At 39.6% G+C, this 113,523-nt stretch overlaps 13 protein-coding genes, 5 non-coding genes and 1 pseudogene across 27 annotated transcripts; 10 read left to right on the top strand and 9 right to left on the bottom strand.

Moving 5' to 3' along the window:
- Window positions 1-339: 339 nt before the first annotated feature.
- LOC120288528 lies at window positions 340-2,515 on the top strand (annotated as a pseudogene).
- A 34,985-nt stretch (window positions 2,516-37,500) lies between these two features.
- Window positions 37,501-39,503, top strand: LOC104424851 (CYP enzymes assisting alcohol dehydrogenase). Its single transcript, XM_010037364.3, has 6 exons — window positions 37,501-37,835; window positions 37,943-37,980; window positions 38,094-38,496; window positions 38,613-38,870; window positions 38,985-39,143; window positions 39,230-39,503. Exons 1-6 carry the CDS (start codon window positions 37,650-37,652, stop codon window positions 39,338-39,340), a joined length of 1,155 nt encoding a protein of 384 aa, XP_010035666.1. The 5' UTR covers window positions 37,501-37,649; the 3' UTR covers window positions 39,341-39,503.
- A 37-nt stretch (window positions 39,504-39,540) lies between these two features.
- On the top strand, window positions 39,541-40,877 carry LOC104427216 (histone H3.2-like). Its single transcript, XM_039301486.1, has one exon. It carries the CDS (start codon window positions 40,000-40,002, stop codon window positions 40,474-40,476), a length of 477 nt encoding a protein of 158 aa, XP_039157420.1. The 5' UTR covers window positions 39,541-39,999; the 3' UTR covers window positions 40,477-40,877.
- A 1,291-nt stretch (window positions 40,878-42,168) lies between these two features.
- On the bottom strand, window positions 42,169-47,505 carry LOC104424855 (external alternative NAD(P)H-ubiquinone oxidoreductase B3, mitochondrial). Its single transcript, XM_010037366.3, has 10 exons — window positions 47,349-47,505; window positions 46,376-46,649; window positions 45,936-46,142; window positions 45,510-45,760; window positions 44,795-45,014; window positions 44,608-44,712; window positions 43,400-43,666; window positions 43,195-43,316; window positions 42,551-42,670; window positions 42,169-42,468 (listed from the first exon to the last, which is right to left on the bottom strand). The coding sequence occupies exons 1-10, from the start codon at window positions 47,435-47,437 to the stop codon at window positions 42,381-42,383; spliced, it is 1,743 nt and encodes a 580-aa protein (XP_010035668.2). The 5' UTR covers window positions 47,438-47,505; the 3' UTR covers window positions 42,169-42,380.
- A 2,683-nt stretch (window positions 47,506-50,188) lies between these two features.
- Window positions 50,189-56,988, bottom strand: LOC104424856 (external alternative NAD(P)H-ubiquinone oxidoreductase B1, mitochondrial). The gene is made up of 10 exons (XM_010037367.3): window positions 56,652-56,988; window positions 55,530-55,806; window positions 54,166-54,372; window positions 53,763-54,013; window positions 52,585-52,804; window positions 52,284-52,388; window positions 51,362-51,625; window positions 51,149-51,270; window positions 50,892-51,011; window positions 50,189-50,808 (listed from the first exon to the last, which is right to left on the bottom strand). The coding sequence occupies exons 1-10, from the start codon at window positions 56,738-56,740 to the stop codon at window positions 50,721-50,723; spliced, it is 1,743 nt and encodes a 580-aa protein (XP_010035669.2). The 5' UTR covers window positions 56,741-56,988; the 3' UTR covers window positions 50,189-50,720.
- Window positions 56,989-67,097: 10,109 nt separating this feature from the next.
- Window positions 67,098-67,207, bottom strand: LOC120288657. Its single transcript, XR_005546759.1, has one exon. It is a non-coding gene; the product is annotated as a small nucleolar RNA snoR97 (small nucleolar RNA).
- Window positions 67,208-67,753: 546 nt separating this feature from the next.
- Window positions 67,754-67,847, bottom strand: LOC120288645. Its single transcript, XR_005546747.1, has one exon. It is a non-coding gene; the product is annotated as a small nucleolar RNA Z223 (small nucleolar RNA).
- A 49-nt stretch (window positions 67,848-67,896) lies between these two features.
- Window positions 67,897-67,985, bottom strand: LOC120288658. Its single transcript, XR_005546760.1, has one exon. It is a non-coding gene; the product is annotated as a small nucleolar RNA U36a (small nucleolar RNA).
- Window positions 67,986-68,094: 109 nt separating this feature from the next.
- LOC120288605 lies at window positions 68,095-68,248 on the bottom strand. The gene has a single exon (XR_005546710.1). It is a non-coding gene; the product is annotated as a small nucleolar RNA snoR134 (small nucleolar RNA).
- Window positions 68,249-68,638: 390 nt separating this feature from the next.
- Window positions 68,639-68,710, top strand: TRNAD-GUC. Its single transcript has one exon. It is a non-coding gene; the product is annotated as a tRNA-Asp (tRNA).
- Window positions 68,711-68,819: 109 nt separating this feature from the next.
- On the top strand, window positions 68,820-72,033 carry LOC104424857. Its single transcript, XM_010037368.3, has 4 exons — window positions 68,820-69,038; window positions 69,863-69,933; window positions 70,505-70,594; window positions 71,797-72,033. Exons 1-4 carry the CDS (start codon window positions 68,915-68,917, stop codon window positions 71,818-71,820), a joined length of 309 nt encoding a protein of 102 aa, XP_010035670.1. The 5' UTR covers window positions 68,820-68,914; the 3' UTR covers window positions 71,821-72,033.
- A 1,059-nt stretch (window positions 72,034-73,092) lies between these two features.
- LOC104424859 (myosin-16) lies at window positions 73,093-75,922 on the bottom strand. Its single transcript, XM_010037370.3, has 2 exons — window positions 75,457-75,922; window positions 73,093-74,961 (listed from the first exon to the last, which is right to left on the bottom strand). Exons 1-2 carry the CDS (start codon window positions 75,649-75,651, stop codon window positions 73,219-73,221), a joined length of 1,938 nt encoding a protein of 645 aa, XP_010035672.2. The 5' UTR covers window positions 75,652-75,922; the 3' UTR covers window positions 73,093-73,218.
- A 3,087-nt stretch (window positions 75,923-79,009) lies between these two features.
- LOC120288527 (protein LTO1 homolog) lies at window positions 79,010-79,651 on the top strand. The gene is made up of 2 exons (XM_039302582.1): window positions 79,010-79,019; window positions 79,146-79,651. The coding sequence occupies exons 1-2, from the start codon at window positions 79,010-79,012 to the stop codon at window positions 79,649-79,651; spliced, it is 516 nt and encodes a 171-aa protein (XP_039158516.1).
- Window positions 79,652-80,432: 781 nt separating this feature from the next.
- Window positions 80,433-81,523, top strand: LOC104424862 (formimidoyltransferase-cyclodeaminase). Its single transcript, XM_010037374.3, has 2 exons — window positions 80,433-80,823; window positions 81,066-81,523. Exons 1-2 carry the CDS (start codon window positions 80,433-80,435, stop codon window positions 81,521-81,523), a joined length of 849 nt encoding a protein of 282 aa, XP_010035676.2.
- A 1,055-nt stretch (window positions 81,524-82,578) lies between these two features.
- On the top strand, window positions 82,579-86,579 carry LOC104424861 (tyrosine--tRNA ligase 1, cytoplasmic). Its single transcript, XM_010037373.3, has 10 exons — window positions 82,579-82,953; window positions 83,069-83,216; window positions 84,137-84,426; window positions 84,498-84,594; window positions 85,061-85,166; window positions 85,256-85,338; window positions 85,438-85,583; window positions 85,700-85,805; window positions 86,041-86,100; window positions 86,243-86,579. Exons 1-10 carry the CDS (start codon window positions 82,844-82,846, stop codon window positions 86,261-86,263), a joined length of 1,167 nt encoding a protein of 388 aa, XP_010035675.2. The 5' UTR covers window positions 82,579-82,843; the 3' UTR covers window positions 86,264-86,579.
- Window positions 86,580-89,754: 3,175 nt separating this feature from the next.
- On the top strand, window positions 89,755-92,540 carry LOC104424860 (formimidoyltransferase-cyclodeaminase). 3 transcript variants are annotated; one of them, XM_010037372.3, is made up of 3 exons: window positions 89,755-90,278; window positions 91,112-91,502; window positions 91,776-92,540. In XM_010037372.3, exons 1-3 carry the CDS (start codon window positions 89,862-89,864, stop codon window positions 92,285-92,287), a joined length of 1,320 nt encoding a protein of 439 aa, XP_010035674.2. In that variant the 5' UTR covers window positions 89,755-89,861; the 3' UTR covers window positions 92,288-92,540. The 3 variants fall into 3 exon arrangements, with proteins under 3 accessions (XP_010035674.2, XP_039157222.1, XP_010035673.2); XM_039301288.1 differs by having other exon boundaries at window positions 90,218-90,351; window positions 91,084-91,502; XM_010037371.3 differs by having other exon boundaries at window positions 90,232-90,365; window positions 91,084-91,502.
- Window positions 92,541-92,889: 349 nt separating this feature from the next.
- On the bottom strand, window positions 92,890-96,195 carry LOC104424865 (putative pentatricopeptide repeat-containing protein At3g49142). Of its 5 annotated transcripts, none has more exons than XM_039301593.1 (3): window positions 95,880-96,195; window positions 93,484-95,819; window positions 92,890-93,380 (listed from the first exon to the last, which is right to left on the bottom strand). In XM_039301593.1, exon 2 carries the CDS (start codon window positions 95,694-95,696, stop codon window positions 93,630-93,632), a length of 2,067 nt encoding a protein of 688 aa, XP_039157527.1. In that variant the 5' UTR covers window positions 95,697-95,819; window positions 95,880-96,195; the 3' UTR covers window positions 92,890-93,380; window positions 93,484-93,629. The 5 variants fall into 5 exon arrangements, with proteins under 5 accessions (XP_039157527.1, XP_010035687.2, XP_039157528.1 ...); XM_010037385.3 differs by having other exon boundaries at window positions 93,484-95,810; XM_039301594.1 differs by having other exon boundaries at window positions 95,898-96,195.
- Window positions 96,196-96,356: 161 nt separating this feature from the next.
- Window positions 96,357-99,745, bottom strand: LOC104424864 (beta-glucuronosyltransferase GlcAT14A). 3 transcript variants are annotated; one of them, XM_010037383.3, is made up of 5 exons: window positions 99,338-99,744; window positions 98,504-99,215; window positions 97,947-98,022; window positions 97,744-97,859; window positions 96,357-97,045 (listed from the first exon to the last, which is right to left on the bottom strand). In XM_010037383.3, exons 2-5 carry the CDS (start codon window positions 99,102-99,104, stop codon window positions 96,537-96,539), a joined length of 1,302 nt encoding a protein of 433 aa, XP_010035685.2. In that variant the 5' UTR covers window positions 99,105-99,215; window positions 99,338-99,744; the 3' UTR covers window positions 96,357-96,536. The 3 variants fall into 3 exon arrangements, with proteins under 3 accessions (XP_010035685.2, XP_018721123.2, XP_018721122.2); XM_018865578.2 differs by having other exon boundaries at window positions 96,357-96,934; window positions 98,504-99,745; XM_018865577.2 differs by lacking the exon at window positions 97,947-98,022 and having other exon boundaries at window positions 97,744-97,824; window positions 98,504-99,745.
- Window positions 99,746-107,898: 8,153 nt separating this feature from the next.
- Window positions 107,899-112,261, top strand: LOC104424866 (protein ULTRAPETALA 1). 2 transcript variants are annotated; one of them, XM_010037389.3, is made up of 3 exons: window positions 107,899-108,856; window positions 110,017-110,338; window positions 111,849-112,261. In XM_010037389.3, the coding sequence occupies exons 1-3, from the start codon at window positions 108,634-108,636 to the stop codon at window positions 112,030-112,032; spliced, it is 729 nt and encodes a 242-aa protein (XP_010035691.1). In that variant the 5' UTR covers window positions 107,899-108,633; the 3' UTR covers window positions 112,033-112,261. The 2 variants fall into 2 exon arrangements, with proteins under 2 accessions (XP_010035691.1, XP_010035692.1); XM_010037390.3 differs by having other exon boundaries at window positions 108,111-108,856; window positions 111,852-112,261.
- The last annotated feature ends 1,262 nt before the right edge of the window (window positions 112,262-113,523 follow it).

The raw sequence follows: 113,523 nt of genomic DNA, 5'->3' as shown, positions 1-113,523 counted from the left end.
CTATCATTACAGTGAAAGGTCTGTCCAGTATTGTGGTGATCTCAGCTCAAATTGTGTTTTCTCCTTAAATATGCTTTTCATATGGTACAAAAATTTAGTTAAGATGCTTGTGTAGGAGCCATATGCAGATTGAAATTTATTAATGGGAACATAAATTTTGAGAGCTACGGAATATGGACTCCTGCCACTTCAGAGTATGGAGAATTGTGTCAGGATGATATATCAAAAAGTTTAATTTGTGAATTTGGAGTATATGCGCCATAAGTTTGGAAGGTGATACTTTGTGTGGACAGTCAGAGTCCCAATGTTTGAAGAGGCCGAAATTTTTGCCTTTTATACATGTGGTAATTGGGGTTGCATCTATAAGTAATTTGTAAGAAAGGCAATTTTTATTTATGAAAGTTGAAATGTTTGTTTGTTTTTTTTTTCAAATTCTCAGGTTTGATGAAAGAATCAGTTCATTTGCTGAGCAGAAGTTCCAAAGGGACGGCATTGATGTCCGTACTGGTTGTCGAGCTCTTGGGGTTTCAGAAAAGTCGCTTTCTGTGAAGGTGAAATCCATGGAGAGGTTTACTCGATTCCTCATGGATTGGTTGTTTGGTCAACTGGTGTAGGGACTCGTCCAGTAGTGGGCGACTTCATGGAGCAAGTTGGTCAGGTTTGTGACATACTGCCACGCATGCATGAAATGGACTCTAAGAAACCGTGACACTGAACGTGCAGGATTATATCTATTGCCTTAGTGCCCTCAACCTACGGCTACACATCGATTCCTTCTCTTGCCATGTCTCAACTACTGATATGCTGTATCATTGTTCTTAGCAGAATGATTTGAGATTTTGCTCAATCTGCAGGGTGATAGACGAGCTCTTTTTAACTAATGAATGGCTACGGGTGAAGGGCACTGAAAATGTCTATGCCCTAGGTGATTTGTGCTGCAATAGACCAACGTAAAATAATGGTATATTTTTAACTGATGTCTGTTTTATCGTATGTTCATATGGCTGGATGTGTCGGTCTGTCAGTTAGCAGCACTTACACTTAAAAGTAACATTTCTCAGTCATTCCTGTCCAACTCACTGGGAGATTGAAGAGCGGTTTGCACTTTGCGCCCCAGCCCCCAACACTTAAAAGTAACGTATCTCAGTCATTCACATGGATGGCCTCATTGTGGAACTAGCATGAAAATGCTTCTCGTGTGAAACATCAGATTGGTTAATGTCTTTGGAAGTTTATTTTCAGTTCATATTAATTGACCACATTACATCATGCATGGGTTTCTTGATTAGCATGGTTCCCCTTTGAAAGAGCATCTTGATCCTGTCCCATTTATCTTATTCTTCTCTAGCGGATATACATGATAAGTTGCCTATCTTTAACATGTGGCATGAAAATACTTAGTGAAATATAAAGTATTTATCTTCCACAATGTGATGTGGCTGTCGTACAGCACCAAATAGTACTGATCATTGTTACTAGCTTAAATAAAGCAAAGCTGCATTTTACAAACTCTTAATTTTCTACTAATGGTAATATTGACCTGAGAGATGGTATTTATCATCATTGTACTCTTGTTTTCTCCTTCTAAATTATGATTACTACATTTGATATACTCAGGAGGACATCTCGAGCATATTCAAGGCTGCAGGCGAGGATAACTCTGGCACTTTAACTGTTAGTGAATTTCAAGATGTTGTGGATGATATCCCTCATACGGTATCCCCAAGTGGAACTATACTTGAAGAGCAAGCATTTGAAGGATGTAACCGATCTGCTGAGATATCCAGAAGGCAATGAGAGAGAGAGAGTGTAGATACTGAAGAATTTAAATCGGCCCTTTGTCATGTGGATTCACAGGCGAAGAAGTCTGCCAGCCACTGCTCAGGTGATAGTTTTGGAAGTCTCTTTCAAGTAAAATTTGCTGTGGCTTCTTTCTTGCCACCATCATAGAGGCACTTTAAATCATCTAATGCTTTCCTTTCTAGGTCGCTGCTCAACAAGGAGCTTATCTTTCAAGGTGCTTCAACCGGAGACAGCAGTGTCAAGAACTTCCTGAAGGTCCAAGACGTTTTACTGGTGCCGAGCAGCATCAATTTCGTCCTTTTCGGTATGTTACATTTTCACTATGTTTATCTTTTTTCATCGATGGGAATTATAGATGAGTTTGCTATATATATATTTGTTTCCTTTCCCTCCCGACAACTGATTTCTTTTATGTGGTCAAAAAATAAAGGTACAAGCATTTTTGGAACGTTTGCTCCTTTGGGAGGAGAGCAAGCTGCTGCTGAACTTCCCGGAGACTGGGTATCTATGGGTCATAGTACTCAATGGCTGTGGTATTCTGTATATGCAGGTGCAAAATCCCTTCATACATTGGTAAAAATATCATTTGATGTTTTGTGTTGCGACATTTAAAGCTTTTCCCTTTTTCTTCAGCAAGCAAGTAAGCTGGCGCACACGGGTGTTGGTTGTATCCGATTGGACACGAAGATTTGTTTTCGGAAGAGACTTGTAACATCCGGGCCCCACTTTGTAATATTGTCTACTTTGGGTCACCGCCACACAGCGCGAACGAACATTATCCCAGCCTTTTCTCTCACGGCTTTAAAACGCGTCCTTATAAGCCAACAAGACCTCCCTCTAGGCGATGTGGGACAAAAGAGGAGGTCACACTCTCCACCTCTTAACGAAGAGCGTCCTCGCGTGGCCTCACGGCATCAAAACAGCATTCAAGCCATGGTCCCACCACGCGGCCCACGGGCGTCGAACAACAGCATTCGAGCTGTGGTCCCACACGCGGTCGGGAGTTGGCTCACGATACCACTTGTAACATGGCCCTACGCATGTAATATTGTCCGCTTTGGGTCACCCGCCATACACAAACGAACCGCCATTCGAGCCGTGGTCCCACACGCGGTCGGGAGTCGGCTCTGATACCACTTGTAACATGGCCCCACTGTGTAATATTGTCCGCTTTGAGTCACCCGCCTGGCGCGAACGAACCGCCATCCCGGCTATGATCTTTTCCCTCACAAAGTCTTTAAAAGGCGTTACATATTAGAGGGACCCAAACCTTATAAGCTAACCAAGACTTTCCTCTCTCTAGGCGATATGGGACAAGAGATGAGGCTATCACACTCTCACCTCTTAACGGAAGAGTCCTCGCGTGGCCCCACAGCAGTGTCGAAACGATTCAGGCGTGGGTCCCACATGCGGTAGGCGATATGGGACAAGAGACCCAAACCTTATAAGCTAACCAAGACCTCCTCTCTAGGCGATATGGGACAAGAGAGGAGGCTATCACACTCTCCACCTCTTAACGAATAGCGTCATCGTGGCCCCACGGGCGTCGGAGCAGACATTCAGGCTGTGGGTCCCACACGCAGTCGGGACGCCATCCCGGCTCTGATCTTTTCCCTCACGGCTTTAAAATGCGTTATACAGTTAGAGGGACCCAAACCTTATAAGCTAACCAAGACCTCCCTCCCTAGGCGATGTGGGACAAGAGAGGAGACTATCACACTCCACCTCTTAATAGAAGAGAGTAGCATTCAAGCTGTGGTCCCACACATGGTCGAGACGCCATCCCAGCTACGGTCTTTTCCCTCACGGCTTTAAAATGCATTACACGCACACTCTCCACCTCTTAATAGAAGAGAGCAGCATTCAAGCTGTGGTCCCACACGCGGTCGAGACGCCATCCCAGCTACGGTCTTTTCCCTCACGGCTTTAAAACACGTTACACACAGATTAGAGGACCCAAGCCTAGACCCAAACCTTATAAGCTAACCAAGACCTCCCTCCCTAGGCGATGTGGGACAATAGAGAAGGTTATCACACTCTCCACCTCTTAACAGAAGATAGTCCTTGCTGTGGCCCCACGGGCGTCAAAACAGCATTCGAGTTGTGGTCCCACACACGATCAGGAGTCGGCTCTGATACCACTTGTAACATCTCGGGCCCCACTGTGTAATATTATCCGCTTTGGGTCCGTGCTAGGACGAACCGCCATCCTAGCCACGGTCTTTTCCCTCACGGCTTTAAAAACGCGTTACACAAAATAGAGGAACCAAACCTTATAAGCTAACCAAGACCTCCCTCCCTAGGCGATGTGGGACAAGAGAGGAGGCTGTCACACTTGTAACATCCCGGGCCCCACTATATAATATTGTTGTCCGCTTTGGGTCACATGCCCTGGTGCGGATGAACCGCCATCCCAACCACGGTATTTTCTTCACGGCTTTAAAACGCATTACACAGATTAGAGGGACTCAAACCTTATAAGCTAACCAAGACCTCCCTCCCTAGGCGATATGGGACAAGAGAGGAGGTTGTCACAAGACTCGAGCCATATTTGAGGTGACGAATGAGACATGTAAATAATGTTGAGAACCAAAGGAATGTCGCCGTTGACATGGAAGATTTTGGCTTCTTCTTCCAAGTGTGATTGGCCATGTAATCTTCTCGTCTTTCGCAAGTTAGTGGGAGGTGAAAGCATTGCCCCTTAAATCATGTCATGTAGTAAGTAGATCAAAAGTATGTTGTGATGTTGCCGAAAAGTTTAGTTGAATGCTCTCGGACAAAGGTGCTCATCGTGTTTGCAAAACATGTATTGGCTCTGTTCATTGTAACATTGGGGGCTCAGTGAACTTGCCTAGTTGACTAAATCTGTGTAGTCATGCCACTACCATGTGAAGGCGGGCCGCTAGAGAACTGGATCGAGGACCAGTAAAATTCTGAGGCAAATATGGTAGACGCCACATTCCTTCTTTGGAGTTGAGACATCTCTAAATGAATTGCATTATTTTTTTAGAAAGAGAGAGGAGAAAGAGGGTAATGCAAATGTTATAATCGAACTTTAAACTCTATTAATATTTCAATTAGTTGTCTCGATTCCTTTTTCACAAAGCTAATGGTAATTTTAGCTTAATTATTCAATGCAAAGCATTCGGATTAAGGGTGATTGGTTTCGGCATGAATAGCTTCCAAACTTAAAAACTGAAATTAGAAATTTATTTTGTCGAGCTAGTTCCAATTTTTATATTGGAACCAACTCGGGCCTCCAAATTGACCGGTTTTAGGATCAATCCGGAAAATTGGCTGAGTTTCTTTTTCTTTCTGTTCCTTTTCATTTTATTATACAGATGATGTGCATTTGTGCAAATTTGAATGCAATTCTTTCTAATTGAAGATACTATCAACAGATATTTACTTTTAATAAATATTTTTGTTCCAAAAGAAAGAACCTTTCCTAACAATCTCTAAAATCGGCGAGGGAGAGAGAGAGAGCACCAACTTTCTTCCATTTGGTTCCGCATTTTCAGACCCTTTTCAACATCAGAATTTCCGAATCTTCCCGTGTTTAAAGGAAGCAACTTCATGTTGCTCCTTTTCATTTTTCAACTCGTATCATCCTTTTTTCTCCATATGCCTCGAGGATTCCAACCATTTCTTCTATCATCGTGTGTAGGAGAATCCTCATCGGTCCTCGAGGAAGAAGGTGTATAGTTTCCCTCGGACTGTCCCATCTTTAGTTGGACAAAGTGTCAAGTCAATCTCAAGAGCCTTGTTTAGCCTCATGGCATCCATATTCCAAGCGCTTTGTATTCCCGCCCGCTAGATGCGTCATTCCACCTATATTTACCATTTTCCTCACATAGAAAGTTTTAGTAGGAAAAATTATCCAAAAATTCCTAAACTTATTAGATTTACCCATTTAATTTTACACATTTTAACTATGTCAATTGAGTTGTGGACTTTTTTATGTTTTGCTAATAGAATCTATTCAATCAATTTTGATTGAAAATCGCTGACATAAATGTTGGATGCCTTACGTAACATAAACATTTTTAATAATTTTTTAAATTTTTTCTCAAATAGTCATCTAAGAAATGATCAGCCCAACGCATACCCCCTAACCCAATTTCTAGAAGAATTAAAACCACAATTTCTTGCTCTGCCCAGCTTACCATATGTACAATATCTTAGACCCTGCTTTCAATGTGTACACATAAATGAAGTCGCCGCATCTAGTCTCAAAATCCTTCTTCAATCCTCTTCACCCGCCGAGCCTTGCTCTCCCCAAATTCCTTGGCGGCGTCATATGTTGCATGTAATCCCAACAGCACATAGCAGACCAGTAGAGCCGGTCCAGATCCCGAACCGAATGAACGAGTCCTTGTCGATGGACCCGAGAAGGAAGATGTTGATGGCGATGGAGGCCGACGGCAACCACGGGACTAATGGCACTCCACACAGTTTCGGATTGCGGGCATGAGGAGAACACCCTCGGTGCCTCAATCTTTTGAGATTGGAGCACAAGAGCTTCTAATACAGATTACAGGCTGTTGTGGTATGACCTTTTCGAATACTTTCAATAAACTTCAGAGGATTGTTCACTCACTAAAAGACTGTTCCTGTCAATTTCTTTAATCCTACCTAGTCCAAGTGTTAGAATAATTATGGTCGATCGTTCATTTGATGCATGGATGACGACAATGTAAGAGTTTTCCTTATGTGAACTACATTAATTGAGATTGTAATTATCATTTTACGGGGTTGGTCTAATAAGGTAAGACATAACGTTTTCTTAATGGTCAAATATAGGTCTGACATTGTGTGACTAAGTTAGGCCAGGCCGCGATGAGAGAGCCGTCCAAAACCCTATAAATAGCGCTAAGGTCCCTCCTCTAGCCCTAATTCTTTCAAGAACTCTCTCTCTCTCTCTCTCTCTCTCTCTCTCTCTCTCTCTCTCCCTCACATAAGGCAAGCTATGAGTTGTGAGTTATGTAGCACCGACACTCTTCGGGAGCCTTTGTGTTGTATCCGACACTTCAACACGTGTCGACACGCTCCGACACGTCCCGACACGCGTCAACAAGTGTCGAAAATCTGACATGATTAACTCTCTCCGACACACTTCGACACACAAGTCCGAATTTCGACACGCGATTCCGACACGCACGGGGTCAATTTTAAAAATTTATAATACTTAAGGATCAAAATATAAATATACAAAAAAGAAGTAGTAAAAGAAGTAATAAAAAATGCTATAAATATACACGCATGGGATCAATTTTTTTTATTTTCAGTTTTGTTTTTTTAGAATTGTTTTATTTTTAAAAGTCTTTACTATGAAATAAGTAATAAAAATGCTATAAATGATAAATAAATAAATTTAAAAATATCATTTCGGCATTTTTCTTTAAACAATGTTTTTTTCTTCTAAGTTTTATGTATTATTATAACAAATCAAAATGATGAATGATATTATTTAATATTTTTCGTGTAAATTAATTCTAGGCTATTTTATTATTATTTATTCATGTATTCATATATAAAAAATATATTTAATATACAACGTGTTGGAACGTGTCGGAATTCTCTATTTTTAAGAAAGTCAAATTAGAATGAATCATAACTCATCATGTGAAACAACATTTAACACTGTTTTAATGGGAGATGTTGTTTTGACTATCAATATTGGTTAGTATTTAACGTTGAAAAACACTTTCATGTACCTTCATTTAGACGAAACTTAGTTTTTGTATCATGTCTGAAGTGTGCGGCTATTCTTTTGAAACAAAGAACGTTGTTATTTTAATGTTTTCCAAATCAAATGAAGTTGGATGTTGTAATGGATCAAATAAATTGTACTAGTTGTGTTCACCTCCCAAGGATATGTATGTCGTTTTAAAATTGAAAATGTTGTTTTCAATAGATATTTACCTGAAGAACAATCTTATGCATTGTAGCATGAATATCTTGATTATATGTCTAGAGAAAGAGTAGAAAGACCGATAATGTTAATATTTTGTCTACTCTTAAATGTTGCATAAAGACTTAAGTAAACTATTGTAGAAGGAAGATGATTAAGATAAAGAAGAAAACTGCAGTCAAGTCCTAACCCGTTAGAGGTCATTGATATTGGTGACCATATATGGTAAAGTTGTATAGAAATATTGACGACTATTTCCTTTTGATTAAAGAAAATCTGAATCTTTGGATAAATTCAAATTCTTTTGGACTAAAGCCAAGAAACAGTTGGGATTGATATAGCTAGTATAAGCACCTAGAGAGGGGTGAATAGGTGTAAAAATAACTTCTCGAGATATGAAAACAATACTAGACAAACAACAGAAAGGAAGCTCTCTTTAGTTAACAAATCGAACTATGATCAAAGTAAAGCAGAGAATAGGGAAGAGAAAATTGAACACAAATTTTATAGTGGTTCGGCTTATTCCAAGCCTACGTCCACTCTTACGCACCGACAGCCCCACTGGCTGGATTTCACTATGAACAAAAGAGATGTTACAAAGATCTTTCCCTTGATTCCACACAGTGTAGATATTCTACCACACTTCCTCAAGGTATCTCAAAATATAGACTCTCTTTTTGTGTACAAGATTTCGCTTTAGTAAATGAATTGACTAAGAATCAAAGAGCTTCAGGACTTTGGAATTCTTCTACGTGTGCACCCCTCGAACAATTGGAACGTCTTCCTTTTATACTCCTTTGTGCCATCATACCCGTTGACACTTACCAAAGGAATTCTTCCAATCCTCCCGTTGGACAGAATCAATTAGGAAGATTATTCGAGCTATTAAAGGAACATGTCGATAGCCCATCAATCATGCTCGCCCATACAATCAGGATCTTGGTTTCCATAAGTAGAACCTTCCAGGAATACTTCACAATCATCGGATCTTTAATCATTTTTTATTTTAATAAAGGAATCTATTATGTCATATCCAGCCAAGAGATCTTCTCCGGTCGATAAGGCCAAATTCCTTAATGAAGCGCTTCTAGATAGCCTTTCTTCAACGGATTAGAAACTGGCAATGAAAATAAACTTTGAGTCTTGAGTCTGGGTAGTCCTGAGGTCTTCGGACTTTAATAGAAGAGTCTCGCAAACTTCGACTTAGATCGATAGAAACGTTTTGTCAACTTCAAAATATTCCAGAAAGATTTCTCCAACAATCTCCCCCTTTTTTTATGGTGATAAAACTTTTCTGCAGATTTGAATAACTTTGACCTGCAAACATTACTCGGCGTATATGGATATCTCATAAAGATTAATGGCTTAATGATAACACTAGAATCTGCACCTACAGAAAATAAGTTAGTTTTGCATGAGAGTAAAGCCATTCATAAGATATCAATAGTACTTAATATAAACAAAGAACCAAATCCAAATCCACTTTCAAATCATTCCTCATCCGTATACGTACACACAAGTCAAACATCAAACTAAAATTCAACAAGTTTAAGTTCAAAGATTTCAAATCTCGATCTCTCCCCCTTTTTGTCATCATAAAAAGTTGAGATGGGAATAGAATGGAGTCAAGTTTGCTTGGGAATGCGAACAAGCTGGAAATCTCCCATGGACTCGGATGATGCCTTCCAGCTTTTTCAATTCTTCCTTCAGTTGATCCACCTCTTCACCTTTAGCATTGACTTGAATATGAAGAGTAAGGGCTTGGATCTGATCGTACAATGAAACGGAAAAGCTTGACCATCATTCTTCAAGTTCTGAACTTCGCTTTCTAAAGCATATATCTGACCACGCAATTCCAAAAGAACATCAATGATTCTGCGAAAATCTGCTGAGTTATCAGTCTGCGTACTAGCTTCGGCACGATCTGATGGAGTAAAGGCAGACGATGGTATATCAGCATAATCACGCAGATTTGGCGATGAAGCACCATGTCCCTCCTCAGGAAATTGAGAGACATGAATGTCTTTTGGATCTACTAGAGAGCAGCTGACTCCTTCACTGGTAACAAGATATGAGGACATTCATCTGTTTTCATCATCTCCCCCTGTTTCCATGGCTTCAGGTGGAGAAGAGTTTTTCTCATGCTCTCCTTCCTCTTGATTTTCTCTTTCTTCTTCTTCTTCAAACCTTTCCTCCTCTCGCTTCTTTTCTTCAATTTCTTTCTCCTTTCTTTCCTTCTCCTCTCGCTTTCGTTTCTTCTTCTTTCTCCTCGTTCTTCTCTCTCATCTCGCTTTCTTTCTCCTTTCATTCCATTGATTCAGAACAGAATGACTCAGCTTCTTTAATGCTATAGCAGAAATTGTGAGGTCATCCTCATCATCTTCATCGTAATGAGAGCTTTTCTCTTCTTGGATGGAGCAACCATGGGTTCCTTCCCTTTCCTTTCACCGCTGAACAGACTTGATGAGATTTGACAGGGGTTTCTCCTTAAATTTCTCCAACGCCTTGTCGAGCTCTTTCGGACGCATTTTGGACACCATTTTCAATCCTACCACAATTTTGTCACAAGGTCGAACACAGAGAATTTGTGGAGGCTGAATATTCAAATGTCTGAATATCTTTGACACAAGACCTGGAGAAGGAAGTTGGCCCTTGTCCTTCACCACTGCTCTATACATGTGAAACAATAGTGTGAGGAAGAGAAAACTTTTTCCCAAAGATTGATGGCGTACATCGGCTTTGCCTCGAGTTAGAAACATCAGTCTTGGAAGTTGATTTCGGTTTGAGGCAATTGATCACAATCTTGTGAAGCGAATGTTGAACACATGCATCCTTAAGTAGGAAATCCTTCCTCTCGTCATTCTTTCTTTAATAAGTTCCAATGTGGCACGAGCTATAGAGACACCGATGGGTTGATATCTCCTCTCAACCCCAATAACATCTGCCAACATATCCACATCCACTACAAAGTCCCCGATCTCGAACACGAAAGAGATTCTATTCGCATCCAAGAAACTAAGATTTGAATAGAAATATGCGCAATTGAGCATAGGCTTCGTGGTGTTGGAATAGAACTGCTCAAGTTGAAGAAAACTGAACTTTTCCTCAAATTGACATTCACAAAGATCAAGGAAATCAAAATCCACACTCCTAGGGTTTATCACCCCACGCTTCAACAATTTGGAGTATAAACCCTTATGTTCCTTCGATCTAAACAACCCTATTCTTTTCCTCGACTTTTCGCCACAACACCCATTTTCGCTTGAAATTGGCTGTACAATCTGTCATCATCATTCCCATCTATCGGATTAAATCCCATAACACGCTAATCACTTGGGATATTTGCAAGGGTTTTTTCATCCAACTCCTTAGGAGCAATTTCCAAACTCTCCATTTTTCGTAAAAAGATATACTCATTCCCATATCCCTTGTCCTTAAGAAACTCATCGATGTAGTTCAATGGAGTACCAATGCTCTTTAAAGCACGGTAAAGCTTATAAATAAAAAGAGGGCTTTTGAACTCTTACGGGATTTGCGTCTTCAACGATTTCTTCCTCTTGTTGATGAAACAGCATTCAGGACTAGATGGTGGAGAATGACGTTGCTGAGAATGTTGTGGGCTCTGTTTGCTGACTTGGTGACTCCTCTTCCTCGGTGAGATCAAAGTGAGTAGGCCCCTTACTCATTCGCCGTGGTCCCCTGCTTGCGATTCTCGAAGACTTTCTTGAAGACGACATCTTTCTCAGTCTTCGAAAGATTCCTTGCTTGACTTTCCCAAGAAAGATAACAACTTTTTTGAAGATTAAACAAGGGAGGAAGACCGGAATGGAAGATCGATGCTTTTTAGGGTTCTTGGAGTTAAGTGAAGAGGAACCGACCGTATATAGCTCGGTCGAAGAGACGCATACCAAGCGTCGTAATGGAAAGTAAAAGATGCCCCTTTAAAAATAATTGCATTTTTAAAAAATAGATAACTACCAATTTTAAAATATTAACTCCTTTTTGAAAAAGAAAAATTGCACTTTTCATGGAAATTGAAGATAGCATAGATCAATTATAAATAGATAAATGATCGTACCTTTCCGAGATTTAATATAGGAGAAAATAAAATAACTTACAAATCAAGAACCATGATTGTCCGAGACTGAGTCTCTAGACTTTAACTTCTTCAAGCTTCAAGATGTTGAGTCTGGAACGGATGATTTCAAATTGATTTTTTTCCAAAGGCTTCGTAAATATATCCACCAGTTGGTTCTTTGAGTCAACAAACTGAATCGAAACTTCTCCATTTTGAACATGATCTCTAATGAAGTGATGTCGAATCTCTATATGCTTTGCTCTTGAGTGAAGAATTGGATTTTTGGTAAGATTGATTGCACCGGTGTTGTCACAGCTTAATCTCCATGCATGAATTTTCAATTCCAAAGTCTCTTAGCTGTTGTTTTACCCACGAGACTGTGAACAACAACTTCCAAGAGCTACATACTCTACTTATGCTGTAAAAAGAGTTATCAGTATTTTGCTTCCTTGAAAACCAAGACACATCCCGCTTCCAAGTAACTGACAGGTACCCGAAGTGCTCTTTTCTATCAACTCTGCAACCGGCTAGATCTGCATCTGAATATCCAAGGAGAGTAAAGTCTCCATTTTTAGGATACCAAAGGCCGATGCTTAAAGTTGAAGCAATGTATTTGATAATACACTTTACAGCACTTAGATGAGATTCTTTAGGTCTCGTTGAAATCCGGCACAAATGCAAACACTAAACAAAATGTCGTCTAGAAGCAGAAGATAAAGAAGTGAACCGATGATACTCCTGTATAGCTTCTGGTCAACTTTATTTCCTCCTTCATCTTTGTCTATCTTCAAGGAACTTGACATTGGTATATCAAACTTTTTGCAATTTTCCAGACCAAACTTTTTGACAAGATCATTAGCATATTTTTCTTGATGAATAAAAGTCAATTCCTTCAATTGTTTCACTTGAAGTCCAAGAAAGAAGGTTAGTTCACCCATCATGCTCATTTCAAATTCATCATGTATAGACTTAGAGAATTTCTTGCACAAACTTTCATTAGAGGATCCAAAAATGATATCATCAACATATATTTGAACAAGCAGAAAACTTTTGCTTTCTCTTTTGATAAACAGAGTGGTGTCTAGTTTACCTTTTTCAAAGCCATTTTGAATTAAAAACTTACTCAGGCCTATCGTACCAAGCTCGAGGTGCTTGCTTTAATCCATACAAGGCTTTTTTTCACGGTGACATAGACTTCCTCATGGATAAATCCATTCAGAAAGCAATTTTGACGTCCATTTGAATAACTCCGAAATTCTTATAACAAGCTAATAATCGAATTGGGTCTTCAAACCCTTCTTCTTGCGTATATCCCTTGGCCACGAGTCTGTTTGTTTCCACTTTACCTTTTTCATTCATCTTGTTTCGAAACCCATGGATAATAGATTTACCATTCAGGAAATTAATACCGACATCCAATCCAGAAGATTCTTCTTGCTTTTTGGTTCTATTTCATAAATAAGAGCCACAAGACTAGACTCTTCGCGCCTTTCTTCAAACTGTACCAACTCTATCATTTGCATTTTTCATTAATTTGAATCTTCAATAACATTTGTTGCTTGGTCATCCGAACACATGAAAATATGAAATAAGTAGAATCCTGCTTCTTTCCTTTGAATAACTCATTTGCTTGAGGTAGAATATCCAATGAAGATTCCTTCACTGATTTTTCTTCAAACTTACCAACTCTATCATTTGCATTTTTCAATATAAAGCATTTTGCATCCGAACACATGAAAATATGAAACAATAGGCTTCTTTCCTTTGAATAACTCATAGGGGTTTTTTCCATAATAAGCCTTAGAAAAACTCTATTGATAATGTAACATGCTTTGTTGAAACCTTCAGCCCAAAAACGTGAAAAGATGTTACTTTCAATTAAAAGAGTTCTAGCCATTTCTTGAAGTGATCTGTTTTTCTTTCCACAACTCCATTTTGCTCTGAGTATATGGAGATGAGAACACATGCTGAAAACTTGAGATTCATCACAGAATTTTGTAAAATCATGATTTTCAAATTCACCTCCATGATCTGTTCTTATACTTGAGATAACATACCATTTTTTTCATTTTGAACCTTTTTTAGCAAACTTTTCAAAGTAAGAGAAAGTTTCAGACTTACTTGCCAGAAATATACCCAAGTAAATGTAATCATCCACAATTATTAGGCAATATTTCTTACCTCCAATGCTCTGAGTTCTGGTTGGTCCAAAAAGGTCCATATGCAGAAGTTGCAGTACACGATTAGTGGAAACTTGATTTATAGGTTTAAAGGAATTTCTTACCTACTTTCCCAATACGCACGGTGTACATAGATCAGACTTTTGGTATGACAATTTGGGTAGACCACGAACAAGCTTCTTTGCTGAAATTTTGGCTATCTGCTTCATATTGATGTGCCCAAGCTTTCTGTGCCATAAGCTCGCTTCATCTTGAATTGAGATTAGACATTGCGATTCATCTGGTTTCACATCCAAGAGGTAAATATTTCCATGTCTTCAGCCCATGAATGACTGAGTAGAATCTTTACTTGGTTCATGAACATATTCCCTCTTAAAGTTGATTTTGAAACCAAAGTATCACATAGCCGATCGATACGAGTAGATTGTAGTTGAGTCCTTCCACTAGGGAAACATTGCTTATAGTGAGGTTTCCAATCTTTACGCCTTCCAAATCCCACAATTTTTCCTTTGTTGTTTCCTCCAAATGAGACTTTTTCACCATTTACTTGAACGAGCTTTATAAAAGCAATTTGAGTCTCATGTCATATGTCTTGAGCATCCACTATCTAGATACCATTTTACCTTTTTCTTGATAGTGACTTGTATTTAAAAGAGAGACTCAAGTTTTCTTTGGTACCCATATTTTCTTGGGTCCATTGGTGTTAGTATGATATGCGGTTTTTGCCCATACTTTCTTAACAGTTTCCAAACCATAGGATACTATTTTTCAAAATGATCCGCACTATTGCACTTTGAACATCCGAGAGCATTTCGACCCACCGGTTTTACAAACACTTTTTGAAAATGATTTTTGTAAAATATCTTTGAAGGTCTCTGCTTAATTCTTTCCTTCACTTTAGGAAAATCAATTAAATGAATGGTTTCTGCTGTCATTCCTAAACCAAATTTATTGAAATAAGGTCTTTGTGCTTTGAAAGAATTTTTCAAGTTTCTCGGATCCTATTGAAAATCTTTTGAAATATTTGATAAGTCATTTTTTAAAAATGCATTTTTTTCAAGAGATTATCTTCGCTTTCTTTAAGTGTAGAAACATTCATGTCTAAATGTTTCAACTTTTCTTTCAAAACATTTTCCTGTTGTTTTAGTGCAGAGTTTTCTTTTTTAAGTTTGGAAATCTTTTTGAGAGAAATCTTAAGACTAAAACACAGCTCATCAATGTATTTGGAAACTTTAACAGGGATTTTAAAGTTACTTACCTCAAATTCACTATCTGAATTTGAGTCTGTCTGAGTTTGATTCTCGAATCCAATTGTGCCATCGACATATATTAGTATAATCATCATCACTTTCTTCACACTCCGTATCACTCTAGGTTTCTGCTTTAAGAACCTTTCGATACTTTCCAGCTTTTCCTTTCTTCTTTTTCAAAAGAGGACAATTGGGTCTGATGTGTCCATTTTTCTTACATTCAAAGCAGACTACATCTTTGTTTGATTCATCATCATCAACAAACTTGGTCTGTTGCTTTTGAAAACTTTGTTTCTTTGGATTGAATCTTCTTCCTTTTATGTTCAGCTTTATGAATCTTCTTATCATGAGAGTAAGCTCCTCATCATCCATATCGTCTTCTAATCGTGACATCGAATCATCATTGGATTTTAATGCAATGGATTTCTTACCTTTAGGATCTTCGTCTTCATTGATTCGTTCCACTTCATAAGACTGAAGAGTTCCAACCAACTCATCGACAGATAGTGGCATGATTCTTTGTGTCTCTCTTATTGAGGTCTTTATGTGATTCCAATCCTTGGAGAGTCCACGCAGTAACTTGTTTACCTTCATGGGATCAGAAATTGGTTGACCTTGATTTTGAAGACCATTCACGATTTATGTAAAACGACTAAACATGTCAGCTTATAGATTCTCCGATTTCATTTTGAAGGCTTCATATTGACCGAGGAGAATGTTGATTCTAATCTCTTTCACTCAATCACCCTTCATAAGTGATATGTAATCTATCCCAGACTTCTTTTGCTATAACACAAGAAGATATTATGTTATATTCAGTAAGTGATAAAGCACAATATAAAGAATAAATTGCTTTTGCATCAAGAGCTTGTCTCTTGATTATCTCTTCCTAAGTCATTTCACTTGACTCAACAGGTTCTTTTCCTCTCTCGTGACAGATGCCGCTTTAGGAGTGATTCATTTTTCTACAACGTCCCATTCCGAGGATCCTTTGATCGTAGAAACGCTTTTATCTTGTTTTTCCAGATGTTGTAATCATTTCCATCAAAGTAAGGTGGTTTGGTATTGCTCTGCCCTTTCACCAGCCCTGGAGCTAGCATACTAGCCATGGATCTTTAACTCTGAAGTAAAACACTTCAAACAAAGTGAGTATACAAGCTCGATACCAATTGATATAGCTAGTATAAGCACCTAGAGGGGTGAATAGGTGTAAAATAATTTCTCGAGATATGAAAACAATACTAGACAGACAACAGAAAGGAAGCTCTCTTAGTTAACAAATCGAACTATGATCAAAGTAAAGCAGAGAGTAGGGAAGAGAAAATTGAACACAAAGTTTATAGTGGTTCGGCTTATTCCAAGCCTACGTCCACTCTTCTGCACTGACAACCCACTGGTTGGATTTCACTATGAACAAAAGAAATGTTACAGCACTGCTTTCCCTTGATTCCACAGTGTAGATATTCTACCACACTTCCTCAAGGTATCTCAAAATATAGACTCTCTTTTGTGTACAAGATTTCGCTTAGTAAATGAATTGACTAAGAATCAAAGAGCTTCGGACTTTAGAATTCTTCTACAATGCACCCTCGAACAACGGAACGTCTTCCTTTTGTACTCCTTTGTGCCATCATACCGTTGGCACTCACCAAAAGAATTCTTCCAATCCTCACGTTGGACAGAATCAATTAGGAAGATTATTCGAGCTATTAAAGGAACATGTCGATAGCCCATCAATCTTGCTCGCCCATATAATCAGGATCTTAGTTTCCATAAGTAGAACCTTCCAAGAATACTTCGTCAATCATCGGATCTTTAATCATTTTTTATTTGAATAAAGGAATCGCGTCATATCCAGCCAAGAGATCTTCTCCCGGTCGATAAGGCCAAATCCTTAATGAAGCAGATTACGGATAGTCTTTCTTCAACGGGTTAGAAACTGTCAATGAGAATAGACTTTGAGTCTTGAGTCCGGTAGTCCGGAGGTCTTCGACTTTAATAGAAGAGTCTGCAAAACTTGCACTAGACCGATAGAAACGTTTTGTCGGCTTCCAAAATATTCCGAAAGATTTCTCCAACAGGATGACCCTTAAAGATTGTCAAATATGACCACAATGGTGAATATTTTGACAAATATGTCAATATTTGATAGCTTAAATGGCCATTTATCAAATACTTAGAAAGATTCTAGGATGGTAACTTAGTTTACCATATCCGAAAATCTTGGAACAAATTGGTGTCGCCGAAAGGCATAATTGCACCATCATGGACATGATAGTGAGTATGATTACTAGGACTAACTTATCAAGTTTTCTATTGGTGAAAAGCCCATTATGCATTAAACCGTATTACTATCAAAGGTGTTCCATTGGCTCCCTTTTGAGTTGTTGATCGAATGTAAACTTGACTCGAATCATTTTAAAGTTTGGAGCGTCCTACAAAAGTTTGATTATATAATCCAACATTAAGTAAGTTGGAATCCAAAACCACTCGGTATCATACCCAAATCATTTGAAAGGATATCAGGTTTTATTATCCCAGTAGAGGCATAAGAATTATGGAATCATAGACAGCGAAGTCTCTAGAGTTCGACGAAAATGCAGAGGATAGTTGCTCTAAAACTATTAAAGTAATGGTATGATGGAGACCATTGTGTCTTTATCTTTCCCTGTACATAAAATTGTTGAGTCTTTTATAGCACAAATTAAGCTTGTGAGGTTCGGGATATTGTTATTGATATGATTCCCGATGAAGTTTCTCAAACCTCTCGGGTATAGGATGAAGTGACTATAGCTCTACTCAAGAGATCTGCTACGGAAAGATATTCAGTTATACCATCAATACTATGTAGTCTATCCGTAAAAGCATGATTACGATATTTGCTACGTGGTCGAACTAGTGGCTTGTATGTGCAAATGTTGTTTCTTGTCCTCTGTCTGATCCACAGGGTTAGACATAATGAAAGACGAGATGCAATTTATAAAATGTGATAATGTTTGGGAGCTTATTAAATTGGTTGAGGGTCACAAGCTCATCCGCTGCAAATAGGTATATGAGACTAAGAGAAATTTTAAGGGAAACATTGAGAAGTTTAAACTCTAATTGCTAATAAAAAGATTTCGCTTAGAGAAGTTTAATATTTTCTAAAGACTATTTCAGAGTGAATATGATATTACTGGCTCATTTTTATGGAGTTACATTAGATAGATGATTCCAATTGTGTTTCTTAATTAATATCTTAATAAAGAAGTCTATGTGGTATAACCCAAATGTTTTGCAGTGGATGATTCATGTAAGCTTGTGTAAAAACCGAAAACCCTTATTTATGGCATTAAAAGAGTTTGTAGATCGATGATGCCTGAAGTTTTATAGTGTTATCACTTCATTCAATTTTGCTGAGAGTAGAATACATCACTGTATATACTGCAAGGTCAGTGGGAGAAATTTTAGTTTTCTCAGATTCCTTGTAAGTGATAATTTGCTTGCGATAGCAATATTGGATTACTACATAAGATAATATAAATATTGTCGAGAAATTTTGACTTGAAAGACCATGGTCAAGTCCCTTTTGTCCTTGGCACTGAGATCTATAAAGATCGTTCTTGACGCATGTTAGATTTATCTTATATTGCATATGTTGATTGTAGTTTGAAAATATTCAATAAGCCAGGACTTGCTGCTATTGTTAGGGCCGATAGATTAAATATCTGGCATTATTCTTGTTCAAATTTTGGGAAAATCCAAATAAAATATACACTTTAAGCTAGTGCATTTACAAGTATCATATATGTTTAAGTCCGCACTAGACCAGATGTAACTTTTGCAGCAAAACTTTTAGGTAGATATCAATCAAGCCTAAGACATGATCACTGGATTGCTACTAATGAGGTTTTGAGACACTGAAAAGGATAAGAAAACTATATATTGACAAATATGTTCACGATCTAGAGTTAGTAGGGTATTCGAATGCAGATTTTACTAATTATAAGGATAACAAGAAGTTGATAGCTGTCACCACCTAAATTTCGGGTGCACCACCTAAAACTAGGTTAATGGACTACTAAGTCTTTAAACTTAACTTAGACTCTCCCAAGCTCATACCAATTCGCAATTTAGGTTCAAATATTTAGCATGCAAATGAATTTTATTTAGGAGTCATCACTAATCGGTTTATGGTAGGTCGATTAGATACCTAAATAAAATAATAAAATTATTTTACTCTACGGACCGGGACTAGGGTACGGAGACTTGGTTACACTAGATTTCTCTAATGCCCTTTCGGTACCATTTCTTTTTAATTTTCAAAAATATTTTTGCATGCAGCTTGGATTTATTTTTACCTAAATTACTATTATGTAATGGGGTGATCGCACGATGTTCAATCATTGTTAAACATTCAAATAAAAATAAATAAATAAATTGCATCACACAAGCAAGTAATTTTTTTTTTTTTTAGTTTTCTTGAAATTATAATGTTTTATAAAACATACATTTTAACAAAATGACCTAATTTTACTAATAAACAAATTCAAATTAAATGATCCTATTATGCAAACTAGTTAATATGCACCTCATGACCTAATTTTACTACTAAATAAATTCTAATCAAGTGATCCTATTATGCAAACTACTTAATATGCATCTCATATTTTTTTGTATTTTCTTTATTGAAATTCAAAATTAATAAAAAAAAAAACCCTAATTAAAATATCTAAAGAAACTAATTTTCTAATTTATTTTAGGATTAATTTGACTTAAACCCTATCTAATCTTAGAAAACTATTTTTGGAAAAATGAGATTAAAATGTGCGAACATTATCTAAAACCCTATTTAAAAAAAGATTATTTAGGTCCAACCCTTACTTATTTAAAAAGAATTATCTAAAAATGCAATCCTAAAAATATAATCCTAAAAAATTATTTACTAAACCTACATGTCTAATTTACTAAATCTATATGCTCATGCAAGATTCTGATTTTTTTTTAGTTTTTATGATGAGTAATTATTAAATAAATATTAAATCTAAACAATCAATATAGTCAACAAATAAAGGATTAAAATAATCGAAAAATAACATGTTGTCTCACAGGTCAAATTAATGATTATTTTAACTCTAATTATCACGACAAAGAGTTCAAAATAATATTACAATGATTTTAACAACCAAAATAATACCAAAAAGCCCGAAAATTAATATAATTAAAAAAAATGATTTGACGTCTTACGGATCAAATTAATAATTATAAAAATTTGGACAAAAGCCCTGTGGATAATGCCTACAAAATTCATGAAATCAATATTGACATACTAAGTTCTAATTTAAACAATAATAACAAAACTTAAAAATGATAATAAAATGGCATAAAAAATAAAAAAACTAAAAACTAAAACTAAAACTAAACTACCTAAATGAAGGGACTTGCAGCAGCGTTGGTGGGCGTCGGACGAACGGGGGCCGACGTCGGTACTCCAAAGAGGGGACCGAGGCACTGCAGGGGCGTCGGGCACCGGGCGGTTGCGGAGCAGCGCAGGCTACTGGCGCAAGAAGGAGGACAGTGGCGAGTGGGCTGCTGCGTGGTGAGTTGCAGGTCGCGAGTGAGGCGTGGTGGTGAACGGAGACATGGCAGGGGCTCGGCGAGGGCGTCGGGCGCTGCTGCAAGCACGATCGTCGTCATTCCGCATAAAGAACGTTGGATTCCAAATCAGGTGCGCAAACCTTTGAATTCTCCTCCTACTTGTTCGGTTTTCTAGCTACCTCGATCCCGGGAAGCTGCTTCGGCCAACGAGACAAGTCTTCAACATCTAAATCACCTACTCTCGCTTTCTTTAAAAGATGAAGTGTCGCGAAAATTGGCAATTCCACTGGTTCTTAGGCATACTAATTGATGATTACGGTTCAAATGGTTTGATTTGGACAAAGGGGCGGAGCCTAATCTGAAAACGTTTATTCACTACCAAGCTGGGAATATCACCTAGCTATATCCATCAGCAAATATCAACACGCCAACCCCCAAAAGGACAACAGTCGAGACACGTTCACAAGGATCAATCCCCAGTCAAGTTTCTCAATGAACCAGCATATGCCCATCTTTTCTGGGGTTCAGCTAATTCTTCAGTTCATGCAAATGCAGATGAACTTGAGCCTATGACTTTCGAACGAATCAAACGGGCCAAGTTCAGAAAGTGAAGAGGAACATAGCAAATAGTAATCAATAGGGCCTCATTGATAAGTGCTACAAGATCTCATACATTGGAACCCATGGTTATGGACCCCGATTCATTGGTGGAATTCTTACTGAACATATCCTTGCTCAAATTACAATCCTAATATTTAGAACCACTTGCAACGGTTAACAACAGTTGTAAAGAAAGCAAACAACATCCTTCGTGACTACTAGAGTTCGGCAACATGTAGCAACATGTGCTCACAAACGGGTTCTCAAAGACCCAGTGCTCGATAGTGATTGCTTCATCACTCACCTCATGTCGACAGTTCCGTCCGCAGCTTACATCCCCTCTTCCTGACGGGTGTAATAGCCCATGTTTCTCGGCCATTATCAGTCGTGGCTTTCGGGATTTATAGGTCTACCATCTTGTAATCGTGTTGGCTCCACGATTGAATGGGTTGTCATGATTGAAGCAGATATAATGGGCTTCATGACTCGGAACACTTACCTCGCTCTTGATTCATTGATCTTCCCTTCGACTTTGGTACTTTTGTTGACTGAACCAAAATCTCACTAACCGACACTCCGTGGCTTAATACCTAGTAGTTTCTCTCATATCTCTCATATTATTTGATTTCTGAGGGAGGAATAAACTTGGATTCTTGTGTATTTGTGAAGTAGTAACTCCGGTTTTGAGGGCCGAGTTGTGATATTGAGCTATTCTTTTATTTGATCACGTAATAAATTGAGACATAATCGTGTGAATTTTCTTGGCCACTCCTTCATTGAACCAGATTTGCCCTGTTTCATTTGTTTTATCGGTCTTCTCTCTTTTCTGTACAGTAAGTTGAGACGCGAGTGCGTTTGAGCAGTTAGAGATGGCTCGCGGCGGCATTTGTTGTCCTAAGATGCTGAACCTCCCGTTCACGTCAGCCTTCAGGGTTCTTGTGAGTGAGTGCATTTGATCCGTTGTTTCGGGCCACCTTCTGCAGTTCTTCTCTGGTGATCTAATCTACCTTCACATTTAAAAGCTGTATATAAAGGAAGTCTCGATATGAGCACTCGGATACGTGCTCGGTAATGGGAGATAGAGACTACAGCTTATCGAAGGAATAGTAGGACTGAAATATGTAAAAGTTATGGACTACATTAACTGATATTGTAATTTACTGTTTAACGTTTATCGTTTTACGGGGTTTGGTCTAAAGTGAAATAAAAGATTTCTTAATTAGTCTAATATGGGCTGGCTGTGAGTGAGTGAGCCTAGCCAATAATGAGAAAGCTGTCTGGAAACCTATAAATAACGAAAAACCTAATTCTCACAAACCTAAGGGCGTTTACCTAACGCTACACATAAGGGGGCCGCCTCATTGAGCCAGTGATACGGAGGGCAATAGAGAAGAAAGACTTGCGCGTGGAACATTATATTTCCGCTTCCGCTTCAATAACAATAGATCACAAAACAGATGCGTTAATCTTTCGACTCAATAATGCATATTCTTGTTCTAGTTATAGAGATCTTGGTTACGCAATTTGCGTTTAACAAAATATGCATCTACAGTCAACGCAAGTCCTGGAAAATTTATTGAATGTGAGTTTGTGCATGAGACCTGCTAATGAGTCACGTGATAAGCCATATCTTAGAGTACGTGCACGACTCTTACAAATAAAAGTAAAAAAAAAAAAAATTGACAACTTTTGCTATCCCAGCCCATCTCTTCCGGTTGGATCTTCTCCACAGCTCCTCGCCGCCACTGGACTCACCCCTCTCTACCAAACCCTTTCGTACTCTGAATACTTGCAAAGCTTCTAAAACCGCAAGCTTGATGATGTGGTTCCTACCATCAAGACCCTCAAGCTGTAGCTGATGCATTCATTCATTTCATCTTCTTCTTGTATTCTGTGTCATGAATATGAATTCAGGTCGTTCCACCTATTTTCACATTTCGTTTACTCCATAGAGGACTATTAGGATGTGAATCGTGACGACAGCAGATCAAACAACTGATTCAAGTCATTTCATGATTTTATCCTGAACTAGCATTTTTCTTGTATGGTCCATAATCGCAGTGCTTTAGAAACTATTTTACATATCAATTGCCCGGCTGACGTGGTGACGAGCGAATGACGATACTGTGTAGTATGAATCTTAACGACCTTTATCAACAAATTTTGACAAATCTTGTCATTGATTAGCTTGGTGCTTTACTCGTCACTACCACATGAGACAATTGATGAACAAAATACCGTCTCCGTAGCATGATCAACGCATTAATATAGAAGTCTCCCCTCTCATCAAATTTATCTCTAGTAAGATTGAGTAAAAGTACAATCTACTTTCCAAGCTTAACCAATAGTTGATGGAATATTACAGCTGCCAGTTTTGACCATAGAACTCAATCTCTTAGTCAAGACTATAAGAATTTCGAATCTGATCTCTTTAAAGTACGATAGTGTAAGACCAAGGCCAAACGTTCCGGAGTTTAATGCTTCCTTCTATTGTGCATCCTGCACATATTGGACTCTAAGAGCACTGAGGTTGGCAGATGCAAAGGAAGATATTTCCTTGTACTTCAAATAAGCCATCAGAAGTCCTAGGTTTTAGGAGGATCTGAGTGAGGTGCTGAATTTTCATTGTGAAGACGCTGCTCTAAGAGGCGTTTCAGTTGCCTTCCCTGTTCTTCAATATTCATCTGTAGACTCCTCTGCATCTGTACGGTTAAGGAGGATGAAATTAAAACTTGCTTTCATATCATTGTTTTCATGTGGAGACTTCTGAAAGTTCAGATGTGTGTGTATGTGTCAATGTGACAGAAGGTAACATTTTCAGAATAGCAACCTCCAACTATTGAAGTAGTCGCTTTTGTACATTCAGCTGCATCTGCAAGATTCTGTAATAAGCTTCTGCAATCAGCTTGCCTCTGTTGCCAACAAATATTCAATGGGCTTAGTTTCCTCATATCATGAATTCCTACTTGCAGACGGTGGACATTGGAAGGATGCAATCCTCTCATAAATAGTGCTTATTTTGCACTCTTCTTAAGTCTGTACACTGAGTTAATAAACAACAAACATGTCAAAGCTTACATTTTGAGGTCGTGCACTGGTTTTGTGTCAAAATTGTTCTTCTCTGATTTTCCTGCATGCACAATATGATTCATGCACATAAAATAAGCTGTCCTATTGCCAAACAAAGACTAGTTACGCTTGGATTTGTCTTCAATAATAACAGAGTTCCTATCTCTTGCAAGGAATGTTCATTTGTGCTTATCGTAGTGGATGCAAAGAACAACCTTCTTTAGATTCTGCAATGCACTTCGCGATGCGACATTTCTTTAATGCAATAGACAAACAAAGTTTTGGTTTGAATTTCTGTGACAAAATGTTAAGTATGGGCATTGATTTTCAGCTAATAGATGAAAAGTCATTATGTTGCAGTACCTGCAAGTGACTCTTAATATGAAAGATTTTTACCCCTTGACATCCATCAGCTTCAAAATTAACTTTGGTTTTGCTCCTGTGCCTGTCCAATAAATGGTGACTTGGACGTCAGTTGAAGTTAATATAGACATTGACTCGAAAGTGACATTCTCTATCCATTACTTACTTCCAGCTTCTCCCAGACGATTTACCCATTCATGGAATTGGTTGTGGAGATGCTGAGTCCATCTAATTCTTCTTTTACTAGAAATAGCAGCTGCTGGTAAAATGGAGTTTCCACGAGGATCATCATGGGACTGAGGAGCAAGGCACTGCAGGTCTTCTGAATGATCATAAACCAATGATTCGCAATTTATTGATCTTGACTGCTGTAAATTACATGTAAATAGGTTACAAGCATCTAAATCAACTTGCGGATGGCCAATGGAACATGTAACTGCAGTAGGAACAGAAGAAGAAGATGTGTTATTGCTTGACTACTTGTCCGTTGTATAGAGTTCACTTCTGCCCAGATTTGAGGCAAAACAGCTTTGGCTGCATCATAATTGTGATGCTGGTGATTGACCACGCCAAAACTGATGAAAGCAAAGCTCAGAGGATGTACAGGGTCTCTGTTCTTGATCATTACTTTTTGCGGTGCTCATATTAGCGCTATTGCGATGAACTTCAAGTGGAGATTATCAGGGCCAAGGTCGCCAGACGATGACAGATCAATGGTACACGCAAAAGCCAAAGCCCAATAATCATTTGGAGAAAATGTCTATTAAGACAGACAATTTGCCTATTATATTATATTTTTAGTATAGATACTCAAGATAACCCGTGAACACTGAATGATTTGGATGTGGATGTAAGAATTATTGTGGCCCATATTATGTGATTTATTATATGGTTTAATAATGATTGAAATGTTATAAATAATATTGGTTATGAGAAGGTACGACTCTAATAAAACGAAAGGTATATCGCTTTGATGGAAGGCACCTTTTCAACGAACGTATAAATAGAGTCCGGTCCTCTCCACCCACATACGAACAACAAGAACTAAAAGAACGTATTCTCTCCTCCATCAATTGAATACATTAAGGTTTAGTGGGTTAAGGGAGAGAAATCGGATTTCTTCTTTTGGATCAAGTTCAAGCGTAGCGCTATGGATAAAGGTATGTCTTCATCTGTTTGTGAGAATCATGAAGATCAAAGATCCTGATTTGTTATGAATTTCCGCATCAGGTTTTATATGAATTAACTAACAAATTGGTATCGGAGCATTTGGTTTATGATCTCATGATTTTTCCATTTAAAGAAATATTATGATTTATGCATGATGATTTGTTGAATGATCCTGTTCGTAGCATTTGTTGTTGTTGAAATGTTTTGGAAGTTTCTGTTAAAGAAAATCCGAATGATGGACGTTCTTCATGGACGAAAATTGCGAAGAAAAGTTACTGTGCACGAGTGAAAAAGGACAAAAATGGAGTAATCTGGAATTTTAAGGACAAAAATGGAGGAATTCGGAATTTTGAGGGCAGGAAGAAACTCGCCGGTTCGGGTAAAATCCAGCGACCCACCGCTTGATTTCGGACCCAAACCGTCGCACTGCCATGAGGAACATTAGCCATAAGTTTTTCCGGCATATCGGTGTTCGCCGGAGGCTAATCGAGCGGCGGAAGCGGCTGTGGTGGAGGGTTTGCGTTTTGGGGAAACTTTTGGTTTGATTTGAGGCCAATTTTTGGTCATTTTCTCCAAACTTGGACCCATGTGGTCGTGCCGGCATGCTCTTCAAAACCCATTAATTATTTGTGTCTGGGATGGGCTGCCGGAGAAGAAACGGCCGGCGAAACCGCGCGGAACGGCGGAAAAACGGCGAAGAATCACGTCTGCGCGCGAGGAAGAAGGCGCATGGGCTCCACGCGCGCGCTGCGGTTGCAGGCGCGTGAACCCACGCGCCACGCGCCTTCACGCGCCAGCGCTGCGCGCGCGTGGGATCCACGCGCGGGGTTTCCCGCGGGTTGCAGGCGCGTGCAACGCACACGCCCGCACGTTGGACGCGCGTCGTGCGAGGCACGCGCCCGACGTCCCCGCGCGGCCTTATTTACGTTTTTACCCCTAGCCATTTTTTAAAATTCCAATTTTGTCCTTCTCGCAATATATTTACTGTTCTGCCGTTGTTTAATTAATAATTACAGTTCTGCCATTGCTGAAGATTTACCATTTTGCCCCTGGATTATAACTTTATGATTCTACCCTTATGGAATTAGGATTTTACAATTTTACCCTTATGCTTTGATTAAGTTTTTGTCCTTGTGTGCAATTTGGTAAATATTTGTATTTTACAATATTAAAAATTCATATTATGAAAGGTTTGTTAGTCACCAAAGTGGCCGAACCTTGAAGTCTTTTGAATTTTTTAATATTGTAAATTGTTTTATTCAATTACCCATGATTAATTGATGCTATGTATGAAATTGATATGTTTTGGACTTATGGGTATATTGAAGTTCATTTATTATAAGAACTTAGGGATTAACCCAAAGGTTAATTATTTTCTTATAATTCATGAACATGATGGTTGATAATTAATATGATTTGTTAAATTTGTTTGTATATCCAAAGATAACAAATAAATTTTAATAAGATATATTTACAATTATCAAATAAAAGTTATTAGCATCATTATGGTTTATATATATTTGTATATCATAGGATCGCCCAAAGGAGAACTATGATGTGCATGTGTAGTTTAGTTTGAATCTGATTAGGTGATATTCTCAAAGCATTAATGTATGAGTATTTTCTTGCACATTTGCAGTATCTATACCTGTTTCACTCCATTCGCACGCCTCATCTGTTCCATTATTCAATGGGATAAATTTTCCTGATTGGAGTGAACAAGTCCAATTTCACTTAGGTGTCTTGGATCTTGATTTAGCACTTCAAGCTAAGAAACCAGCTGCTATTACTGATGAAAGTAGCAATGATGAAAAATCTTTCCATAAAGCTTGGGAAAGATCGAACAGACTGAGCTTAATGTTCATGCGGATGACAGTTGCAAACAACTTAAAAACTTCTCTTCCCAAGACTAACAATGCTAAGGAATTTATGAAATTTGTGGAAGAGCGTTCTCAAACTGCTGATAAGTCACTTGCTGGTACACTGATGAGCACACTGACCACCATGAAATATGATGGTTCGCGTACTATGCATGAGCATATACTTGAAATGACCAATTTAGCAGCAAAGTTAAGGACTTTAGGAATGAATGTGGATGAGTACTTTTTAGTACAATTTATACTTAATTCCTTACCTCATGAGCAATATGGGCCATTTCAAATGAATTACAACACTATAAAGGATAAGTGGAATGTAAACGAATTGGCCAGTATGCTAGTTCAAGAGGAAACAAGGATAAAGAATCAAAAGGCTCATTCTGTTCATCTCTCAAGTCATCAAGGAGTTCGAAAGAATTTTAAGAGGAAAGGTGGAAGGAGCAAGAAGAAAGGACTACACATCCTGAATGACTCTTCAAAGGCTTCTCAAATCCACAAGAAGGAACACAATCTTATTAAGTGTCACTTTTGCAACAAAATTGGACACTTGAAGAAAGATTGTCTGAAATGTAAGGCTTGGTTCGAAAAGAAAGGTAAGCCTTGTGCTTTAGTATGTTTTGAATCAAACTTTACTGAAGTTCCTTATAATACTTGGTGGATTGATTCTGTGCCACCACTCATGTGTCAAATACGATGCAGGGATTTCTTACGATCCAAACTATAAAGCCAAATGAAAGTTATGTGATTACGGGGAATGAGACAAAGCTCCAGTTGAAGGCATTGGCACTTATCGTTTGATCTTAGATACTAGGCATTATTTGGATTTGTTTCGAACCCTTTATGTACCTACATTTTCTCGCAATTTAGTTTCTTTGCCAAGACTTGATGTGGCGGGGATTTTATTGTAAGTTTGGATCTGAATCTTTCAGTCTATTTAAGAGTGATACTTTATTGGAACTGGAACTTTATGTGATGGTCTTTACAAATTTAGACTTGATAATACTTTTGTTGAGACATTAATGACCCTGCATCATAAAGTTGGCATTAAACGAAGTTTGGTGAAAGAAAATTCTGCTTACTTGTGGCATAAACGGTTGGGTCATATATCCAAAGAAAGAATGCAAAGATTAGTGAAGAATGAAATTCTTCCAAATTTGATTTTATCTGACCTTGGAGTGTGTATTGATTGTATTAAAGGTAAACAAACAAAGCACACTAAGAAAGGTGCCACAAGAAGCACGAGCTTCTTGAAATTATACATACTGACATATGTGGTCCTTTTGATGTTCCATCTTTTGGTAAGGAAAGCTATTTCATAACCTTTATTGATGATTTTTCACGTTATGGTTATATTTATCTATTGCATGATAAGTCTCAATCAGTGAATGTACTTGAAGTGTATATTAAAGAGGTTGAGAGGCAATTAGATAGAAAAGTGAAAATAGTAAGATCTGATAAAGGCGGTGAATATTATGGAAAGTATGATGAATCGGGACAATGTCCAGGTCCATTTGCTAAATTCCTTGAAAGACATGGTATTTGTGCTCAATACACAATGCCAGGTACACCACAACAAAATGGTGTAGCAGAAAGGCGTAACCGTACTTTAATAGAAATGGTTAAGAGTATGATGAGTCATTCATCTTTACCCTTGTCTTTGTAGATGTATGCTTTAAAGACTTCTATGTACTTATTAAATAGGGTTCCTAGTAAGGCAGTTCCAAAGACTCCATTTGAACTGTGGACGGGAAGGAAACCTAGTTTACAACACCTGCATGTTTGGGGTTGTCAAGCAGAAGTAAGAATTTATAATCCACATGAAAAGAAATTGGATTCAAGAACAACCAGTGGTTATTTCATTGGTTAAGCAGAGAAATCCAAAGGGTATAAATTTTATTGTCCTAATCATAGTACAAGAATTGTTGAATCTGGAAATGCTAGGTTCATTGAGAATGGTGACATCAGTGGGAGTGAAAGAATGCGTGATGCTTACATTCAAGAAGTAAGGGTAGAAGTTCCTATGCCTAAAGCTTCTAAAGTTGTTGTTTCGATATTGTAGTACAATCTAACAATAATCGAGAACAACAAACACTCAATAATGGATGTCAATAATGAACCTCCAATAGCCGAGTCACAAGAAATAGCATTAAGGAGATCTCAAAGAGAAAAAAGGTCGGCTATTTCTGATGACTATATGGTTTATCTACAAGAGTCAGAAATTGACTTAGGAATTGGAAATGATCCAGATTCATTTTCCCAAGCCATGGAATGTGAAGATTCTAATGAATGGTTTAATGCCATGGAAGAAGAGTTAAAATCCATGCATCAAAATCAAGTTTGAGATATTGTTGAATTGCCTAAAGGATGTAAGAAGGTCGGGTGTAAATGGGTCTTTAAGATCAAGCGCGACTCAAAAGGCAATATTGAACGACATAAAGCCAGACTTGTTGCAAAGGGTTTTACTCAGAAAGAAGGCATTGACTATAAAGAGACATTTTCACTAGTCTCTAAGAAGGACTCACTTAGAATCATTATGGCTTTGGTGGCTCATTATGACTTGGAGTTACACCAAATGGATGTAAAAACCGCATTTCTTAATGGGAATTTAGAGGAAGAGGTTTATATGGACCAACCCGAAGGCTTTTCAGTTAAAGGAAAGGAACACATGGTATGTAAATTAAAGAAGTCAATATATGAACTTAAACAAGCTTCCCGACAATGGTATCTTAAGTTTAACGATACCATTACTTCATTTGGATTTAAGGAAAACACCGTTGATCGGTGTATATATATGAAGATTAGTGGGAGCAAGTTTATTTTTCTAGTTCTATATGTTGATGATATTTTGCTTGCTGCTAATGATCTTGGTTTGTTACATGAAACCAAGAAATATCTCTCTAAGAATTTTGAAATGAAGGATATGGGAGAGGCAACATATGTGATAGGAATAGAAATATTCCGTGATAGATCACAAGGATTATTAGGATTGTCTCGAAAGCCTATATTGAGAAAATTTTAGAGAGATTTAATATGAGTAAATGTTCAGGCAGGAATAGTTCCAATTCGAAAGGTGATAAATTTAGCCTTATGCAATGTCCGAAAAGTGAATTGGAACGAGAACAAATGAATAATATTCCTTATGCATCTGTTGTGGGGAGCTTAATGTATGCACAAACTTGCACCGGCCGGCACATCGAGTTTCTTTGCTTGCCGAATGCAAGGTGTATCAAAGTAATCCTAGAATGGATCATTGGAAAGCTGCAAAGAAGGTTCTTAGATACCTGCAAGGAACGAAGAATCATATGCTCACTTATAAAAGATATGATCATCTCGAGGTGATTGGATATTCAGATTCAGACTTAGCCGGATGTGCCGATACAAGAAAATCAACATTTGGTTACTTGTTTCTTCTGGCTGGAGGGGCAATTTCATGGAAGAGTGCGAAGTAGTCAGTTATTGCTGCATCCACTATGGAAGCTGAATTTGTGGCATGCTTTGAGGCCACAATTCATGGATTATGGTTGCGGAATTTTATTTCAGGACTTGTGATCGTCGACAAGATTGCCAAGCCGCTGAAAATCTATTGTGATAACTTCTGCAGAGTTTTCTTCTCTAAGAACGACAAGTATTCTAAGGGTGCTAAGCATATGGAGATCAAATACTTGTCTGTCAAAGAAGAAGTTCAAACAAAGAGTGTCAATTGAGCACATTAGCACCAATCTTATGATAGCAAATCCCTTAACAAAAGGATTGCCGCCCAAAACATTTAATGAGCATGTTGAAAGGATGGGCATTATTGGACGTCATTAATGTTTGTATTATGATTGTATTAAGTTTATGTATTTGACACTTTGAGCTCACTTACATGTTTCTGATATTTCCTGTTTTCTATTTAGTATACATTATGGAGATAGATGAATATTAAATGGATAGTTTCTAAAGAAACATTATGGTTGGACTATTACTTGTACTTCTCATTTATGGATCATGTTAAGTAAAGTACTATAGTTGTAGTACATAGAAGGGACTATGTCGATTAATGACATATAACCGCTATGACTCACATTAGTTTTCTTTACTTAATTGTGATTATTATGTGATTGCCAATTTAATGAAATTTTATAGCACAATCTTATTGTGCACATTATAGTCTTTATTAAACCATGAAAGGAGAATCATATGGGCCAAGTGGGAGAATGTAAGAATTATTGTGACCCATATTATGTGATTTATTATATGGTTTAATAATGATTGAAATGTTATAAATAATATTGGTTATGAGAAGGTACGACTCTAATAAAACGAAAGGGTATATCGCTTTGATGGAAGGCACCTTTTCAACGAACGTATAAATAGAGTCCGGTCCTCTCTCCACCCACATACGAACAACAAAGAAACAAAAGAACGTATTCTCTCCTCCATCAATTGAATACATTAAGGTTTAGTGGGTTAAGGGAGAGAAATCGGATTTCTTCTTTTGGATCAAGTTCAAGCGTAGCGCTATGGATAAAGGTATGTCTTCATCTGTTTGTGAGAATCATGAAGATCAAAGATCCTTGATTTGTTATGAATTTCCGCATCAGGTTTTATATGAATTAACTAACAGTGGACACTCTATACAATGAACCATGATGAGCCCACAATTCCCATTTGGTTCGGCATTTGGAAAGGGGCTTTTGGACTCTAAAGGGATTTGGCTAAATTTAAACACATTTGGTTTAATTTTTTAGATGACTTTGGCAAAATGCAATTGCATCTTCAAATAGCTTTGGAGGTACTTTAGGAAGTTACATCTTCGGAATGCAAGTCCCACAGTACTATTCATCTTCTTCGGAGAAATGAACGGAGGCTGACGACCGCTGGCCAAGGAGTTGCCCGACTCTAGTGACCACCGCCTAGGGGTTGCGGCCACCTGGCGACCATCACCTGAGTCGCGCGACCTCAGGCCGTGGTCGCCTAGGTTCGCGCGACCTAAGCAACAGTGGCTTGAGGTTGTCGGACCTCAGGCGACGCCTAGGTCATGCGACCCAAGCGACGACCGTGTGACCCAGGCGACGACAGCCTAGGTCGCAAACCCCAAGCATCGCTTGAGGTCCAATGGCATCAGGCAACCATTGCTTGGGTCGCGCAAACCTAGGCAACCACCGTCTGAGGTTGCCGACCCTAGATGGTCGCTTGGGTTGCAACCCCGCAAGGCTATCCAATGGCCATATCTAGTTGCCGACATTGGCCGCCGGTGGCTACATTAAAAAAAAAATTATATATAAAACTTAGCAAAAGTCTTTTATAAAATGTAGTTTTTAATAAATAATGTTTAAGCTAACGTCGTTTCACAATATACTTTAAAATTACAATTTACCAAATGCTATTTGCATTTTCGCAAATCTTTTTAGTTCAAAGATATTTATATTTTTCCTATCACATTTGCCCGAAGAAGAACCAAACTGGCCAATGACCCAAATACGTCATTCCAACAGCGCGGGCTTCACACTCTCTCTTTCTCTCCGCACAGGTCACGCTATTCTACATTGACTTGTTGACTTGACGAGTTGTCATTTCCCACGTACTGCCAGCTTATCTCGAATTTTTGAACCGCTTAAAAAGCTTTTTAATGTTGTAAGCGCAGGCCAAGCATATGAACAAAGTAGGCCATACTTTCAGAACACCTGTTGCTCTTTGGTTCGCTTGAAACATTAAACAGATGAGAGCAGACTGCTTGTTATTATTAACAGGAACCGACAGCTGTTCCCAATATGATAACCCAAAGAAGCATACATAGGAAAAAAAGGAAAAAAAAAAAGCAGGATTATTTCTCTAATGTTATGGCCTCTGGATGCTCCATAGTATTACCTGGTCAGATTTATAATAGCAAAAGCCTGTGCTTGAGAAGTAGATCTGCTTCACGTCTCTGCTTGAAACTGAGTTAAATAACGAGGAGAGAGAGCATTAATTGCACTCATTTTTGTTGCGTGCTTGTGATTGTTTCTAAGCAAGAAAACAAAGCTTAATGTTATTCATTTGCCTTTCTGACCAATTTGTCGATATCTTTGCGTTGGCAGAATCCTCTGAGCCTCTCAAACTCCTCATCAATCAACCACAACCTCAACCTTTGTATATAAGTCATTACCAACTAATCAAAACAAGTTTGTTAGATGGATTTTGGCCAATTTCTTTACTGATGGTGCTAGTGGAATAGGGGCAGACGGTTAATAACGTATAGGCTCACTCTCTTTACCATATATCTCTTCAGTAAATAACATTTTGGATAGGGAAAAATATTATAAGATGTTATTGAAATCTGGAATGCGAAGAAAATAGAGGATGCAAGCACTGGAGATGTGGCGGATGACTATTATCATCGCTATAAGGTCATCAGTAATTGATGCCTTTGGACGGAGCATTGCCTCGCGCTTAGACATTTCTCCAGCTATTGATCATGTTCAAGCCTTGTAGTAATATGGACCATTTTGAATGTCGGCCCGAGTTTCTCCTTCAATTTTGCATTCTGATGGAATTGCAGGGGGACATACAGCCTGAAATAAGACAGTCCTTCAGATTCTCTTTGTCTCTCTCGGTCTAGGCTCTTGCCCCGTAAGCCTATTGCATTGATTTATCTTGTCATGGCATCTGGGAGTAAAATGTCATTGGTGATAAGAACGATATCTCTGTAGACCCAGTGAAAGTCCTCCAAACCAGTGATTGACTCAATTGAAACAAACGTAACAAAACCATGTGAGTCAGAAGGTGAAATTCGGGATATCCGAAGTCACCAACTGGATGGTACTCAATTCAGAAACTAGTGCAAATCTAAAGGCAGCTTCCTCAACTCACGATTTTCTATTTGGATGGTGGAGAGAGTGTCTCAATTCTCACTCACCCTTAATGTGATTTTTCTCTTGTGGGAAAACTGATTTATAGTTATATTAATGAGATATATAAGTACACTAAAGGACCTAAAACTTATTACAAAAGTATAATTGAATATTAAAAAAATTTTTTGTGGCATTTTTTTATTATTTTCTTTTCCAAATCTTGTTTAAATTAGATTAGAAAAAGTAAAAGAGGCAAAAAAATTATTTTAAAAAAAAAAGAAAGAAACAAAAGGGAATGGCAAGGCCTCTCTAAGCACTTCCGCCGTCGCCCATCATTGGAGGGGCCAATGGAGGTCGTCGGCCTTGGGCAAGGGGGTCGGTCCTCTTCAGCTCGTAGCGAGGTTTGGCATTGCCCATATCTAGGCAAGCCTCACCGAAGCCTAGTGAGGGTTGTCGACTCTTGCTTGGGCCGACGAGGCCTCACCCAAGGCTAGCAAGGGCCAGCCACCCTCGCTTAGGGCCGACTAGCCCCTTCGGCAATGGGCAGCGGCAATGGTGCCCCACCGACAAGGTCTGCCGTTCTTCTTTTTTTTTTTTCTAGTTTTGGTTTTTTTTTTAAAATAAATTTTTAGCCTTTTTAGTTTTTAATCTAAGATTTGGAAAAGAAAATAATATAAAAAATGCCATATAGGAAAGAAAAATTGATTAAAAAAATGTCATGTCAATATTTTCTATTAGGCAAATTGACGGTGTTCACCCAAAAAGCAGATTGCATTATTTTGATAAGTTTTAAGATTTGATTGTATTTTTTAAAAGTTTTATAACTCAATTGTACTTTTACAACAAATTTTGACTCTTTCGATGCACTTATTATTTTATTACTAGGATTTGTCTTACTGGTCATCCTTCCTACAAGGAAAATGGAAGGTAAAGAATTCGAATCCCCACATTTTGAGGAAGATTGAGTTGAGAATAATTTAGTTTCAGGTGTGAATTTTGACTTTCACAACCTATAATATGGTCTCCAATGTCGTCAACCTTAGTTACTCGAGAAAATATTGGGCACCCAAGTTGTAGCCAACTCAGCAAAATATTGGTCTATTTATTTTGCAGCACATGTCGTACCAGGCTCACAAATCATAAATGTTTAAAACTCTCACCAGCCACATTCTCTCTCTCCACTTTCTTTCACTCTTTTATTGTCAAACATCTTGTCTCTCTTTTCTTCGTTTCTCTCTCTTATTCACTATTGCTTTCTTCCTTTTCTTTTTTCCTTCTAAGGCCATGGATGCTACTCGATTGCACTGACTAGCCATGGACGAACCACTCATGAGCATGCTAATGCTTATTCATGGCCATAGGTGAGAGCCAGCATAGGTGAGGGCCACGACACCCTCGCCGGCCCTCACCTATGGCCAATCACCAACCACAGGCCAAAGGAAAATAAAGAAAAAACAAAAACAAAGGACAGAGAAAAGGTGAATAAATGGTGAAGAGAAAGAAACAAGAGAGGGGGTTTAGGTTATCTAAAGAGTGGGCCCACGGACCTAGATGTTTTCCTTTTCTATTTTGCATTTTGACATAATTGTGGGGGACACATAGCTCATGAGCAAGACAAAACTGGCCTACTTCAAATTCTCTCTCTCACTTGGTCTAGACCATTGCTCGATAAGCCCATTTACATGTGAGAATAAACATTCATTGATGATTAGTATGATATTTATGTAAACCAAATTAAAGTCTAAATCAGTGATTGATTCGATGGAACTATGTTGAAACTTGAAACTGAGATTACCAGACTCACCAACTAGATGGTTTGGAATTCAGGACCGGATGTGGATTGAAAGGGAGCTTCCCAAGCTCTAATTTTCTTTTTGGATGGTGAGAGAGAAAGTCTCAAGTCTCATCTCACTCCTCTAATAATGTGATTTTTCTCTTCTGGGAAAGCTAATATTTAGTTGTCTTATGGGAATGTGAATAGCGATAACCACTAATGAATGACGCCCCCAATAACACGGAAGCCGTCAACCATGCAACGTATGTGGAGTTGAAGAGTGCATTGAATAGAACTTTTGGAGAACTTGTGGTCTAAGAGGTTCCTCGTCAACAGACTACTCACACTCCTAATGAGGCAAGCCCCCACCCTTGCCTCCACCAAACCCGAGGGCGGGGACCAAATTAAAACCATGGGGGCGGGGACCAATGAATGATGCATTTGATTGATTGCATGCATGCGATATTTGCCCCTCCCATATTTGCCAAGAGACAAAACTATATTTAACTTGTTTCCTTCTCGAGGGAGCTTTCGCTTTAAATAATCGATTGATTGCTTTGCCTTCCATGGTTTGCCTTGTGCGCACAAGCCTTTCACCAGTTAGTTCCCTATTAATTGGCTCATAAATGTGTTTGGATGGCCTTTTTGATAGCTTTTAGCCATTCTAGCTAATCATCCACATTTGAGCTAGATTCAGTAACGCTCCGTTCGATTCACATATAGTTTGCACATACCCATACAACTTTAGGATGGATAGAATGTGAATTTGTTTGCTCACGTGGTTTTAAGACCAATTAGTCAACCATCCATTAAAATCGATTTGATGCGAGTAAGAGGACAAGCCAAAATTATGAGTGGGAGAATTAATGGATGGTGTTGGACCCATTGCAACTTACTGGATGACCCCTAAGTATTCAACGAACGTCAGTAGGAAGGCTGCCTCTAGAGCTTTTAACTTTCAGTTTGGATGGTATATATTTTATTTATAAGAAAGTAGGTAGCCCTATGAGATGCTAGATAAGCATTATGAACGAGTCACCGAAGCGACCGATCTAGCAATTGTACCTCAACGAATGATTACCTGTATATCTATCTGCATATCTATATATATAGTCATCCAGGTTAAGCACGTTGATACTTGTGGCGAGAGAGAAGCAGAGCATAACAGAGAGAAGGAGAAGGATGGGGAGCAAGAGCGGCAGTTCGCGAGCGATAACGTGCAAAGGGGTGGTGTGCTGGGGAGCAGAGGAGGAATGGAGGGTGGAGGAGATTCAAGTGGATCCCCCCAAGGGGAGCGAAGTGAGGATGAAGATGCTGTTCGCCAGCATTTGCCACACCGATCTCCTATACTCCCAGGGTTTCCCTTTGGTCGGTTCATCCTTTTCCATATATCCCTTCGCCTCTCTCTGTATTATTCTCTCTGCTCTTCTGCAGCACCACTGCTTACTCTTTCTCTGATTTTGTCGGCATTGCAGCCGCTTTACCCTCGAGTTCTCGGCCATGAAGGTGTTGGGTAAAGTCCTTCTCTCTAATTCGATTCCTACTAATTCTTCCTTGTTAGTTTTGTCGATGAGGCGTTGCATTCCATCAGCATAAGTTACAGCTGATCTCAACATGAAATGGCAGGATTGTGGAGAGTGTTGGAGAGGAAGTAGAGGAGTTGAAGGAAGGAGATGTGGTTATTCCCACCTACGTTGGAGAATGCAGAGAGTGCGAGAACTGCAAATCCGATAGGACAAACTTGTGCCTCCGATATCCGCTTTCTGTAAATGGCGTGTTGCCGGATGGCACGTCCAGAATGTCGATCCGAGGCCAGGCCCTGTACCACCTCCTCTCTTGCTCCACCTGGTCTGAGTACACGGTCTCCGACGCCAATTACGTCGTGAAGGTCGACCCTGGTGTAGCTCTCCCGCATGCTAGCCTCTTGTCGTGCGGATTCTCCTCTGGGTTCGGTGCTGCTTGGATGGACTCTAAGGTCGAGAGCGGCTCCTCCGTGGCTGTGATCGGCCTCGGTGCTGTTGGACTCGGGGTATGTGATCGGTCGTTTGCGTTACTAACTTACGTGTGTAATATATGAATGCCGTTTTGAGAGGATTAATTAGAGAGAAAGCACGGCAACAGTTCATTTGATTTGATCACGAGCAGGCCATAGGAGGAGCAAGAGCGCAAGGGGCGACTACCATAATCGGCGTGGACAAAAACGGGATGAAAAAGGACAAGGGAGAAGTCTTTGGAATGACTCATTTCATAAATCCAGACGATCACAAGTCTTCCGATGGCACGCATTCGAAGTCCATCTCTGAGATGGTGAAAGACTTGACGGGCGGAGCTGGCGTGGACTACTGCTTCGAGTGCAGCGGAGTACCCAACTTGATCGACCAGGCCCTAGAAGCCACCAAAGTGGTGATGAATCCATGTCATCGCATCATCGACAAAATCACAATCGCGCACGCGCACTCGCGCATGGCTAAACTTCATCTAGGCAAGTCTCCTGACTGTATGATTTGATGTGGTCAGGGGAAAGGCAGGGCAGTAGTACTGGGGGCAGGGCCGACACATGTCGTGGAGATTAATTTCATGGGGCTGATGATGGGCAGAACGTTGAAGGGAACCATTTTTGGAGGACTCAAGAGCAAGACCCACCTGCCCCTCCTTGTCCACAAATCCAAGGATGAGGTTCTGATCAAGCTCTTTCTTGCCTCCACCAGTTTCAGACCTTTACGCGCACAGCCACTGAAATTTTGCTTGCTCCGGTTCTGCAGGAGATCCCTCTCGATGAACTTCTGACCCACGAGATGAAATTGGAGGACGTGCCGACAGCACGTGAGGTCCTGAAGCGGTCGGACTGCGTCAAGATTTTGATCAAGATTTAGTGCCCTATTTTGCCTATTGCCTCCTGCCCTTGCTTTCTCGAATTTCCTAGTACGATATTGACCGTGCTTTGTTTACTGTTGCACTCGCTCGTGTGAAAATCCGATAAGATATTTTTGTTTTTATTTTTTTTTTACAAGAATAAGATATTATTGTTGGAGTTCATGATACAATTTCGAGAAATATCTAGTATTTAGATATTGTTTCATAGATTCCTCTTGGAACGCCGACAAAATTCTAGTCTAATAATGTTGGTTGAAACACACGGTCTAGAATGAAAGCAAAAAAAAGAAAATCTCTTACACCGTACAGATATTATGCCTCTGTCTTATGAGTAGAGATTGAGAAGACTTAGCCGAATCCAGAATCTCAGCTTGTTCTCATTTCAGTTGTGGATAATCTCCTTGGATTGTGCAACGAAACTCGTAAAGATCTCGATTATTCCCCATAACATCCTGGGAGGGAGAATTTTCTTCTTCGCATTTTGTTGATCAGGTCCAAAAATGATCCAACAGAAAAAAACCGTGAAGCTATTCCCTTCACCTCCGAGAGAAAATAACTCGAGCGAGTTCCAGAGAGATTTTTTTTCTCTCAATTTTCCCAAGAATTTCCCTGAGAAAATGATTTCCCGAGAAAAGGAAAGGAAAGTTCGCCGATCGGAATGGCTCCCACGAAGCAGACGGCCCGGAAGTCCACCGGCGGCAAGGCCCCGAGGAAGCAGCTGGCGACCAAGGCGGCCAGGAAGTCGGCGCTGGCGACCGGCGGGGTCAAGAAGCCGCACAGGTTCAGGCCCCGCATGGTGGCGCTGAGGGAGATCAGGAAATACCAGAAGAGCACGAAGCTACTGATCCGGAAGCTGCCGTTCCAGTGCCTGGTGAGGGAGATCGCCCAAGACTTCAAGACCGACCTCCGGTTCCAAAGTAGCGCCGTCGCGGCCCTCCAGGAGGCAGCGGAGGCGTACCTGGTCGGGCTGTTCGAGAACACCAACCTGTGCACCATCCACACCAAGCGGGTCACCATCATGCCCAAGGATATTCAGCTCGCCAGGAGGATCCGGGGAGAGATGGCAAGTAGAGATCTGCTTAAGAACGGTTTTGCTACGGGGAAAGGATTTTGCTATGGGGAAAGGTTTGGGTAAGTTTGGCAAGGCATCCTATTAAGGTAGGTGGTTAAAATCAATAAGCATGAAAGCCTGGGTTATCAAGGTGACCGAGGTAATCGCAAAGGCCCAAACATCAAAGGTAAAAGCTACCAACGTCTATTGCTTCCACCTTTGAAAGATTTTTTCCTAGACTACCAAGCTCTTGCAAGAAGAAGAGGTCAATGTCTTGAAAGATTTCTTTCCTGGACCACCAAGCTTTTGCAAGAAGAAGAGGCCAATGTCTATCACTTTGTTGATTTGTTTGAAGACGGTCTGATTAGCATTATTGGTAAAGATGAAGAACCTATAATTTCACTGTGTAAGAGATGTTTTTAGTTCTTGCATTTAATTTTTAGTTGTATTCTATTCATTTCTCCTCTACGGGAGGATTCTATTCATTTCTCCCTGCAAAAGAATTTCATTCATTTCTCCTTGCGAGGGAATTCCATTCATACGTTTGTGCTTATAATAATCTCGATCATAAACTTTCTAGATATATACGTTATAATACAATTTCCGCATATCAATAAAATTCATATTTTGTTAATAGACGTGTGAGGTTATTCATAATCAAACTATGTTTCCTCCTCCCATAACTTTCAACTTATTATTACTTCGTTCTCTTACTTATTCTCTACCACATCACTAGCCAAAAACTATTATCAATATTAGCCCCATAGTTATTAACATAATTATATTTTCATCAATTATCAATATCAATGAAATCAACACCTCGAATCACTTCACAAGGCGTGCCCCCTTCCATGTTCAAGTCAAGTATCTATCAAACCTAATTCGAACCAAACGGTTCACTGCCCAACTCCTTTATGCATCCCAACCCTCTCTTTAAGAATGCTGCATCATAAGATATGATGTTTAACCAAATTATCTTTCCAATTGCTGCAATTTGCGTTAGCTTCGCTTAGTCAACCTCCAGACGTTTATTTAACATTTACCCATTCTTTGAACTGTAATTTTTCATTGGAAACTCTTATCACAAAAGTATCTTTTAGAAGTTAAACAGAATATTCGAATTAATTAAACAAACGCGATAAAGCTGAAGTCGAAACCGAGTAACAGAGTCAAGTTTAAACCATAACAGAACCTTGATCACTTCAAATCACACCCCTCATCCACAGAAAACAAAAGACGACCAACCATGTCACGATTGAATCCAACTTATCTGGAAGTTCGACATTTACGACAGGTGATGTTAGCCTGCTAAGTATCCCCAAACTCCCACCGTTTTATCCTGGATCGAGGTTTCCTGTTTGCCGACTTTCTGCTCCACGGCCTGATATCATCACACAATCCGCAGAGAAGATACTGAACATTTACGGGGTGAGGGAACTCTCTGTCTGACCTCAATTACAAATCCCGTCCCAATTCCCATTCTCCAAACTTCATGGCAGTCGCCCTCAAACACAAGCCATCTACATTTCTCTTTCTTTGATAATAACATAAGAATGCTATGACGGCGCACTATGAGTGTTACACAAGAATCAAATAAGATTTGACACCTCAAAGGCAGATGAATTTAAAAAAAAAAAAAAAATAGCTAAATTCCCCGCCAAATAGAATTCTTACAGATGCGCACCTGAAGGATCGGGAAATTTTCGTAGTTGGCCAGTGGAAAGACGTGCTCAAATGGCACACGCAACAGTCGTAGAGAGAATGTGGCATCATTCATCCATGCTATAATATAATGATCCAATGGTCACTTTGGCCAAATAAAGGGGGGAAAAAGGTAGAATCCCAATGATCAAGAATCTTCTAAAGAAAGAGACTGAAATAAAACAAACAAAATCTTCTTCTTGTGTGTACTGCATATAAGTGGTGGAACTAAGATGACGTGCGGACATGATGGTAATGACACGTCCTCTTTAGACGTGATTTTCTTCTTAAATTCGACTCGAATCTCTGCCGAAAATGAATCGCCGTCCCCAGTCAGAGACCACCAGCACTCTGGTGCGCCAGCTGACTAATTTGCTGTTAAGTTTCACAACACCATCAGAGGATTGAGTGTACTAAGAATCCGTACATCAATTGCATATGCAAATTACAAACTTACCTTGCATAAACTGAATACCAGAGCCACTGGGTACTGTGGCCAATCGAGACCCAATCCCCTGGTAGCTCAGCTGCAGTTTGTTCTCCTCCCAAGGGTGCAAATTGCCCGAAATGCTTGTACCTTAATGAATGATTAGACTTTCAACCATCACGGCGACATAACTCCACTGTCTACTTCTAATATGTGGATTGGAGAAAAGTATTACCATGCAACGGTTGATGTTATGTCACATCAGCGCTATCACTCACCAAGATATCTATTTTGCAACCCACATGTTTCTTTTGCAAAATAATTCATCAAAATTAAGACCTGTTTGTCTGCGATGATCCTTATGCACTATTAGCATCAAATGATGTACCTCGAAGAAAGGCTAATTATTCTCTTATTTATGTTTGACTGGGAAAAGAAAGACTACATATGGGAGGTCTAATGATATAAAAGAAACAACAGAGCGACATACATATCCCATCCAGTATGTCTATGCATCCAGAGAACATATTGGTTGGTGGAGATGGTGTCAATAAGAACAACGGACCTATTCATGATTATGAAAGATCTACTTAAACAATCTAACCTTGAGGTTCATTCTGTAGTACAATTGTAACATAAAGCACTTGTTTTCCTGGAAGAGAAGCTTATTGTACCTGAAGGGATGAAACCGATGACGTCCTGCTGCCCTGAACCTCAGAGGACCTTCGGGATTCTTTTTGCACTCATCCATGCGATTGAAACAGTCGGCGAGATATTCACCTTGTTGAGCAGCCACCTTTGCCATTTACAGCACATGTAGATGTTGGTACTATAAAACAAGAACGACAAAAAGAAGAAAGGAGAAGAGAGTAATTGTACTTGAGCTGTTGCAGGAAGATTTTTCATCTGAGAATCCACTTCAGCAAGGGCTAACTTAAACAGTTCAATATCCAGTTGGAGAGTTTGCGTTTCGCTGTCAGCATGCTTGAGTAGATCAACAAAGTTCCTCATGTTTTTCTTCTTCAAGTATAGCTGCACTTGTGGATACCGTTCGCAGATGTCCGCAACAACTTCTTTTGCATCTTGTATACTCAGCTTACCTGTCTTAGACTTATCTGCCTTACTGAATATCGCCGCAATATCTTCCTGAAAAGAAAGGAGTACTTAACAAAAATAAATTTGATGAAGTAACAACTGCTGAGAGAAAAATGTCTTATACTGTACAAACTTGAAACTAGTAATCCGAAAAATATGAGCTCAGTCCACTCTAACATTCTGAATAAACCATGACCCATTACAACAACGGTTTGACATAACCTTCGATATCGACTATCCCAGCTCAAGTTAGTTGAGTGTAATGAACAATCAATCAAGAATTTTCTGCACAAAGACTGACGAGAACAGCTGAATGAAGCAAAATCAGGAATTGTGTCCCCTTGTTAGTAAAGGTTCTAACTGGTCAATATAAAAAAAATGTTTCCTTTTGTACAAATATTCAAGATATAGGTGACTAGAGAGGAAAGACCTTGAATATTGGAAACTAGTTGTTTATCTAGGCTGGGCGTTGCACAGATCATTATATAAAAATATAACTAAAATAGAGTGGAAACATTTTAGCATAAATACAACATGATTTTAACGTAACATTAGCCGTAAAAGGTACACATAAACTAAACATCAAATTACAAAAAATTAATTAATAGATAAGTAAAAATTCACAAACATGATACATAATATTATATATCGTAAACATTATACTAATTCCAAAATGTACATAAACAATAATAGAAATTTTATCTACTAACTAGTATGGGAAAAACTTTAAATTATGTTATTAAGCATAAAAAAATTGTAAAAAAAAATGAGTTGCAATGTAATAGTAAAATGATGAAAAGAGAGGAGAAGGGTGATGCCAATAAGTTCAGTGCATACATGTCTTGCTACTTTTTTGGAGAAAGCACCAAAACCTTTCTTCTTCTTTTTTTTAAATAAGAAAATCGAATTCTAACGTCTTACGAACCTAAGTGGCGCACTTCAAAGAAGACTTTGTTTAAGACGGAGGTTTATGCAAAAGCAAGATTTCTTACCATGACTCTTCGTTGATTGATCGTTGCACAGTCACCAAGAGCGTATATGCTATCACATCCGTCGACTCTCAGCCATTCATCAGTGGCAATCGCACGCCTGTTAGTCTAATCACGAATGGCCAGAGGGATGTTCACAAGTAAGAGAAAGACGTACATGGAGGAAGAAACCAATTGCTAAGCAACAGACCTGCCCAATTTGCTTCATGAATTCCATAATGAAAGGCCGAGTCCCGATACCGGTAGACCAGACAGCCATTCCGTAAGGAAGAGAAACAATGTGGCCAGTCCCTCTTTCCTTTATGGAGATTTCCTTTTCGGACACTTTGACTACCATGGAGCCCGTCTTGACATTGATGTCCGCTCTTTGAAATTTCTGTTCCGCGAAAGCAGTGATTCTTTTGTCAAACCTGAAAAAGTAAGTCTCAAAAGCATTAGCCACATATGAAGACAGCCGACTCCGTCGAGTGAGATATTAGGTGATCATTCAAGCAAAACAAAATAAGCCACCGATCACCGGTTACGTTACTGCTAATAGAACCAAAAGAGGCAATTACTGTTAATGCCTTTTCTTTGGAACTCCCTCTTTGCTAATCTGCAGCTCGTGATTTATTCCAATCGGTCAGCAATTTAAATATAGAAGAAAAGCTAGTTTTTAAAATGGAGAATGAATTTAGTTAAAAAGGGTACAAAAATAAAATATAGATTGAAAGGGTCTCTGCTGGTCAGAGGGTAAACTGGAGACTTCTACTTTGTGAAGTGCTGAATTTCTCCATCAACGGCATGAGCAAAACCGGGAGTAAACTTTCCACTTGATCAAAGAAACATTTGGTGCTAACCTAAGAAACAAAAGCGTAGTCCATACACAGAAACAGATGAACTTTAAATCAAATAATTCTACTCACATGTTCAAAATATGATCTCCTGCTTCAAGAAGTGTAATCTTCACAAGGTTTTTGACTTCTGGATATACCCGGGCAAGATCTTCAATCGCAAAGTCATGAAGCTCTGCCGCAAATTCCACCCCTGCTGGACCACCACCAACGACAACAAAATGCAGAATCCTCTTTTTCTCTTCTTCACCAAGGCTCGGTAAGCTTGCTCTCTCAAAGCAGTCTATCACTGTCTGACGGATCTTCTGAGCATCTTCTACTTCCTGCATAAAAGAAAATCGTCTCACCTTTACTTAATACTTACTGGGAACGATATTGAGTGGAATTGAGTGAAGAGAAGCATATTTATGTTTTTACTCAACCCACCATCCAATTGAGAAGCACATTGATCTGATGACAAAGTAAACCAAATCAACATCTTATCTTGGTGATATATACCTTCAAGAAATGGGTATTCTCCTCGACACCAGGTGTGTTGAATGTATTTGCACGGGCTCCCACAGCTATTATGAGATAGTCATAATCTATTGCAAATTCTTCTTTCCCTCCTAGGTTCGAAGCTTGAGTAGATTGACAGTAAATTTTCTTCTTTTCTGCATCAATCTTGTAACATTCAGCTTCTCTATATTCACAATGAGGACCTTTCTGCCATTAGACACAAAAGGAACATCTCAGTCTATCACCCCAACTTATCTGAACAATGACCCAAGGAGGAGCTTGAAAGGAGTATGAGATCCACATTTTGTCAAAACTTATCAAACATACATATCCATCCTGTAGGAGCAACACAATTTGTGCTGGATAATGAAAAGAAGAAGAAGCTCATAATTCTCTCCGGAATCTCTGAAAGCACTTCAGTAGTCATCTGTGACAACTACCTTGTTAACAATATTTCGGATCGGTTCAACAATACTGCGTGCTTCCACTGTGCCATTTGTGACGCTTGGTAACAAGGGTGTGAATGCGAAATAATTACGCGGCGAAACTACTTCTACTTCATACGATGAATTCTTCAAATTCTTCAAAAAGCTGGTGGCAGCCCATCCGGTTCCAAGCACAACCACCTTCTTTTTGGGGCATTGACCTTGCGCTGAATCAGCATAGGCGACAGGGAATGGAGTCGTATCCGAAAATGCTACTATACCCCCACCACTGCAACAAAACGGACATCAATTTCGCTGTGAGAGAACAGAGATCATTGTGTGGCTACATGCATTATCGGTAACATTTACGGATCTAAAGAGCTTAATTTTACAGAGAGAGCTTGACATGCGAAGACTAAATCAGAAGTAGATTTCGCGACATTTTTCAAGATAGAGCGGCGGATTGCGAACCCAACTCAATTTCCACTAACAAGTATCTAATTCATTTGATATAACAGTAAAAGAACCGAATAGAGCCGTTTGCGAGAGGTAAGCTGTGATTGCGGCTCACTTTACGTTCCAAACACCTCGCAAAACCATTACTCTAAACAGCATGCAAACAACAACAACAACCGAAACCGACGCAAGCATCACGAGGCATTCATCAGCAAAATCCACGACTCGTCGACCGAAGCAAGGCGCAACTACATCGCTCATCACGATGGACAAAACTCGATCAAGTAGTGCAGGAAAACACCAGAAACGTCACTTTTTCTCTCTATCCCTGCGAGAAATCTCCACGACAAAAGGAAAAAAAAGAACACCGAGCTGCGAGAAGACGATCGCGATCGCCGTCGGTTTTCCAGAGCAGCACGCGGGCAAGCGGACCGGCATTGCCGACGCAGCGGTCGCATGCGTCGGAAGGTAGAACGGCGAGCGCAGCAGGACGGCGGCTACGGAGGAGAGAGAGAGAGAGAGAGAGCGGCACCTGACGGTGGAGACGAGGAGGAGCTTGGAGAGGGAAGGGCGGTCGTGGAACGCTCGGAAGATCCTCTCGTAGAAGGCGAACCTGCTCATGGCGGAGCCCGAACCCTAAGGCACTGCTTCTCCTTCCTTCCTTCCTTCCTTGTCGATCAAGCAACGGAGAGTGATGTAGAGAGAGAAGAGAGAACGAAAACGGAAAGAGAATGAGAGAGAAGGGAGGAAGAGAATATATATGGTGAGAGAAGAAAGGCAAAGTTTCCATGAAGGGGGAGCGCGGTGACGTCATGCGTAACCGCCTCGGGAAAAGCTCGCGGGAGCGAGCCCCCCCGTCCTTTCCTTCTTTGTTCGTCTTTATTTTTAATCTTTAATTTCCCCGTTTGACCTTGACTCCCGACACGTGTCGCCGCGCGGGGGTCGAGGGCGTCCGTACAATTAGGAGCTGGTTTTGGGTTTTGGACGCGCTTGCTCGTTCGGTCCCCAGCCCGGTGGCCCGGATAGCTCGGGACCCGCTTTGATCGGGGCTAGGAATCGGGATGGGATGGGATGGAATGGGTCGGGTCAGTCATCTTGTATTGATCGAGAGAGAGATGGCAGTTTCCATAATTTATGTTTTTCTTTTTCCAAGCGCACTTCATTTATGTTTATTCGGGAAAAATAAAGTTATTATTTTATCATATTTATGTCAATTTATTCCTAAACCAATTCATGTCAATTTAATTATTCTAGCTAATTTTAGCCGAATTTTGCTAGTCTAGACATCGACCAACTTACATGGCGCCGTCTAGTGTTAACGTGGACAAATTTTTAAATTATTTTAATATTTTTTTCATTTTCTTTTTTCTTAATTTTTTTTTTGTTCTTCTTTTTTCTTTATTTATTTTTTTCTCTCTCCCTCCTTCTTCCTTAAGGCGGTGGCCAGCTGACAGGAGATTGTTGGCCACTGGGCAGGATGGCATCGCCCAACCAAGGCGAGGCTGAGCCTCGGCAAGATCGCCCTAGCCTAAGCGAGGGTTGCCCTTGTCGGATTTGGCAAGGGGAGCCTTCATTGAGGTTGCCTAGCTTAGGGGAGGTTTGGCTTCACCAGGGCTTGGCCTCACCCAGCTGTCGCCTACTAGTTGGCTACCATCTAGAGGAAGAAGAAAGGAATGAGAGAAAAATAAATAAAATAAAATTAGCAAGATTTTGCCAACATGGATAATTAAAAGGTTTAGAATCGAATTGACACAAAATCAAAAGATTCATGACTAGATTGGCACTAATTTAAATGATTTAAAACTAAATTGACATATATGTAATAGGTTTAGAACTTTTCTGACACTTTTCCCATGTTTTTTCATCCACTAGTAATAGCACTTTTATTAGGAAAAATTCTAAAAATAAAATTCTAAACTTATTGCATTTTTACCAATTTAATTTTCAACATTTTGCTTATATCAATTGAGTCAAACATTTTCATATTTTACTAATTGAGTTCATTCCACCAATTTAATTAGAAATCATTACGTGGACACTGCTCATCCTAAGTGGTGCAGTCAATGTTGATGTAAGCCCATCGACTAGCCAAAGGCGAGGGCCAGTGAGATGGTGAAGCTTGCACTTACCAACCATGAGCAAGGTCGAACCTTGCCATTGCTGGGGCCAAGGGTGAGTGAGGCTCAACATTGCCAGCTAGAAAGGTTGACCTCAATGGTGGCCCACAAGGTCGAGCCTCATCTACGATGAGATGAGGCTCGCCGACTTTGGTGAAGTCGAGCCTCGCCTATCAACGGCAAGGTTGAGGCTTAGGTACCGGCCCTCATTTCTAGCCAATCATCGGTTATCAAAGAGGCCTGGCAGAAAAGAAAAATTAAAAAAAAATTATTAAAAATGTCGGTGTTACATAAGGCAACCAGTATCTATGTTAGCAATCTTTGATCAAAATTGATCGAATAGATTCAATTAGCAAAATATAAAAAAAAAAATCCATAACTCAATCGACATAGTTAAAATATTTAGAATTAAATGGGTAAATATAATAAGTTTAGGAATTTTTGGACAAATTTTCTTACCAGATCTCTCTATGTGAGGAAAATGGTAAAGATAGGTGGAATGACGCATCTAGCAGGGCGGGAAAACAAAGCGCTTGGAATATGGATGCTATGAGGCTAAACAAGACCGCGAGATTGACTTGACACTTTGTCCAACTAAAGATGGGACAGTCCGAGGGATACTATACACCGTCTTCCTCGAGGACCGATGAGGATTCTCCCTACACACGATGATAGAAGAAATGGTCGGAATCCTCGGGGCATAAGGAGAAAAAGGATGATACGACTTGAAAAATGAAAAGGAGCAACATGATGTTGCTTCCTTTAAACACGGGAAGATTCGGAAATTCTGATGTTGCAAAAGGGTCCGAAAATGCGGAACCAAATGGAAGAAAGTTGGTGCTCTCTCTCTCTCCCCTCGCCGATTTTAGAGATTGTTAGGAAAGGTTCTTTCTTTTGGAACAAAAATATTTATTAAAATTAAATATATGTTGACATAGTATCTTCAATTAGAAAGAATTGTATTCAAATTTGCACAGATGCACATGATTTGTATGATGAAATGTAGGGGAACAAAAAGAAAAACAAACTCTGCCAATTTCCAGATTGATCCTAAAACCGGTCAGATCGGTTTGGAACTGGGTTGGTTCCAATATCAAAAATTGGAACTAGCATGACAAAATAAATTTCTAATTTCAGTTTTTAAGTTTGGAAGCTATCCATGCCGGAACCAATCACCCTTAATCTGAATGCTTTCAGATTGAATAATTCAGCTAAAATTACCATTAGCCTGTGAAAAAAGCAATCAGACAACTAATTGAAATATTAATAGAGTTTAAAGTTCGATTAACAATGTCGCATTACCCTCTTTCTCCTCTCTCTTCTCAAACAATAATGCAATTCATTTAGAGATGTCTCAACTCCAAAGAAGGAATGTGGCAGTCTACCATATTTGCCTGGAATTTTACTTGTCCTCGTATCCAGTTCTCTAGCAGGACGCCTGCCTTCACATGGTAGTGACATGACTACACAGATTCAGTCAACTAGGCAAGTTCACCGAGACCCCCAATGTTACAATGAACAAAGCCAATACGTGTTTCGCAAACACGATGAGCACCTTTGCCCGAGAGCATTCAACTAAACTTTTCGGCAACATCACAACATACTTTTGATCTACATACTACATGACATGATTTAAAGGGCAATGATTTCACCTCCCACTGACTTGCAGAAAGACAGAAGATTACATGGCCAATCACACCTGGAAGAAGAAGCCAAAAGCAGCCTTCCATGTCCAACAGCGACATTCCTTTGGTCCTCAACATTATTTACACGTCTCATTCGTCGCCTCAAATACGGCTCGAGTCTCTTCCAAAAACAAATCTTCGTGTCCAATCGAATACAACCAACACCCGTGTGCGCCAGCTTACTTGCTTGCTGAAGAAAAAGGGAAAAGCTTTAAATGTCGCAACACAAAACATCAAATGATATTTTTAGCAATGTATGAAGGGATTTTGCACCTCGCATATACAGAATACCAGAGCCATTGAGTACTATGACCCATAGATACCCAGTCTCCGGGAAGTTCAGCAGCAGCTTGCTCTCCTCCCAAAGGAGCAAACGATCCAAAATGCTTGTACCTTTTTGGCCACATAAAAAGAAATCAGTTGTCGGGAGTGGAAAGGAAACAAATATATATACGTCAATATATATATAGCAAACTCATCTATAATTCCCATCGATGAAAAACGATAAACATAGTGAAAATGTAAAATACCGAAAAGGACGAAATCGATGCTGCCCGACACCAGTAAAACGTCTTGGACCTTCAGGAAGTTCATGACACTGCTGTCTCCGGTTGAAGCACCTTGAAAGATAAGCTCCTTGTTGAGCAGCGACCTGGAAAGGAAAGCATTAGATGATTCTATGATGGTGGCAAGAAAGAAGCCACAGCAAATTTTTACTTGAAAGAGACTTCCAAAACTATCACCTGAGCAGTGGCTGGCAAACTCTTCGCCTGTGAATCCACATGACAAAGGGCTGATTTGAATTCTTCAATATCTACACTCTCTCTCTCATTGCCTTCTGGATCTCTCAGCAGATCTGTTACATCCTTCAAATGCTTGCTCTTCAAGTATACTTCCACTTGGGGATACCGTATGAGGATATCATCCACAACATCTTGAAATTCACTGACAGTTAAAGTGCCAGAGTTATCCTGGTCTGCAGCCTTGAATATGCTCAAGATGTCCTCCTGAGTATATCAAATGTAGTAATCACAAATTAGAAGGAGAAAACAAGAGTACAATGATGATAAATACCATCTCTAAGGTCAATATTACCATCAGTAGAAAATTAGAGTTTGTAAAATGCAGCTTTGCTTTATTTAAGCTAGTAATAATGATCAGCACTATTTGGTGCCATACGACAGCCACATCACATTGCGGAAGATAAATACATATATTTCACCAAGTATGTTCAAGCTACATGTCAGAGATAGGCAACTTATCATGTATATCCGCTAGAGAAGAATAAGATAAATGGGACAGGATCGAGATGCTCTTTCAAAGGGGAACCACGTTCTAATCAAGAAACCCATGCATGACATAATGTGGTCAATTAATACGAACTGAAAATAAACTTCCAAAGACATTAACCAATCTGATGTTTCACATGAGAAGCATTTTCATGCAAGTTCCAAAATGAGGCCATTCATGTGAATGACTGAGATATGTTACTTTCAAGTGTTGGGGGCGGGGCCGCAAAGCACAAACTGCTCTTCAATCTCCCGGTGAGTTGGACGGGAATGACTGAGATATGTTACTTTTAAGTGTAAGTACTGCTAACTGACAGACACCGACACATCCAGCCATATGAACATACGATAAAACAGACATCAGTTAAAAATATACCATTATTTTACGTTGGTCTATTGTAGCACAATCACCTAGGGCGTAAACATTTTCAGTGCCCTTCACCCGTAGCCATTCATTAGTTGCAAGAGCTCGTCTATCACCCTGCAGATTGAGCAAAATCTCAAATCATTCTGCTAAGAACAATGATACAGCATATCAGTAGTTGAGACATGGCAAGAGAAGGAAACAATGTGTAGCCGTAGGTTGAGGGCACTAAGGCAATAGATATAATCCTGCACGTTCAGTGTCACGGTTTCTTAGAGTCCATTTCATGCATGCGTGGCAGTATGTCACAAACCTGACCAACTTGCTCCATGAAGTCGCTCACTACTGGACGAGTCCCTACACCAGTTGACCAAACAACCAATCCATGAGGAATCGAGTAAACCTCTCCATGGGATTTCACCTTCACAGAAAGCGACTTTTCTGAAACCCCAAGAACTCGACAACCAGTACGGACATCAATGCCATCCCTTCGGAACTTCTGCTCAGCAAATGAACTGATTCTTTCATCATACCTGAGAATTTGAAAAAAAAAACAAAACAAAACAAACATTTCAACTTTCATAAATAAAAATTGCGTTTCTTACAAATTACTCATAGATGCCAACCCCAATTACCACATGTATAAAAGGCAAAATTTTTCGGCCTCTTCAAACATTGGTACTCTGACCGTCCACCACAAAGTATCACCTTCCAAACTTGTGGCGCATACACTCCAAATTCACAAATTAAACTTTATTGATATATCATCCTGACACAATTTTCCATACCTCTGAAGTGGCAGGAGTCCATATTCCGTAGCTCTCAAAATTTATGTTCCCATTAATAAATTTCAATCTGCATATGGCTCCTACACTAATAAATTTCAATCTGCATATGGCTCCTACACAAGCATCTTAACTAAATTTTTGTACCATATGAAAAGCATATTTAAGGAGAAAACACAATTTGAGCTGAGATCACCACAATACTGGACAGACCTTTCACTGTAATGATAGGATGGAAAAAGGGAGAGAACACATCAAACAGTCCTGCCTTCTGTTATTCTTCATTATCCAAGTTAACAAGCTAAACAATTTGCTAGCGATTAACATGACAGAGGGACAATAATGGAGTTCAAACACATTGCATTCAGCTGGAAAAACATGGAAAAACATACAAGCTTAATTGAAAACAAAAGCAAACCGCAAAGTTAGAAATTTTGATGGTCATTCCTGTTTGACACTTTGACTTCGTGGATGTTTGATATAGCATGTGCACAATAAATAGTTCAAATAGAGCAGCAGCCCTTAAAAATTTCAGGCTTTTTTCATGTTTGACAGATCAAAAATTCTCCTTGATGCAACTCCAAATCCAAAAGATCGTGTTGTCTTGACCTGACACTGACTGCATCCATGGGTTTCAGAATAGTTTGAATACTTTGAGCATGATTCAAAAACATTATAGAAAAATAATGCAGTGAAATTTCCTTACGTGTTTAGGATGTGATCTCCTGATTGGATCAGTGTTATCCGAACTAGATCTTTGACCATCGGATAGATGGTTACTAGATCTTCTTGTACGAAGTCATGCAACTCCGCAGCAAATTCAACACCTGTGGGACCTCCCCCGACAATCACAAAATGAAGATGCGTTTTTCTCTCTTCTTCACTCAAGCCTGGAAGGACGGCCCTCTCGAAACTATCTATTACACTAGCACGGATCTTCTGTGCATCCTCCACTTCCTGCATGACATGCACTAAATACCCATTAAAGCATTGAAAGCCCAAAACCTACAAAATGAGGACCAACAGAAAAATGATCTGCTAAAACCACCTGCAAGCATTGCAATTTAAGAAGCAAATAATATTTCTGCAACAACAGAAAACTTACGAACCTTCAGAAAGTAACAGTTCTCCCTTACACCAGGGGTGTTAAAAGTATTTACTCGTGCTCCAACTGCTATAACCAAGTAATCATATTCCAGGGAGAATTCCCTATTTCCTCCCAAGTTTTGGTCCAGATTAGAGCAACATAGAACTTGATTATTTGTGGCATCAATCTTCAGACATTCAGCTTCAAAAAACTGAATCTCTCCATTTCTCTGATAGTAAGGCATATGACAAAAATATGTTAAGTATCCAAGAACAAAGCCAGTGGGACCAAATGAAGACCCCAAAGAATAGCTGATATAGAACAGAAAAAAACAGAGGAAAAGAGCAATAAGAAATAATCAAGAGGTGGAGGATAAGGCATCCTAGTATGGATGTCGTCAGAAAGACAGAAAATAAAAACGTCTGCAAGAAAAATGGGATCACTAGTGGTGCTGGATCTAAATGACATGTATCCGTTAATGACTAGAAATAACTGCAACAAGGCATTCCTTTCACCAACCCTAATGTAGTAGAATCGAGTATCAGCATTTCATATACCTCATCTAAGTTGCACCCAATATCACTGTGATAGACCCCAGAATAAAGATAAAATCATAAGATATCCCTCTACTCCATAATAGACTTTTTCCAGTGTATCTACATGATGAATGGCAATAGTCTTATTTTATCTAATAGTAAGACTAACTAAAAATCAAATACCATAAATAATATCTACTTGAGATGACTGAAAGTGTGTATTGCTGAAGCAGGGGCAAATATCAAGTTTAGTCTGATTCACCAATTTTACAAAGTAAACAATCCTTTTGTCCTGGTTTATCAAAAGCAAAAAAAAAAAAATGGTTGCTATAAGATTGTTTCAGGCAATCCTCATGAAACTGGGTTGACATCCGATATATGCAGGAATCGCAACTTCAAAAATATGAGAAGAATAAGAGTCAATGTGATCTAGCTATAGCATTTTGAACTAGTTTCAAGACCTTGACGAAATTTTAGAATTGACACATCCAACAAAATGACCGAGTGAGCTATTTTAATTATTAAGCCCAACCCATACATGAAAATAATCAAGTAAGCATCATATTATGTCACTGTAGCATAAGATTTGTTTTCTTTCTGGCATGTGAACCATGAAAAATTGACTGTTCTTTATGCATTCAAGAAGCAATTAGTGACTAGATAATACTACAGAATGGCAATCAATATATCCTTGTTTCTTTACCATAAATATCAATCTAGACAGCAACTTAAGTACTTTTTTTCCATACTAACTTGCATAGCAGAGTGAAGCTTAAAAATGCAATTCTATATGGTCAATAACAACGGTAGCAAAAATGAAAAATCTGAGGCTTTGAGCACAATAAATTACCTTCTTTATTATATTTCGAACTGGCTCTACAATACTCCGTGCTTCAACTGTTCCGCATGTGACACTAGGTAACAGAGGTGTAAATGCAAAATAATTCCTGGGTGAAACAACCTGAACTTCGTATGATGAAATATCGATATCCTTGAGGAAACTAGTGCCGGCCCATCCAGTTCCAAGCACCACCACTTTCTTCTTCTTTTGCTCCTTCTGATTTGGTCCAAGACCAACTCGATCAGTCTCTGACTGAGAATCTGAATAAGCTATTAAACTCCCGCTACTGCAAAAATTCACATGACAGGATACACATTGTCACAATATGCTGTAATTGGTCAAACAAGAAGCACATTGCGTTATCCACCAAAAAATACGAAGATTCATCACATTTACACAAGATTAAGAAAGTCATGGAAGTGATAGAAATTCATCAACAGTAAAAGAAAACTGCAATAAATTAAGAAAAGGGAATTCACTGTGATGAGATCTTATCTTGATGACTCGGTAGCGCTTGCAAGATCAACCATACTAAATAATATACTGCTTACAGGGACATATGCACCCACGAAAAGGATGCTGCAAAAAGATGCTAACATTTTCATGCTTACGATCTGCACGATCACACATTTTCAAGCTTACGATCTGAGCATCCAAGACACCAAAATAGATTGCGCCTAGCAAATCCAAAACATACCCTGCTTCTGTTTTATCGTAATAAAGAAGCAGACGATCAATGCCGGAAAACCCACCAAATCACAGTCGACGGACTATCAACTCTCACTTTCCACTCTCAACAATAGAAACCCCAAAATTCGGAACCTCGCTTGGTCTTCTCACGTAACCAGGTGCACCGATCGCGGTCATATAACTGAGAAGCTTCAAACATCGGCTAGTTTCGAGATCACGAACTTCAGCTCGCGCTCGCCACGCGTTCAAGCCACCTCCAACAAACGCGGTGCCCAACTAAAGAGCTCCAGCGAGTCAACGAACGCGACCGGACTCGGTCAAGAGCTCAGAAACACAGAGAGAAGGCGACGACGGCGACGGCGACGGCGACGGGGAATGCAGGGGACGACGAAGAGGGAAAAAAAATGGAGAGGGGGCGGGGGGCGTGGCAGGGGGGTGTACCTGAGAGTGACGAGAACCAAAGCCTTGAAGCCAGCGGGGTGGCCATGGAGGTAGCCCGAAGCTCTCTTCAAGAAGGACGAGATCGTCATGCCGACGGAGGAGGAAGGAAGGAAGAAGCCGCCTCGGATTGCGCGCGCGCGCGGGCGAGAGTGTCAGTTCAGTTGACTTGCGAGAAGTCGAGATGCGAAGAAGAAGGACGAAGGAAGAAGATGAAGAAGGGAGAGAGAACGCGAAAACCGCGGAGCAAATGAAACTTGTCGTGATCCGAGATTGACGCTGAGCTGACGACTTGACGTGAAAAGGAGAGCCTCTGTTCCTTTATCGATGACCAGTAAAGCTTCTGTCACTTCTTCATCCACTTCTTTCCTCGCGAGATCGGGTTCGCTTTCTTCTTACACGCCCCGGCTTTGCCCGTCCGAACCGCGCGCGCACGCGTGGCACGACGAAAGCAAATATGCTGAAGTATGAATTTGTGTATTTTAAGCTAAAAGGTCAGTTCTTCCCGTTCTTCCCAATGTTCCCATGCGCACGCGCGTGGACCGGAACCCCATCGCCCGGGGCCTGGTCAACCTACGCCGAGCTGGGACTCCAGTGCCCTTGCCGGTGCCTGGGCCTAGGTCCGTTGAGGCCGGACCCTGAAGCTAGTGCCCGAGACCCAAATCCATTGAGGTCAAACTCGAGATCTTGGTGCCCATGCCTAAACCCATGGAGGCTCAACCTCAATCCCTGGCACCAGCTCCCGGCATTGATAAATCGAGATGCGGGGGTCTAACTCAGTGTTTTATGGCCTCGATGGACCTAAGTCTTTGCGTCGGGATTTGGCCTCGCTATTAAGTGATGGGATTCATGTGTCTTAATGTAGAGTTTTAAGTTCAAAAACTAGTTGTATTTTAAAAAATGATTATCAATTTTTAAAAAAGAAAATCATTTTCCGAAATTTAAGCTTAGTGGTAAAATATTTTTTATTGACTTATTTTCCCAAACGATCCAATCACCGAAAATAATCAAAATAGTTTTCACGAAACAAACGGAGTCTAACACTATTAATTTTCCAATCCATCTACTTTCTCACGCAATCACTTATCCTATGCACACAATTATCCAATGCAACAAAAGCAATTTTTCGAACGTTAATATGTAAGATCATCCCAAAATTTTCCTACTGTTTTATAAACCGAAAAAAGTTCATTTCCAAGGAGAAACGTACAGATGATAGTTTGACCTAAATAAAAAGGCTCACTTGTCCTGGGACAGTCCTCGAGTAGTGGATTCTCCTCGTAACTCCATATTAATTGGAACCAACCCCACACAAAATGTCAGAACACGTGAAAGCGTAAAACACGATTGTGGTCCCTCATTTTCCCGTTCCTCTAAACACGTCGTGACTTTTCAAGGCAAATCCAATGCAAAGAAATATATATGGGCAAAGGTAAAGAAAAAATATGGAAAGAAGCCAGCAATAGCATCAATCAGCCCACGAGACAAGCATCGATGAGGCACACGGTCGTGCTGTCTTGAGAAATATTCTAAATAAAGACCTAAGATGTATTATTTTTCCTAAATAAAGATTTAAAGTAAACTTTATTTTAAATAATAATCCAAAGTATCATCATTTTCTTAATAAAAGCTGTAAATATATCTTATTTTCAAATAATTGTTTAAGTGTCATGTCAGTCTTAAAAAATAATTTGACCTCTCCAACCAATTGAGGGCATTTTAGTTATTTACCATCTTTAATTATTTTCTTTTTGTTTTTCCTTTTTCTATTGTCTTTATTTCCATAAAAAGAAAAAAAAAGTTAAAACTTCAAAAAAAAAACAACACAAACAATAATAAATAAATAAATAAAGGCAAGAGGACTCAGACCAGCCCTCCCACTTATGGCTATCGCCCTAATGCCAATGGGGCAACAGCCATGGCTGACGAGATCGCCAGTGTACTAATGAGAGCCAATGACCCTTGCCAAAATCGAGAGAGAAACCCAACTCCCTCCCAAATCTAGGCAAGGGTCATTGGCCCTAGCCCAAGCTTAGTCAAGGGCTGTAGGCCCTCGCCCAAAGGTAGGGAGGGCCATGGCCCTCGCACAGTTCGGATGAGGAAAAAATAGAAAAACAAAAAAGGAAAGAAATTTCTCTAAAAAAAGTAAATGATAAAAATACCTTCAATTCAGTTGTAAGGTCAAACCCTTCTTTAAGACTAATTTGGTACTTCATTCTCTTATTTAAGAATATGATAATATTTTAGACCTTTATTTGAAACAATATTTACTTCACACCCTTATTTGAAAATTTCCCTATTACATCTTTAGCATAATATGTTTCCATGTCTTTATGCATTAAGGAGAAGAGGTTACTCAACCAGGAGAGGGATGGTGCCTAGTTTTGAATTTTTAGAATTGGGAATAAACAGTTCGAATCTCATTTCCTAGCGAAGAACCAGATTGAAATAACAAAATTGATCATGAGAATATATATATTATTTAGTAAGAGCAAAAAGTACAAATTGTTTGTGAGAGTAATCTCTTCTCTTAGTAATAATTTCACATAATAAGTATTTTCATCCTATACTAAAGTGAGTTATGGATATAAAGGGAGATTGTGCTGGGCAAGTGAAATTTTCAAAAAAAAAAATTATCCTATCTTGAATTGCACCAAACATATAATAGGATTCTTGAATAGCATTAGAGGATTTTTAGTCCAACCTTATGCTATTTTATCCCAATTCAAATCTGAACAACGAAACGCAACCTTAAACTTTTCTTGATGTAAAGACTCAAATCCAAGAGATGAAGTCTCGCGTTCATTTGCTTCCAAAAATTTCTATTTAGAATTATTTATCTATAAAATATTTAGCTCATTGTTATTTATATAAAATTGACGATTCTTCTAGTAAGGTACTTATATAATTTATTTTTATTTTCTTTCTTATTTTTCACCTTTCCCTTTTTCCCATCATTTTCTTAAAAAGGAATAAAGCACACAAGTGGGATTTGCTTGCTAAATCTCATCAATTTCCCATTTAATATAAAAGTGAGCTTGGAAACATAATAGTTACATTTAGTCGTCCGGATTTTTAACTAGGGTATGACTAAATAAGAAAGGATATGAAATGCAAAGGATTTTACTATATCCTATCAATTGTTTGATGATTATAATAATAAAATTGGGTATATTCACATCATATTATATATATATATATTATGGTATAGAGACGCCTATATGAATCACAAATTTTACGAAGAGATATAGTAAAAATCTCTCACGACACTCTAGTCTATTTTATTTTTATTTTATTTTCCTTTCTTTATTAATTAAATTATTTTTAATTTCTTTCTTCTCTTTCCGTCATTCTCTAATAAAATCTTATTAAATAGAAAATTGTACTAATTTACCTAAAATACTAAAACACCTAATATATGTAATAAATATATTCATATATTGAATTTATTTTATAAAATAGAAATAAATTTGAATATAAAAATAAAAATAAGATTAAGTTAAAAAACTAAAATTTTATATTTTTTATTTTGAATTTCTTTTATTAGAATTCAAGTATTATTTATATTGAACTATAATTTTAATTTGTTAATTTTAAGAAATTTGTTATTTGAGAAAAAAATATTAGAATTCATATTCACATTTATCCCACCTCTTTGTAGGATAATTTTATTCGATTTATGTTCCCTTTATATCCTATCTTGAACATGCACCAAATATAATAACCAATGTTGCTTGTGAAATGACTAATCTTAGGGAAAAACTCATGGTTCTTGCATTCAATCTATTATTATCTATGAAGCACGGATACGTTATATGTGCTTCCGTGTCGTGTCCGACACATGTTAGAGCGTATTGGACACGTCAATACGCTCTAACATGCGTTGAGTGTCGGATTTGTCAACACGTGTCGACACACGTGTCCCAAAGACAATGGAGGGTGGAGGCGAGGACGAGGGAGCAGAGACGAGGTTGTAAGCAACAGCGAGAAACGGTGAGGGAAAGAGCAGAGACTGAGGGGAGGGCTGCCACTTTGTGATGCTACGATGGATCAGCGATGAGACTGTAGCTATGAGGGAGGAAGGCTGGAGGCGAGGTGGTGCACGATTGTGATGAGGACCGACAGTAAACAGAGATTGAGAGGAAGAGGAGAGGAGGGAGTCGGCGAGGAGGAGGAGAAGAAGAAGGGCACTGCTGAGATTTTGAGAAGGAAACTAAAAGAATAAAAAAAAGGGATTTGGCGTGTTGGAGGGAGGGGGAAGTGTCAAAAGTGAAATAAATTTGGGGGCAGGGGAAAGAGATGAGGGAAAAAGGGGGAAGTGACGGGGAAGGGGAAGTGACGGGTGGGTAGAGAGGGAAAGAAAAGTGACAAAATTTTGGGGGCAGGGGAAAGAGACGAGGGAAAAAAAGGAAGTTGGGGTGGGGTGATTTTTTATTTAATCAAAAAAAATAATTAAATGAAATAAAAAAATAATTTTGAAAAATAAAAGTATAATGTTGAATTATTAGTTTAAATTTATTATAGGTTATTTTTTAATTGATTATTTATTTATATATTTGAATCAAATTAATTAAAAATAAAAATATTTATTTAATATACAACGTGTCACAAATAAGATCGAAATTTTATATTTTAAAAAAATGACATGTTGACGTGTCGTGTCGTGTATCCGTGATACTTAGGCTGCGCATGACAAAATTTCTGAAACAGAATTGATTTACGAAATCAATTTCTTAATTTCTATTCCCGAACAAGTTTCTAGCAAAGAAACCCGTTTGATAACAACTCAAAATTTCTATTTCTGAAACTAAAATCCGTTTGATAATATAACAAAATTTCTATTTCTAGGAATAGAAATTGATTAGATAACAACATAGAAATACAAAATAATAGTCAAAATAATACTAAAATAATATGGGAAATCCTCAAATACAAAATAATAATCGAAATAATATCAATACATTACAAAAGTTGAAAATACAATTTCATGGAATTTCCGGCATATTATTATCCATTGCCATTTTATTAGCAATTTTTTTTCTATGCGTATTTATTTGGTTTCCCTCCTCGGTCAATGTATCGTTTGCAAGCCCATCCTGCGTAAGTTCAGACAAGTACTACGAAAGCATGAATATGGGTGCCATCAATGACGCATATACAGCATTGTCATTTGATCAAAAACTAGTATTATATAATATTATCAATAAAATAAAATTAATGGTGTAAAGGAATATATGATTAGGAACCAATCGGGGGAAAGTCGGTTTATTTTGATTCTCGAATTGAATCAGTCCAGTTGTTCATCCCTAATTTTTTTATTGTTGCTCAATGAACCTTTAATGGCCCTTGCATAGCAAAGAGAGAGATTCTCTTGAATCTCTTGCCTTCAAATTAAAATTCAAGATTGTGTAACAATCTAATTATTTTGATTTTGCAAGAATTTTGAATCCATAAAAGAATAAGGTTAAATTTCTAGGCACGTTTTTTATTCATCTATTACGTAAGAACTTTTTCTTCAACTAGCCATGTGTGTACATTTTCTAGGAGGAACGAGCCCCATTGTTTTTAAGTAAGCATTTAAGAACTTGGTCGTTTTTTAAAATTGGGGACTCATTCAATTGCCTTTCATATATAAAGAGGAAGTTATAAAAAAAAATGCAAAAAAAAAAAAAAACACGAGCAAAATAAGAAAAAGAAAATTAGCAATAATTTGTGAAGTTGTGTTTATGAGTGAATTAAGTTAACAAGAAAGCGCAAGATTTTTTTATATGGTTTGATTTCGTTTCGATTTCTATTTCGAAACCGAGAAGTTAAAAATTTCAGCTTCCGATTTCTTCAATTTCTCTATTTCTAAAATAGAAATCTGTTTCAGAAATAAAGAAATCAAATTGTGTTACCAAACGGATTTCTGTTCCAAACCTGTTCCGGGGAATAGAGAAACAGAGAAATCGAGAAACATAAATTTTGTCATGCACGCCCTTAACTTGTTATCTCACCCATGGATAACATCTTCAAACATTGACTCTGAAGTGTGGAAACATAAACAAGAGTTTGGATATTAGAAAACTTAAACAAGTGTCATATCGAATGGCCTTTTTTTAGACAATTGAGTCTTGGACATTTCATATTTGTGAAAATCGAGTCAATTATACATTAAATGCATAATTTATGCTCATCAAAATTAAGCCAAATTTGGCTAAAAAACACAAATATCAATTTTAAAATTTTTTACCAATTAGGTTGTTTTCATCACCTCGCATAACAACCAATAGCCATTTAGTAGATTGTACATATAAAAATGATCCTTTTAGTTATATTCTCCCCAATATGGCCGCTTTTGAACAATGTCAGGACCAATGGAATTGGCACTTAATCGCTTATGCCATGTTCATGGACACGTTATTCACATGGCCGATAATGTACAACTTTTTGTGTGATTGTAAACTCATCTTAAATCATGGAATGAGGAATGAGAATGTTGTACACTCCTCCAATTAAGTCTATGAGGATGTTATGTAGCATAGCTCATTGTAATTTTAAACAAGTCCCTTAAATATGAACAGGCTTATTTTTGCTGCATACAAATCCTAAATGCTTTTCATGACAACGCATGATTGGCTCTTCCTGATTGAAACAGTTTACACTTAACTATAGTACAATCATCCCAAATCACGAGAAGCAATTAGAAGCTACATTTTCATATTGATTTCATTGCATATTTAGGTAGAAAAAGATAAATATATATTTTTAGAACTATCGAATCGGATTTTTGAAACAATTGGGTAAGGAGCTTTTCCTAGATGTAAAAATTGATTGGGCGTAAAACAAAAAAATTATGCCCGATGAAAATTTGGTCAAATTTAGGTAAAAAAATAGATAAATATTGCTTTCCATAATTTTACCAAATTAGATGATTTAAAATACTAATCATGTGAGGTTAAGAGCTTTTTAATCATCTAAATTTACTTATGTCCAACCACGGCGATCAAATATTAACAATGAAATTACTATCCGTTCTTTTCAATTTCTAGACAGTTACAAACTTGACACAATTTTTATATCGAATCGCATTTTTTAGATAATCAAGTCTTGGACTTTTCATGGGTGCGAAAATCGAGTCAACTAGACGTCGAACAAAAAATTTATGTCTGGTCAAAATTAAGTCAAATTTGGCTAAAAAAATACGCAAATATCAATTTTAAACTTTATACTCATTGGATCATTTTCTACAATGGCCAATAGCCACCTGGTAGATTGTTCATGTAAAGATAATCCTTTCGGTTGTTTCTTCCCCAATATGGTTGCTTTTAAACTGTCCGGTGGCCAATGGAATGGGCATATAATTGCCTATGCAATGTTCATGGGATGTCTCATTCACATGACCGATGATGTACAACTTTTGTGTGATCATAAAGTCATATTGAATTATGGTGTGAGTAAAGAGGATGTTGCACGCTTCTTCAGTAAAGTATGCAAGTACGTTATTTAGCATTGCATAAACGAGTCTCTTAAGTATGAATGGGCTTATCTTTGCTGCACACAATACCTAAATACTTTTCATGACAACATGGTATATTGATTTGAACCAGTAGCATCATGGATCAAATACCTGGATCTCCAATGATCGGCGACGAATGAGATTCCATTGGAGTTTCGATCGGCGAATTCAATAGAGCAGCAGTGAAAAGGACGCTCTAGCCTCAAACCGAGGGGAAAGTAATAGATGCAAAAGAGATCTTATTAATTTGGCAAGTAGACTTTATATAGATTCAAATTATTCACCCTTCATGGCCCGTGCAGTGGCCCTTATCGGGTCGCCCTCATGCTCCACCATGTCCCGCCGGATCAACTCGGCCACCACACCGCCCGTGAATGACCGTCTGCCTAAAAAAAATCGGGGAGAGTATCATTCTATTTTATTTTATTTTTGGTGCTTTGGACTCCTAGAGATAAAATTGATGCATTGTTTTAATTTTTAATGTAAAAGGTCTCTGAACTCTTTTGCTCCTTTTCGGGCTTAGCTATTATAGCGATGTTCCCAGGCTTGATTTAAATAGTATACACTGTGCTACAGCAGGAAGCATATAGAAGTTGCATTTCCATATTGATTTCATTACATATTTAGGTAAAAATGATAAATATTTTTAAAAACTGAATTGGATTTTTGAAACAAACAGGAAACGACCTTTTGTACATGTGAAGATCGAGTGGACATTGAATAGAAAATTATGCCTAATGAAAGTTTGGCCAAATTTGGGTAAAAAAAAAAAAAGATAAATATTATTTTCATAATTCTACCAAATTAGATGATTTAAAATACTTGACCTTTAAGAGCTTTCTAATCATCTAAATTTACTTACGTTCAATCACGATGATCGAATTTTAACGATGAAAATATTATGTCTACCCACTTGGTCCAATTTTTGGATATTTGCGTGCCTAACGCTTTTTTTCATATCAAATCGTTTTTTTAGACAATCGAGTCTTGGACTTTTCGTAGGCGCATGAATTGAGTCAACTAGACATCAGAAAAATTTATGCTCGGTCAAAATCAAGTCAAAATTGGCTACATGAATATACAAATATTAATTATAAATTTTTTTACCAATTAGATTATTTTCATCACCTCGTACAAAGTAGTATAACCATCTAATAAAGAACTCTCCAAAATATAAAATGAAAAAAAAATAAATATAAAAATTCAAAAAAAGTAAGAAAATTTAATAAAATGTGTTCACGTTAACACTAGCCATGTTACATAAAATAGCCAGCATACACATCAACTATTTCCAACCAAAATTGCCCGGATAGACTATATTGCCAAATTTTTAAAAAGATTAGAACTCAATTGGACTATGATTGAATTGGTAAAAGTGTAAATTGTGTAATAAGTTGAGGATTTTTTCGATAATTTCATATGCTTTCCTAGCTAACTTATCATATTCCATGCACCTTATCACTCCAGATATTAATCCTGCTCGAATACCAATAAAACAAGGTATGTCAACCCTGGGCCCTACCTCAACTCTGGGACGAATCTTAGCGTAAATATAGATTTTCAAGGATTCAAATTAGAGTTGGCACTTAATAATTATTTTTTTTTAAGTGGCACTTAAGCAAGCCAAAATCTTTTGGCACTAATGTAAAAGCATACAATTTTTTGTGCGTTTAGACTGCATTTGGTAGTTAAAATAAAAATCAGAATTAGATCAAATTTATCCTTATGAACAGCCAATTATTTTACTTTTTTTTTTCTTTTTAAATCTTATCCTATCCTTAATAAATCACGGTTCAATTAGTTTATAACAATGAGTGAACGGAAAATATTTTTATTATCTATAAAAATGTATAAATATTAATTACAATTAATAATAAAAACATTTTTTATTAATTGATTATTTTAAATGATACAAGTGATTATTTTAAATGATACAAGTGATTATTTTTAAATCTTTCTCAAGATGTTATACTATGATTACTTATAACTACAGTACATCGCCGATTATTATATGTCAGTATTAGTACCTTCATAAAATATTATATTCAACATAATCATTATCTTTGTTTTTATTTTAATTACTTCTGCTATCATTAAATTTACACTGCAATACTACAGCTGTGTGATTTTTATCAAATTTCTCAAAGCACCGCTCAACAGCCGCAGCAACCACAGAAAGCCCGACCGAACCCAAGACTCTGTTCGACTTCGGAGGGAAGTGTTAATGGGATTGTTCTCAAAATTTATTGAAACCGAATCATATTCCAAGGGAGCTCCCAGCTTATCATCAGCAAGGTCAGGCAGCTGCTCCCTCTGAATTGCTGGTTAAAATCCTACCTCTGTCCTCATTTCTGTGAATTTGCGTAGGCTCCATGATCTTGTAACTTTTGCTGCTCATCTACTCTTTGGAGCTGCTCTTTGAATTTTGCAGGGAGAATGTTATTTTTGCTTATTGCGTGTCTTCGGACAATTTAGTTTCGTCAATGCACTCTTATCTCCAAGAAAGACAGGCAGCTTGATTTCAATCCGACAAAACCACAGATGTCCTCATTTCTATGAATTTGCTTTGGCTCCGTGATCTTGTAACTTTTGCTGCTCATCTACCCTTTGGAGCTTCTCTTTGAATTTTGCAGGGAGAACGTTATTTTTGCTTATTGCGTGTCTTCGGACATTTTAGTTTCGTCAATGCACTCTTATCTCCAAGACAGGCAGCTTGATTTCAATCCGACAAAACCACAGATATCTCCAACTAGCCAACTGCTAACCAAGCACTCGTGCAGGTCTCAAACAAAGCATGAGTTTTGGTACCAACCCAGCTACTATCAGCCAACAACATATTTCATAAACAAGATTGATCTAATACCGGGTTGATTCCTTGAGTTCAACCTAGGATAGTCAATGTACGCAAAAGCACAAGCATAACGTGGTTTAAGAAAGCAATGCTGCAGGATAAATGTTGTGCTGTTATTTAACTCCAAACTCGTGGGATATTCAAGAGAAGAAGCTGATAGACAACACCCGATCTGTGAGTTTTTTCAGACTCCAATGCCCACAACATAGAAAAGGCAAGGAGTATAGTTGAAACTCAAAACTCCAATGATACTCTTCAGAAAGACAGCTATGGCTGGTACCCTAAATTTGCTGCACAATCTCATTACTATCCACACAAGCACAAGAAGAGATGCGCAAACGCTCAGCATTGGCACGCCTCGTTTTAATTTTAATCAACTCGACATCATGCATATGGGTTATTCTTGATAGGACAACACAGCACCTCAATAAAGAATTGCAGTTCTTGACTTGCCTCGAAGCAGACTCAAATTGAAAATTTTGATAATGACCAAACAAAAACATTAGGCAGACCTTCTTTCTTTTGGAATGGAAGTACTAGTTGAAGGTCTCAGACAGATCCAGCATTTTCATGGATGGTGTAGGACCCCAAGTAGGTTCCCCTGTAAACAGGGCTTGGGGCGATCTACACCTCAACAAGGCGGATCATATCATCATCAACTCAGGCCAGATTTTCAGAAAAAAGAAACGAAAACAATCCAAAATCATTAAGCAACGAATATAAACAATAGATGGAAATTCAAAAGGTTGTCAATGAGGAGGGCTCAGACAATATAAACAGCTCTATCAATCAAGAATTTTCTGAAGCAGAACTGGCATTTGAAGCTGTACATCGATCATCACTGCCGTTTTCAATGAAAACAAAATCGAATTTTTTTTTATATGAATCCGAAAACGTATCGGCTCATATCAAGAAATTCAACCATTTTTTTATCCTCTGTGCTTCATTGTAGACACTCAGAAGCGCGGATAATTTGTAATCATCGCCGACCGCCACTTCGCAACTCCTTTCCACAGACAACAAAAACCGCAGTCGAATAAAAAACAAAACTTTTGCTCGAAAAAAAAAAAAAAAAAAACGCGAGAGCAATCGCTGAGAGATGTAGCCGTTTGAATTGACACAGCTCAAGCTACGGACACAGAAGTGAAGCTAGACTGCAACACGAACGGCGCCTCGATCTAGCACGAGCATTGGGGCTTGCCATCGTCAGCGTCCTGAAACTCGGAGAAGCCCGGGGTATGCATCGTGCGGTGCGTTGCATCGCGTCGGATCCCGTTCGAGATCAAACAAGATTCGCAGGGCGCACCGTCGAAATCTTTATTCATCGAAGCAAAAGAACAGAAAAGAGCAGAGGCATAACTAGGAAGAGGAGGAGCGGGAGAACGACGACAAACCCTAGGTGGTGGAGGAGGAGCTAGCTCTCGGATTCAGATAAGCGATTGCACAACGCAAGGCCACCTATATATACACATATACAGAGGGAGGGAGAGAGGCGGCAAGCGAGCGACTGTGATAGGAAGAAGCCGCTTCAATTAGGGTTTCGACGAGGAGGGAGGTTCCGCTCGAGGGCAAAACGGTAAAGCAATGTCTCTGGTTATAGATAAATACGAATAAATTTAGAAGGGACGACGCAGCAAATCGGTCGTTGTAGTATAGTGGTGAGTATCCCCGCCTGTCACGCGGGAGACCCGGGTTCGATCCCCGGCAACGGCGCAATCTTTTTTGAAAGAAAATTCCATAATCCAATTTTCCTCGAACCTTTTTTTTGGCCCTGGGTATCCAAAAACGACGGCGTCCCTCTCCTCCCGTAGAAAAGAACACCCATCGCCTTGCCCTATTGCCGTCTCTCCCCCGTCAAAGCTCTGCCGAGTCCTCAAATCGCGCAGCACACTCTCTCCTCTCTCTCTCGATCCAGCCATGGCTACTGCGTTAGCCGCGATCGCAGCTCGCCGGGCCGCCGCTCTCTCGCGCGCCTCCTCTCCGGGGCTGTCGGCCCAAGCCGCCGCCTTCGGCCAGCGGCGCGGCCTCGCCGGTGCGGCGGGTAAGCTCCCCCCACCCCCACGAATTCGCATTTGGAATGATCGAGGATCACGCGTCGGGACTGTATGAGCGTTTGCGATTCAGTTCGGATCCCTGTGTCGCTAGTCCCTCTTGCATCGTGGCATCGCTATTCATGGTCGGGAAGTTCGGGGAAGGACGAGACGACGGTGTCTCTAGTTAGGTTTTTTTTTCTGAATATCATCTGATTTTGGTTTTGGCTTATTCCTAGCTGGATGGTGGGAATTATCTCCTGAATCCGCGTTGCGCGGTTGTGGATTTTTAAGATGGGTGTGTATGACTTCTGCTGGCATGGCAATAGAGATAGGCGGATATAGGGCAAAATGCCGGTTCAGTGGTGGCTGTGTTGATTGTTGACTTACTGGGTATTCTGTGAAGAACCCATTAGGGTCATGATTCGATCTTTGGGATCGAAAGTGGGAATGAAAAAGATTAGCGGTGAACGTAGCATGTGCAATTCGACGGATATTACTCGTTTAGGTCAGTGGGGGAATTGGAGTAGCAAGATTTGTTGCTTCCAAGCTCTAGTTAAGTGTCAATCATGGACCTTGACAATGTTGCCACAACAAAAATTTGTTTTGTTACTAGACAATGGCCAATTCTTGAATCTTTGCTTTAAGCATTTCTCTAGATGAAGATCATGTTGTTAAGTTGTATAGAATATCTCGAGACTTCTTATGTAAATCTGTAAAGTGATGGTTTCTCATTATCTTTCAATTTAATCTTGATATTATTTTTTTTCTTATCTATCCTGGTATTAGAATCTGCTCTTTTCATTTTCTTGATTCGCTTTTTTATGTCATACAGATCACCATGGACCACCAAGAGTTAATGTTTGGGATGACCCTTTGAGTCCATCTAAATGGAAGGAAGAGCATGTAAAGTTATTATCCTTTTTTTTTTGTCATTTCAGTTTGTTGGATCATCAGAGTTCTCTTCTAATTGCTGAAATGGGATTAATAAACTACTTGGGAGCTTCCATCGTGGTGGAAATATTTAAAAGGTGTTTCGTTTTTGCTGCTAGGTTATAATTTTTTTTTCTTTATGCTTAACTATTTTATGAGTTTTTGGCCTCTGCAAGGTGTATATGCACACGACATAATATTGTTGAAGTGGTCATCCTTCTCTGATCAGCTCATCATGTCATTCTGCTTGGGTAGATGAGAAGTAGAAATCTGATCTTTTATAACCTTGTCAGTTTATTGTTTTGAGCAAGTCTTTACTAATTTGTAGTTAAGACTTTAGATATATAGTTTTGCTATAATTTGGCATGGTCATACACTTGATTATGTCAGTCTGAATGTCATGTGTGCTTTGGAATCATCTTGTTCTGTTCTTTTTACTTATTTAAAAAAATAAAAAATCGTTGTGTTCTTTCTTGTGTTAATGCACATGGCTTAAGGGAACCTCTGTTGGTAATTGATTTTTTTTAACTTTTATCTTTTGCAGTTTGTAATTGTGTCTTTGTCTGGTTGGGGTGTGCTTATCTATGGAGGGTACAAATTCTTCACTGGGGGCAAAAAGGATAAGAAGGAAGAGGTAACAATTGATTTCTTATCATGGTATCATATCTTCATAAGTTTTGACTCAACATTAAATATGTATGGTCACTAGTTTGGCTCAAAAGGATCTTTGCAATTTGTCATCCTTCTTTACACTCTATGGTAGATCTTAAATATCACTTAAATTGTTCACACAGTGCAAATCCTATTTTCTTCGTGTTACCCAAGCTTGTCTATTGCTGCTGCTAGAGTATAAGCTGAAGCTTCTGCCTTTCCATTGGTGACTAGATCTAGCAGATTTAGTATATCCCTTGTTTTAGATGAATTCCTGGAGAGGCAGTGTTATTGTGACGCACGCATAGTGGGTGGGGTTGCCTAGCTATCTTAGAAGCATATTCTCACATGTTAAAATGAAGTCGAGTAACTATTAGCTTTGTGTATGTGTGGCTGTGCTTGCTCAGAGGATGAGATGTAACAGGTATAACACTTGTAGCTTTGTATTTATTTTGGTCATTGTCTATGCATAGGTAATGCACGTTTGAGATTGCTAATCATTTAAAATTGATGGTATCATTCGCTCTTGTACACCAATTGCAGTCTATCAAGTTTTGTAGTTGTACCACACTAGATTTCCATAACATTTATAAAGCAAAAAGGCAAGTGTGCGTGCCTTGGTACTGCTAATCCAGCTTACAGCAATTTACTGCATTCAAAGTAAACTTTGAAGCTTCTTCACCGTTCTGGACTGTTCTGGAAGTCTGCTTCTATGTTTTTTTTCATTTATCTGGCTTCTGGTAAACTTATGATGTCAGAAATGTTGGCACTTCGATGTGCTTGCACGCACGGAGTCCTTGCTCTCATGTGAGAAAATTCTGTCAAACAGTGAACTTAGACTTAGTGTAGAATTAACCAATTACTTGTCAAGCAGATGATTTGAAGGGCTGGTGGCTAGAATTAAACAATTAATTATCAAGCAGATAATTTGGATCATCATTAAGGCTGGTAGTATGGAGCCAGGTTTGGTTTTTGGATTGGCAGTACTATGCATGTTACACAAAGTCAATGTGCTGCATAAAATTACCTGGAAAAGGAGGTGGTCAATGACCAAATGTATTGGTGTAATGAAAACATTTTTCTAATCAAGTCAGTTCATGACTGTATTTGTCTCTTCGTTTCTTTAGAGATTTTTGGCCTTCCCATTTCTAACCGAGTCAGTTCATGACTGTCTTTTGCTTGCAGAAACTGGTGGAAGCAGCGCATTGAAGTTTGGATTGCATAATTTCACTAATGTTTCCTGCTGATAAGGCAATCGACTGTATTTGTTGAGAATGCATTTTTCCTTGTTGGAGAAGTTCTCTTTCATTAGTTTCCAAGGAACTTATGGGGAATAAATAGCAGAAATCGTTTGCTTTAGCGTGGACAACATGGCTGTTTTGCTATCATCATGATCATTTTGATATGACCCATTTGTTCAAATGCTTGCTCTCAGTACTTTACATCACTTCATAACCGAGTCTTCTTAATCTCTTGTATCCTTTGCAAATTCAAAAAGCATATGTGACGGGCTCATTGTTTGGGATTGAGATCGTTAGGCTCCCTTGGATCGTTTGGAGTGTCTAAGCCAAGCCTTTCTTAGAATCGATTGCTTGCTCACTCGTGAGCCCGAATCGTAGAGAGAGAGTCATCGCTCGCTAACTCGAATCATAGGGAGAGAAAGTTTATAGAAAGAGAATATTGAATAAAAGAATGAAATTTTAATTGTGAAATGGTTGGATGATTACAATGAGAGGTGGGTACTTCTTCGTATTGCAATCATTGCAATCATTGAACGCTTTTCGATCCAACGGACAAAATATCAATATTTATGTTGAGAAAGTTCTAGATTCTCGATACAAATACCGTCTTGCCCGTCTCTAGAAACGTTCCGAATTCTGAACTTTGAGCGATCTTAGGAAGTCCTCAATCATGCACGCCACTTATCAATATTTATGTTAAGAAAGTTCTAGATTCTCGATACAGTTATCATCCTGTCCGTATCTAGAAACGTTTCGAATGCTAAACTAGAAACGTTCCGAATGCTGAACTTTGAGCGATAAACTAGAAACGTTCCGAATGCTGAACTTTGAGCGATCTTAGGAAGTCTTCCTCAATCATGCACGGTCCAATTCCCGTGACACATACATGCCGTACTTTGGAGTTGCTTTAAAACTTCTAAGAGACCTGAAGCGAGGTCTAGAATGGTTTTGACATCTAGATCGGGTAAAAAAGAGAGAGAAAGATAGCTGCCTGCGAACGCGTTGAAACAAAATGAACATGCGATGAGGACTATCTGCACGTCTAAAACATTGCTTATTTTAAGTGGGTTAGCAAAATATTGGGCATTGCGTTTGTATATATATTTACATTTTCATTCAAGAGTATCAATTTTGAGCATTAATCTTAGCACTGTATTCACACAAATTTTGTTTCACCGAGTTCTCTGCCTGAGAAGAGAGAAGTACTGCGATGGCCGACCAAGTGGTCGACGTGTCTCTCTATCAGCATATGGTATGTATTGATGGGTGATATCTAATAAAGACTAAATTCGATTGTCTGAACACACATCGACAGTTAATAGGAACGCACAGGCTCTATAGTTTACAGCACAGTTGGGTTACATAACTAGAACCCAGAATCATCGGTTTCTACCTTGTACTCGTCGTTATTTTCCGAACTGGAATCATCAGTTTGCTGTGAGAGATCCCGGCCGGCGCCATCTGCCTTTGATTCTTTTGAGTCGTCATCTTCTGAATGTCTCCGCTCCTCAATTCTGTAACGAACTTTCTCTTTGTCAGCAGCCAGTCTCTCTTTGTCAGCTGCAAGTCCTGCTCCGCCAGTTTCAACTTCCGTGGTCTCTAGGGCAGCATTGGCTCCTTGATCTTCTTGTCTTCGGATTTCAACATTCGCTTCCTGTTCTGCACCTTCATTTGTGATGTTGTTAGCTTTTCCTTGTGAAGCAGAATTGGTTGAGACTTCGCCGTTCGTCAGCGAATTGCCACTCTTCATCTCTTCCTCTTCATTCTTGAGAGGACCTTTTTCGCCGCCACTCATTCCACTTCCCTCTACATCTCCCTTATTTTCAGTACTTTCAGACTCAATCAACTTAGCGTCCGAGAAGTTCGAGTCCTTACCTATGCTTCCTCCACTCCTGTCGCTTTCCTCTCCTCCGTTTACTGTGTCTTCACTTGAGTCTGCTGGTACACTCTTGATTTCAACTTGATCTCGATTTTCTTTCCTCCCTTGTTCTTCTCTCTGCTCAGATTCATCTCTTCTCAAGTGGGTAACAGTTTGCTGGTTCCTTTCGGTGCTCTCCAACTGGTTTTCTATTTCACTCCGGTATTGTTTGATTTCTTTCGCATCTCCAATGAGTCTTCTTTTTCTGTTCCCCTTGTTCTCCAGCCTCCTATTTCTCGCAAGCATCCTCCATTTCTTTCCCCTTTTCTTACTCACATATAGGCCGCCTTGCTTTCCTGTAACAACAGAGTCCGATTCATTGCCGTGAGAATTTTCCGAATTTTCCAACTTCATACCACCCTTGCCTACTCCACTCTCTTCTGGACTTTCCTTCACATTGACGGTCTCCGCATCACCATTTTCATTCATATTTCTCGAGACCTCATCTGCACCGTGTGATGTGCTTCTCTCATTTGGAGTGTTCGTTCCCTCTCCAGTATCGGATTTTCGCTCGTCTTGGAGACCATCAATATCTTCTCTACGGTTCTCTATCCCATTCCCTTCACTGGCAACTTGTTCTTGCTTTTGATGTTCACCTGAGCTATCTCCCTTCCCCCGCAACCTCTCCATCTCTGTCACTCCTATCTTCTCAGCAGAACCCAGTCTGCCTTCAGAACCCTCATCAGATCTTGATGCAACTTCGCCATCCAGGACTTCAATTTTGCTCTTGATCAAGGAAGTCCTGTTTGATTCGCTTGCTAGCTCGCCCTTTTCATTGGCACCCGCATTGCTTGTTTCATCCTTCTGCACCTCGCCTGCTTGCAAACTGGAATTCCCAGGCAGACTCGACGGGTCATTGGAGCTGGCTGAGCCAATGTTGACCTGTTTTTCAAGACGCTGCTTCAAATCCTCAATTTCTGCTTCCTTCAGCTTCAAGATCTCTCTCAAAGAAACTTCCTCAGGATCTTTTTGGCTCGCCTCCATATTTTTTTCACGCAGCATTTTGAGTTCGTTGTCCTTTTCTTGAAGTGCCGACTCCATCGCTCGCATCTCATCCTTCAGCGAGCCGACTGTAGACTGCATCTCGAGGACCGCACTATCCAGCTCCATCTTTTGCGTCCTGAAGGCATACATCTTCTCTTTCATCCCTTCAAATTTCCTTTTCATTTCGGTGTTGTGGTCTCTTTCTCGCTACACATGGTAAAATTTTGATGGAACAGTCAGGCTTCAGGACAATCATCAGCAGTCAAGCTCATCAACAATCGGAAGCAATTTATACTAATTGGAACGTGAAAAGGCCAGCCAGGAAAACAGAAAATTATTGCAAAGCTGAAAACCTTAAAACCAGAAAATTACAAAATTACAAAATTACAATCAGTTGTTGGCATGTAAATCTCTTGGGTCGAGCACTTCTGGAACAAGAACAGGATGAGAAAAAAAAAACGGAGGACAGAGGACATGGAAGCTGCTTGTAGGAGCTGGTTCTTCGACTTCTTGACCATCAAGACGATTTAAAAACTTCTTTTTCCTACCGTAACTGCTAAGACCGCGAAAATTCTAAAGCAACGAAATTTATGCGGGCGATGGGTTCAGAGGCGTCATGCATGCAGATCGCCAGTTCGAACACATGAAGGTCACCCGAAAGAGAGACATACACAGAGAGAGAGAGAGAGAGAGAGAGAGGACCTGCAAGAGAAGTTGGAGAGAGAAGAGCTCACGGTCCTTGTCCTTGAGGAGGAGATTGGAGATGCGTCTCTCTCGGAGCTTGTGAAGGGCCATGACCCCGATGAGAGCAGCCCCGAATGCCAGAAGCAGCATCATCCCGTACGGCCGCCCTCTCTGCGCTCCTCCAAGGTTGCCCTTGAAAGACCCCGACCCCATCTCTCTCTCTCTCTACTTTCAGAGCACAAAAATGGAGTCTTGGAGAGCTCGAGGGTTAGAAGAAGAAAGGAGGGAGAGCGTGTGTGGAGGAGGGTCGTATGGCGTGTCTAGGAGTAGAGATCTTTGGTTGCTTATGATGTCAAAGATTGAAATGGAACATGCATGATGCAACTGCAACCTCTCTCTCTCTCTCTAGAAATTTCTCTCTCTAGAGGGAGGTGAGATTGAAGAGGATGCATGGGAACTGTGTCCAGAGCGCCGATTCTGGACAGGTTGGAATACTTTTTGCTTAGCTTTTTGCGTTTTCCCAATCTCCATTTTTAATTTCTTATACAGTTTTATTTATTTATTATTTTATTTTTTTTGGTTGTCTCTTTCCACTTTCTAGTTTGACACTTTGATATGCTCAAATGTTGGTGGTAACCGGTAACTACAAAGTTATAAATGACTAATATTAATCCCTGATCAAGCATAGAAAATAAAGGTTATTATGTAAGTTTTTAAAATATGTTTAACAAGATTCTAACTATTAATTGCCACATAGATTTTCGACTTAATTGAATAATTTAAGTCAATTTCATTTAAAGTTATTAGTTTAATCAAGTGTTGAATTTTCAGCACCTAATTTGGGTTATCGTGTAAGCCCTTAATGAAAAATTTCGATTCCAAATACATCTAGTGCACTTCTGAAGTGATTAAGTAGAAATAGAGAAGTTATACAATTCTCAAGCACTGATTTTTATCATAAACTCGCAATTTACTTCATTTGTAAAGTAAATAATACAATAATACTTGGATTCACATCATTTTTTCTTGATGAAAACAATACAAACTCTTAAAAGAATAAGGAATATACAAGTCATACAATCACATATTTTTCAATATTAAGTTTGTAGAAAATGGAATCAAAATTACTTAATCCTTACAACGCATTGTTCGAACCATCATGGGAAAAAAAACATAATGCATGAAGGGAGCGTGAGAAATCGAATGCTCCAGTGAGAATCATGTTAAATTAAGGAGTACACTTTTAGTCACTGATATAAAAATCAATTTTTAACATCAATGATAAATTAAAGTGTCCCTGACGAAATGAAGAAGCAACCTTCGCCTTTTCTTGCAAAGAAGAAACGATTTCTTCTAATTCCAAAAGGTCACTCGCTTGCTTCCTACCTGCCCTAGCATGCACAGCGTAGCCAACTAGATCTGACAAGGACATTAGCAAAAATTAAGGAAAGAATCAAGCCGGATCGCAGTAATTTAATAGACCAATCTAATCTAACCTACTTGTACTTGCGCATTTAAAGCTGGAGTTTTTGGACCAAGAAAAATCCAACTTGTTTTGCAAAATCATCATCATTTTTTTCTTTTTCTTTTTTTATGTTTTTGTCCTTTAAAGGTAACGGTGAATTTTATTTTTTTTAAATTGTCAGAAAATTTGAATGAAATTTCACGAATGTAGTTGACATTTCGTGCACTAGACACGGGAATGCAAAACCCATGTTCGGGATTAGGGAGAATTTCTCGGTCTCATTAACGGTCGGCCTCGCGTTTGATTTTGATAATGTCACCGTTCCTTTTTATTTTTTTCTTTTCCCTTTCTTCACATTAACGCGATGTTAAGCGCTCAATTCACTGTCGACACTTTAAACATATCTTGATATATTTTAAATTGTTCATTTTTCATTGAATAAATGCATCTTAAATCGAGAAGAAAGAACATGATGATTATTCCAATATTTTAAATTTACCTCAACATAGAAATATGAAAAATAGCCAAACAAATCAATAGATGAATTGGATAGTAATACAACTTGTCTTTCAAGAAGGTAATCAATCTGCCAATTGGCTAGCGGAATCAGGGCGACATCAAATGCAAATCAAAATGCTCTTCTTTCTTTTCCTCCCATAGACTTTAATTCGGTTCAATAGGTGATAAAGTAGGAGCTACTTATCACCAGAAAAAGAAAAAAAGTAAAGTGGGTGATGATAAAATGAAATAACTATATGAAGCACCCGACAAGACTTAATCAATTCTGATGCTTACACTAGAAAATAGCCAACTCATTATAATTGACATAAAATCAATTTAAGTGGATATAGAGCTCAACAATGAGACTAATATGATCATCAGTAAGTTTTCGATCTTGAAAGAACTTATGGATAACTATAGATGATCATAAAATACAATTATTGATGCACGGTGACATCTAGTGGACGAGCACATTGTTACGATAACAAACCCAAGATACAGCCAATATTAATATCCATTTGGCTAAGTGTCGGATAAAGCGGAAAATTGACATGCTTGCTTAAAAACAAAGATACCAATGAACGGTTAATTTAGGGTACTTTACAAGTTGTAACCGCTTGCAAATAAGGTCGACCTTCGAACAAGGAGCCTAAAGTTATGGAAATGTCGTAGGAACCTCCTTTAGGGTATTGACTGCTTATGGCAATTGTGTTTGGTAGATTATAAAAGACATTGCCTAACTACTTTGGAGGATCCACAATTATCAAGAACAAATTTCCAATATATTTTTATTATTATATTAATATTAGTTTAATTTCAGTTTCCAACATTTAAACTATTCTATTTTTAAATTTATTGGTCTTCATCCTTGCTGCTTCTCCAATCGAATTGCTGATTGAAAAACCTTTGAACAAATTTCATCAAAAAAAGAAATACAAAATATTACCATTTGGTGAAAGGTTGTTCACAAGGAGTGATCGGTCTTTGTTCGATCCAATTCTAATTCCAATCTAGTGGAACCAACTTTTTTTTTTCGTATTTCCATTAGGACATCTTATATCCAAATGATGATCAATAATAAATTCGGAGCTCGAGACAAATATTATATTTCAATTATAGGTTTCTGTTACCTCGGCACAATAAACTAAACCCACAATTTTTTTGAAAACATAAGAACAAAAAAAATACCTAATTCCCCTTTGAAATTGAGAATCGGACCATCGGACACTAGTCCCACTTTTAGGAACTAGGAATCAAACCGACATTTGCAAGAACCAAACTGACTCAGTCAGTTCAGTCGGCCTCAATTCAGGTGGTTCTTAATTCGAACAGTCCATTTTGCACACCTCTCTAGTGAAATAATTGTGGCATTCATTGTCCACATAAATAGATTTTTTGAAAATTGTCTAAGCAGCTCTAACTTATTTTATAGATTAAACTTTTCAATTTTATCAATTAAGTTTTAAATCTTTGTACGAATTCTCAATATAGTCCTTTTAGCTATTTTTCGTTAAAAAATTATTGATGTAGCGGTGCATTGCATAGGAGGTTGGATAGTAATTAGGTTGTTACGTTAATGATTTTTAGTGAAATTTTTTAGGAAGGATGCGTAAAGGTTTGAAAGTAAATTGGTAAAATTGAAAATGGTAAGATTCCATTGTATATGTCATTTGATCAAAGATATTTTTACGATCGACAGCCGCTTAATTGAATAAGGCCTTTCGGGCTTGATGACATCGAGGTTCGAGTTCGACGGCGTCTCCGTCGAACGGTCGCGAAGGGAAAGCTCCATCCGATCGCAGCACGGACGTCCGACCCGAACCCGCCGACACCAGCTCCGACATTTTGGACTCGTCCCTCGACCTCGAGGAAGCTCACTTCCGGGAAGGCTACAGCGACGGCCACCGCCACGGGGTCGCCGCCGGCAGGGAGGAGGGCCGCCAGGTGGGCCTCAAGACGGGCTTCGAGACCGGCGAGGAGGTCGGGCTTTACCGCGGCTGCGTCGGGGTACGGGGCTCGGCCATCCGGGCCGATCCGACCCGGTACTCGGCCCGGGTCCAGAAGAGCGTGCGGACGATGGAGGCGCTGCTGGACGGGCACCCGACGACGGAGCCGGAGGACGAGCTGGTGCAGGAGATGGTGGGGGATCTGCGGTTGAAGTCCAGGGCCGTGCGCGCGAGCCTGGGGGCAAAATTGGAAAACAGGGGGTATTTAAAGGGCGTGGATAATGAGGATGTGGAGTTTTGAAAGCTTTGGTTGTGGCCGTGTTTGGATGGCCTCTCGGCTCTCAAAGGTTGATACTTTCTGGTAATTCGAAGCCCCCTGAGGTCGTCTTCATTAAAGATGTTAGGGAGTTTGTGTAATGGATGAGTTATTCTTGATACCTGCTCACGTTGGTTGGCTTCTCCTTGTCGCATGAGAATGAATGTGCTTTTCTCATCATTCTGTGGGGAAATCAATGAAAAAGATTCTGAATTCCGGGTATTTTCGTGTTGATCGTGTCGATTTTCGACAATGGTCTGTCCTTGTTATGGGAAAAGTTATGTGATTTGAGTCGAAGAGGAAATTTTGAAGTTCTGTTTCTTTGCCGGTCAGCAATGTTGATTTACTCCGAAATATTTAGATTTTGCTCTGTGGAAAGAATCTGTATTGAGTTGCATTAACGGGTATTGCCATTGTCATGAATTCGGAAAGTTTAGTCACTGAATGACCGGTTTAGCTAATCATGAATTATCTGGGGTACTTGCGCTATCTATGTTTGAAGAAAAGCCAGCGAAGACTCTTAATGTTTAGTATTTAGGAACTGAATTTGTAAACACGATGCGTTTCAGGCTTCAGTGCTTTTGGTAAGTTCATGCTGAGTTTTGGTTGATTCTGCTCCAGCACTCTGCTCCACTGAGTTTGTAAGTATGGAATGGATTATAAGTATGTGGTCACCAACAAGAGAGCCACCATTGCTAATGGGGGCGGCGTTTCATCATCTGGTTTTATCTGTTTCAGCTTTTGAATGCGAGTGAAGCTACCAGAGATGTTAAAAATGATGCTTGCCTGCTGCAAGGTATACATCTCTGAAAGCCGAAACAGGTCTGCACTTGAGGTGATTGAACGAGCAGCTAAACAATTTCCAGAAGCAGCAGTGCTCAACAAGTTCGAAGATGAAATCTACAATAGGGTTGGCTACACAGTTGTGTCTAGATTGGCTCAGAAGTCGCCCTCAGATTCATGTCCTTTGAGAAGTGCTGTATTAGCAATGGTTAAGGCTGCATTTGATGCGATTGACCTTGAGTCGCATAGCGGAAGTCATCCTAGGCTTGGGGTTGTTGACCACATCTGCTTTCATCCCTTGGGTCAGACTTCTCTGGACCAAGTGGCCACCATTGCAAGGTCCTTGGCAGTTGACATTGGCTCTGGTCTTCAAGGTTTGTGAACTCTCATTTGATGGCTTGCTAAAATGAAACAATTATTTACAGGCAACAAATCGGAAAGATTTTGGTCTGGCATTTTTTGCATTGGCATCTGATGCTATCTTCATATTCCCTGGTATAGCCGCATGTACTTCATTGGAAAGTCCTTTGGTCTCCATAGCACTTGAAGAGACCGCAATTTCTCCATACTGTTTTCATTAATCTGCTTCAGGTCTAACGCTCTTCTAAACCTGCAGTACCTGCTTTTCTGTATGGAGTGGCCCATGAAGATGGTAGGACACTCGATTCAATTAGAAGAGAGTTGGGGTATTTCAAGCCTAATGCAAGTGGAAACCTGTGGATAGGTGGTCCAAATTCACAGTTCTTGCCCCTGAAGCCAGACGAAGGTCCACCTCAAGCAGCCCAAGGAAAAGGGGTCATTGTGATTGGAGCAACTCGATGGGTAGATAACTACAATGTCCCTCTATATTCTAGTGATATAGCCACTATCCGAAGAATTGCAAAACGAGTGAGTGGAAGAAGAGGCGGAAAAGCCATGGCACTCACTCACGGTGATGGTATCATTGAAGTGGCATTGTTGATCCAAGTAAAGTTGGAGCAAACGATGTTCAGCTCGAAGTTGAGCGACTTGCAAGGGAGGAGGGTTTGTCTGTGGGGAAGGGGTATTTCACCGACTTCTCACAGGAGGATATAATCAAAAGATACATGAGTCTGGACTCCCCTCCATAAGCAAAACTCTATGTTTGTAAATCTCGATCTGTCAGGTTTGTTGTTCATGCACTAGAGGTCTTTCTTCTATGATCTGGAAGCTCCCCATTGTAAAACTTAGGTTCACTATGTGGCAAAGCAAATTTTTGCTAGCGGTTGATGATTCATAAATGATTTATGGTAGATTCATGTGGTTGAGTTCTTCCGGCAACACAGATTAGGACATGTGAAAGCATAATATCTGCCTTGCCAATCTTTATATCATGCTGCTTTCATGCCCCGCTTTCTCAAGTTGATCAGCTGCAAGCTAGATAAAAGTGCAGAAAAATCCTCTTTTGACTGTGACGGAAGTCGACTTTGTTTTAATTGACGTTTTCTTTGACATTCCTGAGGATAATCCGCCATAATTTGACGCTATAGTGAACGATGGTATGCGTCATTGTCAAATTTTCACCCATCTAACTAATATCATAGCTTTTTCCAATATTCCTAAGGCGAAATTGGGAAAATGGTTGTGGATTTGCATTTTCCATATCGACTGGGGTCTTAAGTTCGATTTACCCAGCACAATTCTCATTGAGGCAGGTCACGAGATTATTCTTCCCAACGTGAATAGTGGTGTGTCGTTGCTTGGATCAACCAGATGGATTGGATTTAATGCGACCAGAGACAAGGTGGACTAATGTAGGGGCTTCCTCACTTGAATGGCCATTTGTTTCATATGATTTCTGTGAATCTGTCTCAACATACGAAATAAACACAGAGTCTCAACATATGAAATAGCCCAGTAGTCGCTGACACAATCCAAGTGGAGCAAGCTCGCAAAAAATGGGAGCATCAATCTTCTAAACTCTTGCTTTTATCGGTGTAATCAAGTCTTTTTCTTAACATCACCGCAATTTATTTATTGAAAAATATTAACGTGGTATTTTAAAATTAATTTCTCTCTCTTACGTGCAAATTATTATTATTATCATTATTATTATTTCTTAAATCTGAAAACTTTAAAAGGCTAAAATTATTGAAAATTTTAGAAAAAGAATGGCGACTCACCGGTGGCTACCGCCGCCGCCGTCGACCATTTGCTAGATGTTAACAGTTAACATGAGTTGACATTAATTGTCTGACGAATTGGCAGAACAAGAATCCGGCTCCACGTTCACCTCCGTTTTCTTCGTGTCCTCTCCATTCTCTCTCGCGCCCGCTCCCGCCTCCTAGGGTTTTGGGTTTTCGCAGCCATCGCCGTCGAGTTCTGCTTGAATCGTAAGGAACGGAACCGGAATTTCGCGCGAAAACTTCTACCTCAATGGAAAACGAAGCAGCTGACCAGAACCCACCTTCCAGTGAAATGGAGTCCCTCTCCGTCGAATCTCAGGCAGAAGCGGGCTCCTCGTCGAGCGGCCCGGCGGCCACCCAGTAAGCTATTCGAATTCCCCTTCGTCGCGATCAAGGAAAATTAAATTGCATCGATATGTCTGTCGGGCGCAAAATTCGTTGGAGTTCGGTTGATGTGCTTGTTCGTTTTGGTCAGGATGACGTCGGAGGAGAGGTTTCGAATCGTGAGGAGCGTCGGCGAGGAGTGCATTCAGGAAGACGAGCTGCTCAATCTCCTGACCAAGAAGCCCCAACCCATTTGCTATGATGGGTTCGAACCATCTGGCAGAATGCACATTGCTCAGGTCTTCTTTTCCCCCCTTGAATTCCCTTGACTTAAGTCTGACTATGTTGATGCGTTGCATTTGGCCCATGATAGTTTTATAGCGCGCTCTTGTATAGTTTGACGTTATCACTCATGGCATTGGCAATGTCTACACACCTATCATCGGCAAATTACTGCTCTAAAAATTTTGATTCATAGACGTAGCATCAAGAATTCTCATCTCTCGCTCTGTACCTGCCTTTTATTTGGAAACTATGTGCAATTGAGGTATTTTATAGCTTGCGTCTGGGCGAAGTGGCCTAATTTTTGCCTCCTAGTTGTTTGGTCAAAGACAGAACGGTCCTGTATCACACAACATTGCAATTTTAGTTTGTCATCCATGGAGTAGCAGTCGGAAATGTCCAGACACTGTGATGACAGGTTGCAATGCCTGTTCTGCACCATAAATCTAAAGATGCTTGGTTTTGTAATTCGGCGAATAGTAGAGATGAAAATAAACTTGATGCAAGTCGAGGCTGATGAAATGTACTTTGCTGTCTGTTTAGTCAGTGACATTAAGTCATATGTGCTTCAATTCAGAATAAGCTTGCATATTGCCATTCCATGGTGCATAAGTCGATTTGTTTGCCTAGTGTTGCTTGTTGTGTGCTTCATCCAATCTCTGTCTGTTTTATTGTAGCTGTGCTTAACTATTCTTTCCCTAGTTTTTCAGAGAGAAAAGAGATCTTGATGTGAAGGACTTATCTGCTGGCTCATTGAGAGGACTGATTTAAGTTTTGGAGACATTTTGCTATATAGTGCTCTGTTTTCTGCTGCTTTGCGTATACTTCTGAAGAAAGCTCAGTTTTTCAATTTTAAGCTGGAGTTTACTACTGAAATTTTGTTGAGACTGGCTTTTATCAGTTTCGGAGTTTATATTTACATTTTCCTTTGGAGCAGGGAGTCATGAAGACGATAAGTGTGAACAAAATGACTTCTGCTGGATGCAAAGTGAAGATATGGATTGCCGATTGGTTTGCACAGTTGAACAACAAAATGGATGGAGACTTGAAGAAAATCCAAACGGTTGGACGCTATTTGATTGAGATATGGAAAGCTGTTGGCATGGATCTTGCCGATAATAAAGTGGAATTTCTGTGGTCGTCAGAAGAAATAAACTCCCGGGCACATGAATACTGGCCGCTGGTTATGGACATTGCCCGCCGAAACAAGCTCCCTAGGATAATCAGGTATATAATTAAGGCCTGCACTTATTATGTCGATCATGACTGATATAATAATTTGCAGCTCATTTTTGCAGGTGCTCACAGATAATGGGTCGTAGTGAGCAGGATGAGCTCTCCGCAGCCCAAATTCTCTACCCATGCATGCAGTGTGCCGACATATTTTTCTTGAAGGTTCTTATAGTATTTGTCATCAGGCTTTATTGAAATACTTGTTTTCTGTCAATTCTTATGTTAGTTGGTCAATGACTTCCTAGAGAAACAATCTTTGCTTGGTTTTTATCTTCCCTCATGATAACTTGTTAAGTATTTTATTCTTACAATTGTACGAATTCTTTTAAAAACTGCAAGCACTATGAGTATTATGCAGGAAATTATGAGTTGCATGCATGAGTTCATACGTCTTTTTGTTGGATAATATGGGGGATGCAAATTGTAAATGTTATTCGTGATCTCTACTACCGTAGATGACTGTTTGCAAAATGTGCATGCTGAGTTGTACTTGATAGTGCAGTGAAAGAATCGTGATTGAGACAGCTGATAGTATTCTGGTAGCCTTGCTTTCTTTGTATTCTAAAAGTCGTGCTGCATCTCTTTGTCGCTACAAAAATCTCCATGGAAAATGCTTTTATTTGAACAGGCTGACATTTGTCAACTGGGAATAGATCAACGGAAGGTGAATGTACTTGCTAGAGAGTACTGTGATGCCATAAAGAGAAAGAATAAGCCTATCATTTTGTCTCATCGTATGGTTCAACTCTCTTTCTTCTCATAAAGTCAGTCGTTTCTCTAAGATTAGAATGGTTATTTTGGTCTTGATTGTTTCGGCATGTAGATATGCTTCCTGGTCTGCAGCAAGGCCAAGAAAAAATGTCAAAAAGCGATCCATCATCATCCGTCTTTATGGAAGATACCGAGGTAAAATTTTGTGACAGAGCTGCATATATTTGCGCAGCATTGAGGAGCCACCTTTTTCATTTTATGTTCTGCAGAATAAAATTTTTATGGCGTCTGTAGGCTGAGGTCAATCTGAAGATAAAAAAAGCATACTGTCCACCTAAGATTGTTGAAGGCAACCCATGTTTGGAGTACATAAAATACATCATATTGCCATGGTTTAATGAGTTCAAAGTGGAGCGATCTGCAGATAATGGCGGTGAAAAGTGAGTTGCTATGGTGTTGAAATGTTGTTGCCTTTTCACCTACAATTTTCTCGTGCCAATGGAATACTAGTATATTTTGATTACTTTGTTTCTCTTTCTTGCCATCTTGTGTGTAGGACCTTTAAAAGCTTTGATGAACTTGTTGTTGACTACGAAAGTGGAGATTTGCATCCTGCTGATCTGAAACCAGCCCTTTCAAAGTCTTTGAATAAGATACTTCAGGTAAGCTCTCTTTCAATCCTAATGAACATCTGTTATGCGGGCCCAATTGGTTTAGAATCCTGAATGACCATTTGGTCTCCTCCTCACATATGAGAGACAAGTATGGAAGACGGCATGAGCATTTCATTGCACAAATGTTAGGAGTGCACTCTTATTTTGCAATTACAGCAACAGAAACCCTCGCGAACTTCTATAGCTCCTTGGCGAAATCAATAATTGCTTTTCACTTATGCAGCCTGTACGTGATCATTTCAACAAAGACGCTAATGCGAAGGATCTGCTGAAGAGAGTTAAGGTATGCATTTTTCCCCTCTCCATTCAAATTACAGTGACAATTTGGTTCTAGTTTTTGAAGCTCCTTATCCTTTATCCGCGATCATCATGCACCCAGTGACCTTTTCAAAATTGATGTTTGATTTTGTCCTCTGTCAATGTAGGGATACAGGGTCACTCGGTAATGTGGCGCTTGGTCACTAATGGACATGACAACTGGGTTGATTCCTGGAGCAGTTGTTCCTACGAAAATCTAGTTCACATATGGACATCGGAGATTTTTTTGGTCCCTGTGCTGTAGGCACGCGGGGTATTTACTTGCAAGCCACTGGTTACTTGCACTAATTTACGCTACATCTTTGTTGAATCACTACACAATTTTCTTGTAACTTGCACCACCGGTTAATGTTCAATGGTTTTGCCTGGTTTTGATTTACATTGTTCAACTCAGAGTTCGCATTTTTGTTAGTAGAAGGAATTGGCTCTGCCTTTTTGCTGTTTTCCTCTTGCAGGCAGCTTTTTCGAATTCTATGGCTTTTCCATTTGGGGAAGCATGCTTAGCAAGAAAAGGTTTTGAGTTTAGGGCATTTGTTTCCATCATAAAATCCCTTGATTATATGTATCACATGAAAAATGACCTTGAAAATTGCATAATTCACGTGATGTTGAGGCAGATCGGTTGACCCAATGAATAGAAAGGTGGACAGACAGATGTTTAGGGTGTGAATGGTAACGTTTCTTGATTGGAGAAAAGTTTTTTTTTTTTTTTCAAAATAGTTTTTTTATTTATTTCTATTCTGAAAAATTTCTAAGTAAAATAAAGTGTTTGGTAACTAAACAAAATTTATACTTCAGAAATAGAAAAAGAATAGACACAAGATTTTGTAATTTTTGTATTTATTTGTTTTTTATTATTGTTCACGGATTGCCGCCCGTTGTCGCCCATCGCCGCCTGTTGCCCGCCGCTTGCCGCCCTTCGCCATCGGCCGCTACCCATCGCATGACCGCTGGCCACTAATTGTCACTACCGACCGCCGCCCATAGCCTATCGGCCACCACCTCTTGCGGCTGCCCGTCGCCTCTCGGCGATCGTGTGGCGGCGACGAGCAGCGGTGGTGATTGGCGGCAGTGGCGATCGGTAGCGGGTCGATGGTCGGTGGTGGCGAGGTTGGCGGCTAGCGGCGCGTTAGCAGCGATCGATGGCGGTGGGGGTCGGCGGTAGCTGTGGCTCCCGGCGATTGGAGGTGGCCACAGCAAGAGAGAGGAACAAAAGAAAATAAAAAAAAGAAAATTAGTTTATTTCTAGAAATTCTTCCCGAGAATAAGGAACTACTTTTTTTGTTTTTAATTTTTGTTCTAAATCTATTTTGGGAACAAAAAAATAGAGAAATTATTCCTAAAAATAAAATTTTTACAAAACAAATTTATGTTCTTTTTTTTTATTCCGGAGAACAAAAGAACAGAAATTTAAAGGAAAAAAAATGTTATCATGCGCCGCCTTTTACTGACATAAGTTTGTCAATTAAAAAGATGACTAAAAGAAAATTTTCATAGCATCGACATTGAATCATGCTCATAGATGCATTGTTTTGAGCCAAAAACATCACGATCTCATTTTCCGCGCACCCGTTCAATTTTCTACTCTAAACTCGATAAGGGTATATCGAAATTCTGATAATTTTTGCAATTGATTTTTTAAAATGCTGTTCTCATCTACCTATTGCACCGGATTTTTGTTTTTTATATAAATTATGAACTCTCTACGATCCGTTATTGCACCGCAAAATGCTAACGTGGAGTACTATGAAATTTGTTTTCTCTGTGACAATTCGAAGTTTAATTAACATTTTATTTATTTCATAAAAAATAAATGATTCACATAATATTTTTAAATATCACTTAATATAATCAAACAATTAAAAATATTTTCATTATTGATAACAATTTATGTTTGAATATTTTCTTGAAAAATTAATATATTCATATTATTTTATTTTTATAAGCGATGCAAATGGTTTTATTTAGAAAAATATATTTCAAATGATTCATTTTCAGTTAAATAAATGCACTCCAAAATGAGAAGGACGAACACTATTGCCCCCAACGTCTTACATTTGCCTCAATATATAAAGATCAGAAATAGCCAAACAAATCAGTAAATGAAATAAAGTAGCCGCTACTCATCTTTTGCATCTCTCATCACAGAAAAATAAAAGAGTAAAGTGGCCAACGGCAAAATAAAACAACTATATGAAGCAATTAGCAAAACCAATCAATATTGCTACTTACATTAAAAAATAGCCAGCTCTTTATAATCGGCATAAAGTCGATTTAAGTGGATATAGAGCTCGGTGCTAAGACCGATATGATCATCATTAAGTTATCAATAATCGAAGAACTTATTAATGACTATACATGACAATCATCGATGAAAACATAGTTATTGATGTGCAGTGGCACAAGGCCGACAAACACGTTATTTCGATAACAAATCGAATATGTGGCCAACGTTATTATAACTCTGGCTAAGTGTTGGATAGAGCAGAGAATACAAAGACGTGGTGCTTATCAATGGATAGTTGAGTCCAATGGCATTTCAAGTGTCATAACCATTTGCGGATAGGGCTAACCTGCGAACAAGGAGCCTCAAGTTTTTGAAAATTGAAATGTAGTTGTATGTAACCTCCCTCAGGGTTGACTGCTTGTGAGCAATTATGTTTAGTAGATTATAAAAAGACTGCGTTACTACCGTGGAGGGATCCACAAATATGAAGAAAAAATTTCCGACGTATTTATATTATTCTTTTAATATTAGTTTCTTTTCAGTTTTCAACATTTAAAATATTCTATTTTTATATTTAATGTTCTTCATCCTTGCTACTCCAAAAAAAATAACGAAAAGATTACCTTTTGGTGATAGGTTCTTCACTATTTGGATCAACTCCCTTTTTTCTAGTGAAATAATTGTAGAATTCATTTTCTAGTAGATGGATCTATTGAAAGTTGTCTAATCAGTCCTAAAGCTATTGTATTGATGTTAATTTAGTCTACACTTTTCAATTTTGCCAATAAAGTCATAAACTTTTGCACAAAATTCCCAATATAGTTTTTTCAATAAATTATCACCGAAAAATCGTAGATATAGTGGTGTGTCACATAGGATTGGACTGCAGAGTTAATGATTTCTGACAAAAATTGACAAAAGGACGCACAAGGGTTTGGAATTAAACTGGTAAAATGGAAATATTTGAGATCGAATCAACATCCATATGTTTAAGACTAACTGAGTTATTTATTACCGTGGATTTCTAACATTATTCATAGGGGAAAAATATGACAACAAGGCTAATTATGGTATGGATTTGTGCTCATAATTCAGGGCCATAACATAAAAATTTCCGTTAGATCAAAAATAATTTTACCTTTTCTTTTTGTGGTCGTAAACAATTTTTATTTGTATCATAAACTGGACCCAGCCAGCAGAGCCCAAACCGGGAGCGTCGTTACAAAGCAAAGCCCAACGGGCCTGAGGATGGGAAGATAGCCAATTTTTGCGGAAGGCCTTTTTGCCCTATGGGCCCACGCAGCAGCCCAGTCGGACACTGAATTTGCATTTCTTGGGCCAAAACCCAGGCCCATTCTAATCAATCTTGATAACAGACAGGAGCAGTCTTCGATGGTGTCCTTCTGCTTCCCAACCGAAACTCCCTTCGTTCGTTCTGCAGCCTACTGAATCAGGTCCACACGATCGCGAAGGAAAACTCCATCCGATCGCAAGCGGGCATGGACGTCCGACCCGAACCCGCCGACGCCGGCTCCGACATCTTCGACTCCTCCCTCAACCTCGAGGACGCCCACTTCCGGGAAGGCTACGCCGACGGCCACCGCCACGGCGTCGCCGCCGGCACGGAGGAGGGCCGCCAGGTGGGCCTCAAGACCGGCTTCGAGACCGGGGAGGAGCTCGGGTTCTACCGCGGCTGCGTCGGGGTCTGGGGCTCGGCCATCCGGGCCGACCCGACCCGGTACTCGGCCCGGGTCCAGAAGAGCGTGCGGACGATGGAGGCGCTGCTGGACGGATACCCGACGATGGAGCCGGAGGACGAGCGGGTGCAGGAGATGATGGGGGATCTGCGGTTGAAGTTCAGGGCCGTGTGCGCGAGCCTGGGGGCAAAATTGGAAAACAGGGGGTATTTAAAGGGCGTGGATAATAAGGATGTGGAGTTTTGAAAGCATTGGTTGTGGCCGTGTTTGGATGGCCTCTCGGCTCTCAAAGGTTGATGCTTTATGGTAATCCGAAGTCCCCTAAGGTTGTCTTGGTTGAGGAACGTTGGGAAATTTGTGTAATGGATGAGTCGTTCTTGATACGTGATTGTGTCGGTCGGCTTCTTCTTGTCGCATGAGAGTGAATGTGCTTTTCTTACCGAATATAGAAGAAGATCATTTCTGCGGGGAAATCGATAATAAAATATTATGAATTCTCGGTATTTTCATGTTGGTCGTGTCGATTTTCGACAATGGTCTGTCCTTGTTGTGGGAAAAGCGATGTAATTGAGTTGAAGAGGGGATTTTGAAGCTCTGTTTCTTTGTCGGGTCAGCAACGTCGATTTGCTCTGAAATATTTGGATTTTCCTTTATGGAAAGAATCCGTATTGAGTTGCATTAAGGGTTATCGCCATTTTCATGAATTTGGAAAGTTTAGTATCTGAATGACCGATTTTGCAAATCAGGAAGTATTTGGGGCACTTGCAATATCTATGTTTGAAGAAAAGCCAGTGAAGACTTTTGATGTTTAGTATTTAGGAACTGAATTTGTAAACATGACGTGTTTCGGGCTCCATTGTTTGCAACAACTTCATGCTAAGTTTTCATTATTTCAGCTATGGCACTCTTGGCCTGTGAGTTTGTTAGTACGGAGTGGATCATAAGTATGTGGTCACCAACAAAAGAGGGCCACCATTGCTAGTGGCGGCAGCGTTTTATCATCTGTTTTTATCTGTTTGTGCAGCTTTTGAAGGCAAGTGAAGCTACCAAAGATGTTAAAAATGATGCTTGCCTGCTGCAAGGTATACATCTCTGAAAGCCGAAACAGGTCTGCACTTGAGGCGATTGAACGAGCAGCTAAACTATTTCCAGAAACAGCAGTGCTCAACAAGTTTGAAGATGAAATTTACAATAGAGTCGGCTACACAGTTGTGTCTAGATTGGCTCAGAAGTCGTCTTCAGATTCATGTCCCTTGAGAAGTGCTGTATTAGCAATGGTTAAGACCGCATTTGATGCGATTGACCTTGAGTCGCATAGCGGAAGTCATCCTAGGCTTGGGGTTGTTGATCATATCTGCTTTCATCCCTTGGGTCAGACTTCTCTGGACCAAGTGGCCGCCATTGCAAGGTCCTTGGCTGTTGACATTGGCTCTGGTCTTCAAGGTTTGTAAACTCTCATTTTTTTTTTGGTAAAATGTAAACTCTCGTTAGATGGCTTGCTAAAATGAAAAATAATTATTTAGAGGCAACAAATTGGAAAGACTTTAGTCTGGCATTTTTTGCAGTGGCATCCAATGCTATCTACATATTCACTGGTATATCCACGTGTACTTCATCAGAAAGTCCTTTGGACTTCGTAGCACTTGAAGAGACCACAACATCTCCGCACTGTTTGAATTAACCAGCTTCAGGTCTAACACTCTTATAAACCTGCAGTACCCGCATTTCTGTATGGAGCGGCCCATGAAGATGGAAGGACACTTGATTCTATCAGAAGAGAGTTGGGGTATTTCAAGCCTAATGCAAGTGGAAACCTGTGGATAGGTGGCCCAAATTCACAGTCCATGCCCCTGAAGCCAGATGACGGTCCACCTCGAGCAGCCCAAGGAAAAGGAGTCATTGTGATCGGAGCGACTCGATGGGTAGATAACTACAATGTCCCTGTTTATTCTAGTGATATAGCCACTATCCGAAGAATTGCAAAACAAGTCAGTGGAAGAGGAGGCGGACTTCCTTCAGTCCAAGCCATGGCACTCACTCACGGTGATGGTATCATTGAAGTAGCATGTAATTTGTTGGATCCAAGTAAAGTTGGAGCAAACAATGTTCAGCTTGAAGTTGAGCGACTCGCCAGGGAGGAGGGCTTGTCTGTGGGAAAGGGGTATTTCACCGACTTTTCACAGGAGTATATAATCAACAGATACATGAGTTTGGACTCCCCTCCATAGGCAAAACTCTATGTTTGTGAATTTTGATCTCTGTCGGATTTATTGCTTATGCACTAGAGGTGTTTCTTCTATGATCTGGAAACTCCCCATTGTAAGACTGAGTTTCACCATGTGGCAAAGCAAATTTTTGCTAGTGGTTGATGGTTGATTTATAAATGGTTTATGGTAGATTCATGTAGTTGAGTTCTTCCGGCAGCATATGTTACAACTTGTGGAAGCATAATGTATGCCTTGCCAATCGACTTTGTTTTAATTGATGTTATCTTTGACATTCCTGAGTATAACCCGCACATAATGTGACGCTGTCCATAAGTGAACGATGTTATCTTTGATGAGACTATGATGTCTGTCATCGTCAATTTTTCACCAATCTAATATCGTAGCTTATTTCAATATTCCTCAGTCGAGGCCAGCTGGGAAATTGGTTGTAATTTTGCATTTTCCAGCTTGCCTGGGGTCTAAAGTTTGATTTACCCAACACAATTCTCATTGAGGCAGGTCATGAGATTATTCCCTACGTGAATAGTGGTCTGTCGTTGCTTGGATAAACCAGATGGATTTGATTTTATGCAACCAGAAATTACATGGACGAGTGTAGGTCCTTGCTCACTTGAATGGACATTTGTTTCATATGATTTCTGTGAATCTGTCTCAAGATATGAAATAAAAACAGAATCCTGCAACTTATCTTCATTACAAGGCGGTAGAAATAGCTGAATAGCCGCCGCCGAAACAGTTAAGTCAAAAATAGAAGCGCGCTTGCAAAGGACAGGACTGTCCATCTTCTATGCTCTTTGCTCTTGCTGCCTGAGAGGGTGCTACTTTCATCATTGACTCGCAGGAAGAATCCTCCATTAGCTCGGTAGCCTCTGAGAAGCGAAAATTGGAGGAAGGCCAATTGGTCTTCCAATCAGGAGATAACTGTTTCATTAGTCACAAAGATTCTGACCTCCAGCAAGGAATACTAGTCAAGCGTAAGCTTGCCACTTCCTTCTGTTTCCGAACATTGCAGAGCCTATTGCTTACCCTGAAATCACAGAAGCACCTCGGTTCATGGGTGTTTAGATTATTTTGCCGGTGCTTTGTTACTTTCCTGTACCAGAAAAAGAAAAGTAAAATGAACTGAAAGGAATTATTGAAGGCTAATATTCATTGCAAACATACGAATTATAATGTTGAACTAATGAAGTACTGACTTCCTTCAGTATCTTCGAGGGATCTCCTTAAACACCTTCGAGAGGATCGTCACTTGATATGGTCGGGACGTAATCTTCTTTCTGTGCCTCCAAAATTTCTCCTCAATCAATACTCCATGACGATGCACGAGATATCATGTGGACTGTCACCAATAATCTCCACAGGAACAGACTCCATCTACGAAATTGTGAAATCTATTGGTATCTCTAATGATTATTTCACGCTGTGTAATTTTTGATATTAGCCTGGATGCAGTATGGCAATCCCCACATATACGAAGATTTTTGGTAATTCTAATTGGCGTCCCTGGCTCAGTATTCAGGAGAGCAAAAACAATTGCCAGCTTCTCACTATGAACTGCTAGATGACCATCCTTATCTTCATCCTCCACATCATGAAGAGTTGAATCTGTCTCAGGAACGTAGCCAAGCCCTCTCATCTTCCCCACTAGTATGTCTAATTCTTCGTAGATTCGTGTGGACTGCGGATGAGATTGGTCACCAGCAAGAAAGGTGTGGACTATGTTGTTAAGCTCAAAATTACTAACACCAGGTGCTTTCTTAATTCCTTTACTCTTCATGGTTGATCTTACCTTTGCTACATCTTGCCATCTACCAGCTTTTGCATAAATGTTAGACAAAAGAACGTAATAACCTGACTGCTCTGGAACCAATTGAAAGAGACAATCAGCAGCCAGAAGCCCAATTTTCATGTTTGAGTAGACCCGACAAGCACCCAAGAGAGCTCCCCAAACTCTTTCATTAGGCTCAATCGGCATTTTCTGTATGAGACGATATGCCTCATCTACTTTCCCAGCACGTCCTAATAAATCTGCCATGCAAGAGAAGTGTTCTAGACGTGGTTCAATCCCATGCTCCTCGATCATTAGATTAAAGTAACGACGCCCCTCGTCCAGAAGTCCTGTGTGACTGCAAGCGGACAGAACTGACACAAAAGCAATGGAATCCGGTTCGAGACCTGAATTTTGCATTCTTGAAAAAAGAGCCACTGCATCGCGACCAAGCCCACTTATGCCATAAGCAGAGATCATTGAAGTCCATGAAATGACATCTCGAACAATTAATTTGTCAAACACTTGCCTTGCATCAGACAAACAACCACACTTAGCATACATGTCAATTAAAGCATTCTCTAACAACAAATTTGGTCGAAGCTTCTTCCTCTCCACACATTCATGAATTTTCCTTCCCAATGACAGAGCAGAGAGATCTCCACAAGCTGGCAGAATACTAGCAAAAGTAATGACATCTGGCTCAACTTTATGCGCTTCCATCTGTGAAAAGAGATCAACAGCTTTGGCGGGCATCGAGTTATTCACATAGACAGCAATCATCACATTCCAAGAGATCAAGTTACTTTTATCCATCTTCAAGAACATCTTCTCCACATACTCAACACTTTCGGCTGATGCATTACTCACGGCCGGCAAGAGGCTAGCCATTGTTCCAGAATTGTACCCTACCTTTAATAATTCCATTTCCCTACAAACCCTCAAGGCACTGTCAAACTGGCCATTCTGTGCGTAACAGGCAACCATGGAGTTCCACGAAACTACATCTCTTCCGGGCATCTCATCAAGAACTTGACGTGCCTCCGCTAGACAACCGCATTTCCCATACATTGCAACTAAACCGTTCCCGACAAACAAACATGAGTCCTGCCCAACTCTCACCGCTGCAGCATGAATTTGAAGCCCGGCCACCTTATTACTGGACCCGGAGCATGCTTTCAACACGCAAGGGTACGTATAATTATCGGGAACATATCCACAGCCCAACATGTCTTTGAAAAGCACCAGCGCATCGCGATACTGGCGGTTGTTCACATAGCTCCTGATCATGACATTGTAGATAATCACATTCCTTTCGCACACTTCATCGAACACCTGGCGGGCGGTCTCCGGTTTGCCACGAGCAGCATAAGCTCGCATCAGTTTGACGCCAAGGACTGGGTCCGCGCGCAGGACTTGATCCCTGAATATGTTCGAATGCAGCTTTTTCAGTGTTCTGATATCTGGGTTCCGGTCCAATATCTTGCCGAACACCTCTCCATCGAGAGGTAAGTCCTTTGGGACAATTTCAGATTCCGAAGTCGACGCAACGAAGAACCGTAGCTGCCTGGAAGCTGAGAGCTCGACGCATCGGACGCCAAACGGGCATTTGGCTCGAACCTGCAGGCACCACCTCGACATCTTCGAGTCATCTTTGAACGTGGAGAACGCCCCGTTCAAAGAAGGCTGCGTCGAAGGCTCCAACCGCAGCCTCGTGGCTGAAGTTACATGGGATCAGCAGAGCCATCGGGTCACCTGCAATTTCTGAGTTTGCTTTGGTTAAGGGAGACTGCATAAATTGAACACGGGCTCGAGCAAGCAAACCTGTACTAAGTTTCTTACGCAAGACACCGACCCCGTCCCGACCGACCATTTACCAGGTGTCCTCGAGTCAGTGACAGAGGAAAAACCTCGGTGGAGGGTCGTCTTGTAAGAGTAAATGAGTTTCCTCTTTAGGCCAATGTCCTGTATAAGAGTTGAAGCATAAAGAAGTCCACGTAAAATTTCAAGCGCCTTTATGTATAGACCTTGAGTTAGTGACGTTTGAGACTAGGTAGTTTTTTGGAATCAAACTTGTAAGTTTGCCGCATGTGCATCAGTAGAAAGATCTTACTAAGACAATGGATGGCACCCGACAAGCGCCCCCGAGACAAGCTCAAAGATGGGCAAGGAGCTCACGGTTCTACTGGGTTGCACCTGCTCACGGGCCTTGATCTTTTGAGTCGATTCATCTCTCGAACTAGTTTAAGTACGTAAGTTAAAAGAATCGGGGATGAAATTGATTGTTATACCACCTTCAAATACCCAGAGGAAAAGCAATGCACATCAGCTCAGCTGGAGTACCATGCAATCTTGCCGAGACTCGATATGACAAAAGAATCTCATTTCATGAGACAAAATTTTCCGTTTTACATTGCTGTAAGACCTATATGAATATATACCAATGTACAAATGAAGTAATGGGACTTTGCCAATCACGCTTCAAGAGCATTGTTTGCTCCGAAATTCTTCAGATAACAAGCCCTGAAGCAGCTTCTGCAATCTGTCGGCACCTGGTCCTGGCCTAAACACAGAATCATTGCCCCTCACAAAGCATGGATCGGGCCCACCATCCGAGGTCCCAATACACCATGCCCCAGGTACGAAACGGCCTGTTCGGCCAAGAAGCTCTTTGTCAATCCTATCCAAGACAGGATCATCCTTTTCAAACTTCCGAGCAAAGGGGGCATTACTTTTGAGCATTTTGTCAAAATCCTTCACAGACAATACGCGAGGATGCTGCTTTGGAGGGTTATCCCATGCAATGTAGTGTAGGTCGTGGCTGATAGCAGTTTTACGGTACTCTTCATTGTTGCAAATGACAGTGTGGAAATAGCCTTCTGGGGAGGATATAAAGTTAACATAGTACATTAGAATTGTCCGAGGGAAATTGTCCCACCCCCATATACAATACTCGAGAAAAGAGCGAGTTACCATTACCCATGCTGATCCTGTACAATGAACAAAGAAAAAAATGGTAAAACAAAGGCTCGATGTGTTGATTGCCAAAAAAAAAAAAAAAGAGAGGCTCAATGAGATGAATAAAATCATCTTCTGCGAAATTCCTTTTTAAGCTCATAAGCATATGATATCACACCTAGCTCTTGGCTTGTGAACTGTGAGACACAATTAAGGTGAGGGCACCTCCTGTGGTCGCTGGACAATGGAGTTAGACGTCAACACAAATGCTTCACTAAGTGTGACTGATACTTAAGGAATTCAAAATAACGTAAAGCACGTTACCAATTGGCCATTTAAGCAAATAGGACAACAGGGGAACCATTGGCAGCAGTTCTCAATGAGGCAACAGGAAGGAAATACAACAATACTAATGATAATCCATCCATGGGTATAACTTAAGGTCATGTCAGCTAAATGGCTAGTAACAATGTCAACAAGCAGCAGGATAATTTTTAAAGTAATAGAAAATGCCTATGAGGACAATCTTTTTCCTTGAGCCAAGAGATTTTCAGAGTCCTCACAAGCATGCGATCAAGAGACTTGCCAAATTAAAACGTGTAAAAATATCACCAATAGACCTGATTGTTTTAATTAACTTTTTAATTCCTCATGGATTTGGCAAAACATAACTCAAGGTCCAATCAGTAAAAATACTTGGGTGGTTAATTTTTAAGTTTAGATATCTTACCAGTAAACAACTTGAAAGATGTTGGAACTGATCGACGTTGAGTGCTCCAGGTTACTTCATACTTCTTTGACAGGTACAATCCTGGATCGATGATGATTGATTTAGATCTGTGTTTCCTGACAAACATTGAAGACCAAAATAAATGACATGTACTATTTAGAAAGCAAAACCTTTTACAGAGCATGCCATGCATTGCTACTTACAATTTCCATCCAGAAATCTGATCATGTTCAATGAAATTAAGACTTCTAGATACGTTGGAGAACACGTAAAGCAGATCTGCAGAATTGGCGAACAGATGTTATCCAGATTTTTATTCCCCAAAAAAAGGTCCATCAAGCATTTGCTGCTTAATAAACTCAGGCACAACTGCAATAAGCACAGGGTCTTCAAAAAACGTAAGGGTATCTCTTGTACCCATAAAACAGACTGCACAAAGGCAAGGAGATTCTTTTCACACATTCTCTCATCATCTTTGTGCGCCAGGAAAGCTATGACCTAGCCTCAACATAAGAACACAGTTTCTGTTCTTGAAGGAATGCCCATTTATACATCACTGTTTGTATGTATTTTAATCTGACCATGCCTATTTAACTTAACTTAGCCAACCAGACAAACACACAGTGCACAGAGAAGCTCTAGAAAAGAGTGCAGAAAGAAATCAAAACAACAGATTAACCTCACAGGTAACAAAACAATTCAGTCCCACACGCTCAGCGTTTGCAAATATATATTCTCAGAACTTTGAAACTCAACTCACCATCCTGCGTTACCAGAGGATAATCTGAAGCACTGAGATTGATAAACCAATCCCACTCCAAGCTCTCCTTTAACAATATGGCGATTGCTTGCAGTGTACAAGCAATCATGGTAGGTCCTTTGTAGGTAATCAGGTTAGACTGTGCCATTACCCGGACATTCTCCACCTCACGAAATGTAGGATCGTTTTTAACCAATGCAGTCAAATCCAAACGTTCACGGGGTGGTGCCTCAAAGTCCAAATGGAGAATGTACTGGTTTCTCGGATGATACACAGCCTGCAAGGTTCTCATCATTCTGTGACTATCGCCCTTGGTGCCGGAAATAAGATAGGCTAGTCTAGGTGCTTCAACACCCGAATGTCCGCTTTGATAATGAGATCTCCGTAAATCAGACTCTACAAAGAGACTGCTCGAATCCTCCGATGCATTAAATGAAATAGCATCATCTGAAAACTCATCTTCGTTATAAGGCAGTGTAAACAGCCCAACGGTAGCCGACATGATCAAAGTAGCAAATACAAGCAAGCTAGCAAAGAACGGAATCATCCATCGCCGATCAGAAAACGCTCTCGCGGCGTGAGAATGCTGATTTTTCCTCATACTCTTGTGGGGTATATGAAGAATGCTCAAATTAGCTCAGCAGCCCACGAGAATCAAGAATTAGAGGAATGCCCATTAATCTTCCAAGCAGATGGTAATCAAAGGTGGGATCTTTAAGCACACGAGCAACAATCAAGTTATTCGGCACCGAAAAAGAAAGAAAGAAACAGCAAGTAGCAGTCAAGCTAAGGCCCAGGGGCAATCAAAACGGAAAACCCAGCAAAGCAACATACCAAATTCGCAAACTTTACATCAAAAGAGCGACCGAAATGCGCGAGCAACTTCGACCATCCAGCGACGATAGCTAGATCTAACGACTCCCCATCAAGATACGAAGTCACACTGGACGGGTACTCGGCAGGAAACGAGGACCGACATGCTAGAGATGGAATGCTCTGACGGGAGCGAGGCGGTGCGATGGAAATTCAAAAAGGCTGCAGCCGACGACGAGCTCGAGCTGGAGAAAGACTCGCCGCCGAAAATGGAGGTCGGACAGGTGATCCGAGAGATCAAAGAATCTCGCAACGATTTCGGGTTCTTCTGCTCTGCTGCTTCCGTGGGGAAGATCAGACAGAGAGAGAGAGAGAGAGAGAGATCGTACGGACGGATGGTTAATCACGTTGGTTTTGCTTTAATTGTTGGCAAAACCATGGTTTATTTCTGGGCAAACTGCGTTGCGGGCCCCCCTAAATTGCTTGTGAAATTTCATTTTGGGGACAATTTGCTCCGATAGTGGATTTTTGCATTTTTGGCTGAGGTTTATCTTGAGTTACTTTCACACCCTCCTCAATGATTTCTTCTTTTTTTTCTTTTCTTTTTTTTAAATCGAAATTGTTATTGAAGCATCTGGTTTTTTCGTATTAATTTTTTAAAGGGTTATTGCTTGCTCCGTACTTGTTAAAAAGAAAAAAGTTTCTTAATGTCATTACCCACCTTCTATTTTGTCAATCATTCTTTAAGATCAATTGAAATTCGATGAAGAAAAAAGGAATACTATAATTGAGATTTTGATGTAAATTATAATCCTGGGTACTATATATGAGTTGGGTAATTAATTCTTAATTTTCTTTTAAAAAAAGGGGTTATGTTGATCCTTTCAGGTAGACAACTCCGGTTAGTTGGAATGTAGAGTTGTCATTCTTTTAATGATATACCAAATCGGTTCTACCAGACCTATCCAAGAACGAGGCGCCATTAAACAACACAATGCTTGCGAATGAGCTCATTTTGGGGTCCAATTGAAAATGGAAATCCTTCTCCAGGTGGCTAAAATTATAAAAAAAAAAAACAGACCCTCGCTGGGAGGTCCTTGACTTTTGGGATAATTAAACTCGAGCAATTGGGCCTCCCACGAAATCACTTAAATTATTGGACCAGCCCGCCCTATTCAGCATGTGAAGCCTAAGCCCATGTCTTCAAAAGTCTGCCAAATCCAGCCCAAACCGTTCTTTCTTTTATAGCTACTACCAAAAAATTCATGCTTGATCTAACAACCAGCTATGTGATCACTAGAAAAGATGTTTGCACAAATGGACATGTGCAGATCACTGATTCTTGATACCATGTAGGAGCTGGGGATATGAACTTGACTCAAATTCGCTAAAAGAAAAGCAAAATACAATATGATTTGATAAGAATATGAGTAGTTCGAAACTGACACGACTTGACACGTTTCAGCTCACTATAATAAAATAAAATAAAAAATGAATTGTTTGAAACATTTTATGCGACTAACAAAATGCTAGGTGATACAACATAGATTGAGAGAGAGATAGAGAGAGTTGGGTGAGAGATGGTCGTGGGGGGAAAATGATTTTGAAAGTCAACAATGTCCTTACACATTATTGTAGTTGTAGCCTCTTGCTCTTAGGTAAATGGAGATTGGTTTGCAAATAACGGCCACAAATTGTAATGCTGCATAGGGTTTATAAATACCATAATTTAAAAGTTGCCAAAGTAATATTTCTACTCAAGGGGACCAAATGATAAATTCTTCTCTAAACTTATAAGCCCCCGACAAAACTATGAATTGGAGAGAGGAGGGATTGGGAGGTCCGCTGTGTGAAATCTCTTCTTCTTTTTTCTTCCCTTATTTTTCCCTTTTACTCGGAACTTTTTTGGCCCTTTTGGTCAGATTTTCACTCTACTTTCTGAAAGTTTTTTTCTTTCTTCTTTTTCGCAAGTGATGTGATTTGGCCTGAGCCGTTGGAGAAGCAGCGACGTAATTTGCACGATTGACTTTCCTGTGGTGAAAACCCGCCGTCGATGTTGGCGAAACATTATGAGATTGTACGGCGCGGATTCCCCTGACTTGAGAGCACTCATGCCTCATCATGACCGCCGAATCTTTGGGGTAGTTGAATCGAGCGGCTAATCATCGCCAACGCCGCTCCAAAATAGTGATAGTATAGTATTCTTCATATCTTTGGTACATCGCCATTTACATTGCCGACCTAATATTCCCCTCAATCGATCCTGCCATTCAATTTATGAAAAATGTCACTGCCATTGACTTTATTTATTGGCGAAGCTTTAGATGAATCAATTGAATTTTAACTTATGGAAAATTCATCCACGTGTATTCTATAAGGTAAACACTTTGCACGAGAATTCATGACGATGAGTGCCGTCCCCATCGAAAATATGTTCCTCGAGCTACCATAGAAGGCTCCACCCGACACATGCACCTACTTTTTGCGAAAGTTTTTTCCGCAACATTTATAGATAATAATTGAATGGACCTGAAAATTTTATATTCAAATCTTCAAGATGGGCCAGGTTTTGTCTTTGACGCCCTTGCCCAAATTCGCCTCAAAATGTCTTCGGCTGTTGGCAGATTGTGGACTGCCGAACTCGCAATCAAGTTTGGCAACATTAGTGCTTCAAGTCTAAGTGTCACTTTTGTTATTCGATGCTTCAGCTCCCTTTTGTTCGATCTATCTATTGGAACCTCGAGGCTGGCTTGCCTTGTAGCTCAATAGTAATTTTGGTAATTTGGTAGTGTTAATCTCATGGAGAGAAGAGGGCATTAACTTGTCTCTTGGCCAAGATGGCCCGATTCAAGTCTAACACCACCCGCTAGTGCATTGGACCAACCCTTAATAGGGCTTGACTAAGAGACCTTGACTCAAGGATGCATATATAGCGTCTAAATAGGTACATTCACTAAAGAAATGAAAATAAAAAAAGATAGAAACTATCGCTCATGCAATCTAATCACGAGTAATTGAGATCACTATATGAACCGACATAATTAAACGGAAGGGTAGAAATCATGATAACTCCTCACATGGCCTAACTTAATAGGAGGGTCATATAGTCTTGCTTCATGCGACCTATGTCCTAGTAATGACTCATTCAACCTATCGTACTCCCTAGCTTAGACACAACCATCAATCAAGGACTTTTGGTGATACCTAAGGAAACATCTTTCCCAAAATTTCAATAGTCACGATTTAATCTACTGCTTAGCTTGGACCTACTTTGATAAGGTCAACAAGGCTTACACCAACAAGTTCAGGCCACCAATCGAGCCTCGTTCACACGACATAAGAACTCGAGCTTTAAAATGAGAAAAACAATGTTAAATATGAAATGGGCGTCCTTGATTGTATGTATTGACACGAATTGACACATATTTTGACCCTCAATTATTTGACGTGTAAAATCGAAATCAAGATGTTTTCAAGACATTACAAATGGACATGGACTGTAAAGCGCGATGCCGACACGAGCTGTCGCTCGAAAAGAAAAAGAGAGAAAATGAAGGTGAAAAACACAGTATATTTAATAATTTACTGAATCAACCCCAATGAGAGAGAGAGAAAGCTGGCACAATCATATGGAATTGTCCAAACTAACATGGGCTCTACATTAGATTAGTGACGTCATTGGATTCTGCGATGCGCCAAAGGATAAAAGGGAAGAGAAAAAAAGCTGGCGGGAGCTGGAGGCCGCCGGATACGAACATCAAAAGTACCAATTTGAACAGCCGGATTTTTATTTTTTTTTGGTTTGAGCTTTATCAATAATTATTGTTGTAATAATAACAATTGTTATTATTATTAAATAATAATATTATTATTTTATACATGGCTTACAATTTCAACAAGGTAGGCCAACAATCATTCATCAAAGCTTGGAATATTTCCTAGTGGTCCTCGCTGGAGAGAATCCAATGTGGAAGTGGAAGTGGAAGTGGAGGGCATGGCTTCTATTCCCATGCAATTACACAAAAAAAAAAAATGCTATTATATTAATTAAAGATAGATTGTTTATACCCTCTTTTATTTTAATGTATATCCATCACCACTAACTATACCGAAAAACGAGAAAAAAGTTGTCAAGGCACGAAAGTGACATCGTCTCTGCATATCAAGCGTGAAGAAAGATCCTCTCACCTCGATTTAAAATCCGCTTGCTCGATCACTAAGTTGGTTCATGCACGATATGATTGGGGCCTTGACGCTGTATTACGGGCCGTTTTGGGAAGTTCGAATTTCTTTTTCGGCCACTTAATTCCACTGCTAATCATCAATGCTGCGAATTCTGGTTCTTTTATCGTCGGCTCCATTGATTTTTTTTCCAGCCTATTTCATCATTCCACAACAACCCCACCTCTACCCATAAACTAAAGAGAAATCAAAGACGCAATGTTAGGAAAAAAAAAAAATAGCGAGAGCCATCATGCTCCCCCCTCATGAATGTTCTTCGGTATCTATCTGCTTTTCATTTCTTGCCTCTTTTTGTGGCGATCGATATGTTGGTTGTTTGCTAGCCTAGCTAGTTTGAATATGTGAACTCAAAAAAGTTAAAGTAGGGATGGGCACAGGGTGTGGATCGCATCTCCCGTCCCCGCTTTGGGTGACCGGAAATGGAGTGGCACGGCAAAAGTACCCCGCCAAAGTCCTGCCCCCATCCCCCGCCGCCGGCTCGATGTCTACTCGAAAGGGTGTGCTTTCTCGTGATCAACCGGACACCATTCATGATATTCTCTAGTAGAGGAGGTATGCCTGGATGAGAGCAAACATGTGCTAGGATCACCCAAAGACCGTTTATTCCTGCATAGTGTTATGCAAGATATAAAAGTCTCACCTCTGATATATTAAGATTTTTTTAAAGAAAAATAGATAGCCTACATAATCTTTTTCTTTATACGACTATAGATCATCATCTTTGATTCGGATGATTGATTACATTTTTATATTATGACTACCCAATCAGTGGAGGAGCGATACAAGTTTTTGTACCAAAAAGAAGGGTTGGACTTTTGAAATTCGAAGGTCACATATGCACGTACCATGAATCTTATTATAGGGTGATCTAACGGTCGTAGTTTGATGAAGTTATTATTCTAGGTGACGTGACGGTTTATGATAGGTATAGCAATTCATGTCGCTAAATAACGAGGGAGTGACTAAACTTAATTGATATCTATTGGCCGTCTTTCATGAACAGAGCGATACTATCGCTTAGTCTTCCATAGACATTCAATAATTTACCGAGCTCGAATCGCCCCTGCGCGTGCTATTACACACAACACGTCACTAGTTATAACTCCATCGATCCTGGCCCTAACAAAAGAGCTTCATCGATAAGTACAACTCGGATAATACCAATACAAAAGGTGCGAAGATCGTGTGCTAAGGCCTTCTTGGATTGAGGATGGCATCTTCAGCATAGGCAGAGCGATCAAGACGTGCACAGATTATGATTCTAAAACGCAGGCCAGACAAAGAAGTAGCAGCCATCGTCTTTTGGAGATCTGGACAAGCAGAAAGCATTATTACTTTAATCAGCAGCAGCTGCAAATTGCTGAGATTGTATCAAAAAGTGCGGGCTTGTGGCACGAAAATGGAGGCTACTCCATAGTTTAGCTCCTACTCTTATCAATGCATCCGATATATGATATGCTTAAACAAATGCTTTTGAGAATAACTGCAATATCAGGTTCTGTTTATTTAGCAGAAAATAAGTAATTTAAAAATAATTATTTTAAAAATAATTATTTATATTATTTATAGCAATAAATGGATGAACAGCATTTTCATTGTTCACGAAAATATTTACATAAAAATTGTTGTTCATATTGAAAACTTTTTTCATCAGCTTGAGGATTAGAATTAGCTGATGCTTATTCCCTAACTACCATTATAACAATCATATGAGGGAAGTGTTTTTCAAATAATTCATTTTCCGCGAAATAAACGGATATTGAGTTTATATCCCAGTACGGTAAAATTGGGTTCTGCTTGGTATTCTTGGTGCTCCTGCACGTTAATGGTGTTCTCGCTAGCGAGAGCGAAGAGGAGAAAACTTGCCTTATGAATGCAAGAAAACTAGTGGAGGTCCTATCAACAGCTTTATTTTTGACAATATAATATAGTGAAAAGATTTTGTATATATTGGAATTTTAGTATGATATTCTGCAAATGTTCATGTCTATGTATCAGTCAACCAAACAACAATAGCTAATAAGTAATATTAATCGATTATATATTTTTTACTAAACTATATCATGCTAATTGTGATATTTTGCTGTATAAGCATTCGTTTGGTACATAATGAAAGTATTGATATCCAGGGTTCCTTCACGTATCGGAAAAAAAAAAAAGATTTGGTGAAGGTTTACTTTAATTTCCATTATAGGAGTGTCGATGCTCAAATCAATTTTCAAGGATTCACTAGGATTTTCAAGGATTTGACCTGCAATTCGCGAGTACAGGTTGGGGTGTCTGGATTTTTCTGCTCGAATTGGCCCTTTGATGCTTGAATTAGCAAAGAGAGAATGCATTTACATCTTTAGGAAAAAAAGTTCAGGATAGAAACTTACCTAAGTAGTTGACCCCTTTCGGTATGGGATCCAAGCTCTCGAATGCTACTCGATGAGTGGCATGAATGACAAATTGTAAATTGTCATGACAAGTGGTTGAATGTCATGACAAATGCCAATAATTTCGAGATTTTTGGTCAAACTATCTTTGTGATTGACAGGGATTTGAACTTAGGGTTCCATCACTCATCTCCCAATGGAATGATCTTTGAGTGAAATTCGTAATAAAACACCACCAGTCAGATCGACAGTATGAAACGTGACAAATTTCTCTATACATATTTGTCGGGTACGAAAGTTTTGTCTATCTAATTCAATGTGATGCATGGTGTGAATTCATTGATCAGTCAAATCCATCACCATCTCTCAGTAAGAAAGGTTCTATAATGGGTGAATTAAATTGATATCGAAAATGGGTTCTTATGTTTAAAAGCTACTGGAGTCAAGTTTCAACACAGCCACCGAGAAAAAGCTAAATCTTTTATGTGCTATAGAAGTCCTCGCATTTTACTTTCGGCTGAAGCCTTTTCTTGTATCGCTGAAGTTGCATTTTTCTTTTAATTTGAACGCATGAATTATACCGTGGAAAATTAAAGTAATATTGCTTTTGGATGAGAAAATAAAGTTTTCAAAAGAAAGCGAAGAATCGCATGAGGAAAGAAAGAGTAGGTAAAGAAAAATGAGGGATAAAAAAGATGATGACGTGCAAATTAGATGATTTTATATCCACATGGTAATTCCCAATTTCGAGAGAAAATATGAATAATTGGAGAATTGAATATCGAAAGGGTTTATGGTTGAATGTTCCAAGAACTTGTTAAGTATACTTTAGTAAGAAAATATTTGATTTTCAAGGGCGGAATTCAAAGGAGGCATTGAAAATTCGAATCTTTCTTTAAATGGGTATTAAACCGGCTAACTTAAAAGTAGTCATTCACAAAATTCATATAAAAAATTACGACTCACCCAATCTTTATCATGAATTTCAAATTCCACCTATTTCTTCCAATTGTCAAGATTGTTCTTCCTGCAATTTCTGAGCAACACGAGGAAAATCAATTTCTTGGCCTCCGTTTTATGCTTTTCATTTCTCCCATCGTGTGATGCGCTGAGGTTGCCTTAGAGTGGAATAATAATTTTTTTTTCTTGAATTTGTTATAATCAATCTTTTCTTCGCTCGATATAGAGATGTGGTCTGAAAAGTCAAACGAAAAGTGTGGTTTCATTTGTTCGACGAAAATTAATAATTTCTCGTAAACAATTGTTTACATTTTTTATAGAAATATTTGAAAAAAATATTTTTATCACGTATGAAAATATTTAGATATAAATTATTATCAATAATAAAAATACTAAATATATCAAAAATTACAATCTATCATTTTCTGCAAAACAAACGAAATATATAATATGGTTTGTAATTGTAAGATCATCGCCGTCTATGATCACCCACTCGTAGCGATCGCACGAGATCATCGAGAGAGACATCTTAACACTTGAACATGGTCGGGGTGGTCGTATGTGAACAAGCAACAACCGTGATGGTGGTCTCATTTGTCACAGACGAAGCCTCGGTAGTTCCCAACACTTAAACTCACCGCCACATAGAGGCAAAGCATGTGTGTGCCCACATACACATGCCTAGAGACAGAAAGAGAGATCTCGGGCGACCACCACGTTAGAGTCCATTCGAGCAATGCCGACCGCCACACAGCGATAGCCGATGGGGGCGGTGTCGTCGCCGGCGGGGCGGCACGGTCATCTCTACAAGGGCACAAGCCGTTTCTCCTTCCATTCCTTCCTCCACCGTCTCCGTGTATTATATATACATGTGCAAATGTTATCCGGACATGTTTTGGAGTTACGTCTTTTCAAAGCGCGCCTTCAGATGAAACGTCCATCCGATCGCCTCCGCCCCACTTCGATCCGTGCGCGACCGAACGCGAAACTGCGAAGATTAGGAAATTGAAAATTTGAAACGCTGGACGACCGAGGCCGCCCTCTCCATTTCTCTTTCTCTCTCTTGCCGAGGGCCGGGGGGTCCTCGCCTGGAAATCAGAGCAAAAGCGGCTGCAAGCAGCAACAGCATCTGAAGCGGCAGCGGCGGCAGCAGCAGCAGCAGCAACGAAAACATCTGTATCCGCGAAAAAACAAAAACATGTATTTTCGAGAAGATATAGAGAGGGGGAGGAGGAGGGAGGGGCGTGCCCTTTTCGAAAACCTCGTCTTTCTCCCCCATATCGACGAGAGATGCTCTGACCCCTCCCCACCAAAGAACAACAAAAGACTACTCACTCTCTCTCTCTACTTTCTCTCTCATGTCATGTCATGCAGCAATAGCATTTGTAGCATTTTAGCCCTTTTGGCCATTAAGCCCTTCTCTCTCTCTCTCTCTTACTGTACTGTCCAGCCCAACGAAATTTGCATCTACTCGCCAGCTCATTATCTCTCTCTCCCTATTGAAGAACAACACACCCACCAGCGTTTTCCCGCAACAGACGCCTCGTCGCTTTCTAGGGGTTCTCAGTATTCGCCGGCTTTTCGGCCGACGACGTTGCCCACGTCCGTCGCGACCCGTTCGACCCTCCTCCTCCGATTGCTTCTTTGCGCGCGGCAGAGGGTGTCTGCTATTGGGTCGATTCTCTTTCTTTGGGGAGAGGGAGGGAGAGAGGGAGGGAGGGAAGGAGGGAGGGAGAGATGGCGAATGGTGCGGTGGAGAGCGAAAGCGGGTGTGGGTCGGCGGTGCTGTTCAGCGAGGAGGAGCTGCGGGAGATGAGCGGAGTGAAGGGCGGCGAGGAGTTCGTGGAGGTGACGTGCGGGTGTACCAGCCACCGGTACGGCGACGCCGTGGGTAGGCTTAGGGTTTTCCTCAACGGTGATCTCGAAATCGCCTGCGAGTGCACTCCCGGTTGCCAAGAAGGTCGTCCTTCTCTCTTTCTCCCTCTCTCTCTAGCCTCTCTCTCGCTCTCCCTCTTCCTCTTCCCTCGTAAACTCTCTCTTCTCCTCCTCTTCGACGGAGAAAGTTCGGATTTTTTTGCATGTCGAGCGCGCCCGCGAATTTGGTCCCTGTGCATGTTGAATGTGCTTCAAGTGTATGTCGATATGTCTGAATGAGTGTGCTTCTTCGCGGGTGCCATTGGGGTTTCCGGATAGGACCCTTCTGCAGCAACACGTATGACTTGCTGGAGGTAGCCGAGAATGAGACATATGCTTCTTCGATCGTCGAGGAGTTCGTATTGGAAGAGTGATAAAATGATGCGACCAGCATTGCACGGTCTTCTCTTTCTTTTGTTTATCCCCACGTGGGGTACTTGGGTGTATCTCTTTCTTCCCTTGTAGTTCTGTTCTTGGTTCTCAACAGAGCGAGGTAATGTGGAATCTTGTCGCGTGGCACTTGCTTGATGAACGTGGTTCGATCGGTGTGGTCACGCTTTCGTGCACTAGAATGAGGCAGTACTAGATTCTGCTGATGCACGAGCTTAAAGATTCAATGAGTACTCATATTGACAGCTTAAGATTTTCGAATAAGTAAAGCGTCCTTATTTTAGGAGTTAGGTCAAGCTAAGTGTATGTCCATATCGTGGCTCCTTCATTCATATCCTCAACTGGATAAGAGAAGCAAAATATGGGAACTAAATATCTTCTCTCCATTCCTTGAAAGGCTTTGCCTTTATGCAGTCCTTTCTCTGAACAGGAGGGCTTGCTCCAGAGTTCAGAGTGAGTGATGCAGAATCTATCTACCCGCTTTATCTCAAAGTTTGAAAAGTTGAAACGTCTATCATCGTGTGACAATCTCTGACTGTGATTCTCCTCGTATGCCGTGTTGAGGAAAAGTTGAATGCTTGTGAAAACGTGGGCGTGCCATTCTCTGGTCTCCCTATGATTCTTACTCTGCCCCGAGTGGTGTCGTTGACCTACAAGTTTTATGCACTCATATAATATCACTTGTGGATATACTCAGTATTTTTCAGTCTTTGATCTTCCGTTTTCTTAGATGTCATTAGTCAATACTCAAACCAAGAGAGCCTAAGGTCCTCCTTTTTGCGGTAGTGATTGTTTTTTGGTTATTCTAATGGATAGACAAGTTGACTCCTGCTGCGTTTGAAAAGCATTCTGGAAGAGAAACAGCTAGGAAATGGAAGAACAATGTTTGGATCATGGTCAGTGGGGAGAAGGTTCCGCTGGCAAAAACTGTGTTGCTGAAATACTACAATCAAGCTTCAAAGAATGGTAACGGCTCACACAAATCCAGTGGAAAAGTTTGTCATCGTGATGAATTTATCCACTGTAACAAGTGCAACAAGGAGCGAAGGTTCCGTCTGCGATCAAAGGAGGAGTGCCGAGAACATCATGATGCCACGTTGGATGTGAACTGGCAATGTTCTGACCATCCATATGACAGGTATGTGACATAATTGGTGTCTACATTGTCACACCTTACTTTCATTAAACATTTTCGCGTGTTGATTTTGCTGACTGAGCTTAAACCACTTGGGAGCTTCAATGCTGCAACTGTTAGATATTGGAATAGTAAATTGCTCTGTCTAGTTTACTAGCATCCTTCCCATTTCTGTCCTGAGGCTATTGACAAGTATCGCACTTTTCAATATCTTCTAATTCGACTGGTTAAAACACAAGTTTTTCCTTGTCTATGTAGCCAAGATAATTGTTATTTAGTTGGGTCTGTAGGACATGATATTGTGTGATTGCAAAAGTTCTCAGCCGTTTCTTCAAGTTTAGAGTTTAGTTGGCACGAATCATTTTAGAAATCTGTTTTCTGAGTATGACCAAGGTATAAATTCTTTCATTGTTTTTATTGGAGCTAGAAGTAAAACAACCAGATTATAGGTGAACTTACCGTGTCATATTTCTGAGCCAATGATGACAAAGAAGCCTGTAAATCCCTGGATTTCACAAATGAACCGACGAAAGCACCTAGAAGAAGGTCTCTTCAACTGGAGCAGTGGAGGCCATGTAGTCTCCCTTGTGACAACTGACAAGGCAGCTGCATGGTAGGGTAGCATCCGCATCACTTAACACAATAGAATTTCAATTGACTGTAAGATTTGAGTGTTGTATCTAGACTCTATAGGTTGGAATATGCTTAACATAATGCTAAATTATAGACCATGATACTCTATAAAACTGAAAACTTCTTTGGTCATGAAATAGTACTACAGTTACTATTTCATGCAAATTGTGATGGTTATTTTCATACAGGATGTTGGGAACATGAATTTGGGATAGCAGATTGTTAGTATGCATTGACCAGATATATGGTTCACGCGGGGGATTACTAGTGGCATCACCTTTTTTGTTAGTCAGGCATTATATGATGTGACTTGTCCCCATGCTCAATATGATTGTTACTGAATTTAACTAAGAGCAGGCATTAAATTGTTTGCTTGGATATACGTCATCTATTATGATCTAGTCAAACTTGATTGTAAAATGGCCTGATAAACGTTGATTAGATGTCAATAACCATACCAGACTTAATAATCCTTGGTTGTCGTTTGGTTTCCTATACTACCATTCTACCAAGAGTATATACAGGTTTCAGTGCAACGGACTGTAGCTAAAAGTGAAATATTCAACATATTGTGGTTTGTGTGCGTATGGGGTTTGTTCCATGGCATTTCCGACATTGTAGTTTGTCATTTGGGAGAATTACTGTCATGATGTTTCTGGCGTGTTGAACGTGCATTTACTGTAAAATGGTCCCACCAGCCATTATTCTCGTTCTGCAAGAATGTTATGTTATTTTAATCCCATCAAATGCTGTTTGTAGCTGGAAAGAATTTACTTGTGCATGTAAATGCATATGCATTGGCTTCTGTGTTGAATGGGCACCACGCATCTCTATGAATATTTACCTATGGGCAAATTTATGATGGCTACTTATTGTTTAGCAGAATAACTTGCGATAATGATGAGGAACGAGCAAGTCGCAGAATGTATAGAGGCTGCTCACGCTCCCCGACCTGTAAAGGTTGCACCTCGTGTGTGTGCTTTGGTTGCGAAATATGTCGCTTTAGTGACTGCAGCTGCCAGACATGCAGAGACTTCACTAGCAATGCAAGAGCTCAAGCCTGATGCATTCGATCTTGATATTGATCGGGTTTTCAACAGGATCCTCTTCTTCCTGCTCCTCCTCTATTAAGAGGAGGCTACAATTAACCTGCTCCTTTTCCCGATGACTTTCTTGAATTTGCCCACCAGCATTTTGCAGCATTGATGTAATTGACTGGCTAAATCATGAAAAAACGAAGCATTTGTTCCTCATCATCGACAGATTCTTTATGCACCCGGCAGGGTTTTGGTAGTCCTGGTCGACAAAAGCGAGGAACCTTGGTATGCGAATTTATTAGGCTGCTTAAGCTTAACTCGTTGTTGGGTCCCAATAAGTTGGAGATATGCTTGATAGGTCACAATATGCAGCATCACCTTTGAAAAGCAGGAGAAGATTCGTTGAGTAATCAAAAATTGACATGGATCAATGTGTGAACGTATCTGTTTCTGAACTCATTTGGTGGTATGAACCTAGATCTTTCCATGGCATCTTTGCAGACTGCAGAATCCCCAGGATTATGACAAACGCTCGAATTTCCCCTGTAAACGAAGTAATTTCAATGATACGTAGGGAGCACGAGAATTTTTCTCTGCTTGAGCAGGCACAAGCTTGACAAAAACAAAATGAGTACGTAGGGCATTATCTTTGGTTTAATTTCCTTTTGTCATAAAAAATTCGGGAACCTGGGATTGTTGCGCGCTGGTGGAAGCTGAAGCGCCGGTCGCCACACCCTGTTTTGCGTCAATTTAGAACGTACATGAAGGATGTCCTAAGACTCTGAACTACGAACATATCGTACGGTGCCAAAGCAAATTCAGAAAGCAGTAGAGACAAATAGCTCACGAGGATCATGAAATATGATGTAAAGTTACGGCTTAGAAGGAAAAAGCTAGACGTGTAGCAAGCGTGCATGCATTAAGTTTTCCACTGTAAAGAGTCAATAAATTAACAGGATTCTGATTAAACGAATTTGGTTTCCACTGAGAAGGATGAAATCTTCCTTAAGATTTTCATGGCTGCTATACTTCGAATGATGCTGAAGAAGCCACAGAGGAATCTGCAGCGAGAGATAAAGGAAGCGAAACCACATACGGCAACTTAGCCGAATCATGCCCGCATATATTCACGTTAAATATGCAACGACAGAATACACTCAAGCTGGATGTAGCTTTTTCAAGCGATGCGCATGTGTAGGTTTGTGTGTGTGTGTGTGTGTGTGTGTGGGTGTGTGTGTGTGTGTGTGAGAGAGAGAGAGAGTACTGTGCACGTTTGTTTTGTAGGGTAAATATGGTGCAACTGCAAGCATCTTCATATGATGTTCTTGTTCTCAACAGCTGTATGGCACGGTGGAATTAGATTAGAAGACTGTCGCCAAGTTCTATAGTGCTGTCAGAAGTAAAGGGCACACTCGGTCGATTCGCACCAGGGTTTGTAGTTCTCTCCATGTATTCCAAAGCTTTGTTTTATGTATCGCTGGTAATCTGGAGCAGACTGCCTACTCTCACAAGCTCAAT

This window comes from Eucalyptus grandis, chromosome 9 (assembly GCF_016545825.1).
Source record: "Eucalyptus grandis isolate ANBG69807.140 chromosome 9, ASM1654582v1, whole genome shotgun sequence".
In the NCBI taxonomy this organism is placed as follows: Eukaryota; Viridiplantae; Streptophyta; class Magnoliopsida; order Myrtales; family Myrtaceae; genus Eucalyptus; species Eucalyptus grandis.
This window is presented reverse-complemented; position numbering and strand designations above follow the sequence as displayed.

Bases quoted from the DNA above. Each gene is read 5' to 3' on its own strand.
- LOC104424851 (XM_010037364.3), top strand. From the start codon at position 37,650: ATGGGGAGCAAGAGCGGCAGTTCGCGAGCGATAACGTGCAAAGGGGTG. The intron at 37,981-38,093 runs GTAAAGTCCTTC...ATGAAATGGCAG, and splicing joins CTCGGCCATGAAGGTGTTGG to GATTGTGGAGAGTGTTGGAG. The intron at 39,144-39,229 runs GTTCTGATCAAG...CCGGTTCTGCAG, and splicing joins TCCACAAATCCAAGGATGAG to GAGATCCCTCTCGATGAACT.
- LOC104424860 (XM_010037372.3), top strand. From the start codon at position 89,862: ATGGACGTCCGACCCGAACCCGCCGACGCCGGCTCCGACATCTTCGAC. The intron at 90,279-91,111 runs GTGGATAATAAG...AAGCTACCAAAG, and splicing joins ACAGGGGGTATTTAAAGGGC to ATGTTAAAAATGATGCTTGC. The intron at 91,503-91,775 runs GTTTGTAAACTC...ATAAACCTGCAG, and splicing joins CATTGGCTCTGGTCTTCAAG to TACCCGCATTTCTGTATGGA.
- LOC104424855 (XM_010037366.3), bottom strand. From the start codon at position 47,437: ATGAGCAGGTTCGCCTTCTACGAGAGGATCTTCCGAGCGTTCCACGAC. The intron at 43,667-44,607 runs GTAAGAAATCTT...CTTTCTTTTCAG, and splicing joins TCAATCAACGAAGAGTCATG to GAAGATATTGCGGCGATATT. The intron at 43,317-43,399 runs GTACAATTACTC...TAAATGGCAAAG, and splicing joins ATCTTCCTGCAACAGCTCAA to GTGGCTGCTCAACAAGGTGA.
- LOC104424857 (XM_010037368.3), top strand. From the start codon at position 68,915: ATGGCTACTGCGTTAGCCGCGATCGCAGCTCGCCGGGCCGCCGCTCTC. The intron at 69,039-69,862 runs GTAAGCTCCCCC...TATGTCATACAG, and splicing joins CGGCCTCGCCGGTGCGGCGG to ATCACCATGGACCACCAAGA. The intron at 69,934-70,504 runs GTAAAGTTATTA...TATCTTTTGCAG, and splicing joins CTAAATGGAAGGAAGAGCAT to TTTGTAATTGTGTCTTTGTC.
- LOC104424856 (XM_010037367.3), bottom strand. From the start codon at position 56,740: ATGACGATCTCGTCCTTCTTGAAGAGAGCTTCGGGCTACCTCCATGGC. The intron at 52,805-53,762 runs GTAAGGAAATTT...TCAAATTCTCAG, and splicing joins GGAGATCACATCCTAAACAC to GTATGATGAAAGAATCAGTT. The intron at 51,626-52,283 runs GTATATTTTTAA...TGATATACTCAG, and splicing joins TAGACCAACGTAAAATAATG to GAGGACATCTTGAGCATATT.
- LOC104424866 (XM_010037389.3), top strand. From the start codon at position 108,634: ATGGCGAATGGTGCGGTGGAGAGCGAAAGCGGGTGTGGGTCGGCGGTG. The intron at 108,857-110,016 runs GTCGTCCTTCTC...TCTAATGGATAG, and splicing joins CACTCCCGGTTGCCAAGAAG to ACAAGTTGACTCCTGCTGCG. The intron at 110,339-111,848 runs GTATGTGACATA...CTTATTGTTTAG, and splicing joins TCTGACCATCCATATGACAG to CAGAATAACTTGCGATAATG.
- LOC104424864 (XM_010037383.3), bottom strand. From the start codon at position 99,104: ATGAGGAAAAATCAGCATTCTCACGCCGCGAGAGCGTTTTCTGATCGG. The intron at 98,023-98,503 runs GTGAGTTGAGTT...CCAATTCTGCAG, and splicing joins TCCTCTGGTAACGCAGGATG to ATCTGCTTTACGTGTTCTCC. The intron at 97,046-97,743 runs GTAAGATATCTA...TTCATTGTACAG, and splicing joins ATCTTTCAAGTTGTTTACTG to GATCAGCATGGGTAATGGTA.
- LOC104424865 (XM_010037388.3), bottom strand. From the start codon at position 95,696: ATGTCGAGGTGGTGCCTGCAGGTTCGAGCCAAATGCCCGTTTGGCGTC.
- LOC104427216 (XM_039301486.1), top strand. From the start codon at position 40,000: ATGGCTCCCACGAAGCAGACGGCCCGGAAGTCCACCGGCGGCAAGGCC.
- LOC104424859 (XM_010037370.3), bottom strand. From the start codon at position 75,651: ATGGGGTCGGGGTCTTTCAAGGGCAACCTTGGAGGAGCGCAGAGAGGG. The intron at 74,962-75,456 runs GTCCTCTCTCTC...TACCATGTGTAG, and splicing joins CTCTCCAACTTCTCTTGCAG to CGAGAAAGAGACCACAACAC.
- LOC104424861 (XM_010037373.3), top strand. From the start codon at position 82,844: ATGGAAAACGAAGCAGCTGACCAGAACCCACCTTCCAGTGAAATGGAG. The intron at 82,954-83,068 runs GTAAGCTATTCG...CGTTTTGGTCAG, and splicing joins AGCGGCCCGGCGGCCACCCA to GATGACGTCGGAGGAGAGGT. The intron at 85,167-85,255 runs GTATGGTTCAAC...TTCGGCATGTAG, and splicing joins GCCTATCATTTTGTCTCATC to ATATGCTTCCTGGTCTGCAG.
- LOC104424862 (XM_010037374.3), top strand. From the start codon at position 80,433: ATGTTAAAAATGATGCTTGCCTGCTGCAAGGTATACATCTCTGAAAGC. The intron at 80,824-81,065 runs GTTTGTGAACTC...CTAAACCTGCAG, and splicing joins CATTGGCTCTGGTCTTCAAG to TACCTGCTTTTCTGTATGGA.